Here is a 110,339-nt window from a genome sequence, read left to right on the forward strand (position 1 = left end):
CTCTGTTGTGCTTTCTTGGTGAGGGAGCTGATGTTCAGTTCCCACTTGAGGTCCTGGGAGAGGATGGTGCCCAGGAAGCGGAAATCCTCCACAGTGTTGACAGGGGAGTTGCACAGGGTGATGGGGGTGAGTGGGGCTGTATTCCTTCTGAAGTCCACAACCATCTCCACTGTCTTAAGAGCATTTAGCTCTTGGTTGTTCTGGCTACACCAGGTCACCAGGTTGTCAGCTTCCCACCTAAAGTCAGACTCATCCCCACCACAGATGAGCCCAATGAGGGTGGTGTCATCCGCAAATTTCAAGAGTTTGACGGACTGATGACTGGCGGTGCAGTTGTGAGTGTACAGGGAGAAGAGCAGAGGGGAAAGGACGCAGCCCTTAGGAGATCCGGTGCTGATGGATCGGGAGTCAGAGACTTATTATCCCAGCTTAACTCACTGCTTCCTGTCAGACAGGAAGTCTGTGATCCACCCGCAGGTGGAGTCGGGCACGTTCAGCAGGGAGAGCTTGTCCTGAAGCAGGGCGGGGATGATGGTATTGAAGGCAGAGCTGAAGTCCACAAACAGGATCCTGGCATAGGATGCTGGGGAATCCAGGTGCTGTAGGGTGAAGTGGAGGGCCATGTTAACTGCATCGTCCACAGACCTGTTGGCTCTGTAGGCAAACTGCATAGGGTCCAGGAGAGGGTCCGTAATGACTTTGAGGTGTGCCAGCACCAGGCGCTCAAAAGACTTAATTACCACAGAGGTCAGGGCAACGGGTCTGTAGTCATTATGTTCTGTTGGCTTTGGCTTTTTTGGTAAGGGATGATGGTGGAGGACTTGAGACAGGCTGGCATGTGGCATGTCTCCAGGGAGGTGTTAAAGATGGTGGTGAACACGGGAGACAGCTGGTCAGCGCAGTGCTTAAGGGTGGTAGGAGAGACAGAGTCCGGCCCAGCTGCTTTGTGGGGATGCTGCCTTTTGAACTGTCTGTTAACTTCATTTTCCTGAATGGAAAGACTTTCCAGGACAGTCCAATTGTCTTTCAAATCGACAGTAGAACTTATTCAGGTCGTTGGCCAGGCGGGGGGGCTCTGGGCTTGTAGTTGGTGATCTGCCTGAGCCCTCTACAGACATAAGCAGATTCGTTGGCAGAGAACTGGGGTCTCATTTATAAAACTGCGTGTGCATACAAAAACTGTACGTAGGTACAAAAGCCTAAAACGGCGTACGCCCCTGAACACGCCCATTTTTAACCATAAATAGTCAATGCAAAGCACATCATGAATGCTGATCCAGTATATTAATGAGCCTGGCATGCGATTGTTCTTACCTTACGTTACGTTACGGTGAATCATGGCGACAGGTGGGAAAAGAACGAAAAGGCACAACTTCTCAGACAAGCCACATTAGTCTTCATGCTGGTTTTGTTGTGAACAGTATCAAAGTTTGGACTCATAAGGAGGACTTAAAGTGTAGCGATTGCGCAGGAGCTTAACCGCTGTATTTCCAGTTTTTGACATATGATGATATATGCACAGTATTAAATAAATACATTTAGTTATACACTGTGTTCTGCAGTTATCTAAATGTAGGCTATGTGACGTTATCCTGTATTCCTTGCAGTCGGCCATCTCCTCCTCCTGCACTCCCGTAGTGGACAATGTGATGTGACAGCGCAGAATTTTGATTTAAGATTTGAGTTGGATCTTACAACGTGTTTATGGAACAATAATATTTTTTACATTTACATTTAGTCATTTATGGAGAGCGACTTACAGTAAGTACAGGGACATTTCCCCTGAGGCAAGTAGGGTGAAGTGCCTTGCCCAAGGACACAACGTCATTTTGCTCAGCCGAGAATTGAACCAGCAACCTTCTGATCGGTAGCCCAATTCCCTAACCGCTCAGCCATTTGACCTCCTATCATTTACATTTTTACATTTTAGTCATTTAGCAGACGCTCTTATCCAGAGCGACTTACAGTAAGTACAGGGACATTCTCCCCCGAGGCAAGTATGGTGAAGTGCCTTGCCCAAGGACACAACGTCATTTGGCTTGGCCGGGAATCGAACGAGCAACCTTCAGATTATTAGCCCGCTTCCCTAACCGCTCAGCCACCTGACTCTATCACTTAGTACAAACGCAAATAACACTGCTGGATTTAATCTTCATGATAATGATGATATGGAGTGAAAAAAACATGTGTGAGGAAAACAAAATATATTAATATTACGAGTAATCGTTCTTCCCACACTTTCCCACACTTTCTGCACTCTGACTACAGTACACCATCTGCGTCACCCATTCCCACTGTCTCCAAAATGTGCGTACGCATGGGTCAGAGTTTGCGTGGAGGACCGCACATTCTCCCATCAATTTAGTTTTTTATAAATCACAACCTGGGAAGTGGCTTATGTACATTACGTTTTGTGCGTACGCCACGTTTTTACATGAGACCCCTGGTGTTTAGTCTCTCTGAGTACAGTTGTTTAGCCTCTCTCACCTCCTTGTTAAACCTGTAAGGACTCTTTGAAACTGTCTCTGTCCCCACTCCTGAACGCGGCCTCTTTGTCCAACCTCAGCCTCAGAGTTTAGCTGTGAACCAGGGTTTGTCGTCGTTGAAGCTCACCCTGGTGCGTGTTGGTATACAGCAGTCCTCACAGAAGCTGATGTATGATGTCACAACCTCCGTGAGCTCATCCAGACTATTGGTAGCAGTCGTGAATATATCCCAGTCAGTACAGTCCAAGCACGTCCGCAGATCCTCCATAGCCTCACTGGTCCACTGCTTCGATGTCTTCACAGCAGGTTTACAGAGCTTTAACTTATGCCTGTATGCAGGAATCAGGTGGACCATGGCGTGTTTAGAGTGACCCAGTGCTGCTCGGGGGACGGCATGGTAGGCTCTACTGACTGTGGTGTACCAGTGATCCAGAGTGTTCCCTTTTCTCAGAGCTGGTGTTGGACCGAATTCTCACTCCCCCGCAGAATCCCACTCCCCTACGCGTGAACGCGCACTGCCTTCCTAGCGTATTGCTAGTTGTAGTTTGACGAACCGATTTCCGAGGCGATTTTTACAAGCCTAGGTTGGCGATTTTTACAAGTCTAGGTTCCCTCGTCTTAGGCTTTGAGGAAACTGTCATTAGGATTTTGATTCGTACAAATGAATACAAAGAACGATGCTCGCTTTTACCAAACAGTGACAACAGCAGTCGCAACTACAACATAATTCACATATTCCCTCATTCCGATAATAGGACAGTGTAGCACAACATCGACATCAACATCGTTTTTCAAGTGCAGCTCCAAAGTACGTCTATTTTCTTGAGACAATCATTCGGATTTTACGAGTAACACGACATACTAATCGTATAGGCTCTAAAGTGCAGCACAACATAACTTATATTTTGATTAAACATGAATTAAATAGCCTAATGACAGTTTCCTCAAAGCCTAAGACGAGGGAACCTAGGCTTGTAAAAATCGCCAACCTAGGCTTGTAAAAATCGCCTCGGTTCGTCAAACTACAACTAGCAATACGCTAGGAAGGCAGTGCGCGTTCACGCGTAGGGGAGTGGGATTCTGCGGGGGAGTGAGAATTCGGTCGGCCCAAGACATACACGAACTAAGCGGCTTCTTAGGGCCCCCGTGGCCACCAGAGGGCCCACAAGAGCACATGAAATTACAGCTTAATTAAAAAATGAAATATATATTATATATACAGCGTCACCGAGGGGCCCCCAAATAAATTCTGCTTAAGGACCCATAAAGGCTTCGGCCCTGCCGGCTTTGGTCGTCAGGGCTTCCATGCTATTGTAATATATAGGCTATAATATATATAATAAAATTCGAACAGTAAAGTTCATATCCCAATAATTCGTAATAAACATTTGAGCCGAAAGATGTTGCAGAATGAATTTTCGGCTGAAACAGTTGGGGTTCTAATTTTTTGGATCTGAGTTTCACCATTCGAATTCAGACACGCATATCTTGTTATTGAGAGCATGTGATTCAAACGTTACACACGCGGTATCTCAGCTCACAGAGGCCGAGTTTCACTTCTCACTGAGAGGAAGCTAGTTTATAAACATCTCACAATAAGGAAGTGGGGATGTCACAAGGAGAAACCTTGAACCAAACTGTAAATATCTACAGCTGCTTTCTATAAACTGGGTAAATCACATTTGTACATTTAATTGAATGCTATTTCTGCCGTGTTTACCATGGTTCAAATGAGAGGATTCATTTATTGTGTTTCTAACCGGGCTATCCAGAGGGGTCCTGTCTGCAGCATGTTGCCCTACCTGGTGTTTCTGCTGCTGAGTCTCTCCACACACACACATGGAGAGAACCCTGCTATCAAGCTCATCCTCACAGACAAGGGACTTCAGTATGGTGAGACCAACGTGATATGCTTTGAGACACTTTCCTTTCAATTTATTGATTTGGATGTATATTGATTGTTTGATCAAACTGCTCCTTTATGGGACACAAAATGTAATGAGGTAAAACAACATAATGACTGAGATAAAAAAAAAAAAAAATCTAAAATGATTCACAGCTTGTGTGTTCGTCACTTATCATGCCCAAAAGAAATGGCTTTATTGGAATTGTTACAGCAGATCTTCTGGAATGAAATTGAATTATCCATGATGATCCATATCTTTGATTATTAGTCCAATCTGACATTCTTCTTCCCATTGTCCTACTCCAGGGAAACACCTGGGAGCAGGGTTTGTGCAGGACAGGATAAAGAATATGTCATTTGCCGACATCAAAGGAAGAATTGGCCTAGTGAAATATGTCCTCAGTGGGTAGGTAATGAATGTCAGAGAAAGATAAGCTGGGTTCCTAGACCAGCCTGTCAGTCCTTGGCACACCATCACTGCCTAATCAGATTTCATATTGAAGAGTCTTAGCTGCTATCATGTTAACATTTAGCCATGGATGTTGCCACAAGGGCCACAATAAAATATTCAATAAAAACAATATGCTCTCTTCTCTCCTGTTCCTACAGGGTGTCTGTTTCTCAGTGTGATTTCCCAGAACCCACAGTGGACTTTTATGAGGGGATCGGCTTCAAGGCAATGATCTCTGGCCTGAATATCAGAGTGATTGGGAAGTTGAAAATCAAATTTGGATTCATGTGAGTTATGACATAACAATACTAAAAACCTAACAATAGAATTGTTACCTTATATTTTTGTGATGAGTGTAGTATGTATCAAACAATACTAATGACTGAATGGTTATTGAATTACTCAAATGACTGTACACAGAATGAATCCGGTTTTTATTATTGGTTTATGTAAGCAGAAGTGAAACAGAGAACTTGCTGAGTGAGATAGTTGTTTACCCACAGTTCTGCAGACAACGTGATTAAAATGTGTTTCCTCAAAGGATGGATTTTGCTAATTTTTTGTGTGTGCGTGTGTGCATTCATGCGCATGTCCATTCGTCTGTTTGTTTGTGTGCATTTTATTGCAGACATGTGGGTGGTTCCTTTGACCTGGCAGCTTTTAATGTAGGTGTGACCTCTGAGGTGAGGCTGGGTGACAATGAGGGACACCTGTCAATCTCCAGCGAGACCTGCTCTGCTGAAATTGGTGATGTCAACATAAACTTCCATGGTGGTGCCAGGTGGGAAGTTGACTGTTGTATTATAGAGATGGAGAGATTAATATATATATATATATATATATATATATATATAAATATATATATATGCGTGTGTTTGTGTCTGTAATAGAGTAAGTGAATGGGGGAGAGAGAGAGACAGAGAGAGACAGAGGGAAAGGCATCATAACCTTTCTGTGAACTTTTTTTTACAGTTCAATATCCAAGATGGTTATAAGCATTTTTAAGGATCATTTCAAAGGTGAAATACAGGGGAAAGTAAGTATTGTTTTCCTGGTAACCTATAGATTCTCTCTGCTCATCATCATCATCATCATCTTAATTCTAAAATGTGAACAAGACCAGTAGTGTTGTTGTAGACAATTTTCCATGGACACAGTCAACTCTCTCTCATCAACCACAGGAAATAGTATAATAGTACGTTGACTTTGCTTTGTCAGAATCAATTCATGATAAATACTGATATCAAACGTTTTGTGACTGCACTCAGATCTGCCCAGCAATCAAGCAGCAAATAGAAGACCTGGAGAGACAACTAGTGGCCATTGCAGGTACTGCATTTGGAAGTCTTAAAACGAGAACACTGACAACACTGACACACACAATGTGTGCCAGTTGTCAATCTGTTAGTCATGTTCACTGTGTCAGATGGTAATCCATTAGTGATGTCTTCTGTGTTGCTTGTGGTCCACCAGTCTCCTTTCAGGTTGGCTCTGATCTGGTTCTGGACGTCCCTCTCTCCAGCTCCCCCCTCGTGGATTCTGCCAGCCTGGAGCTAGACTTCAAGGTAGAGTAACTTCCGCCTGTCTCACATGGATGTTGTGGATACACCTCCACCAAACACTGGTCCTTCAAACACAGTGCACATCTGATCTGAGTACCTCAGAGATTAAACCTCAAGGTAGGGATATGGGGTCCCCACTGTCCAACCTCAGTTGACTGGACCCCTAGAACTGGGGTTGAGAAGGCCTACGTCCTCTGTAAATTCACAGCCATCTCCTCTGTTTTGGGGATGTTGAACTACAGGTAGTTCCTCTAGCACCATCCAGAAAAGTCATCCACCAGGCCCATCATGAACTCCCCCCTCCTGACCACCCCCCACACCCCACAAGAGCAGTGTCACCAGAGAACTTCTGCAGATGACTAGTCTAGACTTGTATCCATAGCTGAAGGTGTACAGAGGGAATGGGAAGAGGGACTGTACCGTCCCTTGGTGAGCCCCTGAGCTTTTCACCACAGGGTCAGACACACAGCTCTGTAGCCACACAAATTGGACTGCCCAATAGTCAACCACCTAAGAAACCAATGGGGCTTCCATCCCCATTTGCCTCCTTTTCTCCCCCAGCAGCTGAGGCACTGGAGAAATGCTATCCAAGTCAGGATCCTTGCTAAGCTTGCTGCTATTAACGATATCTTGGTCTCAGAAAGTCCCAACATGTTGTGGTTTGTGTGTCATACAGGGTGAGTTCTACAATGCCAAGAGCCACACAGATCCTCCCTTCCAGGTGCAAAACTTCTCTCTGACCCGCCAGGACTCTTACATGCTCTCACTGGGCATGTCTGAGTTCACTGCCAACTCAGTTTCTTACTCCTACTTCTCTACTGGGGTCCTTGTGGCCCACATAACTGACAAAATGGTGAGTTTTTCTGCTGTATGTCTCACTCAGTGTCTGTTTTTCTGCTACTGAAAAACAACTGTCTTCATGTTCTGCCTCTAATGTGTTTGGTCAGATCCCAACGGTCTTTCCTCTGCGTCTCAATACCAGCTCCTTTGGTAAACTCATCCCTCAGGTAAACACATTTACTCTTGAACCCTTTAATCACACCCCATTCTTAGAACAGACACACTACCGGTAGTTGCTTTTCTTAATTATAGACAGGTATCTGCAGACATCCAGTGGTGAGATGAGCAAATGTCAGATATCAAATGCACCTCCTTTTTCTCCTGTTTCTTCTCCTCCTCTTCCTCCTTCTCCTCCTCTACCACCTGTTCTTTCTCCACCTTCATCTCCTTCTCCTCCATCACCTCTTCTTCTACCTCCTTCTTCTCCTTCTGTTTCTCCTCCTCTTCTCCTTCCTCCTCCAGCTGCCAAAGCTCTTCCCTGACCTGCTGATGGAGCTCAGTGTGTCGGCCAGGAAGGTTCCCATGTTCTCCTTTCTGCCTGGGGAGGTGCAGCTGGGGCTCCCAGGTATGGTCACTGCCTTTGCCGTTCAGAACAACGCAACCCTCACCCCGCTATTCAAGCTGCAAGCTGTGAGTACCACTGTGACTCTATGGGATGTCCTATATATTTCCCAAGTTGTCTATGTTGCAATGTAACTCTCTGTGTTGATTATTCATTCCTGTTCGGTGAGTGTCTTTGCTGCTAGATTTGATCAGATGTTGTCTCTCTGCAGGACTCAGTCTTCAGTGGTCAGGTCTCCATCTCAGGGAACAAGGTCCAAGGCTCCGCAGCGCTGAGCAAGTAAGACCCAGAAGTTGTCTGATGAAGATGCTGCTTGTGTTCTGACCATTATCACTCAGTAACACAACTCTCTTTCTGATAGTTTTACCCTCACACTGGTGTCCAGTGAAATTGGACCGTTCAAGGTAGGATGGTTGAACAGAGAGATTATGTCATCATATACATATGCGCACTGATCATGATATAATACATGTATTTCTAGACAACAGACCTTGAGAACTTGTTGCGGTTCGGGATAAAAAATGGAGTATTGCCCAAACTGAATGGTGAGAACCTGGGTTTTAAATATACGACATTCAACAGACAATACACTATTCTAATGAAGTGAAACTCATATTGACCCAGTGTGAAGCACAATTACATGTGATTTCCTTTGTTTCAGCCAAACTGGAAGAGGGGGTGGTTTTACCCAGTTCACATCACATCCAGCTGGTCAACCCAGTCCTGAAGGTGAATAAGGTCAGTAACCATGCTATTAACTGTACATACATTATGTATGGAAGTAGACCTTTTCTATGAAACAGAATATTTCAACATGGCTTACCCCATCTTCTTATGCCTTTCAGGGTTTTGTAGATTTTTCCTCTAATGTTGCAGTCTAATCTGTATACAAGGGGCACCACGAGCCAAAGTCAACAATCAAACTGACTGTTGTTTTCTGCAAATATGACTACACAAAATTGTATGACAAGATGATTGTTACTGATTAACTGTTTTCAAAAATACAATTGCTAAAATGTTGTGAAGTGAAAATGATTAAAAGTACACCCTCACACAGTTGTTTAAGACATTTATTTTGTTTCTTTAGTCACAGAAAAAACATTGTATATCCAGGATAACCACAAGGTCTAGAGAACATGACTTTCATTGATGTCCAACTAGTTCTGGAGTTGACAGGGCTAAGGACCTCAATCTCCCACTCCTGTGTGAAACTAAGAGCAAAGCACACAATATTCTTCATGTCTACAAACAGGCTAGTATAATCTGTACATGACCAAGTACAACATCTACCACACCATGTTCATGTCATTTTTTGTTGTTGAGACTTCACTTCGACATTCTTGGAATGTGTACCCTTGATACATTGTTTTATTTACACAGCCATGTTTTCTTCAAATATTGTGCATTGTACGACACTACAACCAGAAAACCTGTGTCTGCAGCCAAGCACACTGCAGGAGCCTAGTCATGGAAGGAGGGCCAAAACTCACGACAAGCTGCTGAAGGGGCTGCAGATCTGAGCAATGGAGGTTATAAACAGGGAAGGGGAACCGATATCTGGCTCAGATTAAATTCTTTATAAATACACCCTCCCATTTCCCCTTTCCTAGATAATCTCTAACATCATTGGATTTGTGAAGAAGAAACATGGTCCTTTGAAGAGTTGTCACAAACCCAATCATGTCTGATCTTTCCTTTCAGGAAGGAAGGCTGTATTATTATAGATCTCAAACAGAGCCTGGGTCAGTTTGTAGCACCTGAATGGAGGAGTGTATTATATGGCGTTATGGAACAGAAACAACTCAGCTGGTAGGTAGCTGTACAGATTGGCAGCTTTAGATTCTGTTGACACATCACATAGAACAGCGTCCAAAACAAATAAATACTGACTAACAATAACTGACTACCAATACCAGAGGCAGAAACACTTGACAGTTTCGTTCAGTCATAAATAAACATGTTCAATAAATGGTGAGAGCCATTGTAGTGGTTCAAAATATATATAATTGCAACAAGGATGGCACAATGTACTATACTGAACCAACTGCAATGACCATGGATTCTGAAAACAACCCCTGGTGTAAATCGTCACCTTACTGTTATGTAAATAAAATATATTTGAAAACAATAAGTTAAACTTACATGAAATTCCAGTTCGCACAATCCTGAAAATGAAGCAGAGTAGCAATACTCTAAATAAGTGTGTAGTCTTTGAAAGAGGATGTATGTAAAGTAGCCTTACTTGCATTTTTGTCAGTTTGACTCTACAAACTGTCACTATAATAAGAGAAAACGGAAGAGGAAAAGCCTGGCGACATACAAGAGGCACTATGTGAATTCAAAATATTAAAAGACTACGAGTCCCACAAGACTCAAGTGCAACCCTGTTCAACCCAGTGTTATATCATCAGCTGGTCTCTACTGATGTGAGGAGGCTGAGGGAAGGAGGAGTGACACACAGGAAGAGCAGTGGGTTGAAACAGGATGTGGATGCTCTGGCATTGAGGTGGTCACCCCTCTGGGGGGATAATGTTCAGTTTCATTCAAAATGGCGTGCTATCACTTCTCAGCGACGGCTGCCGCCATGGGAGCACGCAACGTGCCACGTGCGGTGACAGCCAGCTCCTCAATCTCAGCGTTTAACCGCCTAATGACCCACTCCATCGCCTCACGCCCCTGAGAACAAAACACACACACGAGAAGGTCAGCAGGAATGTGATGTCATTTGCCATCCACTAGCTTTACCTGTGAGAGTGACAGGAATACACACGAGTGAACACACACAGAGAAAAGGGGGAGAGAGGAGGTCAGAGGTCTTACTTTTCCAGCGTTAGCAGAGATTGTATTGGCCATGAGGCCTTCCAGGTAGCTACTCAGACTGAACCCTTTAACAGTGATCAATGCTTCCTGTGTCAGCACCGTCCTAAACACACAAACAAACAGTTAAACAGATATATATATATGCAGCATCAGCTAAATCAATTCCACAACTTGTCTTATTCCCACGACTGTACATGACAGAAAGAAGACATTTGGTGTTAAATGGCACTCAGTGTACAGAGCGACACCCTATGAGGATCAACTGCTGGCTTACTTGTCCGGGTCCTGTGGGTGAGGTCTGTAAGTCAGCTTCTCGTCCACAGACACCATGTTAGTGAAGGAGATCTGGGGGAGGGAGGGGAGAGACTCAGGGTCATACGGCCTGAGTAACATACGGCCCACAGAAACACAGGTAAACTGCAGGGCTAACTCACATTAGAAGACTTGAGCTCGAAGGTCTTCTCTTTGGGGTCCACCACCGAGTGCTCATGGACGTACGTGCATGTTCTGGTCATCCCAATGAGCTGAGGAGAGAGAAGGAAGAGGAGACGTTAGAAGTTGATCTTCCAGATGGTGACGGTGCCCCTGATTATTTGTCTGTTTTTCCCCCCCTCACAGTCAAGGTCACTGAAGCAGATTGTGGAACTGCTCCAATTGAAGACTTTCCTCAGGAGATTTCCCTGAATACATTTTCCATACCAACATTGGCCAGCTCCAGTTCCAAGGTCTGAGAAATATTTAACCAACTCTTACCACTGTCACTGACAAAACTGGTTAGTTTAATTCTAGCGGATAAAACGACCTTGGTTGAAGGTCTCCAAACAACCTTCAAAACATGATGTAAACGACGTAGAAAACACATATCATGTAACTTCCTGTTTGTAAACTCCTGAAACATTTTCCACAGAAAGGTGATGCCCTTACACAACCCATCAGTTTGGGAAAGTGGTGAAATTAAAATATAAGGCATCTGGAAACTAGGAGAAGTCATGCCCAGATCGAGGGTGAATTTAGGGAGAGTCCTTTAGAACAACAACGACTTCCTGGAACGGAAGCACCCTGGTGGGTGGGGAGAGCGACGCTGTACTGAGAGACTTACAGTGTTGGCCATGGACGGCAGACCCCACTCTGTACTGAGCAGCCTCCTGCTGTGGAGCCGTCCCTGGGTGTCCACACCACGGTCCAGCACATCCACGCCCACCACGCCTGGGTTCATGGGGTTCGGGTACTTCTGCATGGCCGCCTTCGTCACCGTCTCCCAAGGGTGGCTGAGGAGGAAGGGACAATGTTATTATCTGACTACTACTGGAGCCACAGAACATCAGCTCAAACATCTAAAACACATGAATGCTCAATAACAAAAATTACATTAAAACTATATAATAACACCTGGTTTCAGATGGTTAAACAATTTGTTTTGTTTGTTTTGGGGTGATGTCAGGGTTAAGGGTTGTTTCACCAACTGTGAATAATATACCGAAACACATCTGATATGCCACAGTGGACCATACTAATGAAACCGCAAGACAGATATGCATTATTCTGACTGAACACAATTATGTTATATGCAACCCAATACTGTAACTGTGACATAACTGTCCACCGTTGACTTTCTAAGTATCTAATATGTGGTTCTGTTTATTTCATTTAACTTATAATTAGCCTGTGTCGTCCACACTTCACCAAATTGATGTGCCTTTGCCAATGAGTTATGACGGTACAGTAATTCTATCGTATGTACAGCCGAGAGACTGTTACGTAAGTGAGAGCGATACATAATGTTACTATGTGGACAGGCCAGGTCGTGGGGTGAGATGAGATCGACATCATTTCCCAAACGAGACAAAGTTAACAAACACGTGTAACGCGTCACATTCTGAAATTTGGTATATCGCTTCCAGACAGAACTGGAAACCTCGCTTGTGGCAAAAGCCGCAAAATGAGGCTTGCTAATCGTTAGCTACAGTACGCTAGACTAGCCGTCTGATCCTACCAACAAGGTTGCCGTCGTCTAAAGTTAGCCCTCTTAGGTCTCTTGTGCAACTTTTAGGTAGCTCAAGCCGGTCCACACTCCAACACAGATTCAGATATTAAACATGGACGGCTAAGTTGACTATGTAAATACTTATTTAGCTACACAAGTCTAGCTGTGTTAGCTGTTGTTACGTGGTCGGCTGATGATGGCTACATAGCTAAAGTCAAAGAGCTAGCTAGCCTAACGGGACCAAGCCAACAAAACTCCACAAAAGAAACTTCAAATAACCATCTAGAAAACAGTTTTAGAAGTAAAACGGAATGAATGACTGTAAGATGAAATCATCACTAACTTGAATATGTGTTCTGATGTCCAGATCTTCATTTTAAAGACCCTTTTTCCAGAGCTCGGGTAACGGTGACAGATGACAGCGTGACCGCTTTTTCTGTGAGGAAGGTGAAAGAGGAAACGGATCAACAGCCCCCCCTCACGGTCAAAGTTTGCGCTGCTCCACCCACTTCTCGAAGGAAAAACCAATCAAATTGCGCATTTTCACATGGCTAATGTATTCTGCTCTCTGAGATCTCTGGATTTTTCCAATCGTGTCTTTAACAGTGCTCCGCGTGCATGTAAACGGTGCGATTTGTTTGACATAACATTTGACATGGAGTAGAAACTAACGACCTAACAAGACCTAACAAGGTGCAGATTCCGGAAAAGTAACAGCATTCAATAATAGAAAAATGCACGCTTGGGTCATTTTCAGTGGCCCAATTAGATAAACGGCTTGTAATTGGCATGCACTAATAAATTCAAATCACACACATCATTTGCAGAAACCAAGAAATATAAAGAGTGACTGTACAATCCTCTATGTTGTATTTATTGAATGGTACGAGTATATATAATTGCTCTCTTGAGGGGCACCTACTGGTCGCCCAGGCTGTCAATCACACGATGACAAATTACGCGTGCGTGTTTCGTAGACAAAGTTTACAACGTCATCACGCACATATCCGACCTGTCCTTGAGCGGAAGATCACTGGCAAAATGGTTGCATACTGGAGACAAGCGGGCCTAAGGTACAATTCTAACATTTTCAGCTGCATGACAAAATATGCCTTTATTCCATCAGTAAAATAATGTACTTATGTACATTTTCTACTGAAATGCATACTTGTTTGTAACCTGTGTTATGAGCGATAACAAGTTAATCAGCCAACACGCTAGTTTAGCTAAGCGCTTTTTCCCTTCACCGCCTGTTATAAGAGGCGTATTTTACGTTACAGTTCACTTTCGCCAGTGTAATAACTCTCGATATGGCGTTGTGTGTATGTCTCAGAATGCAGTTAGGGCTCGGATTCGTGTGTGTGTGTGCGAATATAACAAAATACACCGATTAACGTCTGCACGTTACTCTGCCCTCTACAGCTACATTCGCTTCTCTGCGATCTGCGCGAGTGTCGTGCGCTCGGCGCTCAAGCCACAGTTTAAAGCTGAAGCACTGAAGCTCGCTGAAGCCAACGTCAAAGTATCCAAACCAAAATAAGCATGTAAGTATTTGCGCTCATCGTCCAAACCAAACAGTCAAGCATTGGCATTGCAGTTATGGTTCTGTTGGCAGGAGGGCCACACGTCATTATAGATCATACATTTAAAAAAAAAAAAACATCCAAGCAGCCCATCTGGCCAAGGACTTCAGTAACCTAACTGGCAAGGAATTAACTTTCTTTTACATCAAACTCTATCCTAATGATCATTGATTGTGCTTTTCAGGATCTAAGGTCATCTTAAAGACATCTAATGGGAATTCTTCTGGGGTGTGAAGACCAGCCCTACAAATCTGTGCGTCTGTGATTGGACAGAGATGGAAGGATGACATTTGTCTGTTGGTTGGTGGAGAGATGTGGGAGCTACCATGTTGTTCTTCTTTAATTAGTAACGAAATAAATAAATTACTTTATTAAAACTATTTGAAATGGGACATTACTGTTTGTCAATTTACTGTAGCAATGTATTTATTATTCATGGTTTGGATAATTTCACACATACTAGTACTATATTCACACCAAATACTTTATTTTTTACATCAAATGAGGAATAAGCATCATGTACAGAGAGAATAGTACAGGGCAACATGAGGTTAGATACCAAAAGTATGTCACTGGAATTTATATATCTCTGCACTTTAATGAGTAGGCTTGACATGATGGTCACATATTTTTCATATTTCTAAGGATTATGGCCTGCTGTTGTAAACATTGTATAAACAGTCAGCAGTTAAAAATGCATGCATTTTTGCAATCACAATGTGAACTTGAGAGAACTGACGGTGAACAATAAGAAAGTGTTTGATCTACTGTCCTCTTTATGATAGCGATGATGTCTGTCTCTGCCCTGTCAGGAATAGGTATTTCAAGATGGCAGCTCCATACTTTTGCTGGATAAAAGTCTCAATATTTTAAATAGTTGGAATTTACATCGCCCGCCACCAATCAAGATTAGTTGGAGCTATGTCCATCATGGTTAAACCTATATATTTTGGTCTGATGTAGCCTGGTGAAAGCTTCCAAGGGAACCTTCCGGGCCACCCAGCTTTAGCTTTCCTTCTTCTCTCTGGTCATCTTGATCATGGTCTCTGGTGAGCGGTAGAGGAAGATAAGCTTCTCAAACAGTGTTTCCTCCAGCTCCATCTCGCCTGTCTCCCTCACCACAAAGATGTCTGTACAGAGCTTCAGAACACGGTCTACACAAGGCAGTTCCTCAAACATGATAGAGCGTGAAATCCCGTTGAAGAACTCCCGGACAAATTTCCCGATGACCAACACCACGGACATGTACAGACCCACAATGCTGTGGAAGAGAAGGAGAGATCAAGGGGTTTTAGGCAAGAAGAGGCCTGGGTGTGTATGTGTGTATATATGTTGTGACAACCAGAGAGTCAGACCGCTGAGACAAATACAATTCATGAGACCTGAGGCAGAAAACAATGCGTTTTAAATTAAACAAAAAGTAACAACAGAAAACTAGTCTTCCAGGGAGTTTCGATCCACCCTTCTTGGCCGCTCACGCCTGTTTGTGAGGCACCTCAAAACTATTATGTAACTATTATGTTATCTGCCAGGAGTATTCATGCTGGTGACTGGCTCTCACCCTTTCTCCCTCAGACTCCCTCTGGCTTAAGGCTCTACTCCCTCCTGAGCCCTGTCAGCCATTTTGCTTAGGGAGCGGGAAACAGCTCAACGTTAATGCCCATGACCGGGCTGTAAGGGCCGATCTTCTTGGTCTGACCCTCTGGGGATGTCACAATTGCGTGTGTGGTATGCGTATACGTGTCGTATGCATGTGCATGTGTGTATAGCCTATGTGTGGTATGCGTGTGTGACCTACCCGTGTCCTGCCAGGAAGCCCAAACTGGATGGGCTGACCTTGTTGTTGAACACCCCTATCTCAATGCTGCCACAGCTGCTCTGGACATGGATGGGACCTGGAGCACACTCCTCCACCACCCACCACTGACCTCCCTTCTCACTCCCATTGCTGCGTTGCAGCTTTATGGACAGGGGGCGGAAGAAGGCGAAGGTTTTTATGTCGTCTGGTCGGTCAGAGTGCTCTGGGAGGAACAGATGGAAACAAAGGAGGAACAGAGAAGTATAGAGAGGCAGAGAATGACAAGGTGGGTCAGCAAGGAAAAGACAGAAAGAGGAGTTGTAGAAAGAGGAAAAAGAAAGAGAGGCAGGTGTGGTGTTTGTGACTAAAGGGCTGAGAGTCATACCTGTATGTAAAATGTGTAACTATGTTCAAACCTGAGTAAAGCTTTATGTATTATATACAGTCCATCTAGTTTCAAGTTTTTATTGTCAGGTGCACAGAACAACACAAGGTCAGACTGGGCACTGAAATTCTTGGGACAAGACAATGCAAAGCAACCTGGCATAACATAACATATAAGTACTAAGAATGTAGATTACATCTATGATAAGCTAAAATAGAATATAAATAAAATAATAATAAATCTCCTAAATATACAAAATGGTTTGCAATATACAATACAATGTACTAGACCTCTAATACACATTATGACCTATACTAACCTTATAGACCTAACTAACCTAAGACAAGTGTTGTAACTTAGTGCAATAGTGCAATAATGAACTGAAAGTGATAGTGTGTTAAGTGACTAGTGAGAAATGTATCAGGGTAAAGTGACCAGTGAGAAATGTATCAATGTCCATATCAATGTCCATTCAGAAACCCGATGACCCTTGGATAGAAACCATTGGAACTTCCATTCTACTGGAACTTCTACAGGAACTTCCATTCCCTGTGTTGGAGTGACAGAGTCAGAGTGTTACTACTTACCGACCTGTAGTCTGGACGCCATCTTGGATTCTGGGCCAGAGGGCCCTCGGATGAACTTGGGTAGTAGGTTGTGAATAATCCTGTCAAGCGGAACAAGAGAGACTGAACAACAAGGGAAGGTAAAATCTTCTCTACAAAGGTGGTTTGTTTGATGGGTTTTTATTGATAAAGGGCTCCAAAAGCCTCTAAGTCAGCAAGAGCTGGAATTTGTGATGACTCACACAGGTTCACTGTGTGTCCCTTTAAGCATCCGGACTAATCCGTCTCTCAGTGCTTGGTCCTCATACTTCACAGTGTGTTCTCCCACTGACTCTGCGTGCTCCGACAGAGAGGCATTTCTGGACACAACACACACACAAACAGAGACACACACTCACACACAAACGTACAAGCATATTTGAGGCCATACACATAGAAGTCCAGGGGCTGGTGCTAGTGAGCATGCTCCACCTGAGCAGTGTCCAATGGAGGGTGATGTATATGTGGGAGGAGTTGCTGAGCTCCTGGATCATGGCTTCCCTGCTGGCTGGGCTGATGGTCCACAGCAGACTGGCATCACTCTTGAGCTTAGCCGTCACAAGGTCCTCGGCCCCGTAGTTCACTATGAACTGCATCGCTGACTGGGGGAGGGAGAAGGAGGGATGGCCGGGGGGGGGGGGGGGGGGAGTGAGTGAGAGAGAGAGAGAGAGACAGAGAGTGGACATGGATGAAGGCAGACAGGTGAATTTCAGGTTTGGGTTCAGGGGGGTGATGGGAAGGCTTACTGGGTGAGTGGCATAGCGGTTGGTAAGACGGTTGAAGCCTGCTCCAGAGTATGGAACCAGGTTCTGCTCTTGGGCACTCATGGTGAACAGAGGCTGTGAAGGCAGACACGCACACACACACGTCATCACTGGTCAGCAGTCACAGTGGGGGAGAGGGCAGAGACAGATTAAGAGTTCCTATTTTAGTTGGTTACTGCTTACCTCATATCCTGCTATGCCTAGCTGGATGGACACATCAAGAGGCTGATTGATCACCCCTGCCACTGATTTGACCAATGACATGAAGAGAAGAGGGAACCAGATGATGCAAATGAGTGCGAAGATGATGAAGCCTCCCATCCCATACTTCACCACCTTCTTCTTCTTCTGACCAGGCACGTGGGGGTATTTCTGGAGCAACACATCACTTGTATGATCTCCAGAAACCAGACTGTGTTTGACTAGAGCACTCGATCTTGTGTTGAAGTTGCATTCAAATTCCTCATTGATTCACACGAGCAATTTGTGTTGCAGATCTAGTCTGGGGGGAGCACATGTGCACACTGACCTTCTCCGACTCCCTCCCGCACCTGAGGATGAAAATGTTGGCGTAGATGTCCTCCACACAGATCCAGCTGGACAGGCTGAGGGTGGTGTCGGTCCAGACCCAGTCCATCACCGCCCGCATCTCAGTCAGGAATGGAACCATCCGGAAGCTGAGTGCGTGAGGAGAGAGGAGGAGGAAGGTTAGGTAGCTCATATCATTTGGCTTGTGTCCAGTACTGAGTATTTCTGAGATTGATCCATCTGAGAGGTGAAGCGTTCTCACCCCTGGAAGAGGAAGAGGTTGAGGTAGTTGTAGTTCTTGGTGAGGAAGTTTCCCAAGACGCGGTTGGGGTAGCCACACTTGATCTGATAGGCTGACAGGCCAAAGTAGATACACTTTACGAAATACCAGAGCTGGGCCACTTTGTTCTGGTTGAACCTCCTGAAACATGTAACGGAACCCAGTAACATCAGACATCATAGTTCAGACAAGGTTTCTTACACACACAGAGAAAATTCCTTGGACATCAACATCAAATTGAACTCTGTGATCCTTGGGATGACCCTGACTTAAACCATACATTTAACTGAAATAAACCAAACTGTAACCTAGCCAGGTCCTAACTTAACCTAACCATGAGTTACCATCTAATAGTCACTGATCTCAAATTCAGTACGTTAACATCTCATTTGGGCAACACAGCTTTTTCAGTTGGAGAACTCAGACCTCTCTGTGACCCCAGGCAAGATGAAGAACATCCAGAAGTGTATTCCAAACACCAGGACCACTTGAAACACACACTTCCCCATCAGGGTCTTTTTTAGATAGAGGGCCCGGTCCACAATCATGGTGCCAAACTGGATCAGCAGCATGACCAGGAAGGCCTCAGGAACCTGGTCCTCAGACAGAGACTCTGTGATGTCTGCTGATGCACTGTGTTTCTGAGGGGACGACAACACACAGGTCAGGAGAGAAGAGTACAGAGAGGATAGTATTTAAAAGGAGAGGAGACATGTCTTTTCTCCTCTCTCCAACTCCACAGGTACTAACCCCAAAGGCCCAGTATCCAAATATGATGACGATGAAGTTGACGACATCAATGATGAACATAAGAGTGTAGACGTCACACACTGGGCTGTACTCTGGGTGGATGATGTCATAAAAGAACTGCCTGATGGGAAGGTAGATGTGCAGGGCTCTGTGGAGACAGCAACAACACAGATGAGTATCAAACTAGCATCCCAGTCAGAGACCATTCAGTTTCAGTCAGATTAGGATTTGGATTTTTTTTAATCACATGTAATTTTGTTTTCCCGATTTGAATCCCAGTGCTCACACTTCTATGACTGCAGCCTTGGCCTCCAGCATCCTCTCTCTGATCTGCTGCTTGATTCTCTCTTTCCTGGTCAGGGGAACCTTAGAGTGGCCTCTCCTCCTCTTGGAGTGGCGCTTCTTAACCTGCACGTCTCCTGTGGAACCGTGGCAGTCCGCCAACAGGCAGCCGGGTTATTCAGTCAGGTTGGAATGATGAAATACACCATGCTAAACTAGTCCAAAAAGGTTTCTTAGTTCACTTTGACTTAAGATGATCCACTTCAAAATAAAGAAATCCACCTGTCAATGTGTCAGTACTGTATATGTGACCCTTCATAGAGCACCACAAGTGTGATGTATCTGTAAGAACATGCTAGTCCCGTGTACCGTTCTCTGTGGAGCTGTCCCCCTTCCGTCTGCAAAACCATGATGTAGTGGAGGCCTGGAGGGGAAGGAATGGCACCCGTCGCTTCCCTGCCCCCTTCTCTCCTCTCTCTCCTGCCATCTTCTTCTTCTCTGTCTTCTTCTTCAGCTTCTTGAAGAAGTCAGGCATCTCCACCTCTTTGTTGTCCCACAAGCCGTGGCACTGCAGAGGTGAGGACAGGACAGGCGGGAGAGTTGAGGCAGTGACATCAACAGCACAGACCTAGGCTTGTCTATTGTCTGGTAGGAGTAGGAGCCAGTTGGTTCACAGCAGGATGTATTCTTTCACATATTCACTGACGCACACTTTTATTCAGACGCGTGGGTTGTATCTCTACTATCAGATACAAATACACACACACACACAGTCAGTAGACCTTAAGGATGGAGCGATGGAAGAAGAGAGCGAGCAGTTGAATCAGGTCGAAAAGGACGTATCCGTCTTTCTTCTCCACGCCGACAATGTTGGGCAGGGCAAAGGGGCGGTCTGCGTTGATGCCGCGGTAGGCTGAGGTGGTCCAGGGGAAGAAGCCAAACTGGAAGAAATACTTCACCACCACAGTCAGCTGGGAGAGAGGGGAGTCATACAGCATGCAGTTCAGAACACATTTAGATGTGCATGTACTCTCTGTACAGTACGTGTGTGTGTGTGTGTGTGTGTGTGTGTACCTCTGTGTATATGATAGCAGCCATCCAGAAGCGTTTGGTGGGCCTGGGGACAGACAGCATGGCCCAGAGGAAGATGAGGACGGGGAGGATCAGGGTGAGCATCGAGGCAGACACAACGTGGTTGAGGATGATGACAAAGTAGCAAAGCATCTCCGACTGGGACACCATGGTGTTGTAGAGGGCCAGCGTCAGGCGCAGGTGTCTGGGCAGAGACTGGTAGAACTTATCCGACTCGCCGATCTCATCATTGTCAAACATGCTGCAGGGGAGAATGGGGCCGAGAGAAATATAGGAGAGACAATAATGCGTAAAAAGAAAAATTAATCTTAATTGGCAAGGTTAAATAGCGTGATCGTGCCCACAACACCATTTACATTTAATATGAATTCAGCTTAACCTTTTGTACCAAGCGATGTCCAAACAACATCAGCACAGCCGTGGCTCGCAAATTCATTATTATTGCAATTACATAATGAAATAATAATAAAAATTTCATGCAACAGTATGTTGGTGTTCAGAAAACCAAGGAGCCGTGTGTATTTATTCAAGCCTCTGTGGACAGGAATGGTTTCTGGACGAGCTAATACGTTTAAAAAAGACATATCCCATGATGACCCACTTGTTAAGAAGGAGCTCGCTGGCGGTGAGGTTCCTGGTCTCCTGGCTCAAAGGCCTGGGGGAGTCTGGGAGATCCACGCTCAGCCCCTCACGGTCCACGACTTCCAGGAGATCAGCTTTCTCTTCCTCCTCCTCTTCTTCTCTCCACTGCTCCTGCCCCTGTGCTCCCTCTCTCCACTCCTCCTCTTGGTCAGCCGTGTCCACCTCCTCCCCCTGCTTCTGCTCCTCCTGTTCCTCCTCTTTAAACTGGGGCTCTGTCTCTCTGTCCTCCCTCTCAGGAGTGGCATCTTCAAGGCTGTTGGACAGTCATACCCAGACATACAGCAAGAAGTGTCTCAAAAGAGACACTCCTTTCTGACAGGAAGGAGAGGGAGACCTGAGACCAGACATGAAAACAAACATGTACCCCCTGACCCCTGACCTGGGAGGAGGCTCGTCACTCTCCACATTGGCTGTCTTGAGGAGCTTGCGTCTGAGCTCGTGGATGGGAAGCTCCAGGAGAGGAGGGTCTTCCAGGTCATCCTGGGTGGGCTGACGAGACATCAGCAGGGTCTCATCTGTCATGCAGCTGGGACGAAACACACAAACAGACCACCCCCCCGCACACACACATCATTTAGTACAAAAACAAAAATGTGTATATTTTTTCGTATGTTGGTATGGTAATGTATAACAGCCGACCTGGAAATACTGCTGCCCCAGGACAGCTTGGAATGGGCGTGCCTTAGTTTGGCGTAGCCCCGGGGGGAGGAGGGGAGGGGCGGGGGCGAGGAGGCGGGGGTCAGAGGCACCTCCTCCTCGTCATCCAGCGAGGCCAGCGTGCTCTGTCTGGACCTCCAGTTGTCATAGAAACGCTTCACGCTGTCCTGAGACACTTCTTTACCCTGTGGGGCAGAGGGAGGGAGGGAGAGTAAATATTTGAATAGATATGTGTAACAATTTTAGCAATTTTAGCTCATATTTATCCAGAGTTATACATAAATCTGGCTCTGGAGGACAGGACTTGAAGAGACTCTCAGAGGTGTGGTCATGTAGTTTAGCTGTGCTGCTGCCTGTGGAGAGGTCCTACCTTCTTTTGCTGCTCATTCAGCAGGGCCCTCTCAAAGCGCAGCACCTTAGAAATGGCCAGGTTGTTTTTGCAAAAGGAGTTCAGGCCCTCTGTGAGGTCATCAATCAGCGACAGGAGGACGACCCATCCGAACCTGAGAGTGTCCAGACAGCGCTGGAGAATATTCTCTGTGGGAGGAGCAACATGTCTTAGAAGATCAGTTCAGATGAGGTCATTCTTAAGCAGGTGATGTCATCCTAAATGAGCCAATAGTGGAAACAACAGCACTACTGTACTACTACATCAGACCTTTCTCCTCCTCTCCATCTTCATTTGGACAACTGTCTTCCAACTCATCCTCACTGGAGTCTGCTCTGTCGATACCTGGGAGAGTACACACACACACAGACACACAAGCACACACACACATACACAAAGTACATAACGTTACAGAAGAACACATACCTCTTAGTGTCTCAGCAGCTATGGTACTGTGCTCTGCGGTCCCTCACTTTTACCCTGCTGTCTCTGTAGCTCTCTCTTTGCTCTCCTCTTCTCCTCCTTTTTCATCTTCTTCTCCTCCTTCTTATGTCCTTTCAGTGCTGCCTTGGAGCTGGTGACCCAGGCATCATAGGCAAGCTGAGGACCACACACACAGCCTGCAGGTTTATATTTATCACAGAAATATGTATGCCCATTATCAGTGTTTATTGGGTAACTTTCATACAACATGGCGGATCAGCAGGTTTCACCTGAAAGGCAGTTTTCTTCTTAGGTGGTGCATCTTCCTCTTTGCTCTCTTGAACCTCCTCCTCCTCTTCTTCACTGTCACTCTCAAACAGGTGATATCCACAAGAGTCCCCCACTGGAGGACCCAGGAAAATGATATTTTAGCAGTACTCAATGGCAATCGTATTTTCTACAATGCACTAAACCACTGTGATCTCTAATCACTGGACGAGGTTGAAGATGCCTCAGCCCTGCCTCTGTGCCTCTGAATGTACAGTGCAGTCCTGTTCTGACAGAGCAGCACTCACCTGTAGGCTGGGAGACCCAGGGCTTCCACCACTGACCCTGGTCTCCCTGTCCTCCACTCTCTCTTCCCACACTCCCATCTGGAAAACACAGTCCATCCTTCACTCCTTCATCCATGGCTACATCCATGTGGTCATTCATTCAGTGAGAACGGCAATGAAAACTTAATTAAATAATCATGTAATTCCGGACTTTACCATGTGTGTCCTCGACTGCAGGGGGTTCTGTTGTTCCGGAAGGTCCTGCAGGATGACTCCTCTGCTTGGACTTGATCTTCTCCATCCTAGAGAGAGAAGAGATCACCAAAGTACACATACAGTACAATGTCTCCTGTTTAGTAAAGCCTTACAGTTCTAGCCTGTTCTGCTTTAACTTGATCGGTGAGTGTAGGCATCATTGAGATCTAGAGATGTGATCCGTTTCTTACTGTTTCTTCAGCGTCTCCACAGATTTCTTCTCCATCTCCAGCCTGGCAGCCACCAGCTTCTTCACCTTGGCCTCAAACAGCTCCGCTCCCCTGGGAACCACAGTGAGGGACTGAACCCTTAAATGCTAACCCCATCGACCCTGCTGGTCAGTTGGCCTCAGAGAGGCCCAACTGAATGCCGAACTTACAGATAGATGTCATGAGTGACACGCCGCCATCTGAGGACTACTAAGAACAAAAGACCGGCTGTGTTTGGAATGCGTTTGGGGACTGCGTCAATTTAGAAACCAGCAAAATCTGGAGACTGACCTGGCGGCTAGGATCTTGGAGGCCCTGAGGTCTGACACCACGTACAGGAAGTAGTAGCTGAGGAAGACTCGTCTCTGCACTAGGAGGACAGTGAAGCAGATGGCGTCCCACACGATACCAGCCTCGCCCTCCGGCAGCTCACATTTGTCATCCGGGGCCGCTTGATCACATGGGAATGAAAACATACATCCAGAGATGAGACTACTCACACAGTACAGTAAATACAAGAAGGTATACACTGAAACAAAAGGGTTGCTGTTTATTTAAGAGATGCTCTTACGGATATCGTAGCCATTGATGGTGCAGACCATGCTGAAGGCTTGGATGAGCCAGCAACCATTTTTCAGCAGGCTATCCAGGTACGCACAGGAGCCAAGCTGTGATGCACACACACATTAGCAGCACTATAAAGAGGTGTATTAACAATAGCCTGTCTTTCCATAAGTGCATGTGATGCCCATGACGTAAAAGAAACTCCACAACAGCACTCTGGCTCCATAATAAACATCTGAGTCAACTGCCAGAGAGAAGACCAGACTTACAGACAACAGGTTCTTCATGGCGATGACGAAGCAGGTGTAGCCAATCAGCCAGTCCCACAGACGCAGGATGTAGCGCACTGGCTGCATGAGCAGGCTGCCCCCAAACAACATGAAGTAGAAGCAGGCCACCAGGTAGCCCAGGCAGAAGATGTTGATGCGTGTTGTGCCCGTGATGAAGATAAGACACAACACCAGCCAGAAGAAGTAGCTGAACGCAAATACCTTCACCATGTCCAAGTAGGACCTGGAGGGAGTGGACACGCAGGGGAAAAGCAATGTTTTTATTATGTGTGTTTCTGTGTTTGTGTGTGTGAGTGTATGAGTGTGTGAGTGTGGTTGTGTGTGTGTGTGTGTACGTACGTGTGTGAGTGTGTGTGTGTGTGTCCCAGACCTGCAGTGGAGGAAGTTGTTAACAGGGATATACTGGTTGAGGGAGCAGGGGTCCAGGCTGCGGCTGATCTCAACGTTCTCCCCGGCCAGGAGACGCACGGCCGCACGGTTCTCCTCCTGAAACATGTGCAACTGCAGCGCCGCACACAGCAACAGGAAGTGGTCATCTGCAAACAAAACACAACTTCCACAAATGGCAGTCCTGCTTTCTTCCATGTAACAACTACTTGATGCTAAAATTCACAAGAAAAGACTAAATAATGGCAAACAAATGATCATCCTATAACAGATTTCAAATCTGTCGGTTCTGATATTTTTGTGCCACTGTACATGGTGAGGCAGACTGACTCACATAGGATGAAGGAAGGGTTGGGGCTCATGGCAAAGTCTGGCAAGTAGAACCACTTGATGATGTTGGAGGTCAGGGGCTGGCTGGAGGTCCTCCAGGGGTAGTCTGACAGAGAGAGGAGGGGAGGAAAGGGGGGAGGGCACAAGAACACAACACAGCTCAGTTACTGTATTGGGTGGACACGCCTTTAAAAGTCAGCGCAAGGTATTTCTCTTTACTCCTTTCCTCAGAGTGACTGCTAGTGAGTCACTGAGGCATTGTGTTACCGAGGCAGAAGGCAGGGGGCAGTCCGATGCAGAGCAGGTACTGGAGGATCATCAGGCCTGTTGTGAAGTAGCAGTACTTGAGCCAAACCTCCCCAATGGCCTTTCTGCGACGCCGGGACAGGACAGCCAAAAGCGCGCAGGAGTGTAGCAGTGCGTAGAAATCCATACGCTGGCCAATCACATTCACTGCCACGATTAAGCACACCTGGGAAAAAGTGGTAAGTCCACATATTATAGGCTGGAGGAACTATCAGTCACATGTTGGAAAATATAGTCAAATACAAACTTCCCATATAAGTCTGTCAAGTCTGATTATGAAATTCAGATTTTAACCCTGAGGTACCTCCAGTCCAAACTTGTAGTAGGCGTAGTTGACCATGTACTTGAGGCAGGGTAGGATGCCTTGGTCCAGGTGTTGCCGGGTGATTCCTTGGAAGATGATGCTGAACGGAGGGGTCTTCAGGTCGTTATGGAGACGGTAGTAGAGCTGGTGACGGTGCACGGTCACCTCAAACAGAAGCACGCCCAGAACCATCAGGTGGTTCTGAGAAGGCATAGAAAACGGAACCCTTAGAACTTTAAGAAACTTTTGGGAGAGTCACAGAACGATCAACAACATTACAGGTTAAATATCTAGAAAGCCCCTCCACACACACACACACACACGCACACACACACACAATAGAAACACCAAACCCCAAAATAATTTGAAGAATCCTTGTGTCTAGTAAAATCATGATTGGGGCCAATATGTCATTTTTGTAGTTTGTGTTCCTTAGTTCCTTAGTTAGATCTGCAGGTCTGTGAGTTTTCCCGAGGAAGGAGAGGAGGTCCTACCCGCAGGCAGGGGAGGATCCGGTCCTCACACTTCCTCAGCTCTCCACACCACACGGCTGGATCCACAGGTTCCACGTATAGAACTGACCTCTTCAGCAGCTCAGCCATGTTCCCTTCCAGAACCGTATCTGTTCCATTGACTGATAACAAATGCTGGAACACAGACACATATTACAGTACACACACACATGAATTTCCAGACAGTGTTTGGTAATGGTCTGGCAGCAGGCATAGCGCTGGACTCACGTCGGTGCAGTTGGAGGAGTACTCAAGAGGCTTGATGACTTTGAGCTGATACATCATCTTACAAACCACCATGATGCAGGCCCACACACAGGATACACTGGAGGCAAGGGGCTGGAGTCGGGGCACGGGCAGAGCTAGAGTCCACAGCACCAGGAACAGGAAGTTCATCAGGGACACCTGGAACACACAGACACATTTTTAGTAGCAGCAGATATGCACCTTGTAAAATTAGCAGTTATAGAAGGACGGTGACTACTTGAAGGCACATCACACACACACACATGCTCGGACCTCTTGCAAGGATACCCAGATGATAACAGTGGAGACAATCTTGAGGCTGTGGAGCTCTAGGATTCTCCAGCCCATCTCCTGGGCCCTGTGGAGGCCTAGCAGGCCTTGCAGCAACAACAGGCTGCCTCGGTCTACAATCCGTGTCCACTTGCCCATTGGCTCCCCTGGGCTGCCTGAGACAAACACACACACAAATGTACACAAAACAAGGACACCGAGGGACAGATGAGGCTCAAAACCCCTAAGCTAGTCTGCTAAGCTAAAGCCTGAGATTTCATGTGGTACTTCACCGAGGTAAAAGCCTCCCGGTTCCTGTTTGGGTTCAGAAACCAATTGAATACACTGGTACTGGTGGATGACACCAGTGTAGAATACCAGTAACTTGCCAGATACCTTTCTCTTCCTGCTGTGCGTCTTTCCCTTCAGAGGACGTGGACAGTCCGATACTGTCCAGGGTCTCCTGGCTCTCCCCACTCAGCTGCTCCTTCACCAGTCTGCCAGTAGAAACAGAGTAGAAACACCACAGTCAGACTCTGTATTCTTGGGTTCACCACATTAATTGCAGTGCTGGGATTTAATTACTGATGATTAATAACTTCACAATCCAATCCGAGATAAGGATCTGTTACCTTTGCTGGAGCTTCTCAATGTTTTCTTTGATCCTGAGGAGATAAGGATTCATTTTAGAATCAGAAGTCTACAAGACCTTTTACTAGACAGGTATATCCCATCAACAATTTCAGGCAGAGCATTATGTTAACGCGATGTGCTTGGTTGGATGAGGAAAAATCAAAACAAACGTGTATCTCTCTCTATTCTCATAATGGCACCTCTATGTACTCATCACAATGTGAGAATATCTTTCCCTTGCCTCCAGTTATTGATTCTGCTCAGCTAAGTCTTCTCGGAGTGAGCCAGCTGTGTGCGTAAAGCAGCGAGGTGTGCAGCCAGTTGGGAAACAGCACACTCTTTTGGAGCAGTTTCCAAAAGGGCTTCTTAGGTTGTACCTTCGGGAGAACCTTCTGGAAAAACCTTCTCTGGTTTCTCTTTTGCAACATTCGTTCTTTAACGTCCTTAAATTCTCCCACAGGAACCACCAAAGACATTTCTAGAAAACACCTAGTTGACCTTCCTGGTGCATGTGAATGTACTTCACCATTAAAAGTGATCAGCAGTGCATCATGCCAGATAGGGAAACAGTGGGCTGGCTCTTACGTTTCAGAGATCACACTGACTGAGTTCCTCAGCTCCTTCTCTCTGGGTGTGGGAACACATGAACACAACAACCACACACACTGTTAGGCTGAGTTACCATCCATCCACCACAAGGCAATCTGCTGTTTGCTGCAGAGCAGTGGGACTTTTCAAGGCTGGTAACTGCAACCCTACAGGCCATGTTCTGTATGGAAAACACAACCATGGAGATGATATGAAAGAATCATGAAATAGGATCGGTTTCCATCCTCCCAACTGAAGTGGAGACCAGCTACAGGTTGGTGGTAGCATTTCTTGCTGACCTGTTAGCTCCCTGGCAGACAGGGACGTTGTCAAGGTCCGTGAGCTCCAGGAAGTCGTTGTTGAAGTAGTGCAGCTGCAGGATGCAGGCCAGCAGGAAGGTGGCGGGGAGCAGGATCTTGGCAAACAGCTCCACCGTGTCGTACTGCTCCAGACCCAGGTCACGCAGGCTGCAGTGGGACGGCAGACACACGCGCGCGGGGTGAAGGCTCAGTCGACAGAGACATACAGCGACAGAGAATGTTTTGATTTGTCCCTGCCTCTGTTTTTAAGCCATGCCATTTCAAGGCCTGTTCAGATTTGACCTTTGACCCCCCTGAGCCTCACCCCTCCTCTGACATGCCCATGATCTGCCTGAAGAGGCCAGAGACACTCCTGAACTGGTACATGTAGATGGCGATGAGCACCAGCATGGAGTAGCCCACCACCACCGCCCAGAAGTACTTCAGCACCCGGCGCCACACGTCGTAACGAACCTGACGAAGGGATAGAGGTTAGAGGGTGGAGAAGATGAGGGAGAGGATGAGTCAGCAACAGGCAGAAGGAAAGGGGATGGCTCGACTGGGTCGTGTTTCAGATGTCAACTCAGGTAAAAAGTCTGCTGTTCAAAATTCTAGATCTACAGTATAAGCTAAAGTAGCATCCAACAGCATGGTTATTATGAAGCACTCCCATGGCCTTCCTAAGTGGAGGACAACAAGTGGGGACGCAGGAATAGCACAGACAAAGGTTTATGTGGGTCTTCAGTCTCTGTGTGAGGCTAGGCCAGGCCATTAGGCAGCTGTTAGTGGCCACTTTACCAGGTCAGCAGAAACACTAGAAGGGCAGAAACAGGGAAAACAGCAGCAGAAATGTTTGTGTCTGTGTTTATGAGTCAGAATCAATACTCATAACAGCCAGCGTATTGATGAGGGACTTCTGAGAGGTGCAGGAAGAGGGGGGAGGGAAGGGGGAAGTGAGGGGGCAGGAAGAGGGGGCGAGCAAAGGGGGGAGACAGGTGAACGTGTCACAACTCGATTCCTTCCACCCACTCCAGGTTTGTAAACAAAGCGCTGCTTTGTTTTTAGGTAGATACCCTGACTGCATCTCTATAGTTTCTTAGATGAAAAGTAGGGACAAGCACACCCACACACACAAACACAGAGGGCTTTACCACCTGGTAGAGTACGACGCAGAAGAGGAAGAGGACGATATAGAGGATCTTGTAGACCATCACCTTCCCCGAGAAGCTGACCACGAAGAACATGGAGCAGCAGAACAGGATCCAGTACTTCACCAGGAAGCCCCTCAGCTCCTTGCTCAGCAGAGAGACCAGGGGGGAGGGTTCTGGTTCTGCTGAGGGGGGGGGGGGGGGGGGGGGGGAGAGAGAGGGGTGAGGAGAAGTGGGCATGGGGTGGTGGGAGGGGGGTGACGGTAATGAAGAAGAAGGTGAAAAACAAGGAAAGAGGGAGAGGATATGTTATAACGATACGTTATTGCTGCTTGGAGATGGAATGATGAACGGATCATTTCCAGAAGGGAAGTGGAAAAGGAGGTGAAGTACGTGGCAGAACTTTGACTTCATCCAGAGTCTCCATCTCCTGCAGGCTCTGCTCCTCCTTTCGCTCCCGTAGTTGCTGACGGAACAGCAGCCAGAAACTGAAGGCATAGCACACCTGGAGACGCAGTGAGCCGTCAGCAAACAGCACAGAGAAGCAGAAAAAACGACACCCTCCGGCTCTACCCTGTGACCTCTGCTCCCTGACCTTGGCTCCCAGGTGGGCGCAGGGTGCAGAGGAGCTGCTGAGGTCAAAGTCCACCACCATGGCGGGGTGCAGGTGGGGGTAGATCTCATCCCTGCTCAGTCTCAGCCCGCTGAACCAGGCCACACCCACCAGCACTGTGCCGTACACCGCCAGGAAGGGTGCACTCAGCATGGCGTAGCGCCGGCGGTCACGCATCACCCAGATGGCGCAGGACCACACCAGCAGGGCAAAGGTCAACCAGCTGTTATAGGTGATGCTCCACACCTGGGAAACAGGAAGGCAGGATTACACACACCAGGACGCAGAGTCCAAGGTCAGTAGAATAAAGACCCTAAAGGCAGGATAGCTAAGTTTTGCGAGCCAACCAATTTCAGCTTGAGTTCGAAAACATTCAAACCCACCCCTTCCTTCAAAGCCACTCCTATTTTATTTCAGCAAATATAACAAAACGTGCTTCTCCCTGTAAGCCTGCGTATTGTACTGTAAACAAAAATGTATAAAACCCATATTACATACAGAAGAATACATAGCTCTCAACCCACATGGTAATTCTAAGAGTATGATCCATATTGTAAACATGCAGAGTGAGGCTGGGTACCATCATGATGATGAGGGCGCTAACGTAGCTGTGTTTCATGACCAGCAGACCAAATACAACCAGACCACTGGGGGCCGGCGTGGGGGGAGGAGTCTCCACGCCACTTCCTGATAACTCAGTCCTCTCTTTTTCCTCTGCTTCTGTGTCTAACTCTGAGGAAGGGAGTGGATAGAAGAGGGGAGGAGAGGGAACAAGGGAGGAGTGGGGAGGGGACGGGAGGTAATAGAAGCAAATGAAAGGAAATGAGAGGAGATTGCATGGTAATTATACAGTACCTTTCAGACAACTCAAGGGTAGGAACCAATCACTAAATAATTTATGTCTTTGTTCCTTTGGGGGCACCACATTACCTAAACCACTGGCTACTAAACTAAAGCCTAACTCCATGGAGACATAGAGAAGACAGCTGGTACCTTGTGACAGTGAGTCTGCTCCTTCATACTGGGGAGGAGGGTAGCAGTTGGTGTAGCCGCCCTCACCCAGCCGTGAGCCCAGCTGGCGGCTGTGCAGGTCATGCCAGGAAGTCCCCGCCATTAGCACCATGGGCTGGGGAGCAGGAATACACACCACACCGTCAACCCAAGCCCTCATTAAAAAAGTTGTGATAAGTTATCACTGAGGAAAATGTAAGTAGAATAAAAGTAGTAAAGACAAAAAAGGTCAATTGAACTGAGGTTTGTTAACCAATCCATTCTTTGGTTTCCTTCTCAAGAAGCATCATGGTTACCTCGTCTGGTAGGTAGGTCTCTTCGTCTGTGCTGGTTAGAAGCTGTAAATGAGAGTGACAAACATAAAGAACAAACACAGGATTTATGCTCAAACTCAAATATCAGAACAGAGATTTTGTTGGAAATGTTAACACAGCAGGAACATGTTCAAATGTTCTTGAGTGGTTCCTCACCTCGTTCCTGTCTCCAGGGATGTACATGATCTTACAGAAGCTTGGAGGCTCCTGCCCAGGGCTCTCCACTGGAGTCTGCGGCTTCTCCTCTGTGACCTACCAGCCACACACGCAATGCTGAAAACCCACACACGCCCCCTGACACACACAAACGCACACACACCAAGCGGTGGGTTGTGGTACCTGTTCCTCGCTGAGGTGGACCCACTTGTGCAGCAAGGCCACCAGGGTGTAGTACAGCAGCAGCAGAGCCAGTGGGTTGGTGAACACAGGCCAGCTAGCGTCAGCGTGCAAGCCCAGGCTGTAGGGCTCTGACTGGTTGGTGTGGATGAAGGCTGTCATGCCAAACAACCTGGGGAGTGTGGGGGGTGGGGGTGGGGGGAAGAGAGAGAGAGGTCAAAGAGGCTCAAGGGAGGGGTTAGGAGTAGCGGGGTCATTGGTGTGTTTTCGAAGTAGCAGCACAACCGAGAGATGTGAATACTAAACAATATCAAAGTTATCACACCAAACTTGACTCCGGCTCGATGCCTTGGACAGTATCCTCTCACACACCCTCCTCTACCTGGCGTAGATGTCGTGGGGGGGCACAAGATGCTGGGCCAGGGGCAGCTGGTAGAGGTAGAGGGCCAGAAGGTGTCCAGCACTGAAGATGGCCATGAACACACACAGGGTGCTGAAGACTAGCAGGTTGATGGAGCGCCCAAACACCCACCACCACACTAGGCCCAAGAATGTCCCGAAATACACCCCAGACGTCAGGGAGGGCAGGGCGATGCCTGCAGGGAGGAAAGAGTAGGTATGGTATGTATGAGTGTGGTGGAGTAGGGTTCTGTAGTATGGGCGTTATGGGTTCTGTAGTATGGGGGTACAGGGTTCTCTAGTATGGTAGTAGAGGGTTTTCTAGAATGGGAGTAGAGGGTTCTGTAGTATGGGGGTCCTACCAGCCAGGCCCAGCAGTATGGTGACCACCACCTTCCCTGCAGTGTTCATGATGGTGGACAGGACGAGTCGGACCCCTGCAGCAAACACCAACAGCTTTGTGACAAACTGTGGCGGGGCTGACTGGACCGGTGTGCTCTCATCTGAGGTGTCACAGGATGAGCCGCCTGTGATGTCACTTCCTCCCTCAGACTCTGTATCCGACACTTCTTCTTCCTGCTGTGGTCACACGGACATTGGGTTGAATTTCTCCCTCGCTATCTCTCTTTAGCTCATTTCTTCTCTTTCACTCTCACTCTCTCTCTCTCCACCTCTCCTGTCCAGGTGCCTACCTCAGAGGAGGTGATGCAGTTGTCATGGGAACTGATCTGGGGAGCGGGGCGCAGCAGCTTCTTGCAGAGGCGGAGCAGAAAGAGTCCAGACAGGAAGAGCCCCAGGTCTGGAGCCAGGAGACGCACAATGTTCCATGGATCCACCACACTGAACCTGGACACACACACACACCCACCCACATGTACAGCAAGTTTATACTCATGCTGGATATATCACAGACTTTTACAATTATTTTAGAACAAGGAAGTGGTCCTACCGTACAATGCCCAGATGGTAGAAAACATTCTCTGTATATTCTGTGGCTGTTGAACAAACACAGCATGGTCTCACTTTACTTGTGACATGTACCTGTCACAAACTAGTTCATTACTGTATTACAGTAGACTCTCATAAAGTCTGAAGTGAGAAAAGAGGGTTAGTTTTGGATTGCAGCTGAACATGGATTAGTTAGTGAGGGAAGTGAGGATGGGTCTTACCGTTCTGGGGAACGTAGGCAAAGGTGATCTGCATGAAACACTGCAGAGCTAGGAAGGTCACACTGGTGGAACAGATCAACACCAGGAACCTGCCTGTCCTCCCTTCATACAGCACAGAGAGAAGGAGGAAAGAAGGTAGAGGGGAGGAGAGGAAGAGAAGAGAAGGGAAGAGAGGAGAGGAGAAGAGAAGAAGAGCAGATGGAATGTGTAATTGTTGATGATGAGATCAAATGTAGCCATGTAGTCCAGGCTCACAATGTATTCAGTAGGCTACGAGTACCCTGTCTACTTACATAGTGTACTGTCTACAGTAGCCTACTGAATACATATATTACTCTATATTTCTGACACTAGTCTGTGGCACACAGGCCTGGTATACAGACTATGTAGGGAGACTGAGACAGAGACAGAGAGAGTACAGGCGTCGCTACGCTATAGACATCGCTATCTATAACCATTAAAATGGATGGAATGGAGCAGAAATTAGCTATAAAACGTAACAGCATAATTAAAACCTGCTAGCATGGTTCCCCCGTGGAGGATTGTGGAGGCAGATAGATTTGTGGAGAGAGTACTGCAGGATACTGTGATAGGAAGTCAGGGAAAACTAATTTGTTATCATCTGACTAGAATACTGCCATCCAGAAGAGAGGTGTTCGTCATTTAAGTATAAAGTACACAATCTTCATTTGGGATCTTGACATTGCCGAAGGCAACCCCATGGTGTAATCCTACTTAACTGGAAGATTGAAGATGTGGCCTCAATTAAAAAGTTACTACGAAGTGGAAGTAGGAATTTTATGCAAGCTCTCTGGCTACAGATGAAACCACACCTGCTTTTGAGTAAATAAATAGGGTTGAAGCATACTTTAAAAAAGTAATGTCATTGTACATACACATATTATCTATACATATTATGTATAAGCATCTTCCATTCCACCCATCTACAGACTAAGTCTAATCCTCTGTGTTTGACCATTACACACTTGTCAAAACAACTACAGTTACAGTAGGAGCTGAGCCAGCAAATGTGTTTCCGATGTGTGTTTTTTTGACTAAAAGCTTTGTTTCATTTAAACCTTTCCCCCTCCATCAGGTCTAATATGATCTGTTTAATCCCCTCACCACTCTGCCCTCAGAGTGATGTCATGTCAGCATGGTAGCACAGTCTAGAAGCATCTGGAGACATTTAAGAATCCAGAAGCTTCTTAGAGACTCAAACAGGCCTGCATGCAAGAAAAGCATCCACAAATGCTGACACCACTACTTTTAATTCCTCTCAATGTAATTAGTATTACCAGGTTATACATAATTGATAAGCGCTAACAGTTGTTTCCTCTTTACTCACAACTCAGAATGATACATTAATTCATCAGCATGTATCGTCAATCAATGCCTATCTTTCTCTCTCTCTCTCTCTCTCACACACACACACACACACACACACACACACACACACACACACACACACACACACACACACACACACACACACACACACACACACACACTCAGACAGAAACACACAGACACACAGGTCTTGTATGCTTGCTGTGGCACATTACAAGACCATACTTACTGCTTCCACTATGTAAACACATACACACACATACACACACACACGCACACACACAGACACACAGACACAGACATGCCAGCTAGGTGATTCTCAGATGCGTTACCTTTCATGGAGGTGAGGGTGGGGTTGGGAAGTAAGGGCAGGGTGAGCAGGAACAGGAAATACACCACTGACAGACCATTGTAGCGAAAAGATGTCGCTGAGACAGAAAGAAAAAAGGCATGTCACACACTCCACAAACACACACAAATATGCACACATATTTACTCCACAAAACCTTCGCTCAATCAACAGACTGGAAACATAGGTCAGATATTATTGCAAAGAGGCTTCCCATGAAAAGATCAAAGGTCACTGATATAAAACACTTTAGCTGCAGCTAATCCGATATCGAACACATTCGTACACAGGTCGCAGAATTGCTCTACTGTATTTTATTAAGTATGTGTAACGACAAACTTTAAAGACAAACTCATTACTAAATATGTGTATGTATAGCGATATTATAATTAGTATCAGAGTTATTTATTACATGTGTTTAATATTTCCCAATAGACAAGAAGAGTCATCATGTTTACACTTTCACAATACACACCAGTACATCGCTACACACTGATCTGTTTCCTATGGTAACATCATCGCACAGTGGCCATTTGGGCAAACAAGAATAAACGGATAAATGTATCAACACAACCCAATTAATGAATTTTTTAGACATGTTTTTGTCCTACAATAGTTTAAATCTTTAAGTAGATTTGTAACCTCACCACTGTACTCTAATACAACCAACAGCATCACATGTGTAGTTAATAAACTGTCTCCTATTTTCCGGTATCATGCTGTATTCCCATAGCTCACAAAGGGACAACAGGACAAATGTGAGTTCAGCCAGCCCACTCACCTGCTAGCAGAAGGAGAGGAAACATCAGGTTGTACAGCATCCCCACCACCAGGTCCCCTGCCATGGTTGCACAGAGACACTCACGCTCTCTCTTCCTCTCTCTGCTGTTTGGGTCTGCAGTGGACTCTCACCACCTCACACATCACCCTGGGGGAAGCTCCCCCTTTTTCTCTCTCTCTTGGTCTCCCCCTGTCAGACACTCACAAAGTCGCTCCACCTAGTCTCTCCCCTGGTCTCCCTGCTAGTCAGAGGGGGTTGTTTATCCCCCAATCTCCCCCGTTTTCTCTTCTTCCTGCCTTTGACCCGGTCTCTCCCTGAGTCACACAACCAGAGCCAGCCCTTGTTTCCGCAACTTCAGTACCCTCAGCCTCTACGTGGGGTGCTCCCAATCCCTCTCAGCAGGGGCTGACACTACAGACAAGGTAGCAACAAGACAGGATCAATAGACCTGAGGACCAAAAGACAAAAACTACACAACAACAGTATGGACCGTAGTGTCAAGATCAGATACAGGTGAGGCAAAGTTAGAAGAGATGTTTTAAATACATGGGATGATGTTTTGCTCGCTCGCTTCTGCCTCCTCTATTTATTTCATGCTTTCTACCCATCGGCCCCTGTCTTTCTCTATACTCCCCTTATCGTTGTCTCTCATCCTCGCTGTCTCTCTCTTTTTGCTCTCTCTCTCTTTCTCCCCTTGCCACTTCCTTCACTCCCCCCCCCCCCCCCCCCCCCCCCCCGATTGAGTTGCCCCTCCCTCCCATCGCAGTCCACAAAGCCAGTGATCCGGAGTTGTTACCTCACAAGGAAATCTCCTCTCCATCATCAGGTCTGCCAAGATCCCTCACCGTTCATACAGGAAGAAGCAGACAAAACACAGAGGATGAAAGGTCTTGTGTACCTCTGACAACTGCTATCAGTTCAGCACACGCAAGAATGTTCAACCCATCAATGTGTTGCCATAGCTAACCTGCTTTTTGTCAGTACCCAGACATTCCGGAGTCTGATATGTTTGAGGTGTTCTCTGTTCTCAGTTGCTGGATTGTGTGTGTGTGAGTGTGTTTTCAAGGCTGGCTCATCAGTTTTCTCTGGAGAAGGGGAAGTGTATCTAATATTCATGGCTGCTAGTGAGACCATTAGGAGACTGTGACTACAGCAATGAACTGTGGACAGGGCCTTGTGGACAGGGTAATTTGGAGGGAGAAAACAGGGAGAGGGTAGCTAGATGGATCAGGAGCAATGCTCAGCCATCAAACTATTCATTTTATCATCCTGATCCCTTAAACAGGCACAGCCTTTTAACTGAGCTGGTGACTTGAGATGTGGAAAGTGGACAACCTTTGATCTGTTCCGCATTAATGGCACGTAGCTATATACTACACAGTTTTGCTATGGATGAGACGTTTATTTCCAACATTGTGGATGGGAATTAATTATTGATATTAGTTCTTTAAAAAGATCTAACCACAGACACAAGGCCACAGAGGACAAAGTAGCTGCATAAAGGTTTTTAGAAAAGGGCTCCCTTTTACTCTTTTAAGTACCACAAAATACCTTTGGGAACATGGTTCCAGGTAGACTTTATTACCCATGACTCAAGCTAGAACCTTGTTAAAAAAAAAAACGTAAAAATAAACACAAATTGTTCTACCTGACAGGACAAAAGTGGATGGGACAGCAGTAGAGCAGGTATTGAGTCTCTCAGCAGTTCCTCTGCCCTGACGCTGATGTTGTCAGCAACACCACTGATCCATGGACGACAAACTGGACCTCAGAATCATACATCCAGTACCAAGCGACACACACAACAGCTAGTCGATGGAAGCCACTGGAACCTGTAATTAGAGAGGCTTCTACATGGACATCCATCTGCTTGCCCATGATGGAAGTTTCAGGGGGAGAGGGGGGGGGGGGCTGCCTGATGTACTGGTAATCACCCCTGCCCCACAACACATGTTGTGGGGCAAGCTTGTGTGAGTCTCTCATTTAACTAAGAGCACAGACTCCAAATGGCTCTACTCAATAGCTCTACTCAACTACTCAGTCGAAAAATCCCTACCTTTTCTATGAGCTCACTCATTCAATACAAACTGAACTAAGCAATGACCTTCAACTGATCCATAGGTCAGTGTGGGATTATGAAGCCAGCCGATGGCGAGCTAACACAACAACGTGTGTGCAAGCAGGCGTCCCATACCCAGCCCTGACAAGGGACTCAACTCTGCCCCGGAGAGAGCCACACAATTATTCTCTGAAGACTACAGAGAATATATACATTGATTATGGGAATGAGTGCTGAGACTGCAGCTCTTATTTAATGGCGGCGGAGGCCAGGGGAGCGAGAGGAGGCGGAGGCGCTCTATTACTCAAGCGGAGCTCTGAGTAACACGCTACGGAGGTTCAGGACTTCTGAGAAGCAGGAAGTAGCCCCCTGAGGATGCCTGTCTGTGCTGACAGGCAGGTCTCGTGAAGCAGTCACTACCAGGGTAGTCAGGACTGGTAGTTACAGCTAAACTTGTCCTCAACCGTAGCTAGGGTGACCACCTGTCCCGCTTTGCGTTGTATCGCACAGGATTTTCACCCCTTGTCCCGCACGTCGCATATTGAAAATGCTGGTGCGATACAGCGCAAAGCGGGACAGGTGGTCACCCTAACCGTAGCTCTGGGATTCCCCCAAATAGACAGACCCTGACAGACATACTGGCTTTATCCTTTTATAGAAAAAAAAACAAACATCAATGACATTTATGAAACTCTTTGAATAATTGGCATACTGTTGTAAACATTGGGGACCACCATCTGCCTACGCCCTCTGACCTCTGGGAGGTTGTCTTGGTCTAACGTCAGTCAGTTGGCTGAGCGGTGAGGGAGTCGGGTTAGTAATCCGAAGGTTGCCAGTTCGATTCCCGGTCATGACAACTGACGTTGTGTCCTTGGGCAAGGCACTTCACCCTACTTGCCTCGGGGGAATGTCCCTGTACTTACTGTAAGTCGCTCTGGATAAGAGCGTCTGCTAAATGTAAATGTAATGTGTTGAGCCTGCATCTATTTTGTAGAAGCTTCAAATACTAAAACTTGCATTTCCTTGTCTTCCTACAGCGGGCCAAGTGCTAGGGTTTACTCTTTTACTACTCATTTTACCTGATCATGACCCTTACATCAGTGAAGCTCAACCAAGCATTGCATCAAACTGCATTCATAGTGAAGAGGATTTCACATGCTGTTTGACCCATGTTGATCTTACTGTTAATAATTGTGGAGTTGGAACCATCTAGTGTTGAGAAGACATAACTGCAATTTTCTCTCACAAGTGTGAGGAGAATATTGTGAAATGTCCCTTTACAGTTTTTTTCAACTGCTTAAACACAAAATCCTTACTTGTCCCACCATTTCTGAAACCTGACACTCAAACACCAGAACCACACATCAAATCTGCAAAACCATACGCACATTTTTGGCCTTTGACTCCGTTTTCAATTTCATAAAACACTTTGCAAAACCCAAAACACAATTCTCCACGTAACACACAACATTCTGACAGGAAGCATCTTGATTTCCTTTTAAAAACACAACCAATCAAAATGCCACACTAATTCATCAGAGCCTCACACTAACTCCTCACATGTGCAAGCACTCATTGCTTTACTAAACACCAACCAATCATGGCTTTAGAATAGGCCTATAAATTGCCTAATTTGAGTTGATTTACTGTGGTGGTATAATTTGAACCTTTACTGTAGAAATTATGACAGGTATGTAACAATCTACTGTAATGTACACATCATCTAATGTACACATAATAGCTGTTTGAGCACAACACACGGTATACTATACAGATACATATATTTTAGCACCCATGCATCCATTGACTGCAGTGCACTGCATGATTTGTCACAGTCTGGTGGATTACTGTATCATACTGTGCAACAGTACAGTGACTGTAAGACATTCTGACAATATTGTAGAAAATAGTATATATTACTGTATGCTACAGTTCATGGCACACACACACACACCATTCCGTAATCCCCTTTTTCAAAATTAGGTTTCTGTCATACTACACTCTTTCTTTCATACTGTGTAATACAGTATTCACAACCACAAATACTTACAGTAAAAAAATAGTTTGGTTTCAATTTTGTTTTCGTGTTTACCATGATTTTTTCAGCATCTTTGCCATTACAGAAATGTACATAGGAGCTCATGAAAGAAGAGTTTTAGATTTTGAATAACTGTGTGTATATGATATATCCAAAAATGTAGTATTACGGCAACCGCGTTTGCAATGTAAGACAAATGTTGCTTTTGAAACGTGTTTGTGATATTTTGAATGCAGTGCTTCTCTTTGCAAGAGATACGAGGCATTTTGTGTGTGCAATTCTTGGATTTGTGTGTAAAGTTTTGAAAAAAAAAAGAGGAAAAGTAAAAGAAATGTGTGTAAGCAGTTGAAAAAAACTGTAAATCTGATTTGGGTTGGGTCGGTTCAGCATGTTTGAGTGTGGTGGGTCAGGACCAGGAGTTATATGGTGCCTTGTGCATCACATAACTGGTATTACTGTAACATCATTCATGTACATACCATATTACATCTGCAATAGTTTGCTCAGTCTCTCTGCTAATTCAAACTGTATGTGCTGTCAATTATTTGACTATCAATATGTTAGATTGTAGACAGGACAGGAGAGAATTAGTGACAGTGTGTGTGTTATCTCAAAACTTACCAGGGATTTGTGTTTTAGAAGTTTTGGAAGCATGGTCTTTTATTGGAATCCCTGAGCATAAGACCGAAGAGAGAGAGAGAGAGAGAGAGAGAGAGAGAGAGAGAGAGAGAGAGAGAGAGAGAGAGAGAGAGAGAGAGAGAGAGAGAGAGAGAGAGAGAGAGAGAGAGAGAGTGGGTGTGGGGTCCTTGAACCCATTGGGACCTGACAAGACATTACAATGTGTGGCCACAGGGTGTCAGTCGAAGGTATTTTTGCTCCTTGCTGCATGGCCACCATGTTCAGCACCAGGAGGAATGGGCTGCTGCTGCTGTGGTTCGGACAGAGGACCTGGCTACTCTCCACACTGATCTGGCCACCTGGAGCCACTAACATTAGCCTACACTGTCTGGAAGGAAAGACAGAAGGCGCACAGGCTACTTTATGGCCGCAAAGGTTGTTTTAATAAATCTATTTTTATTTGACATGCAAAGCCAAGGCACTCAGCACAAAAAATCAAGGTCCCCCAAAACTGCCATTGGCCCCGGGTTTGAGGGTCCAGTCAGCCATTTCTTTACAGGGGGCGCCGTTTTCTCCGCAGAATGTCGCCATGCTGACGTTCTGAGCTATCATGTGATGGAGCTCTCGGTTCTTCCCAGGGTTCAATGAGCGCTGTTTGCCCCACCCCGTCTCTTCAGCGCTGTCTATCTCTATGTACTATTCCCGGAGAAAAGGGGAAAATAATACCTTCAAAAATAGGTTATTCCCTTCTCCAACTTCCACGATCATCCCGGGAGGAAGCAGCCGTCACAGTGGAATGTGTTATTATAGCCTGTGTCATATTTGTGAATGTAAATGCACATGTAGGCTCAATCTACCACTCGGTTTAAAAAGGAATATAAAACTGAGACTGACAGCGGGCTACAGGCTACCTGCAAGAAACGGGAAAAATTCGAAGAATTTTAGCATTTTTGTCACGTTTTGAAGAATCGAAACCAATCTGAGAATGAGTTGGATACTAACCGTACGTTATTAGGAGGCTTGCTCATGTGAAGAGGGTTAAACATTTCAGCAACAAAAGAGAAGACTAAGAGGGGCCTTTGGATTGAGAAAAACCAGCAAGGAACAGCCATCGCAAATAAGGAGGAAAATCAGGAAAATTCAATTATTTGGAGGATCTAACCCTAAAACCGGAGTCACAGTTAAGGCCTTTGAACATGTTTTGCATATTATAAAGGAGTCTAATGAAGACGGAAGCAGAGAAATTATTACACATGTAGCCCGTTTAGGTGTAAATATTTTTCTAGTGTCCCTCTGTCGTCACTGCGTGGGGAAAGACAGGCTTTACGGAAATACATTGAAAACACCAATTTTCTTTAACAAATGCTTTTTGTAACCCGTGTCAAAAAGATCCGTGCCATTTGACAGTCGGAGTTATTCTGTCATGCCGAGTTTGGGTAGCTGTCACGGGCAACAGTGAGACGTGAGACCCGGGCCGCTCGTGAAATAAAAATAGGTTATTATATCATAACAAGTAAAAGCGTATATTAACACATTAATCTGTGGATTATAATCTTTATCGGTACATAAAAACTACACGTGAGGAAGGAAAACCCGAAGAGAATTGACAAAACTGAGAAGGCGGCCTTGATGTCGTCACTAGCAGTATCCTGGCCCTTCTGACAGCAGAATCTAGTGAAAATACGCATTATGGACACATAATTCCCAACCAAGGACGGCAACATTGTTACACAGACATTAGTTTGACGCAACACTAAACTTCAAACTGTATACATGTCGTTGATATTGCTCCCAAATTCGTGGGTCAAACGAGGGATCTAGAATAGTTTGTTTATTTATTTATTTTTTCCACACACACCCCCCCCCCCCCCTCCCCTGGACCCCTTTTCTTGCGGGAAGATGGGTTGTTTGAGCAACAGTAAGACGGAAGACCAGCGAAATGAGGAGAAGGCTCAAAGAGAAGCAAACAAAAAGATAGAGAAGCAGCTTCAGAAGGACAAACAGTTATACAGAGCAACACACAGACTACTACTTCTGGGTGAGTTCATGAGAAACAGGTACCAGATCTGGTGCAGGCCAGGCTGGTTCCAACCTATAGTTTTCGTTCTGTAAATACACTACACAGTGCTATCTTACGTGTGAAGTGGATTATTGAGTTGCCAAACTTGGAACTCCTGTATTTTGTACTGCTATGGTTGAGTGTGTGTTACAAGCTGACATTCACCTCCTCAGCCATGTGTGTACAGGAAGATAACTTTATTCACCCACAACAGTAAATCAGATATATTGTTGCATTCCAAACATTACCAGTGGCCTATTAGATTGTTACCCCCTCAACATGTGGTTGTTCGTGCGTGTGTTCTTAGGAAGCACAAATGCAACAGCCTGTTGCTATGAACACAGGCCTTCCATTATGAGTGAAGATTTTGTAGCTAACTGAGGACTATTCCCATTCTTCTGGTCTCTACTGTCTCTTCTGAACTCTGCTTATAGTACAGTGTTATCATGCACAAGCAGTCATAATGTACCCATGTGAATGATAATATTTGATTGGAGAATGCCCATGAAGAGTATATTAAATGACATACCGGTATTTCCTACTTGGAGGAAGTTGTGGTAACAGCAGGCAAAAGCAGAAGATAACCATAACAATACCTGTTTAGTAGCACTGGCTGCTTACTGTTTACTTCTTAATCACTGTCAGCCAGGCCTGCAGGTGATGTTAATGGTGTCAACTGTAAACTCTCTGGTTAATGTGGCAGAGTTCACATGATGATTTTTATGACATTCTACATCAAGACTATCATAAGGGAGGATATTCTCCTGATGTCATCTGATGGTCAGATCTGGGCTGGAGTGCAAGTTCTCAGATGCAGAAGACTGGTAGTTTTGCCAGATAGACTGGTAGTTTTGGTAAATAGTCAGTTTTGACAATGTGAACATAAGTGACAATATTCTGTCGTTTGAATGGCTATACAGTCTTCATCTCAACTGTTTATCTGACTTTTTACCTCAGTATTACATTTACATTACATTTAGTCATTTAGCAGACGCTCTTATCCAGAGCGACTTACAGTAAGTACAGGGATATTTTCCCCACGGCAAGTAGGGTGAAGTGCCTTGCCCAAGGTCCTTTTTTGGGGGGCACGGCCCGGAATCGAACCAACAACCTTCTGATTAATAGCCCGACTCCCTAACCGCTCAGCCATCTGACTCCCTTAGTAGTATTAATTCTCAGCCCTTGTCTGCAAGCTGTGAACTTGTTCACCTAGCAACCAGTACCTCAAACCAGTTATAGCTGGCCAGGTATGCTAACCTGGTCAGGTGCTGTCTACTATTCCTGGATCATTACACCAGTCCTGCCCATCTTCCAGGATGGGCAGGACTGGTGTAATGGACTATGTTTCTCAAGAAGGATAGAATGTCATTAGGAGTTGTAGTCAGTGTGGTTTGAGTGGCCATGGATCTTTTATGTTGGCTATAAGAACCCCTAATAACCAAATATATAAACCTGAAAGGCCTTTACATTTGCGTTTGTGTGGCTAGAAGTTTTTTGTGGTGATGAGGGATACCTCATGGTAGATGTGTCACTTTGAACTCTGAGACTGTCTGTCCACTCTAGTTTTATGTTGTGGTTCTGCCGTAGAAGACATAAGTAATGTATTTGATGCCAAATATGTTCTAATATTCATATCCCTTCTCTCTCTCCCCTCTTTCCATTTCTTTCTGGATCTCACTATCCCAACTCTCTCTCCCTCTTACACTTTATCTCTTTCTCACATGTCCTTTCTCTCTCTGTCTCTATCTATATATCTATCTCTCTGTCTTTCTTTCTATCTATCTATCTATCTGTGTCTCCTCCCATTTCTTTCTTCAGGGGCTGGGGAGTCAGGGAAGAGCACTATAGTCAAGCAGATGAGGATCCTGCACGTCAATGGCTTCAATGCAGAGTAAGTATCTTTCGGCCTGAAAGGTTCAGATGGAAAGAGGGGTGGTGCTACCAACACTTATGCTGTGGTTTCAGTCTCAGCTTGGATCTCATATGGTAATCCGGGCATGTTTTGATGGACGGGTTATTGGAAGGGTGTCTCAATGTCGACATAGAAACATGTAGTGTGGATCATACAGAAATGCGTGTACAGTACTTCTGTCTATTTCTGCAACGTTGAGAAACGTTTCACCATGCTGGATGCACAATTTAGTTTAGCAAGGTGAGGGAGCTTCCTCAGGTGTGTTTCCCTGTGTGTATGTGTATGTGTGTGTGTGTGTGTGTTGAGGTAGCAATGGAGCCTTTCTGACTCAATCTGAATTCTTAATCTGAATACCAGAACTACACCAGTCACATCTGTTCGAAAAAGGGAAATTCTGACAACTGTTGTTGTACTGTTTATCAGGACAAATTTAATTTTTAATCAAATTTCTGGAAGTGTTCAAGAGTTCCTTAAGACTAAACAGAAACCCTCTTCATGGAATGGGTGACCTGTGGTGTGTTGGGTGTGTGTGTGTACATGGTCGTCCTTGTGTGTGAAGATCCAGCGCTGCGACTAGCAGATCAGCACCTAAGGCGTACAATGGCGTGTGATCCATCTCGTGACTCCTCAACACTTGAAAGTGTGTTTTTGTGCTCCACCAAAAACACGTGTTCTTGCTTGTGTTGTGTGTGTTAGTCTATACCAGCACAAATGTTGTGGTCACATCTGTAGTCCAGATTGATTATGGTGTTGTTTTTTGCCTGTCTACATAGCTATGTATAAACTAATTGTCGTTAACAAGTATGTATTGGTGGCATCCTTTGAAAGTACCACAGAAGAGGTGTGTGTTGTAGTCCTGTCCCTGTGTTGTAGAGTTCATCAGGAAGTCCTGAAACATGAATCTCCCCTATTCCTCACAAGCTTCCCATTTTCTGTCTCACTTTCTCTCCCCTGCATACACACACATTCACACACGCACACACATCTGAGTGTACACACACTGCTTTATAAGAGCCATGTGATTTTTAATGACTATCATGTTGAAAATGTAAACAAGGCCTTCTCAATCTCCCTCCTAACCCAATAAACAAGAGGGCGTGTCCACCCGCCCCCCGCCTTTATCGTTCCCCCCCTCTCTTGCTTTCTCTCTCTATCTCTCTTTCTCTCCTTGTTCTGTCGAACACAAACATTTTCAATCCTTCTGTCTCACTCACCATACCTCTCTATGTCTTCTTGTCTCTCTCTATCTCTCATTTCGTGTGAACATCCAGGTCCTCCACTTCCCCCTAGTGTATTTGTGGTTCTGTCTCAGATACTTACTACAGTCAGTCACTTATATCAGTCACCAGTATTAGCCCCCTCCCCCCAGCCCCCCTCCCCAGGCAGGTCAGAGAGAGGACCATAGCCCCCCCCTCCCCCATCAGGGCTGCTGTTATAGTGGGCCGGTTTGGCTCTTTCAGGTACGGTTGAATGGGAATAGGTTGAGATGGAAAACACTTAACTTTCTGTTATTCCCTTCCAGAGAGAAAAAGCAGAAAATACAAGACATCAAGAATAACATTAAAGAAGCTATAGAGGTAAGTTTTTCCATACAATGTCAACCCTTTGACAGGGATAACCACCAAAACAATGTACTGTCTAATAAACCTAGAAGAATGACAACAATGTGTGTGTGTGTCCTCCACTCCCCAGACCATAGTAACAGCTATGAGTACCCTGACGCCCCCAGTGCAGCTGGCCAGCCCAGAGAACCAGTACCGGATCCAGTACGTCCTCAGTCAGAAGGAGCAGAAAGACTTTGAGTTTCCATCCGTAAGTAGAACCACTAGCCAGCCACACACACACACACTCTTTGATTGTATTGCTCTTGTTCTCTCTTGGTAATTAGGGTCGAGTGCATGCACGTGTGTGGTTGCATGCGGGTGTGCTGTGTGTAATCACAACCCTGGCCAGCTGCCCCCAGGTACGCTGGGAGCTCTAGACCCAGGCTGCTATGTGAGCTGTTGGAGCTCTAATGAGCGCAGCGCCTGTCTCTGTGGTATCTTAACCAGGTAATAGAGAGAGCCGAGGGACGGAGCCAGGAGGTCCCACATCACCTCAGTTTTACTGTCAAGCTGTTAAACACCGCTAAACACCCCCACTGGGAGCCACACCAGGCCCCCAACCTCACAATGGCGCCTCAGAGCACGCTTTTGTGGTTCTTCGTAGACCTGGCCTGTTTTCCTTCTGCTTCCTTAGACCTGAGCTGGGTGGAAAAAAGATGGACATGGAGAGTTCAGTTAGCCATGTTTGATCGTCCATGACACCTTGTGCTATTGTTAGTTAGTTGAGTAACATCACTGTTCCTTGTCACATCCCTAGTTGCGGTCAGATTACACTGAATCCCAAGGGGGTCAAAGCTGTTCTCAGAAGGCCGAGGAAGCCTCACTAGACAAAAGCCATCCAGTCCACTGCCCACCCCTCTTCCCCCATGATCATATCTACCCTCTCCTGGTTCTGTCAGTCTGTCCTGATCCTCTAACTCTCTCTAAGCCATCTCCTCCTCTCACCTCCATCCTGACTTCCCAGTCATGTCTCCTCCCCACACACACCCTCCCACCCCACCCCCCCCCCACACACACATCCTCCCCCCCCCCACACACACACACACATCCTCCCACCCCACCCCCACACACACATCCCCCCCCTCCCCCACACACACACACACACACATCCTCCCACCCCTTCCACTCCTCCTCCCATCCTTCCCGTGAGGCATAGAAGGAACCGGTTAGACGGGTCACCTGATCTCAAAGTACAGCAGGTTGAAAAAGTGAGAGTAGGACATGGGGGGGGGGGGGGGGGAGAAGGGGAGGAAAGGACCGAGGGGATGAGTGCAGGCAGCCACTGTAAAATCCATGGAACTTCAGAGTTGGAGTTTCTGTGCTGCTGAGTTTGTTTCCGGAGTCTGGCGTATACGTAGGACACAACCTGATATTTGTCATCTTTGGATGCATGTCCCCCCGGAGGGGTGTTGGTCCTACAGCTATAGGAAGACATGTTGATCGTCCAGATGCAGCTAGTTCACCTGATTGGTCTATTTTAATGAAAGCAGTGCCTGTGATGAACACAACACACAGCTGTCTGTCTGAGGAGAGGCTGACATGGAAATGATGGGAAGGAAACAGAACTCACTTCCCTCCAGACTGCCCCGCACAACCGACTGAGGAAAACAATATGGCATTGAGTCTCTGTCCCCCAAAGAATTGTGGTTAGCCTTCTGTAATGCAATAAGGAGTCACCAGAAAGGGAGTTTTTTCTCTCCGTAAGAGCATGACGGATGATGAAGGATGACTCTGTTACCAAGGCCTGTGAGGAGGAGCTCTTGAGAAGAAGTGCATGCAGGAAAGGCTTTCTCTACTGTACTTCCGTCCAGTAAGCCCACTGTTGAACGTGGTATACCTGCATGAATGTTATGTAAATAGGGGAAGATGATGTCCTGATCACTGTTCCTGTCAAGTGTCCTTTGCGTGTGTGAGCGGGTGTGCGTGTCTTTCATGTGTGTGCTCATATGTCTGTGCGTATTTCCCTGTCATTAGAGTAGACAACATCTAGTACTGAGTGGTCACCTGTGTGGACATTCCCTCCTTATGCAATAGGTGTTGAACCAGGAAGTGTGTGTTTGGCTTGGAGATAGGACAGTTGACCTGTGTGACTCACCTGTTGACACACCTGTCGTCATCAGCCTGACAAACATCCCACAAACATTTAAACCAAATTTGTTTTAAATGTCAGAAAAGTCTTGTAAATTGTGTTTCCATCCTAGCAGTTGTCTACGTAATCTTATTGTCTATGACCTAAAAAGCAGTCCAGCTGTCAACTAGACCACCTATGCCAGTCTGTAGACTAGGCCTTATCAGGAATGCTACAGTTGGGATGCTAGCTAGGTCTATCTGCTAGCTACATCTGCTAAATGTTTGCAATCTTTGCTTGCTAGTTCTGTCTGCCAGCAAGGTCTACTACATGTTAGCTATATTTCCTGGCTAGGTCTGATAGACGTAAGATTTGCTTACTAGTTATGTCTGCTAGCAAGATGTGCTAGATGTTTGCTGTAACTGCTAGCTAGGTCTGCTAGATATGATCTGGAAAGGTCTGAAGGATGTGTGCTGTTAGTTCTGTCTGACTAGGTATGCTTGGTCTGTTTCCTGAGTTTCTGTTCAGGTCTGCTGGTCAGCTAGATTTGATAGATGTCTGACAGCAAGCTAGGCCTGCCAGCATGGCCTGCTAGGTTTGCAGGTGTGGTAGCTACAACTCTTAGGTCATCTGGGTTTGTCCGGTCTGTCTCTGTAGGATTGTGTATCTCCATACCCCTATTTACCTTTACTAACATGTACACAGGCCTAGGCCCTGCACAAAGCACACAGCATGTGTTGTCAACAAAAGATACCACACACTCCGATGTCCTCCAAGAGATTGAAGACAACAGCTCTGGCCCTCTGCCTGTTCTTCACTTCTTGATTCAGTTGTAGATGTATTGGTTTATTGACACAGATATGGTATTTTTTTTATTCTGCTTGTTAATGCTAATATTGAATTTCTATTTATATATTTCTCTTTTCTTCCCTTCTTCCTCTCTTTATTTGGGTCTCTTCTTCTCTACCTCCTCTCTTCTTCAGGAGTTCTATGAGCATGCCAAAACCCTGTGGCTGGATGAGGGCGTGAGGGCATGCTTCGAGAGGTCCAACGAGTACCAGCTGATTGACTGTGCTCAGTAGTAAGTATTACACAAGACATGACCAGACACACTGCCCAAATAGTTGAGGTGCTCTTGATTGAGATCTTGTGTTACTGCCACAATAGAATCAGATCAAAAGGGATCCAATTTGTGATCAAATTTGAGTCAAAATCGAATTCACCTCCCGTATTTGTTCAGTGCGTTTGCTCCAGGTGTGGTCCCTCCAGGCCTGGCATGGGTTCTGTGTTTGACCCATCAGGTTGAGGAGGGTGTGTTAGTGTTCTTGTGGATGGGGCAGTGTCTGGTTCTGGTTAGGCTGAAGGACTGAGTTTAAAGCTAGATTCCAAAATTGTCTTTACTCCTCCACCCTGTCCAGACACTCCGTGCACACACACACTTTTTTACGCTCCCGAGGTTGTCACAGTGGCCATTTACACTGACGCCACGCTATGACATCAAGAATTTCTTCATCAACACTGCCACCTCCACTTTCTCTCTGTCTCTCTCCCTTTCTCTCCCCATTTTTTTCCTTTATTTGTCCCTCCCCCCTCCATTCTTTTGGAGCTGAACGCTCTTTCATGGCTTTCCTTTTTACTTATGCTTTTTTTTGCTCACATTCAACCTTCCCCCTTCCCTCTCTCTGTATGTCTCTATTGCTGTCTCTCTATCTCTGTCTGTCTCTTTCTTTCCCTCTCTTTTCCTAAGCTGTGAGGTGTAGCATTCTATCACCTGATCTCGGATATTTGCAATGACAGAGACCAAAAATGGCAGCTCCTGAGTCATATGGAGGAAGAGAGGGAGTTCTAACCAACACAGGGGGGGTGGGAGGTAAACATCACTAAACAGCATTGGCTTGAGCCTGTTGGGTTTTCTGGGAAGGTGGTGTGATGTTTCATCTGACAACGTTATGTATCTAGTAGCATGGCGTGTGTAAGGATGTTTGGAACAGTGCTGTGTATTGTATTGGTGTAGGAGACCCCCTCCCCTCAGGTGGCATAGATGGTACAGTCCAATCTTTTGTTCCCTCCCTCCCTCTCTCTGTCGTTCTCTCCCACTCCGCAGTGCTCTCTTGCTCACACAGACTGTCCCGCTCCCTTTTTCTCTCCCTCCCTCTCCCTCTCTCACAAATGCCTCAGTCTTTTCTTTCTCTTTCTCTCTTTTTCTCTCCCTCTCCTTTTTTCTCCCTCTCGCTGGCCCTACTCCAGTCACACAAGATTTGGAGCTGATAGTCTATTTATAGCGCCTGTGGTTCTGTCTCCATGGCAACCATGCTGGAGGCCAGGGCGCTAGGGAGCTATTTTTGAATCTGCTCTGTAATGTCAGACTCTACTCTTTCATTCTCTCTATCTTTTTCTTTCTCTTTATGTAATTTTTTCTCTCTCCCTCTCTCTGTCGGTGACTCCCACACATTAACACACTCATGTCCTCCATCTCTTTCACTCCCTTCTCTTCCTATCTGCTCCCTCCCTCCCTTCCCCTCTCTCTTTTTCTCTGTCTCTCATCCTCCATCCTAACTCATTCTCTCTCCCACTTATGTAGACATGCGAGTTATTGAAAGTTCTTTAAAAGGATGGAACACGCAAAAGCCATGTTTACTCAGAATCTTACTGAATTCAGAATTGCAAACATGAATGAATTAACATGAATTTAGTTTTTTTGGAGTGGATATCCCATAGCAGAGGTTGCTCTTGTGTGTCTTGTGGTCATCTCTGTTGCCACAACAAAGGGTGGTAATGCGCATGTGTGTAAACAGAGTCACGCTCTCTCCTTCTGTCTCGACCACTCTCTCTCTCTCCCTTCATCTGTCTCTCCACCTCTCCCTGCTCGTCCCTGGTGCGTCTCCACCCAACTGTCAGTGCAGACTGGTTCCAGCCTTGTGTCTCACCTGGAGTAATTCCTGTCACATTTCACCCCAGCCTGCCACATTCCTGCTTATCCAGCCTTCTGGCATTCCTCTCTGCCTCTTCACACTGTGGCCAGCATGCCAGTCTCCTCACACACAGTCTCACGCACACACACGGCTCAAAGACTGTGTGGAGGTCACTAGACTCCCATCAGCCCATCTTAAACAGAACTGCCATAAATGTAGGTTAGTTAACCCTGCAGTGACTCCTCTGGAATTACAACTGAAGACATAGACGTTCTATAATGGACAGAGCAATGTACAAACAAGGTTTATTCCAGCACATAGCTTTTACACTTGTTTAAGCTCTGTAGGTCTGCTGTTCTACATCATCACCAAACATCAGTTGAATTAGGGTTTTGGTGGGAATTAGAATGTATTCTCTTTTGAAGCTCTTCACAAACCATAACTCACCGCATACAAATAGAGACAAAAATACTATCTACGGGGCATCCTGAAAGTATTTACAATGCTTCACTTTTTCCACATGTTGTTATGTTACAGCCGTGTTCCAAAATGGATTAAATTCATTTTTCCTCAACATTCTACACACAATATAATGATAACGTGAAAAAGTTTTGAAACTTTTGCAAATCTCTTAAAAATATAAAACTCTAAAGTCATATGTAGATAAGTATTCACAACCTTTGCCATGACACTCAAAATTGAGCTCAGGTTTATCCTGTTTCTACTGATCATCCTTGAGATGTTTCTATAACTTAATTGGATTCCACCTGCGGTAAATTCAGTTTATTGGACATGATTTGGAAAGGCACACACCTGTCTATATAACTGCCCACAGTTGACATTGCATGCACAAACTAAGCCATGAAGTCCAATGAATTGTCTGTAGACCTCTGAGACAGGATTGCATCGAGGCACAGTTCTGGGGAAGGGCACAGAAAAACGTCTGCAGCCTTGAAGGTCCCATTGAACACAGTGGCCTCCATCATCCATAAATGGAAGAAGTTTGTAACCACCAGGACTCTTCCTAGAGTTGGCCGCCCGGCCAAACTGAGCGATCGGGGAGAAGGGCCTTAGTCAGGGAGGTGACCAGGAACCCGATGGTCACTCAGAGAGAACTCCAGCGTTGCTCTGTGAAGAAAGGAGAACCTTCCAGAAGGACAACCATCTCTGCAGCACTCCACCAATCAGGCCTGTATGGTGGAGTGGCCAGATGGAAGCCACTCCTCAGTAAAAGGCACTTGACAGCCTGCATGGAGTTTGCCAAAAGGCACCTGAAGGACTCTCAGACCATGAGAAACAAAATTCTCTGGTCTTATGAAACAAAGATTGAACTCTTTGGCCTGAATGCCAAGCGTCATGTCTGGAGGAAACCAGGCACTGCTCATCACCTGGCCAATACCATCCCTACAGTGAAGCATGGTGGTGGCAGCACCATGCTGGGGAATGTTTTTCAGTGGCAGGAACTGGGAGACTAGTCAGAATCGAGGGAAAGATGAATGCAGCAATGTACAGAGACATCCTTGATGAGAACCTCCTCCAGAGCACTCTGGACTTCAGACTGGGGCGAAGGTTCATCTTCCTACAGGACAACAACCCTAAGCACACAAGATAACAAAGGAGTGTATTTGGGACAACTGTGAATGTCCTTGAGTGGCCCAGCCAGAGCCCAGAGTTGAACCCGGTTGAACATCTCTGGAGAGATCTAAAAATAGCCGTGCACCGATGTGTCCCATCCAACCTGATGGAGCTTGAGAGGTCCTGCAAAGAAGACTGGGAGAAACTCCCCAAAAATGGGTGTGCCAAGCCTCATACTCAAAAAGACTTGAGGCTGTAATTGCTTCCAAAGGCGCTTCAACAAAGTATTTAACAAAGGTTGTGAATACTTATGTACAGTACATGTAATATTTTCGTTATACATTTTTGCAAATCTATTAAAAATACTCTGTAATTATGGGCTATTTTGTGAATAATTTTGAGAACAAAGATTAATTGGATCCATTTTGGAATAAGGCTGTAACATAACCAAATGTGGAAAAAGTGAAGTGCTGTGAATACTTTCCCGATGAACTGTAAGTATTACCCTTTGGTGTAGTTCAGTTGTTATGTAGATAATTACCTGTAAGGTTGAACGTTATGTTGATAGTTTTTTCAATGCTGTCTGATTGGCTGCCTTGCTGTCCTCCTCACACCTGTATCTCCCTGATCTCTGCAGCTTTCTTGACAAGATTGACATTGTCAAACAGAATGACTACACTCCCACAGACCAGGTGAGTTTGTTTGCGTGGGAAAGGGTGCGTGTGACAGTGTGTGCATGCGCACACTCCTGTGATCATTTTGCATTGTGTGTCTGACTGTGTGTGTTGAGGAGGTCCTCAAAACCTGACAGTGGTTTCCTCTCTGAAATTCCTGATGCAATGTATACAAAATGGAGGATGTAACCTTCTACCCTTCTGACAGGATCTGCTGAGGTGCAGAGTGCTCACTTCTGGGATCTTCGAGACGAGATTCCAGGTGGACAAGGTCAATTTCCAGTAAGTATAATCCATGTAAAGTATGGCGCACAGGAAGTAGAATTCTTGCAAGTCAGAAGTCCTGGTCCAGGTATTAATTGAAAATACATTATTCACCAGTGCGTGCCTAGGTGGATAAGCTCTTTAGATGTGATTCCTAGTTTACCTACAGGGTGGCGGTGCTAGGCCAGTCTCTTTGACTAACTTCCTGTCTCTCTCTACCCCCTCCTCCCCTCCAGCATGTTCGATGTCGGAGGCCAGAGGGATGAACGTCGGAAATGGATCCAGTGCTTTAATGGTAATGTTTCAACTTCCTGTTGAGAGATGCACCTTTACACTGACACAACTTAGATTTCAGGTTCACACAGAGTGATACAGATATGTATATCTCATATTGTGCTTAAATCCTTACTCTTTTTCTCCCTCTTTACCTCTCTTTACTTACATTGTATGCTCACTCCTTCTCCTGCTCCTCTGTCTGCCTCACACACAGATGTAACGGCCATTATCTTCGTGGTGGCAAGTAGCAGCTACAACATGGTGATCCGGGAGGACAACCAGACCAACCGTTTACAGGAAGCCCTTAACCTGTTCAAGAACATCTGGAACAACAGGTAACAACTTACCACGCGAGCGCACGCGCACACACATACACACACTCACATTGTGTATATGTTTTGAATACAAATTTGTGTGTGTGTGTCTAGGTGGCTGCGGACCATCTCCGTCATCCTGTTCCTGAACAAGCAGGACCTGCTAGCAGAGAAAGTTCTGGCAGGGAAATCCAAGATAGAAGAATACTTCCCAGAGTTTGCTCGGTACACCACACCGGACGATGGTGAGAAAACACACACACACACTCACATGAACCATCATCCACTGGATGAGTGCTTTATCACATTCTGCCACAAGAGGGAGCCACTTAAGTTAGTTTAACAGTTTTCATCTTCATCAGTTCTCTCCTCCTCTTCCTCAGCATCACCGGAACCTGGTGAGGACCCTCGTGTCACAAGGGCAAAGTACTTTATAAGAGATGAGTTCCTGGTAGGTGCAGAAACACTCATCCTGTTGTTATAAACCAATCACTATGAATAGCTTGCGGAATAGACCTAATCCTTCCTGTGTGCGTGCGTGTGTGTTCCACAGAGGATCAGCACAGCCAGCGGTGACGGCCGCCACTACTGCTACCCCCATTTCACCTGCGCCGTTGACACAGAAAACATCCGGCGCGTCTTCAACGACTGTCGTGACATCATCCAGAGGATGCACCTGAGGCAGTACGAGCTCTTGTGATGGGAGGGGGCCGAAACACAGACTCTGGACCCCCCCTCCCCCTTCCCACCTATGGTCTACTCCTGTATCCCCCACCCTACCCCCTTACCCCTGGCCCCTCCCCCTTTCCCACCCCCCCACCACACCTCCTGACCTGCAACCTGCTCTAGTCTGTGTGGGTGTGGTCTGTCTCCAGGGCGATGGCTGAGGTCAGACTACAGATACAGAGCTCCACAGCGCCGCCTGGAGGGTGCATTGGGTCACAGCATATAGAACGGAACTCTACTGTACTTTAGCACTGTGCTCAGGACTTGAACCCATATGAATTCGCACACACACACAAACGCAACTATCTCCCAAACTCTTTGGTCATTTATTGTCACGTAAATTCCCTTTGGCAAACACACACAAACACAGACACACACCACACATTCTCTCACAGAAACAGACATCTACACCTGCTCTCTTACCCTTAAATACCTGCTTGCATACAGAAAAAGAACACGCTTTAACTGGACTGCATGGGCAGGGTGAGCCCAGAGTTTTACCTGGTGTCTACCTGCTGGCTAGTTGGCTGGCTTATGGGACACCTGGCTGGTTGGCTAGCTGACTGTCGCAGTGACAGCGGCTGGAATAGAGGCTGTTTGTGAGGAAGAGGAGGAGGGACCATATCTCGGTGAGATCTAAAGAGGAGATCAGACACACCCATGGCAACAATGACGATGCCCTTCCTCCTCTCCCGGATGGTCACCTGACTTTGCCTTTTTGGTACAACAGAAAAAAAAAAAAAAAAAAGGCCAACTTTTACTGAACTTGGTGGAGAGCCAGGATCCTGACTCTACAGTACAGCACCATCTACGTTACAGATCTCATTAACCCTTCTACCGTCTCCACAGTTGGTTTGTCTGTGTAGACTGTTGTGCCATTGTGCCCTGTGCGCTCTTTCTCTTAAATACACTCTTCCCTCTCTTCCCCCCTCCACCCATCACCTCTTTCCCCTTTCCTCTCTCACTTTACCGTATCCTGCACTGTTACTTTACTGGCGACGCTCTTTGTTTTGTTTTTAGAGAAAAAAGTAATCTTGAAATTAAGAAAAGACGAAGAAGACAATGACAAATGGGACACTAATCTTTACTCATGGTGTCATTCCCCCCATCCCTCTCACCTTCCTCAGTCCCTTCATCTCTCTCTCCCTTCCTCTTTCCCTCCCTCCCCCCCCCCCCCCCCCTGCTCTTTGTATGTCTATCTTTACTTTACTGCTCAACTATTATTCTTGTACAGACTGTAAAATGTATTATTTTGTACAACTTTATTGAAAAAAAATAACTTTTAGAAGATCCCTGTGCCTTGATCACGACTGTGCGTGTCTAATGAGCTAACGTGGGTGTTATACTGCGCTGTATGGCTTGGCCAGTCCCCCCTCCCCCCTTCTCTCTACAGGGGGAGGTGACAACATTCGTAGCTTTGGAGTTTTATTTCTGTCCCCGCCCCCTCCCCCCCACCCCATTTATGATTTCAATATCTATTTTGGATCCATATACCAAAAAGGATGAATATATGAAATGTATATGGATTTTAAAAAGTATTTTATTAGAATCAATGAACCTTGACACAAATTGTACACTTTAATACAGTGTGCGTATTGCTATGACTTAAATCCTTTTCAATGGAGGTTTTGTTCAGGTTTGTTGCATTAGCGAACATCTGCAAATGACATTCTGAGGGCGAGTGTTTATTTACCATTTTAATTTCTTTTCTTTTTTTAGCTTTAAGGTAAAAAGGTGATGAGAAATACCCAAATGCAAGACATTGCTTGTTTCTACATGAATCTTTTTCTTTTGCTAAAGAAAACGAAAAAAAAAAAAAAAAAAAAGTCCTATTGTTTTTTTGGGGTCCTTTAGCGTTGCACAACAGACAGGCTGTACAGTATTACACTTACACTTCAGTGCCCAACTTTGACTTTACTGTGTACATCGGATATGGCTCTCAACCTTCAGAGGTGGAGCTTGGAGAAATAAAGGTTTTTGGTGCAGACAGCCACAGGCCCGTCCTTACACACACAAACACACAGCCAACCTGGACACTGACTGGGTCCACATGTTTTACAACCCAGGTTAATAATAGGATGTGGAGTTTCCCCTGGGCTCAAACAGGTAAACCAGCCAGACACTCTTGGCTTCTGTAACATGGGTGCCCTCTTACCTGTGTTTGACCATGTTGTTGTTAAGGTCCTTGCATCCTCACCCAACCACTGGCCACAAAGCACTGTGTCTGTCTCACTAGGAGTTCTGTTCTCACTCCATCCAAGCTCAAATCAAGTGCACCTTGACCGAAAAGCAGATATTTGGAATGCAGTACAGCATATGGTCTCAAATACCACAGTTCAATCTATGGCATATACGTATATCAGCAAACTGCACTGTGAGATTACCTTGCAAAATAAGTAGCACTGCACAGGAAAGGTGCAGTGTTGTGTGAATAGTATGTTCTTTCTCTGACAGAGAGGAACCATTTCAAGTATGTATTAGTTTTCATACACCTGGTACCCCCAGCACAACATGGGTGCTGACAGTAAGGGATTAAATCAGGTAGCCTAGCTAGTGTACAACACATGTTGCTTCTACCAAGCATGGTGTTGGGGTGGATGATTATCTGTATTTATAATCAAATATTCCTGACACTAAGCAGCATCATTAGTATCAATAGCCATATAGTAGCTTTTGAATAGCATAATTAGTGGGCTGTAGCTTCGACTCCAGTGAGGCATAAAGTGACCAGGAGCAGGACAGGGCAGTAACTCATTTCTTTTCTAGATATTTCTGATTTGACACAAGAGACTGCGTGTCAGTGTACGTTGGACCCGCCCACTGACGTACGTGACGTCGTTTCGTCACACGTAGTCCTTCCTTCATCCATTCTGCTTGTTAGCATAGCTTAGCATAGCTTCAGCTGTTTTCGGCAGTCCAAGTGGTGGTGTATCCGTGATCTCTCTCTTTACCTGAGGACGTGCTACATTTAAAACCTTTACAGAAACCATTGTTAACAAGTGCTGCGGCATAAAACACCGGTAGTTTCTCCTCAAAGGCGCACCGCACGTCTGGGCCATGGCCAGATCAGAACAAGTCCTACTGCTCGAACCACAACACGAACTAAAATTCAGAGGTAAGACTGAGAGGGCAGGGCCCGTCAGTTCGGCATTCAAGTATTTGACCACTGACTAGCCAGCTTTCTACTTGCTCGTGTTTTGCATGATCAACACTTGTGTTATTGACGTTTGATACGCCATCAAAATATATTGCGTTTATTGTGCCCCTACTTTTTGCCGTTTGATTTCTTTGCCACATCATTGTTGTAGTGAAGTATTGCGCACAAACGGCTGCCACCTATCACATCTAGCTAATAGGCTAGCTGTCATTTTCCAGGGCTAACGTCGTTAGCTTGGTATGGCCCAGTTCTTTCCAAGACAGCAGAGCCGCCCCCATGGCCATTTCCTCAATCGATATCAATGGGTGTTTCAGTGTGCATAGCATACGAATGCTACATATGTTGGTCTCAAGGTTAACACGTATACATACAATCTGACAACTTAATGATTTCGTGATGGAGTTAATAGTACATAGCGTTGCATATCTAGTACTTAACAGAGCTGGATAGGTCAGATCGGGCAAAGGGCCAGCACTCACTAAGCCAAGGCTAGCAAGATGATTAACTAGCTACACTATGCGGATGAGTGCATAGTCTCCAAGCTCTAGCAAGCTAAGTCGTTTTGCAGAGGGATAAGGGTATCATTTCCGCGTTGTGTTAGTATCATGCGATACCAACGCTTGCTGATAATAACCCATGTACAATGCACGCAGGCCAGAGGTGGAAGACTTGTGGTTAAAGAATCTCTGACGGGAAAGATTAAGTATTATACTGAACAGGAAAAAGAGATTATAATATATGTTAATTGAAGGCTCTGCCAGTTCTAATGAAGGACAAACATTGTCTATTAGTCCATGGACCCAGCCCAAAAGAACCCCCTGTGTGAGACAGATGACCAAAGATATGGTGGCGATGGTAACTGATGATTTGTCTTTGTTTCTCCATTCCTCCATCCCTCCGCCCAGGCCCGTTCACTGATGTAGTCACCACCACGCTGAAGCTGAGCAATCCAACAGACAGAAATGTGTGTTTTAAAGTGAAGACCACTGCGCCTCGCCGGTACTGTGTCCGGCCCAACAGCGGCATTATTGACGCAGGAACCTCTATCAATGTATCTGGTGAGTAGCCACTATCCCTGGAGTATTAGATACTAATTAACCAAATGTCCAAAATCCGATTTTTTGTATTGTTGGAATTAACATTGACTAATGCAGCTGCATAACTAATAAATAGCCATGCAGCTATTTAACAGAACATTGAACTGTTGGACTATTGTACCATGGAATAATCTAGGCTATTGAATCATGCTTGGTTTATGTAGAAGATTTCCTGTAACTTGGTGTGTTTGTCTCTACAGTTATGCTGCAGCCATTTGACTATGATCCCAATGAGAAGAGCAAACACAAGTTCATGGTTCAGTCTCTGCTGGCTCCTTACGACATGACGGACATGGAGGGGGTGGTGAGTGTCCCAGCAGGGAACGAGGAGGCCTCTTCATTGTGTATACCTGATGTCAACAAGACCTTGGTTAAGATCTAGTCCCTCTGCTCTCTGTGCTCCCCAGTGGAAAGAGGCAAAGCCTGATGACCTAATGGACTCGAAGTTGAGATGTGCTTTTGAGATGCCACTAGAAAATGACAAAACTGTAAGTTCTAAAAACAAAAATATATATTTGTATTTATTTATGTTAATCTAATGTCTGAGAGCTTGGAGGGTTATCCACCTCATCCCTGTCTGCTTCAGTCACACTCATTTATTTGGCCCCCTTGTCAATGCATTTTTTACTGTTCAGTTTAAACCACAAAAAGTTACATCAAATCCCTGTACTTGATATAATTTCATGTTTTGTGTAACACCTAGTAAAAGTATCATCTGTATAAGCAATAGCCATTAGAGATCCAAAAACAGATGTTGTGCACTCTAACCTGTCTTCCATAACACCCTTACAACGACGTAATCTCCATAACGCTGTTCTGTAGACTTTTTTTTCTCTCATTTATTTAATTTATTTTGTATTTGTTTTTATTCTCCCCCTCCCACCCCCCTTATGCTCTGCATCTGCATGCCCCCCTCTCTCCACAGCATGACAGTGATAGCAACAAACTTGTGTCCCCCTCTACCCCCATAAAGTCTGAGCTGACCTCTCTGCCCAAGTCTGCCAGTGCCTCCCTGGATGATGGGGAGGTGAAGAAGATAATGGAGGAGTGTAAGAGGCTTCAGATGGAGGTCCAGCGGTTACGGGAAGAGAACAAACAGATCAGGGTAAGGCTCTGGGTTGGGTCTGGTTTTAGGGCTCTCACCTACACACCTCCCCCATTCTCTTTCCTTGGGATATGGAGCTCAGGGGTTGTTGTAGGTCAAAGGTTATTTGTGATGCACAATGCCTTTTGTTGATTGGTGGATGGGCCAAGAGCTTACCTCTGCTGTGTGACTCTTCTCCTCAGGAGGATGATGGGCTGAGGAAGAGGAAGGTGACGGTCATGGCTGCTCACTCCTCTTCCTCGTCTGCGACTGTGGCGACAGGAATGAGGGAGGAGGGGCTGAGTACCCGCATTCTGGCGCTCTGCGTGCTGTTCTTTGTGCTTGGGGTCATAATCGGCAAGCTGGCCCTGTAAACAACAACAACAAGGATGTCCACTTGATTTTGTTTATTTGTTATTTGATTTGTTTACTTTTTGTTTTTTTAGCATAAGGCAATATCACATGGGTTTCTTCGCGTAGTGGGGAGTGTTTAACGTAATGACAAAAATAATTCAACAAATGAAGGTTATCTAAACTGAGTCGTGTAAAGTATAACAACCAACGTCTTCACAGGTCTTGCCTTCTGATCACTCTGATGTTCTCTTTCCTCGTCCCTGCCTCCATTCCTCCATCCCTTCATCCCTCCCGCCGTCATTCCTACTTGCACAGAAACAGAGCGTGGTAAGGGGGGAGGCTAGTCTACTATGTGTCCTATTATGATAATGTGTCAATGGTTATAATGTGCACCAGTGAAGCCAAGGCTGTTTTCCTACTGAAGAACCGATGTGATTGAAGATAACGATGAAGTTGATCTAATGCTGTGTGAATGTTTTAATCACTGTTCTTTTTTAAAGGCAAAGATGTGTTGTGTGTGTGTGTGTGTGTGTGTGTGTGTGTGTGTGTGTGTGTGTGTGTGTGTGTGTGTGTGTGTGTGTGTGTGTGTGTGTGTGTGTGTGTGTGTGTGTGTGTGTGTGTGTGTGTGTGTGTGTGTGTGTGTGTGTGTGTGTGTGTGTGTGTGTGTGTGTGTGTGTGTGTGTGTGTGTGTGTGTGTGTGTGTGTGTGTGTGTGTGTGTGTGTGTGTGTGTGTGTGTGTGTGTGTGTGTGTGTGTGTGTGTGTGTGTGTGTGTGTGTGTGTGTGTGTGTGTGTGTGTGTGTGTGTGTGTGTGTGTGTGTGAGAGAGGCTGAGTTTTAGCATGAGGTGTGAGGGGTGAGACAACACGGCAAGTCTGTCACCCTTCCGGTTCGTGTGTAAAACACAAACATGGCGTTTGGACTTCACTGAAAATAAAACTAATCATGACTATCATGTTTGATCCCACCAATACAAAAGGCTGCTTTTTAAAAGGTCTACTAATTGTGTTAATCATATTTGCAGTTGCTGTGAAACCTATAACGCGAACAGTTTCCCCTGTTGCAGTGAGCTAGTTATTCAAACACGTGAAAGCTTTGTTTCTAAGTATGCTGGATGGGTTCAGACTGAGGTCTCAACAGAGTGAGAACTGACAGGTTGTCATGCCCATAGGCTGATGTTGGCTCACTTGATGTATGTGACCTCTGGAGGTTGATAGTCAGGGGTGGGTAAGATCTTACACCAGGCTCCAGGCAGCTTCTTTGTGAAATAGGGATGCTCTCTGTTTTTGAGACAGCAGTGTAGTGTACTTCAGCAGACAGCACAGTAGGTCTCACCTGTGGATGTCTCGCTCTGTATAAATGGATCCAATGATGAGACACTAAACAGGCCAAGTATAAAGTCTATATTGTAGAACTTGGTGTCTCTCAACACTGCCCATCCTTACATCATAGGGGTCCTGCTTTAATTACTTTTTAACTATCATATAGCCCACAGTTGTGTTGTAGTTCATTTAAAATGTAAAATCAATGCTCTGTACTCTGGTAGACAGATTTCACTGTGCTATGTTCAGCATGGACACCAACCCTAGATTAACATTCTTTCCTTTCTTTCCAAAACTGTCTTTTTTATAAGGGACCATCTCACGTCTGGGTTGATGTGCTCTAAATTGGTTGATTTATTTTGAGCTTGATTTGTTTGGTCATCAGAATGTCCCCTCTCCTGCCAGTCAGCCTATCATGTCAGGATGTCTCATGGCTGCCTGGGGGTGTCAGGAGAGGAGGGAGCTGTGAACACTACATAGAAAGGCAACTTGCGTCAGAGCTTCAGATATGTCAGAAATGACCATTACACAAAATGTAACCACATTGATTGGATACTGTTTTGTATGTACATAAAAATAAACATGTAAAGAAATGGGCAACATTATTATACTAATATCAATAGTCATTGGTGTGATGAACAATGCAACCATAATGGATCATGTAGCATCACAAATAAATTAAAATGCATAAATCCCCCAACTGTTTGTCCTTTGTTTAATGTTTGTTGACTGACTGCCAGGAGTGTCATGCAGAGAGAGAATGTCTATCAGGCTTGTTTGAGGGTGGATGTAAAAAGTGTGACCTTAATTGGTCAGATTCACTTTTCTTACCTGCCTAATTGGCTGGAGGAGAGAAGGATGGTTGATGGAAACATTCATGGTAAGACGTTCGTCATGGTTATGGCTCTGTTATGTGGACTGCCCTCAAAATCAGTCCATTGCGGATGCCTGGTTTATTTTTTAAGTAATGTTACCGTCTGTGCGTGTAATTGTTAAATGATTGCACATACATGACCAAGGTCTAAAATCTCAATCACATGCCTGCACTAATTTCATAAATACGGTAAATGGAAAGATACACAGCAACTTCTCAGATGATTAATCTCCCACGACATTAACTAACGAAGTAAATATAGAAAAAGTCAACTTCCTCAGGAGTATGCTCAACGTTTAAAGCTATTAGTAAAAGTATAGTCAAAGTTCCTTGATTGCTGAATATAACAAGAATTTCCTCCGGGATTAACAACGTGAATTGAGTTGAGTAATCAACCAGCCGAATACCCCGGCGCGGTTGGTGTATGACAAACTGAGATCAATAACCTATAGTTTATACTTCTTTACACCAGCAGCTGGAGTCAGAGCACCACTGACCAACACCCAAATCGTACTGAAAGGAAACCACCCCAGATACTGTATTACGTCATTGGGCCTTATCAGGAAGTGAGAAATATCAACAATTCGGGTCTGGGTGAACTGTCACCGTTGCCCGCTATAGCTAGCTAACGACCATTTCACGGTTTTATAGATCGTTTTCTATATCTTTTGGGAATTATTATCTCTATAATGTCTTTGTTTGGGAAGCTGTTCGGCAGTGATGGTAAAGGTGGCAAGGGCCCGAGTCCTCAAGAAGCGATCCAGAAGCTCCGAGAGACAGAGGAGATGCTAACGAAGAAACAAGAATTTTTAGAGAAGAAAATCGACCAGGAGCTTATAACCGCCAAAAAAAACGGCACTAAAAACAAAAGAGGTTAGTCCTTTAATCACAATCAGAACACGCGTTTTATTTTGATGCAGCTGAGTCTTTAATCGGAAGTCCTGCCAGTCTTGCTAACGTTGTGTAGGGTGTTTGTCACTGAGCTACCATCATGGGGACATGTTATGTTTCCAAACCCCGGCTCGTCCTCTTTCAAGTGGGTGCTGCTACCAACACGCTAATGACGTGCACCACCCCTGTCCTCGGGCTCAAACCACTATCCCGACCGCTCGTATTGGGGTTCAGACTTGAGATCCCCTAAAGTTACTAAGCTTTTTAGCAACTCTAAAGTTTAGCCAACTTATTGCCAGTGTTAGCCGTGTTTCACACAGTCATCATGATCTACCGTAATCATTCGCCGTTATTGCAGATAGTGCTATCTAGCTCTCTACTGTCGTCTCAGGGTAAGGACTCCTGATCATGGAGGTTCACTGGTGACTGAAGAAATCTAAGAGTCCAGGGTTTTACATAACAGACAACCGTATCCTGCATCTTAACAGACTCCTACCCCTCCCCTCTCATACAGGTTGACTTTGGTCGAGAGATAAGGATCAGTGACTTTTGCATTTCAAAAGTTGCGTATCAAGTTTTACATTCAAGTTTACCCCAACATACTGGACAAACAATTTCAGTCGTGCACCTAGCCAAGCACATAGTATGTATAGAATGAAGATACATAGAACACATAATACATAGAAATATACATAGAATGTATCCTTGTGACATTATCCTATAATGCACCTTATAAATCCACATCTCCCCTCAACCTTTTTGCCCCCTTCACCTTCCTCAGCTGCTCTGCAGGCCTTGAAAAGGAAGAAGCGTTATGAGAAGCAGCTGGCTCAGATTGACGGCACTCTGTCCACCATTGAGTTCCAGAGGGAGGCACTAGAGAATGCCAACACCAACACAGAGGTGCTGAAGAACATGGGCTTTGCTGCCAAGGCCATGAAGTCTGCTCACGAGAATATGTAAGCCTCCTCTGGCCTGGGCATGTTGGGTAGGAGGGCTGCACCAGCCTTTCAGGTTCAAGGGAGGGGGGGGGGGGATTGAAATGGAGAAATAGATGAAAATAGATTGAAATTCTACTTTGAGTCTTCACGTGAATCAAAAAAGTCGAGTGTAAGACTTGTGACTTGGTCGTTGCAGGGACATAGACAAGGTGGATGACCTGATGCAGGACATCACAGAGCAGCAGGAGCTGGCCCAAGAGATATCAGACGCCATCTCTAAACCTGTGGGCTTCGGGGAGGAGTTTGATGAGGTATGCATAGAACTACACCTTCCATAAAGGCCTAGTCGGATGTGTGAGGAGAACCGACACAGCTTCCCTTTCGTGCTTAATCCAGTAGCAGACACATACAGCTATTTTTTTGCTTCTGTATCCCCGTTACAGGATGAGCTTCTGGCAGAGCTCGATGAGCTTGAGCAGGAGGAACTGGACAAGAACCTGCTGGAGATCGGAGGAACAGATAATGTTCCTCTACCTAACGTGCCTTCCACTTCACTGCCCTCCAGACCTGGTAGGTCCTCGACTGTCCCTTTTGCTAGTAAAGTTGTTGATACAGGAATGTAATTTATAAATGCATCATGTAAGTATAGCTCTCTCTCACTCTTGAACTGGAAAAGGGTCATTGTTATCCTTTAACTCTGGGTTTTTTCTACAGTAATACAAATAATACCCTCAGAATGACAGCAAAATACACAATGCATGTATGTATAATTAGGATTTTCTCTCGGGTAGCTTACAACTGTTTTTTTTCTGTGGTTGTTGTTCAGCCAAAAAGGTGGAGGAGGATGAAGATGACATGGAGGACCTGCAGCGCTGGGCCATGGAGGCCATGTAACTGCAACACTCTCACCACTTGCATCATAGAGGAAAACAGAAAACAAAGGACTTATGGGATATTGCATTTAGTAGTTTTATGTCCAAAGAGAGCTGATCACTTTCTGAAAAACACTACATTATGGCATACAATGCTGTAGATTATATTCCCAGCCCAAAATCTGAAACTAGGTACCATGTCCGTCTCTGTAGAGGCACTCAGGAGGATGTGTCAAAGCTACGAATCAGTTGTCTTGACAATTTCTCCCACTCTACCAAACATTCGAACACAGGTAAGGATATCCAACCAGCTGTGTGCTTGGCGACAGTTATTGTAATGTCACTGAATTGAATATGTGTTGTGCTATTGACATCACTGACAAACAGCAAAGGTTCATTCACATGTACGGAAGCTAATCCCAGAGTGGGTCTCTTTTCAACAGATACATATTTAGTGTGTGTGTGGATGGGTGTGTGGTTAGTTGGACGGTTTTATTATTCCTACTTTTTGTTTGTGATATACTCCTGAGATAGGAATTAAGTTGGGCATGTTCTCATGGCATTGTTCTGAAGTGTCCAGGATCCTCTTCCTGAAATGTTGTACTACTTTTAGTAGAACTTTTTAGTTTTTTTCTGTCGACAATTCCCACCTCCTAAGCATCCCCCTCCACCTCTGGTCCTTGTTATCTGGTGTATATATCTAAATCTATTTTTGCTGTTGGGCCCCAGAAGGCTCTCCATGTTGTGCATCAGCATGCAACAATGAAAGACCATAACTGACCACCGCACGGCAACAGACATTAACTTCACCAGTCCTGTTATCTGGGTCTTTTATGAACGTTTTTTTTTTTTTATTGTATGATGTTGAAGAAGATGTCATCATAGCTTCATTAAAAAAAGAAAAAATGGTTTATTAAATTAGATGAGAACAGATAACAGCTTTTTGGATTTGAGGATGACAGTTTAGTTTTTCCAAACACAATGTACATTTTTTACATAGAAAATAAATATGTAACACAATGACAAGCATGTTTACATTTCTATGTTTATTTATCGAGATGGATTTTATCCAGGAAAATCATCAAAGTTTTGGATTATTTTACCATGGAGGAAGTTGTTTTCCTTGTGTAATGTCTCCACATAATATAATTATGTGAATTCAAAGTTCATAATAAAATAAACAGAACTGTTAGTTGAGTCTGTATTTACTCATCATTATTACTAATTAATTTTCTGTTATAGTTTTATATCCATGTGTCAAATTGCACCGTCGTTTTACCTAAGAATACGATTCTGTAGCCTACTTAAGAAGTGTAGGTGAGGATGAAGCCGCACACGACTGATAATTGATAATAAGTAATAAGTAGGCTATTAGTCATGCAAAAAATGGGCTATGTTCATTTATGAGGGGTTGTGTGGAACGTGTTCCAAAAAGTTAACGAATCGCTAGTTCTTTTTTAACAATTGTTGTTTTGAATGCATCCCAACTGCACAAGCAGCAAAAATGTCGCAAAGAATTGACGTGAGGGAATTGCTTGGCGCATGCTCATTGGAAACCCAGCGCTGATGCAAGACATTTGAGCGTCGCTTGCTTGCTCGAGAAATTGACTAGCGGATAAAAACTTTTCAGGAGCTATACATATACAGCAAACATGTCAGGAGACGAGGTAACTATCACGTTTTATCCACCGACATCTTAACTCTATTTTATGAGGGAGTCTAAGGAAATGACAGTACATACTAGGGGTGATCGTTGAGAATGAACGACTTTGGGCCTCACATAGACCGCCAAGGCTTCTCCAGTAGCTAGGCTACTAGCTAGCTTCGACATCATTTCCAACACATGGTGATTGCATGCTCAGCTAATATGCTAACGTTAGCTGGCTGGAACAATGTAGGTTGCTAGATAGCCAGCTTGAAAAAATATTAAACTTGCCAAACGTTTTGCAATTTGGGGGAATGTATGTTACAATAATCTAATTGAGTCTGTCTAAGGAGCAATGTAATATACCATATTGAGTGCTCTGTCAGTTAGCTAACATAATTTTTTCGGTCTTTTGTGAAATTGCAGGAGTGGCATCATATAACTCTGACTGGTTTAACGTTACATTGATATGTGCAGTATTTATCTGCCAGTGTGTGTCTATTCAGAGATGAGGCGATCAGATCCCCCCCCCTCAAAAGTGTGCCATCTGGGCGTCGGTTTTAAGATGTATCGACGCAGTCATACTAAACCTTTTTTAAATGAGATAGTCACTATTACTAGTTGTCTAGATAACCAGTTCTGCCCATCGTCCAAATCAATCACTCTGTCAGTTACTTTCATGTCCAACAATCTTGAGCGGTCAATTCAAACTCCCTTTTCTCCGATATTCCTCAGATGATTTTCGACCCCAACATGAGTAAGAAAAAGAAGAAGAAGAAGAAGCCTTTCATGCTGGAGGAGGAAGGAGGAGACGGGCAGGGGGAGGAGCCCCAGCAGGTGGAGGCCAAGGAGGTGGAACCTGACGGTGGGGATGACAGGGAGCTGGACCTGGACGAGGATGACAGCAGGAAGAAAGGTAGGGTGTCATCCCAAAAACATTGTTTGACCTGACAGGTTTTTGGGCGTGGTCCCAATTTCACCCCTTCTAAAGTAAGGTAAGTAGGGGTCTCAAACCTCTGCCGAAGCTTCCCCTCATTTAGTAAACTATCCTAAATATTCTTAGGCTCCATTCTTTACAAAACAGTATAAAAGCATTTATTATCATGCCATGTTTGCTGTACAGTATTAGTGCACCATTTAGTCAGCTCTGATGTTATACCAACAAGTAAGTAATGGTGTGTTACACTTTGTTTCTCAGAGCAATCAGATGACCTAGATGATCTGAACTTCTTCAATCAGAAGAAGAAGAAAAAGAAGCCGAAGAAGGTGTTTGAAAATGACATCGAGGAAGGGGTCAAGGTCAGTTGTTCTTTTAGTTGTATACCACATGTATGATTGTGTAATGGGCATGTGTAGACACTCAAGACGATTCCGAGTGGGATCATCACACGCTTCAACTGCTTCTCATGACCGACAATGTTGTAGTCCTATGTGTAGTTGTACTTGTGCTCACTTTTAAAAATCTGATTTAACCCTCTTATCCTCTCTCTTTTTCGCTCTTCCTCTCCTGTGATACCTCCAGGAGTTGAAGATTGAGGGTGAGCAGACAGAGGTTATGGAGGAGGACGACTTGGACCTAATGCTGCCGGCCAAGAAGAAGAAGCCTAAGAAGGTCGACTTCCAGGAGGAGGGAGAGGACCTGGAAAAAGACGACGGTATGGATAACCCTGGACATCCTGCTTATAACCTTTTGGCCTCTGCATGAGTATAGCTTCCTTTTTAGCTATCTGTAGATGGCTCCCTAACTTCACTCCTGTTTCCAGAGGACTGCACCTATCCCTATTACCTCACAGGGGCATAACATCTGCATTGCATGCCAAGTCAAATTCCAGGTTTAAAGTTGTGATCTGGAAAATGGGTGTTATCATTTTCAAAAATCCGTTTGGGATTCAAAAAAGGAAAAAGCCCTTTCACAAAACTTGTGGTTTGCTTTGATGTAACAAGCCTCAAACTATATTTCTGTGCATGTGGAAGACTGTAAGAGCTCAGGTATCCGAGATGCAGAATGGTTTCATTTAGTGTTGTCACAGTACCAACATCAGTAGTCAGTACCAATACCAGTGAAATTTCAAGGTACTCTGTACCATTTTCGATACCAAAACTAAAATGGGTTACTGAACAACTCATTTGTTGACAGTAACAGTCACCTACAATATCTAAGGCTGTAGCCTACTTATGACAACAGAACATTAATACAATCACAATGCATGTAGACCTAAAGGCAAACATTTTTTTTACATTAAGCAAACTCAGCAGGTGACTTAGAGATCATTGTAGAGATCAAAAATACTCAAATATTTCAATACGTGGCTCTTCCACTTTTCTTGTCGACACTTTTTAGTGGAGCCCCTGCAGCATTAGCTGTTTGTCCAGTGTTGCCAATTTAAACAACTTTGTCACTAGATTTAGTGACTTTTCCCCTTCCCTAGTGACAAAAAATCAAATCTAGCAACTTTTTATCAACTTTTTAGAGAGCAAGTTGCTAGTGGCTCTGTGCTTGTCAGTGTCAGTGTCCAACACTGTGCTTGTCAGTGTCAGTGTCCAACTCTGCATGGGTACCGGGTAGACCCGGTTACCCAGGTACCAGTTACTATCCTAACTTCAGATATTCTGGTATTGTACCGTTTTCTTTGAGTATCGGAGGACCGTTTTTTTGTGACGACACTAGTTTCTTGTATCTCTTTTGTAAAATACAGCATTCACTAATATCATGTTGCTGTTTAGCTCTGGAAGATGAGGAGGGGAAGAACAACGATGGAATCTCCTTCAGCTCACAGACCGGGCCGGCATGGGCGGGGACAGAGAGAGACTACACGTATGACGAGGTAGGCTTGTCTCTTCCATTCACAAGATCAGGTCATTCATCCTTGCTATAAAGGGTGCCATCCACAAGGTAGCCATTGGTGTATTAGGATGTGCTTTTGGTCAAATTAATCTGGAACAATGAAAGGTAAACCTGTAGGGCATAGACAAGTCAGTTATAAAACCCTAATCTTCATAAACCATAATCTTACATCCTTAGCTGTTGAACCGGGTCTTCAACATCATGCGTGAGAAGAACCCAGACATGGTTGCTGGGGAGAAGAGGAAATTTGTGATGAAGCCACCCCAGGTGGTTAGAGTGGGCACCAAGAAGACCTCCTTTGTCAACTTCACTGACATCTGCAAACTGTGAGACTCCATCATCGCATACACATTTCTCGAAGTACACTCGATGTTCCCCCCCCCCCCCCTCCCGTGTTTTCATTCAGTGGATGAAATTCACTATTGTAAGAGAGCCAGTGTATAAATACTGCAATGCAGGTATAACGGCATGCCTGTTTGAAGAAGTAAGGTAGATTTGAGTGTGTTTTCAACTGCTGTCTCATGTTCTTGGTTTTAGGTTGCATCGTCAGCCCAAACATCTCCTCGCCTTTCTATTGGCTGAGCTGGGAACAAGGTAAAATGATCTTTCCCTACTATTACTAGGGATGCACCGATATGGAAATTTTGGCCGATACCAATAACTCTTTTATAGCCAATAATCCATAAATTATTGGCTTTAATTTATTGACCACATTTTCTTATTGGACCTATAACAATAACACTGAAAATGAACATTCATCGGCCAATACCAATAAGGCCGCCGATATATCGTGCATCCCTAATTTCTACGATTATTTGTGTTAATCAATGGTTGATAGTAACGTTATAAACATCAGTATACAATGTTTGCTCCACTCCTCTTTCAGTGGCTCCATAGATGGAAATAACCAGCTTGTGATCAAAGGAAGATTTCAACAGAAACAGATTGAAAATGTCTTGAGAAGATATATCAGTAAGTTGGGAATAGATTATTCCTTTGCGTCAACATGTCTGTCTTTCTCTCTGACTGCTCCTCAGTTTCAGCCCCTTCCTTTGTATCGGGACCTCACCCATCTCTCTGTCTCATCTCTGCAGAGGAGTATGTGACGTGCCACACCTGCCGGTCCCCAGACACCATCCTCCAGAAGGACACGCGTCTCTACTTCCTGCAGTGTGAGACCTGCCACTCCCGCTGCTCTGTGGCCAGCATCAAGACCGGCTTCCAGGCTGTCACCGGCAAGAGGGCCCAGCTCCGCGCCAAGGCCAACTAGAGGCCCCTTTAACTGGGCCTCCTACCTGCTCTCGCCCTTACCCCTGGGGCCTGGGGCAGGATGAAGGCCCCCCTTGATAATTTGACTGTCCTATTATTGGACAGTGAGGGTTTGGTAGTGCTGCGATGTGCCCCCTCCCCCCCTCCCCCCCTCCCCATCTACCCAGTATGTGAGAAGAAGAGTGTAAAGCTGTGTGCCTACTGGTTTGAAGATTTCTGAGGCTGAAAGGAGCTCTTAATGGATGCATCAGTCCCACAAACACCCCTACCACACCACCATCGCTAATCTTTTTTTTTTTTTCAGTTGCTGTGATTTCTGGAGGAAGGAAAGAAAAAAAAACGTATTTTTACAAGTTAACCTTGACATGATATAGCTTGAAACTTACTCCCTATTCTGATTTTTCATGGTGTGAATGAATGCAACCCACATGTCTGACCAACGTTATAAAAAAACGTAGACAGGTGACAAGATGATTATGGTGTTGTGCAAAACGATGAGTTAGCATGTACCCAGAATGCAGGGTAGTAGTACTTATACTACTATACAGCCAACTGTACATTGCATACTATGGCCCTACATCCTAAGTACTCATTGAGATTGTCCAGGTTTGATCCCTACTAGTGTACAGGTTGTTCTTAGATCTTGGTGTGTTACAGTGTCTTGTTTAGCGGCCTCTGTTATATCTACCTCCTTATTGCTGTAGAGCAAAAGGGGGGTAATGCTACCTTCGCAGAAGATTGTCAGGTTTGGGGAGTGCAGCAATTAAGTGTGAGTATAAGACAACATGGGGATTTGGTCTAGAGTGTGTGAGGACTGAACATTCAACAGATAACTGTATGTTATGGCATTGACAGGAATTTACTTTTGAGTAAGCATACTTCTGACCTTGCGCCTCATGTCATGCATTCATTTCCATTTCAGTTGTAGTAGGCAAGAGTATGATCTGGCAAATGGAGATGAAATCATTTGTCCAAATAAAACATGAAGAAAGTCCCTTTCGAAATGTTTTGAAACTGGTTTTTACACAAATAAAAGATTAGACTCTCACCGCTGGCTTTTGTAATGGACGTTGTGGCGTTTTATTCTTTTGAATCCGTTCATTTAACCCCCTTGTGGCGCCCCTTAATGTAGAGTCTGAATTATAAACATTGCATTCACCCTGTTAGTGCCTGCACTGCAGTGAAGAAAACTATACGACAGGAATATGTAATACAACTGACCCCAGCTTTCCCCTCCTCGGTTGAAATTGTCCACAACCTCTACATGTATCACTTTAAGCACTGTCGGGGACAAGCTGACCTGAGAAGGCTTCAGAATTCTCGCGCAGTGTTTCCAAGGGGCGTCACGAATGGATTTAAATACATTGAGCTGACGTAGGGATGAACGGAACGACCAACAAACGAAGTGGCTCAAACGTTGTATTTCGTTGATTACCTTGCTTTTGTAACATACTAAAGATCCTCAAATATGCCTCGCGTGTATGTTGGGCGTCTGAGTTATCATGTTCGTGAAAAAGACATCCAGAGATTTTTTAGTGGATATGGAAAGCTCATGGAAATCGATTTGAAAAATGGGTGAGTGAGCTATGCTAGGCGAGCCTAGTTACTGTAGAAGAACGTCACTGGTCGTGCAAATGAGCTAGTGAGTTTAGCTAGACAATAGTGCAGGTATTGTTCCCTAAATGCCGTGTCAGTTTTGTTGATGTCAACTGTCAAAGTTGTAGTTTAGATTTATATCTTGCTGTCTAGCCAGGTGCAGTAGTGACTTAGTTCGTTGCATGGTTCCAACCGCATGGCCAAAATGGCTGTAACGTTAGCCATGTTTTTGGGAATAGTTGGTTAGCTAGCTAGCTGTCGTGCTCCGAATCCGCTCATGCAAGTAATCATAAAGCAACTTTACGGGCAATGTTGTGTAGAGAGACTACGCATAGCATAAATTTTTAGTTAATTGAATGCTTAATGTTTCAGATACGGATTCGTCGAGTTCGAAGACAACCGGGACGCTGACGACGCAGTGTATGAGCTAAATGGGAAGGAGTTGTGTGGGGAGCGCGTCATTATCGAACATGCCAGAGGACCGCGACGTGACCGGGATGGATACGCAGGGGGTCACGGGGGAAGTCGGCGCAGTAAGTGCAGTGTATTCCAAAATACTCCCCCTCCCGTTTCTCCTGGAGTGAAGAGTTTATGATCTGCACACATGTGGGAAGTGATCCTGCTGACAACTGATAAAGCAGATGGGTCTAACTGGTAGATTCAGCATTTTGAGTGCATGCTGTCGGAATAAACGTCAAGTAGCAAACGTTAGCTAGTTCATATGGTCTCTCTTTGCCACGGGGTAGGAATGTGATGGTTTTAAATACACCTTTTCTTGTAATTTCAATGAACATATATACTGTCCATAAGGGTCCCCTCTATCGTATTGTGAAGACTTCAATCTAGGAAGGAAATATTCGTGATGTTCCCCTGTGCAGCAGTTGATCATGTTTGTGGACAATCTAGGTTACCTGAAATTGGATCATACCTAGCTCAGTGAAACACTTTAGTTTACAAAAACTAATATTTTATTAAATTTGATTTTGTAGTTGGATTGATGTCTTATGATTTGCAAATGTTCATAATGACCTTCTCTTCCCCAGTGTTGGCTTCCTGGAGGATGTTAACTTTTAAATATTTTTTTATTGTCAGCAAATGTATTTACAACTGCAAATACTCATTTTATCATCCATGTAGTCTGGTTAGTTAAATACCATTACATGTGAAATGTTTTTTTCTTCTTCAGTTTGATTTTTTTTCAACATTAACAAAAGTCCTTGATGTTTCAATTTGAAAGAGTCCAGTTGCGGGCTGAGTCCGAGTCCATTGAGGCTAAAGATGACTGGCTAAGATGACTGCCTGTCCCGTTTGGCCTTGGCTTTCACCTTACAATGTGTGTGTGACCTTTGCCCCTTGACCCTTGGCTGACCTAACCGGAAGCCATGATGACAGCAGCCTTTTGCCAATAGACCAGGGGTGATGGTGAGGATTCCCATTGGTTTCTATGTTGACAGAATAAGTGGAGCGATCATTGTTACCGCTTACTGTAAGTCAGAAAACCAAACTATATAGTATTTAGGTTGACAACCAGTCAAAACGACAACTCTGTAGTGTAATGATGACAAGTTGGCAGTCTAACTAAATTTGAAGCAGTTTTGAGGAAGACCCTTTATCTGTGTTCCTAGGTTCCATGGTGTGCTAGAGCATCACTGTCCATCTGTTGACATGGCTAAAGCACGACAACTGTCTTGCCCAGCCAAACATGCTGTGTAGCTGCTAACAGATACAGTGGTGTTCATAGCAGAGAACCACCTCCCAGAGGCTGTACAGACTTACTAAGACCCAGTGCCCAAGGCTTGTACCGAAATGTTTGTGTTGACCTCACCAGTGGACACATCTTAAAAGAGTGTAAACCTTACTTCTGTCCCTGCTAGCAAGCAGTCTCTTGTGTTTAGCTAAGCCCTACAGTCTTAGGGCTGTCTGTACCAGGGTGTCGTGGTCTGACTGTGTGTGTGTCCTGTCCTCCTAAAGGCAGTAGTGGTGGTTACAGCACCAGGAGCCGTACTGGCAGGGACAAGTATGGGCCGCCAGTCCGCACAGAGTACCGGTTAATCGTGGAAAACCTGTCGAGTCGCTGCAGCTGGCAGGACCTCAAGGTAACAGAAAGAGGACGTGGTGGGTTGCTATAATAAACTGTTTTTAGATGCCAGGCTGGTGGTCTGACTTCTGTTTCCGCTCTCGTGTCTGGCAGGACTTCATGCGACAGGCCGGCGAGGTCACGTACGCCGACGCGCACAAGGAACGCACCAATGAGGGCGTGATCGAGTTTCGCTCCCACTCGGACATGAAGCGGGCCCTGGACAAGCTGGACGGGACTGACATTAACGGCAGGAAGATCCGCCTGGTGGAGGACCGGCCCCGCCGCAGCCGCCGCTCCTACTCCGGCAGCCGCTCCAGGTGAGACAGGGGAGGCCCCAGGTGAGACAGTGGGGGCCCCAGGTGAGACAGTGGGGGCCCCAGGTGAGACAGTGGGGGCCCCAGGTGAGACAGTGGGGGCCCCAGGTGAGACAGTGGGGGCCCCAGGTGAGACAGTGGGGGCCCCAGGTGAGACAGTGGGGGCTCCAGGTGAGAAGGGAGGGCAGGGGACGTTGTTGTGCTGCACTCAGGTTTGTAGTGGGGTCTAATGTGCCTGTTGCAGATGACTGTTGACCAGTGTAGCTGATCCTGTCATCTGACTGGTCCCTCCTCCTCCAGGTCTCGCAGCTGCCGTCGTTCTCGCAGTAGGAGCTCCCAGAGCCACTCCAGATCTCGCTCCAGGTAATGTGGCTCTCCTTCCCCTCTCCCTCCCGCCTCTTACCCATAACCCCCTGCCCTTTTCTCCTTTATTCCCCCCCCCCCCCCCCCCCCCCCCATACAAAGACAAGTAACATCAGTGTCCTGAGTTTCTAAACATTCCAGGTTCTGTCCCATCTTGCAGGTCTCGTTCCCACAGCCACAAGAGACGGCGTTCCCGCTCCAAGTCTGACAGGAAGGCTCGTTCCAAGTCGGCCTCCAATAAATCACGCTCTCGCACACGCAAGTCCCGCTCCAAGTCCCGCTCCAAGTCCCGCTCCAAGTCCCGCTCCAAGTCCCGCTCCAAGTCCCGCTCCAAGTCCCGCTCCAAGTCCCGCTCCAAGTCCCGCTCCAAGTCCCGCTCCAAGTCCCGCTCCAAGGTGAAGTCTGAGCGGGATTCCTGCAGCCAGTCCAAGGAGTCCAAGTCTGTCAGTAAGAAGCCCCGGAGTCGCTCCGCCTCTCCCGTGGAGAATGGGACTGACGAGCCCCATGCCAAGTCTGGCTCCCGCTCCCCCTCCCTGCCCGCAGACAAGCGCCGCTCGAAATCGGAAGAGAAGCGCTCAGCCTCTCGCTCCAAGTCCCGCTCTCCGTCTCGCTCCAGGTCTAGATCCACCTCCCAGGATTAGGATCCCATCAGCTGTCTTCTTGTTTGCTTCATGCGTGTCCTGTAGAACCCACAAGACATCCCTGGAGTGGGGAGGGTGTTGGTGCAGCTGACCTAGAGCAGCCCTGGGGGGCGGGTCAGGGGCGTGTCCTGTGTAGAGTTGATACGATTGGCTCCCACACCGCCGCAGTCATGTAAACTTCATATACACTGTGTAGTTTTGTAGCAGTTGGTAACGCTGCTCATCTTGACTCCCTCCCTCCCAGTTTTTCTTTTTTGTATATTCATTGTACATGGAGCTTTTCAAAACAGGCTTTGTAATGAGATCAAGCCTGTTCTTTGATTTGAGTTTGATGTTTACTTTGGCTTTAAATGTTATCTTTTGGTCATAACCTGATCAAATACTTTTGTGGCGCTTGATTTTCTTCATTTAATTGAACATGAAATATGTAATGGAGAAGACCGTGATTAGGTCCTTATCTGTCTACTGCTTGTTAAAGGAACAGGATGTATTTAAGTAAGCCTGATGGTAAATGGAGTCTTGACATTTTTCTCCTGAGCACCACCAACAGAATTTGGCTCGTGTCAAGGGTCTTCTACTAAATAACTTAAGTTGGGCCCAGTCAACCAGGTTGTACATGTTCTCACCTCTGTTCGATGACGTCGCACCCTAAAACACAGCTGAGACTCAGTTCTAATTTATGTAACCATGTCAATCTTTTTTTGTTTTGTTTTTTATTACATTTAATAAAAAATCGTATTAAAATGCACTGATTTGTCTTGCATGTGATATGCGTAGTTTTCAATCCGTCAATGGAAGGTTGAATACAAATTACGAATCAAACGAGGCTTGTCATTTAACCTTTTACAGCTTGTGGTTTTTAAAATCATCGATGAAATGATGTACAGCCATTATGGAAGTAGGACGGTACATCAGCGCAGAGCTGAGGGTACGATGTATAAAGTGACTGTTCCACGCATGCGCTATGAGACATCCATACGCGCAGGAGATACCGCTGGTAAGCCAAATTGAATTTAGGAATGGGATTGATCAGCAAGCATGAACTCATTTTACTGTTACTGTAATCCAATAACCGTCGCAGACATTGTCATCTTTAAATTGCAATCTTAAAAAATGGTAAGATTTAAATTGTTAATGCGGTTGACAGATGCAGCGTGCGTGGACTTCAGAATATAATTAGCAATAAAGCTATATGGTACCACTGATGTAAAATAAATACATTTTCTGTATAGTGTCATTAGGGCGACCGCAGAATGATAATGGTGATGGCGTTCCTTTTTTCGCTTGTCATGAAACGACGCTTATTCATTCGAGGTTGCCAGGATTGGTTGGGTTCATTTTTAGAAATAGAATAGTCTCAGCTTTTTTCCCTCAATTTGCTCCAAGGGTTTCTGATCCTCCGCCATTTTAACGGAATTGTTCCGTTTTGAGAAAATAAAAAATATAATCTTAGGTTTTTCTTTTGTGGATCGACTTTTGCTCTTTGGAGGTTTTGTAAATTGGCTAAAATGGGGTTTTAAAATGCCATAAAGTCACGCGAGGTGACAGCGAATGGGATTCTGTTTTAATGAAGAGCAATGCCTGTACTTAAGCTGCCTACTGTACTTTCCATCTCTGTATTGCTTTGGGGATGTATGATACGCAGCCACTGTGTCCCCAGTAGTAGTCAAGAAAACAGTGCTCGTGCTTTAATTTCTGTACAGAAATCTCAGAATTGCCACTCCAGTTTCACCTCTTCAAATGGAAATTAATTGAATTACTATGGGCAGGTTTACATTTCTGTCAATGACACGCATTGACTTTCCTTTTTCTTGGAAGGTTGAGAACTAATCCACTTCACTGTTTCTCATCTCATTAGAGAAGACCATCTGGCATTCACTTACATGAAGTTTAAAACTTTCTGTACTGGAGTAGCTGGTGGTTTATCTCGTCTCTTTGTCTTTTTCCAGTGGCAGTGACGGAGGTCGGCCATGAGTGCCAAAGTGGACACAGAAGCTCTGCCCCAAGAACCTAAAGACCCAGTGATCCCTGACCCCACCCCTAGCGATGAATTCTCCAATGACAATCAGGCAAAGAAGCTACGCACCCAGACCACGACAGCTCTCCTCCTGCCTGGTAAGAGCTGGGAAGACTGCATGGATGTATCAATGATGTATTCAAATTCAGCAGTCCCTCACAGTGTAGTAACCCACTTTTCCCTCCCTATCGCCCTCAGCTGTCCCAGCCCAGGAGGTGGGTGTGGCTCCAGCTGCTGATGCAGGGTTGGGAGCTGCACCTGGAGAGGTGGCCACGCCTCTAGCCGCTCATGTGGGCGGGGCTTGCAGCATTGTCCATGTGCTGGAGTGGAAAGAGGGGATGGCCATTCTACCCAGCAGCGGCCTCAAGGTGACACTATGTAAACTTGTACTTGACAGAGACAGGGTTAAATCAACATTACGATATAAGACTGTGTGTGTTTGGTAAGCTAAAGCCATGGTATTGGCATACGCATATTTTAGCCCACAGGTCTTAGACAGTAACACTTGCAACTTGCATGGTCACAGATCTGACACATTGTCTTGTGTATGTCTGTACAGTTCTGTGTGAGCGAGGTCGCACCTCTGGGTGTGGTCAGCCCAGCTATAACATGCAGAGCTGATCCAACTGCAGGGACTTCTGGGAAGTCTGCAGATGCAGAGACCAAACCCACTGACCGAACAGGTGAGCAGCAGGCAGCCTCACTGTAGCAGGACAGGAGGGCCACTGTGTCCACTATGTGATCATAAACTAAAGCAATACTTTTCTCCAAAATTTATGTCTGTTATTTTGTTGGGGTCCCACCTCCTGTTTGTTCTGGCAGTATCTCCAGCACCTCTCTTCTCACTCCTGCTTCTCTGCAGATGTGCTTCCCCACAGTTCTGTTCAGGGCTCGGCTGTGGAGCAGCTCCACGACAGACCGATCAAGACAGAGCCGGAGGTCCAGGGATTTCTGGGAGGTGCAGTCCGAAGGGAGGGCTGTGAGCCGCTGATGCAGAGAACCTACCCAGCAGAGCTACGCAGGGAGCCAATGACAGAGAAGTAAGAGAACAGCGCACTTGGACAGCCCTGTGCAAGTGCGTACACACACAGACACACACACACAGACTCCTGTTGGCTCTTCCTTCAGGAGGAGCGTGAAAGCCTACAGGCCTGAGCATGCGCACAAACACACACAGACACACCCACTAACACACACACACACTCCTGTGGGCTCTTCATTCAGGAGGAGCGTGGGCGTGGAGAAGGTCCCGGCAGGGGGCAGGGTGTCGTCTTTGAACCCTGAACTGCTAAAGCCCATGAAGAAGAGGAAGAGGAAGGAGTACCTGAGTCCGTCCGAGGAAGACTCTGACCTGGATGCCCTGGTGAGGGAGCGGCGGTTCCCAGTAGTCACACAGTAACATGCAGCAGGATGTGGAGGTCTGACACGTGCCATTTGATTTCAGGAGGAGAAGATGGAGCTGGACATGAAGGCAGAGGACAGACACCACAGAGCAGGTAAGGCTCATTTGGGCCATTTGCTGATTCACCCATTCATGGATTGATTCATCCATGGTTCAGCCATGTCTGTGTGTGCGACCCGGACCGCAGGTGCTGGAGATGGGAAGGAGGAGCCATGGACCTGGGCTCTCTACCTAGAGGAGCAGAAAGCGGTTGCAGCTCCAGTCAAGCTCTTCCAGGAGGTCTGTGTCATTTCCTGCTTATCGCTCTCCTGGTGCTGAGCTGTGTGTTGTATTGTACTGACAAGGCCTGTAGCTCCATGAAAAGGTCTGTTTGAAGTTTTTCGTGATGTATTTTCAATTAAATGTGTGTCTATAAATTGTGTGTGTGTATCTGTGTGTGTAGTCTCAGAGAGTCCCCCAGTGTAAGAGCGGTTTCCGGCAAGGGATGAAACTGGAGGGCATTGACCCCCAGCACCCTTCCATGTACTTCGTCCTAACAGTGGCCGAGGTAGGTCTTCATAAACACTGCTTCTATAGCCCTTTATACTGTATCAGCATTTTTATCCTCTCCACTGCTTTCACACTACTCATGCACAGGGGCGCTGGCAGGAATTTTGGGCCCTATGAAAAAAAGTTTATCATTTATATTAGTTATTATATTTTTGGTGAATTGTCCCAACTTTTCCCCCCTATACGGCGCCCCTGCTCATGCACTAAGGATGATCCCTGCTAGTTCAAATCAAGCAGAGAACAAGAGGAGAGATACACCAAAAAAGGATGAGGCAGAGAGAGAAAGAGAGGAGGGAGTAAGAGAATGAGAGGAAAAGGTTTCACACATAGACTCCCTGGGGCGTTCTAGGTGTGTGGTTACAGGCTACGCCTCCATTTCGACGGCTACTCTGACTGCCATGACTTCTGGGTAAATGCCAACTCCCCGGACATCCACCCCGCCGGATGGTGTGAGAGCACGGGACACAAACTCTACACCCCCAAAGGTGAAGTGCTGCTGGGCTTGGGGGGAGAGGGGGGGGGGGGGGGGGGGCTGTTGTGTCCTGATACTGAGCCGCAAACCAGTATTTGTGTGTGTGTGTTTGCTCCCCAGGTTGTAAGGAGGAAGAGTTTACCTGGGCCAACTATCTGAGGATGACTAAAGCACAGTCCGCCCCCAAGGATTTGTTTGCCAGTGCTGGCAGGGTACGTTTCCCAGCACTCTGCTCTCATTACGCAACATAGACCTTCATGACCTTTGGATGTGTGTGTGTGTTTGTCAGACTGACATGGACTGCGGGTTCGAGGTGGGCATGAAACTAGAGGCGGTCGACCGTATGAATCCCTCGCTCATCTGCGTAGCCACGGTAACCGACGTGGTGGACAAGCGCTTCCTGGTTCACTTTGACAACTGGGATGACACCTATGACTACTGGTGAGGCTCTGCCAACTCTGTTGCAACCTGCCAGAAACTGGAAATTACCCCTGTAAACAAGGAAGTGAGGTCATGGCCACAGCCATTGTACAGCCCGGTTATAGCCTGGTCGTCTTGTACCTGATAGGTCAGTCTCACCTTCTGTCTTTGACGTAGGTGTGATGCCAGCAGCCCATACATCCACCCCATTGGCTGGTGCCAGGAAAGGAACCTCCCCCTCACGCCACCGCAGGGTGAGTCTAGCCAGTTAATGGTGTGTCATCTTTGTTCCAACCTGACCAACCCTAATGGTAGGAGTCTATCCTTTGTCCCGCGTGACTTGAGACATAATTATGTGTAGCTGTTTAGCGCAGAGTACAGGCTCTCTGACTCACACAGTGATACAGATATGACAGTGTGGTTCTGTCTGGTCAGACTACCCAGATCCAGGACGCTTCTCCTGGACTCGGTACCTAGATGAGACCGGTTCCACCGCAGTGTCTGCTGAGAACTTCACGGTGGTGAGTATATTTCTGTCACTTTGGGAGCCAGGACATTCAGTCAGACAGGATATACCATTTTACATTACATTTACATTTAGTCATTTAGCAGACGCTCTTATCCAGAGCGACTTACAGTAAGTACAGGGACATTCCCCCGAGGCAAGTAGGGTGAAGTGCCTTGCCCAAGGACACAACGTCATTTGACACGGCCGGGAATCAAACCAGCGACCTTCTGATTACTAGCCCGATTCTCTAACCGCTCAGCCACCTGAATACCAGCGCACTACTGAACCTGGACAGTAGCAGAACCTATAACCAAACTTATTATCATGAGGTAATACAGGGGGGCTGGAGTGTGGGAGCTTTAAGATCTGGGATGGGTGTCTGTGATGCTCTGTGATGTGTAATGTTTGTTTACTTGATTGTGTTGTTTTATTTCCTTATATTGTCAGCGGCCAGCACATGGTTTCCTGCCCCAGATGCGTCTGGAGGTTGTGGACAAGAGGAGCCCTGGTCTGATCAGGGTGGCCACAGTGGAGGAGGTGGACACACACCGCATCAAGGTTGGTGTGTGTGTGTATATGTGGTGTCTGCAAAACCAGAACTTTTTGTGATGTAATATTTGAGATAAGATGTTGCTGTACTGTGTACAGTGTAAACACAGACTGTTCCTTGGTATTGTTGGCACAGTTAGCACGGCGAATGGTCCTCCTTGATTTATCTGCTGCACTTATTCTATGAACCTTTGTATGTCGCTCTCGATAAAAAATGTCTACCGAATGAATAAATGTCAAATGTATACTTGTGTGTCCTGTCTTCCCCCTGTCTAACCAGGTTCACTATGATGGCTGGAGTCACATGTATGATGAGTGGATGGACTCTGACAATGGGGACCTTCATCCTGTGGGCTGGTGTGAGAGCACAGGTCACCCCCTGAAGGTGCCCCCCCGAGAATCCAAAACACAGCAGCCCCCAGGTAACAGCCTCCACACTGTACCGCATCTTATGAAACGGTATCATCCAGTGCTGCTGAACTAGTTTCATAGGTCTCCATCTCTACCTCTAAACCGTGTAGCTTTGTGAACCTTCCTGATGTCACCAGAAGTATTCATTTTCCCTCCAGTGAATGGAGGGAATCGCTAAGCTTTCAACTTAGCGATTTTACGTCAGTGATTCCTGTTTGTGTCCTCTTAATAGCTTTCATTGACTACTTCTATGCCCTCTTTATGTACGGGTGTGTTATGTACGTGTGTGTGTGTGCATGTGTGTGTATGTATGTGTGTCTATGCGTGTTTATGCATCCATGTGTGCGTGCGTGTGTATGCATGCGTTCGTGTGTAAAGGTCCCAGGGAACCCACCACTACAGGTCAGTCCAGTTACCCCTCCATGGCCTGTAAAAGCCTCAGCCACCCCAGAAGCACCAAGTACAGCTTCCACCACAGGTCAGCCTGTCCACAGCCTCACTCCTTCTAGCACTGCCACCCTGCCATAACTGGAGCTCTCCAATTCCAGTAGAAGTGTGGAACCGTGTTCTGAAATATCTTTAAAGCAGTACAATGCATGTATTTCTCCCATTCCTTTGTTACTTCGAAAGTACTTTGTATGTTAATAGGGATTGAACACCAAATGGACAGTGTATTTCATCAGGTTCAGATTGTGCTTTCTGATTTGCTGAGGGAGTCAGTCTTTCTGTGTCACTCAGGAAGTGTCCCACACCGGGGTGTGACGGCTCGGGCCATGTGACTGGTCGGTTCACTGCGCATCACTGTCTGTCAGGCTGCCCGTTGGCTGAGAGGAACCAGGGTCGGCTGAAGGCAGACCTATCAGACACAGAAGCGGGTGGGGCTAAAAGGAACCTGCTGGTCTTTGGCCAGAGGGCCAAGAAGTCCCGCTACGGCAGGTAACCACACACACACATACACGCGTGCCTGTATACACACACACACACACACACACAGGTAGATGGCTGAGAGCGAGAAAATTATTGTGTGTGTTTGTGTGTGTGAGAGAGCAGGTGTTCAGGACTTCTACATAACCCACTACCCCTTAAAGGCCATATGGCAGGTTTATTTTTCCAACGAATTTGCGCTATTTGGTTGTTGGTAATACACATTTAAACTGTTATCCATTGTATTTGATGTTGTTGGGTGTCACAAATGGAATATAATACGAAAAAGTAGCTACTTTTTGCAATGATTCTTCTTTCCCCCACAGTGCATTGCATGACGTCACGTTGGGGAGACGACAGACCAATGCCCGCTTTGAGACAATTGAAATCGATTAGAAATAAACACTAGGCTAGTACCAGAGAATGTCTAATATGGGCTCTGCTAGTACCATCAAAACGTGGGACATTTAATCGAAATGTGTTTACAACGTCTGGGAAAATAGTTAATTGGGGATGATCTTGGGGGGATTTTACAGATGGGACTGGCAAGTTAGCCCATAGCTAGCCCATAGCTAGCATGATGTCTTATATTTCTAGATCTAAATTCCTCCAAAAAAGTTCGGAAACGTTATTTCGGTTGATTATTCCTCCCCTTCAATAATACCAATTGGTAATTGTATTTAATATAGTTGGAAAGCCTGATTAGTCACCTTTACAACGAGTTAGGCTACACCTTGTAAGCATCGTGCATTCGTGGAATGAGCAACACAGCTAACCGTGTGGGTACCGGCCCCCCCAAAATTGCCAAAATCCCCTGCAATATTCTTCTGTTGGTATTCACTCTCGTTTTGAGCTTCAAGTGGGATCAGCTTGGGCGTGCTGTAAGTGTCAGAGTGACCAACGCAAACATGTTGGCTGACTTGCGACAAATCCTGGTTGAGGAATGGGATGCCATCCCACTACAGTGTGTGACCAGGCTGGTGACCAGCATGAGGAGGAGATGCCAAGCTGTTGTGGCTACGTATGGATCTTCCACATGCTACTGAGGTCCCTGACTGTGTAAAATGAATAAAGTGTAAAAATTGCCAATATGTGTTGTTTTGACCTTATTACTGTGGGAGTGCAATCATCCAATCCACCAAGCAACTTAAAACGAGAGTGAATAACAACAGAAGAATATTGCAGGGGATTTTGGCACATTATTTTGGCCGCTACCCACACGGTTAGCTGTGTTGCTCATTCCACGAATGCACGATCCTTACAAGTTGTAGCTCGTGGTAAAGGTGTCTAATCAGGCTTTACAACGATATGAAATACAATACCAATTAGTATTATTGAAGGGGAGGAATAATCGACCGAAATAACGTTTTGAGGAGTTTAGATAAGTTTACCGGTAGTAGCCTACTAGTCTACTTATCTGAATTACAGCTAACGACATGATTGTCCGGGACACGTGTACTTTTTCTTTAGCAAGTCACAGTATTTCCAAGCCCGATAGTGTAACTGAGAAGACGCAGTAAATAAGTCCTCTTTTAAGCAATAAGCCCCGTTCAAGAGATATTGGGACGAAGCTGCAATACAGTAGGCCTACATAACAGAAAGTGTTTTATTCTGCAGAAATTGTGTAAATTTTTAATATAATAAATAACATTTTGTATAACACCTCAATTATTATCATTTGTATAATATTACAGCTCATCTTCGTTGGTCAAAGGCACAATTTTTACCCGGACGCGACTCTTGTGCATGGAAAAGTGAAACGTAAATGTAGGATAGGCCCTACTTGTCCAAAGGACAAGTGCCTCAAAAAGTTCATGTCAGGCCCTGGTCACTGTCACTATAAAGAAAACGTTGACTTTCACTCGGTGCTATTCACTGACAGTAAAAATGTTTTGTATATGTGCACTGCTGTTCGTAGACTAGCTCCTCGTTGCTGCGTTGCTAAATGATAGCAGCTCACCAGGACACTCTCCTCGGACCATCCATTTAATTGGCTTTGACGGTCATCAGGTCTCGGCAATTCCTCACTTGCCCTCTCATATCTACTTGGTTCAAAGTTATACGGCGGCGGGCCATCATACACATTAGTGTTTTTTGCCACCTCTTCTTCATCCCTGTCAGTCGCCATATAGTTCTAGTACTAGGCTGAGGCTACTCTCCACTCTCTCCACGACTCCCCAACGTGACGTCATCGCCGAATTGCGCTAATATGCTAATGCTAACACCAAAAACTGGTCTTTAACACCATTTGGAGACACCATTTGGAGATATTTTAAATGATATACATATCTTGAGTGCTTCATGTACCCATTAATCAACAGTAGTGTTTAACCTGCCACGCTTTAACATCCACTTTTCCCTCATTCTCCTCTCCTTCTTTCCTCTCCTCTTCCAAAGGATTGGCCGACCTCCGAAATACAGAAAGAATCAGCAGAGAACATACCAGTGTGAGTATCCTAGCTGTACGCCTGTCATTGGCACTGTGTGTACATTAAGAATGTGATGTTATCTATCACTATTTTCCACTGCAATTCTGTGTGTGCGTGTTTGCCTGCCTGTGTCGTAGCAATGGCCTCGGAAGGCGTGTATCCATCTCTGTTCATGTCGGGCCTGTCGTGCCCACCAGACCGCCCCCTGTCTCTGTGCTGGGAGCAGCACTGCAAGCTGCTCCCTGGAGTCCAGGGAATACACGCCAGCCAAGTGGCCGCCTGGAAAGTAGAGGAGGTAACACACATAACACAGACAGGCTCTCACTCTGCGACACACAACACCCAGATATTGACTTAACCCTTGTGCTGCCTTCGGGTCACATGACCCAAAGGTTCATAACGAATCATCGTTGTGTTTACCCAATTTTACCCAATACAAAAACAAATAAAAATAATTTTCTTTTAACCTTCGCAATGTGGGGGGTCTGAGACAGCCCAACGGTTAAAAGAAAATGCTTCACTTTGTTTTTGTATGCGGTAAAGTTGTCGCAATACGACGGTGGGTCACAACGACTGATGGGTCAGAATGACCCGAAGATAACACAAGAGTTAAACTGACTCTGTTTTACACCAGCCTCTCCCCACTGTGTTAAGGTCTTGGTTGTGTTTGTGTCCCAGGTGTTTGAGTTTGTCCAGAACCTGATTGGCTGTGAGGAGCAGGCACGTCTCTTCAAAGAGGAAGTAAGTGTAGCTGTGGAGCACACAGGACTCAGACACTACAAAGACCTAGGCCTTTACCTTGATGACTGACTGAATACGAACATGTTTCATTTTGTTACCTGTGGCCAACGGTCTCTTAGGTTTGTTGATCTCCTGTCTGGGTGTCTTGCTGCTCCTGTTGAAACTCGGCTCCATGTCGTTGTCTGTAGATGATTGATGGGGAGGCCTTCCTATTGCTTACCCAGACGGACATCGTCAAGATCATGAGCATCAAGCTGGGTCCTGCCCTCAAGATCTCCAATGCTATACTGATGTTCAAGAGCACCGACGAGGGCCTCAAGTGACCGACTGTCAGCCGCCAATCATTACGTGCCAAATCCATTCCAAATCCCCCTCACCCCTGTCATGTGTTTGGTGTTGGGAACCCATCAGAGTGGGAGGGTGGGAGGGAGGGAGGCATGGAGGTAGTTAGGGAGGGAGAGAGGGAGGGAGGGAGGGAGGCATGGAGGTAGTTAGGGAGAGAGGGAGGGAGGGGGGGGGGGGAAGGGAGGGCCAGGGAAGTGTGGGGGACAGAGAAGAGAGAAGAACGTGGACATGGAATGTGGTAAAAGTGAGGAAGCTGAGCTGCTTCACAGCTTGTGCAATAACAGGTCCGGACAGCGCTGAACTGTTGACCTTCCTGTCTGTGTGAGTAGACTAGTCGGTGTGTGAACATCAGATATAGAAGAGGATTCAAATGTTCAAATTGTTGTAGTTTTTTTTCTTTATGCAAAATATGAGGAGTTATTTTTGTGACTGTAACTGAAGAAAAATGTAAATGAGAATGTTGACTGATATTTCGGCACATTGTGAATGCCAGGGTATTAACCATGCTGCTGTTTATGTAATTATAATAAACACTAGGTGGAGCAAATACCCCAGTTTTAGAACTAGGAAGTTTCTCAAGCACTGAGTGTATTTCCATGACACAAAACAAATGGAGAGTTAAAGTTTCAAAATGTTTACATTTTCTGTCAGACATGACTAATTGTTTTGATATTATTTGGTAAATTCAGGTTATTGGAAGTGAATCTTACAAGGGCTCTGGCTTTTTAGAATAGAACCAATGTGTGTCTCTGGTGGGCTACATGTGTGTCAAAATGTCTTTGGGTCAACATGCCATTATTTCCATATGAACAAATAAATGTCCAGTTATGTCCGCCTGACCTGCTTTTGGAACAATTGGCCAATATTTAGTCAGGACATATCTACCTGTAAATATGTGCGTGTGTGTGTGCGTGCGCGCGCGTGTGAAAGAGAGAGCTGTATATGGGTGTACGGTTTATGGGTACGTTTGTAGACTATTGACTATAAACCTACCCATGATGGTTTGTTTAGCCTACTTTGTATAATATTCCCCTACTGCCTGTATTGTCATCAAAAGTATGTGGTGGTGGCAACTTTTAACGAACACAGTTCTTTATTTCCATCTTCTTATCTTATATATTGTACTGCGCAGGCTTGCGCCTTATCCAACTAATGCCTGGTAAACAGTTGATTAACACCAATCCAACTAACGCAACATCTTTCGCGTCGTATTTGTTTTAGCGTAAATGTTTGCCATTCGCACAAGAAAAGGTGTTACATTGGTGACAACTAGTCTCTACGTATGTGTGGACATTCTCTCTGGTTATGACTCTGTAGTCGAAGTATTTGTGTGGGGATCATGTTAAGAAAGAGTGAGTGAGAGAGAGAGTGCAAGTAAGTGCGAGAGAGCTCTCCGCCCCCTCGGTTTAACGTTTCATCAATGATTCACTTTTCTCTTCGGAACCACCCTTTCATGACGTGACCTCTACGGAGCTTTGCTATCTTTGATGATGCAGGCAAGGCAGCAGCACTCCGAGCTGTCTTCGACACACGGCCCACCGGAGCTCGCCCCAGACAGTTCACCGACTTCGCTTCCCTGACTCCACCTGTATCAGCCACAGGTAAGTTCTTCACACCGCGTCATGAAAAGTTGCTATTATAGTATATAACTTAAGAACTAGAAATACATATACACCATAACCATATATAGAAATTCAGTAGGTTATGTAAATGCTTAGAGAGTTAACTTATTCGTAGAACTATAGAACGTTTGTCAAATAGGAGCGCCTATGGGGCCCGAGTCCGTTGGAATCCAGACTGCTGAGATTCGAGAATAGCTTTTAGACTGTTCTGATTTCATTAGGTTTTTAATGATATTAACTGAGACTGTGTCAAGGACTTCCAAATGGTCTAAAGACTGATGCTAAACCTGTTATACCTCTAATGGAGAAAGGGTGTCCTGTGGAACAATAATGATGAGACAGAGTCAAGCGTTAGATGGACTATAGCAGAGATGAAAATCCCTTTAGGCCTGTCGGCAACTGTTGAGGTGAGGTCTGGAATCAACATGAATCTTGATAAGGGTAACTTAAGCTGTCCCACAGATGTATTCACATAAGACAAACACGCACACACACCTGCACGCACATACCTGAGAATGGCTGTTTACCATGGAAACATGTCTAATGATATGTAGTCCTCAAAGAGAGAGCGTCCTTCATTCTGCCTGCATTCAAATAACCAAACTCAGACCAAACCAGATCCACCAGTTTTTTAGGGACAAACTGGCATAAGGGACCAGCAGCCATGTCAAACGCACACATACACACTTGCGCACACACACACATACACACACAGCACTCAGGCAGTTACTAACACATGCTCTTACCTTAGGCTCCATGTCGGTTGCTGTTTTTTAAACAAAATGTTTATTCTCGGGTCCTCTTTCGGTTGTGTGTTCCGTGTAATATTTGTTTGTATGCAGGGCAGTGGTTAAGTTTCCATTGGATATGTAAATGTATTAAAATGATATTCTGTTCTAGTAGACTCTGATGTAAGCGCCTCAGTGGGCAAGGAATGGACCAGGACCATGGCACATTGTAACCCAGTAAGTCTCTCCAGCATGTCAAAGACTGGCCCTTCTGGCCCCCAACCACAGACCTCAGCAGAATGTGGTACCTGCAGCTAAGTCAAAAGAGGGCCTGTAGTCACCTCTCCTGCTCTGACACTTACCACAGGGCCCAGCTCCTGTAGAGAATCTCTACTGAGTGATATTAGATTGTGTCTGGGCCAGTGCTCCAGTGCTCATGGATATAGGTGTGAGTGTATTTGTATTGCATCTCCCCTCTAATGGGACCACTGACTGTTTCCATGACATCAGCTCCTTCTCTGTTAACTCTGCCTTGTCTGAGTTTTTGTGTGTATTTTCCAGCACAGATCACCATCCTCCTCTAGTGATGAAGTCAACCTGGGGCCCTCTGCTAACCCACAGTATGTACCCAAAGTCTGATTTTATCAGACTTCATGAGACTGTTGTCTTCCTTGTGGTCGCAGCTTAATTTTTTTAAGACCAAACTGCTTTCCCAGTTGTGTTATGTAATAGTGACGGGTGAAAAAAGGATAATGTTGTGCTCTCTTGAACTGAATGATTCTAGTCAGACCGTTAATGTGTAATGCACTGAATTGGGTTATCATGATATGTGATACCACCATCTGTATGACACCTATCTGTCACATTCCTGTTTATTTTAGCGCCAAGCCCACTGACTTTGACTTCCTGGCCGTCATTGGTAAAGGGACCTTCGGAAAGGTGAGCGAGAAAGAAAGAAAGAGAGAATGCAGTATGTTCATCTGATAAAGAGCTTTGTCTTAAATTATTAACTTGGCTCACCTGGAAGTAAATAATGCCTCAGGTAAAACGAGTGTGAAAAAGAATGAGAAACCCAGAAAATAGCACACATCATGTGCTGACGTTGTCCTTCAGTTACTCAGAAGGTTCAGGGTGTTGTCTTTCTGAGAGGCCAGACCATGTTAAAGTAAACAGGAAGTACTCCCCCTCTCACCCTTCTACCTGAGCAGTTAGCCATGGTCAAACTATAGTGTGTGTTTCCCGTCTTCTGTGTGTCTTGCATCTAATGTTGTGTTCAGGAGTTCCTTTGTGGGACAGGGAAGCTCTTTGCGGTATAAAAAAAATACATTTTGCTCACCCGATTGAATGTGGATCTGTTGCGATACATTGTTAAAAAATAAGACATCACATATTCTGATTCACACTCACAAATACTGTCTTGGAACCGTTCTATGTTGAGGGTAACACAACTAACTTATGTTCTCCACGCAGGTCCTGCTCGCCAAACTCAAAGCCGACAACAAATTCTATGCTGTCAAAGTTCTCCAGAAGAAGGTCATCCTGAAGAAGAAAGAGGTAGGTCTAGTAAGACCCACCCGAGGGTCACAGTGGTGCTAAGCAGTGAGGTGAGAGGTCAGGGGAACATGGAGACCAGAGAGAGAGAGAGACCAGGTCTGGAAGATCATCCCCTGTGCCACTCTCCAGTCTGCAGTCTTTGTGTCTGAGGAAAGATGTGTGTTTTTGAGATTATCTAATCTGATCTGGAGGGTGCCCTGTGTTCTGGATTGTGTCCTGCTCTTTGTCCTTAGGCAGAGTTTTACAGCGTGTTGTCTGTCTTAAGGGCTCGAGGAGGGGGTTGTGGGTGGTGGTGGTGGTGGGGGGGGGGGGGGGGGGGTATTGGTACTTGCCCATGTCTCCCAGCACCACATGGATGTTCAGGATCCACTGATCAGATCCTGTGTTTATTACTGTGAGGTGGAACCAGTTCAGCGCTGTGCTAAATAACTGTCTCATCCCAGACTCCATTAATGGGAATGTTTACCTCTATGTTGTCACACTGTGAGAGGCTAACTGTCAGGACCATAAACGTAGGTTATCAACTCAAGTGTTTAAACCGGGACTTTTCCCTCTCTCATTCACAGTGATTTAGGTAAATAACAGGACACAGTAAGAGTGCAAGGCAGTCCCTTTCTCTCGCTTTCTGTGTCTACTCTCTCACTATGCCTCTCTCTCCCTTCTCTCTTTTGTACGCAATTCCATAGTCATCCTTAACCACTCTTTCTTAAGTGTGTACTGGCACACTATTGCACACAATCGAGTGATAGCAAGGAGTCCCCAGCCCTGTTAACAGTCCAGAAGGATTTGGACATATTCAGGGCAGACGGACTGCTGCAAACCATGCAAGACCATGACACCAACGGGGACAGAGAGAGATCTGTGCCCTGCTGACGAGCCTCCTCGTGTCTCCTGGTTCAATACTGCTTTGTGTCCATCAACACCACCCTCCCCACCACCACCACCACTACTCCCGCTTTAGTTCCACTCCTCACCCCTTCTCCTCCTCCTCCACCCACCCATCCCCACCCCACACACTTCCACCCGTTCCCCTCCCCTCCTGCAGCAAAAGAACATCATGGCAGAGAGGAACGTCCTCTTGAAGAGCCTTAAACACCCCTTCCTGGTGGGGCTCCACTACTCCTTCCAGACCCCAGAGAAGCTCTACTTCGTCCTGGACTACGTCAATGGAGGCGAGGTAGGCCCGCAGCCACACAAACACACACATACACGTGTCATGTAACTCGGTCATGTAGGTCTCTGCAGCAACACCCCTGAATCTCCTTTCAGGCCTACTACCACACACCAGTGTTCATGGAAGTCTACCGTGTCTCTCCAGAGTTTTAAAGATCTAGTCTGCCTCAGTTAAACTCACAAATGCCTCTGTTAAACTCACAGATACCTATTTTCCAGATCTTGCATTGTACTGACTCTAAGTTGGTGATGCCACCACTCGCTAATGGTTCCTGTCTGGGTTAAGTGTTGCTATGGCAGGTGAAGAGGTCTGACCACTGATCAATTCTGAAGGATACCGGACTGTAACAATGTTCCTAATAAGTAATCCTTTATTTAGATTTAATGAGACAGGAGGAAGGCCAGCATGCTTCCAAGACTTTGTACTGAGTCCAGTACAAAGCCACGTTTCTGTACAGACTCTATACTTCTGCTAGTTAAGTTTCAGCCTTGTGGAAACTGTGGAAGTATTAGAATCAGAATCAGAATGGGTTTTATTCGCCATGAAAGTTTGCACAGACAAGGAATTTGCTTTGGCAGGAAGGTGCAAACATTAAACATATAGGAATCTAAAATTTCAATATGAGGACTAACTATAATAAGGGTACAAAACTAGCAATACTAAGTGGAATTAGATTTTTTTTTTTTTACTATACAATAAAATATAAAAAAAAATATAAGTTGCAGTAATTTACAATATAAAAATAAAAATATTACAAAAAATACAAATGGTACAAGATTGTATTGTGCAGTGCAAAGAGCAGTGCATTAGTCTAGTCCAGTCACAGTCATGACCCCGTACAGGAAGAGTTCTAGTTTAGTCATACCCCAGCCCCGGCCCCAGCCCTATCTTTTAGTCCTTCACCATTCTAGAATGAGACTGTGTACTAGTGGTTATGTCACATGGTTGTAGCCCAGGGCACAGCTGAATAAACATCTCTCTTTGTCGGTCTCTCTCTCACACACACACTTTTGTTTCTCTGTGTTCTCTGTCCTCCTCCAGCTGTTCTTCCACCTGCAGAGAGAGAGGTGCTTCTCTGAGCCCAGAGCCAGGTTTTATGCTGCTGAGGTGGCCAGCGCTATCGGCTACCTCCACTCCCTCAACATCGTTTACAGGTCTCTCTCTCTCTCTTTCTGTATCTCTCTCTGTATCTCTCCCTCTCTTTCTGTCTCTCTCTCTCTGTATCGCTCTCATAAACACACACACACAATCACACCCCTCAAACACTCAGAAATGCTTGCGCACACACACACTTTGAAACTTTTTTCTTTGTATCAATTGTAGAGATCTGAAGCCAGAAAACATACTCTTAGATTCTCAAGTAAGTCCTTTTCCTAGATGTGCCTCAGTGCTCCCTTCAGATGACATCAACGCACATTCCTATAATGCATTATAAATCACATCACAGATTGAGTGTGTGTTTTGTGTTCCAGGGCCACGTGGTGCTGACAGACTTTGGGCTGTGTAAAGAAGGGGTGGAGCCAGAGAGCACCACCTCTACCTTCTGTGGAACCCCAGAGGTGAGACCATGCCCCTCAGGATTTCAACTATCAACTATCAGGAAGTCAAAGGATTCATTTGAAGTAACTCTATACTGACCCAAGTCAAGTCAGTTTATTTATAAAGCACATTTAAAAACAGCCAACGCCGACCAAAGTGCTGTACAAAGTTATCAACTGAGGCAAACAACAATAAATAGAAACAACAGACAAACAAAACAATTAAGCACGAGTGACCCTAAACTGACTCGAAAGCCAAAGAATAAAAATACGTTTTAAGACGGGACTTAAATGTCTCGGTGATGGGGGATGACCTGATAAAGATGGGCAATTTATTCCACAGACTAGGGGCCACAACTGAAAAGGCACGATGACCTTTTGTTTTCATCCGAGTCTGTGGAATGGCTAAAAGGAACTGGTTCGATGATGTAAGGGGCCTGGAAGTGTGATAAGGAGATCTGAAATGTACAATGGAGCCAATCCATGTAAAGCTTTAAAAACAAGTAACAACACCTTAAAACCTAGCACTAAACAGACGCATTCTGGTAAAACATGTCTAGTTACTTGTGGATGTCTGTGTGTGTGTGCGTAGTACCTAGCCCCTGAGGTCCTGAGGAAGGAGCCTTATGACAGGACAGTGGACTGGTGGTGTTTGGGAGCTGTGCTGTATGAGATGATCTACAGTCTGGTCAGTCTCATCCATCTGTCTGTCTATATATCCATCCATCCATCTCTCTATGTATCCATCCATCCAGCTATCTCTCTATATATCCATCCATCTATCTATATAACCATCCATGCATCTATCTATATATCAATCCATCTATTTCTCCATAATTCCATCTATCTAAAGAGACTGACTGAGAGACAAAAATGGTTGTTCCATTATTTCAATCACTAATGTATTAGCAAATTTAACTAGATGATTGATGGTGAAACATAATCCCCCCCCAGCCTCCGTTCTACAGTCGCGACGTGTCTGAGATGTATGACGGGATCCTGCACAAGCCCCTCCCCCTGCCCCCGGGGAAGTCTGACGCCCTGTGCAGCCTCCTCCTGGCTCTGCTGCAGAAGGACCAGCGCAGACGCCTTGGGGCCATCGCAGACTTTGTGAGTCTCAGCATCACACCTGGGTTCATTACTGTTGCCAATCCTGTCCAATACTTGGCTCTTGATTTAGATTTCCCTGTGAGGAAAATACAAATATATTTAGTACTTTCAAGGAATGGAGTTAGTCATGTCCTGTGGGTTAATGGAACTAGCATGGACCAGGTGCACTTTCCTGTCTCTCTAATATACCTTCAGCCTCTTCTCTGTATGTTCCTGGACTGTGTGCTGTGTTTGTCTCCAGCTGGAAATAAAGAACCACATGTTTTTCTCACCAATAAACTGGGATGACCTGTACCACAAGAGGATCACTCCTCCATACAACCCCAACGTTGTGAGTTTCCACACACATGCCTGCACACGCGTTTGCCTCTCAAGTCTCCCCCTCGCATCACCTGTCTGTTTTCCCTGCCCCCCCCCCCACCCTCTCCTCCCTCTTTCAGAAAGGTCCAGCTGACACCCAGCACATTGACCCAGAGTTCACCAGGGAGGTGGTGCCAGGCTCGGTGGGCCGGACTCCAGAGATGACCACCGGTGCCAGCAGCTCCAACGCCTTCAACGGCTTCTCCTACGTCTCCAGTGATGACAGCTACCTCTGAGACCAGGAACCTACACAAGAAAGCATCACACCGTCACTAAATTCACATTTGATCGGGACTTCCTGCTGCCCTGGCATTTCCTTCTTGTTTCTGTATGTTCTTTGTTCTGTGGAAGCAGGGAAGCTGCATTGGCCTCTATAGAACTAGAATGCAAAAGATTCTGTATTCATCTTTCTCTTATGGGTGGACTAGCGGAGCATCCATCTTTGATGTGGACTGTCATCCACAGCAGACACAGATGTGTTGTTGAGGGCAGGAGTAGGCACGTTTTCATGAAGATCGACCTCTGGACTGCTACCCATGTTGCCTGTTTCTATGCTGATAGTCTTAGCTAGGAGTAAAGGTTCTTGAATGCACATTTCAGGACAATTTGGTGTCTTTCACATCTTAGACTGATGTTTAGACATTAAATAACAGACTGAATTATCCTTTCTTGTAGAGTTGGCATGGAGACTTTATCAAATTAATGATTTATCCTGCATGTAAATATTCTTTAGCTACTGTATCTGGAACCAATAAAAACATTGAAAATTAATGTTCTTTTAATGGAACTCAATGTATTGATGTTAATAATTGATTTGGATTGTCTGTATTAATCTAATGTGCAGGGTTCTTTTGTTGTCATGACTATGTTCAGAACCAGGCCTTCAGTGACGCACAGACATGTGTGTACATAGACAACTTTCCTCTCAGTCAGACATCTTGTCGTGAACATTTACCAGGTCTTGAAGATGTGTAAAAGGAACACAGAAGGTGATAGGTTCATAGATTTTGGATGTTTCTATTTTATTGTCAAATAAAACATAACACAATAAAGCAATAAACATGCAAACCACCTAAATGCCTAAAATCAAACTCTACGACAGTATGACAGGGCAAGAACGTGAACTTTTAGAACAGTCTTTTTTTAGCATTAAATAAGGGTAAACACAAGTCTTTTAAATATCTAAAAAACTAATCTGGCAAAACTTTCTGTTAAAAAAAGAAAAACAAGATGAGATATGGGTCATTACAGGCCGTCACATTTGTGTGTGTTTTTTATTTTTATTTTTTAAGTGTCCACAAACTGAGCTGTATTCATCCATGAATGACAACCTAAGGTTGAAGTGGCAATCTGCTACCAACAAACAGACAGGCAGGCAGACATACAAGCAGGCAAACAGACACACACAAACACAAAAGCAGGCAGACAAAAGCAGGCAGACAGACAGGCAGGCAAGCAGCCATACAGATAAGCAGACAGGCAGGCAGGCAGGCAGGTGTATGTGTGTTAGGCCTTAGATGATCGGTGCTTGATGAAGAATCCAGCCATCAGCAGGGCCACAAGGATGCCCAGGAAGATGCCCAGACCCACACCAGAGGGCAGAACATGAGGGGGGAACGCTCCGTACACAAACACACTGAAGGTGGTGGTCAGCTGGCAGTAGCTACACACACACACACACACACAACAGTAGTATTGCATGAAACTGTTATTCATGCTATGCCTGACATGTACAAAATGAAATTAAATACACACACACTTTCTAACCTGTATCTGGGGTCCACCACGATGACCTTGAAGATGTACATGCCGTTATATTCAGGGAAGAGTACTCTGTTGCCAGAGTCCTTGTTGAGGACCTGATACTGGGCTGTAGGCTCAGAAAGAGGAGGCCCATCAGAGTCCAGGCAGCTCACATAGTTCTGGAGACACACACACAAAACACACACAGCTATAGAACATCCCTATGTTTATGACTGTGAAGGTGCCTGTGCCAGCCACTATCCAGGTAAAAAGTATAACAAAAGGTACATGGATTCATCATCAAGCAGACACAAGGAGAAACATTCTGAAGCCTTAAGATGGCTGAAACAGTGCCAGCTGCGGGGCGAGTGTGAGGCGTGCGGGCGTACGTGTCGGTTCCAGGCGGTGTGGGGGTCCGGCTGGTGCTGCTGGCTCAGCTGGGAGGTCCAGTTCTGTGGCTGGGAGACACAGCGAGCGCCACGGACCGTCTGGGTGTACTCGTAGTTGTGCATCCCATGGACCTCGAACAGGACGAAGTCTGCCTTCACGTCCTCCACAAACTCTTCCCCTTGCCACCTTCGGCCGCAGCAGAGGCAGAGAGGAGATGGGGAGGGGAGGAGAGGGGGATGGAAACGAGAGGACGAGAGGGGGCAGGCCATGCAGGAGATGAGAGGACAGGACAGAGAGGGGAGGTGGACAGGGGCGGGAGAGGGGTCAGATGGGTTAAGCTGTAGTCTGGTGGATCTTCTCTTCAAACTTAAAGATCCTGTAAAGTGGACCTGGAAACGGGTTTTAAGTTCGCCACATCACAGAATAATGTGTTATTAACTACCCATCCAAATTCGAATAAAAAAATAACACCGACAAGTATGTTAAATTAGGCTTTGAAATCGTGAAAAAATCAGCAGTCTTCTCTGCTTGAGACTGGGGGGGCGTGTCGCCTGAAGGAGCTGAAGCTCCGCCCCTCGCTGCCTAGTGCCTACCTCCGACCCAGATAATGGACGCTATGTCAAGCCGAACAAAAGCGTATAGAATTAGTATTTATTTGTTCAATGAGTGAAACATACAGATGCATATAAATGAAATGTTCCCTTGAGCTGTAACAGTAAAAATGGACACCAGAGACAGCAGACAGTGAGCTCTCCAACTAGGCTACTTCTAACACATTAGCTATCATTTCACCAAAATACCATCATTCTACACCGAGTAGCCTAATATCAATTTGGCGGTTTGCACTAACTCATAGCAGAGATACCTCTGGAAAACTTATCTAGTATAATTATAACAAGCACACAGAACTGAGTGATGAACTGCTGGCGGCGGTGGATGGTCCAGGTGCGAACGGAGGATGAACGGCCGGAGGGGCGATGCTCAGTACGGCTCCGCGCTGCAAGAGAAGCCGTGTGTTGGTGAACTCCGTCTGTCTCTGGTCCATGTTAAAACTGTCCGCCGTGAAATGGTCAGTGCAGAGGCGGCTGTTGGAGTTTATCCAAAGCTTTCCATGAGCATGGCTCTTCACAAAATCTATCCTTCTATTTTTCCTTTCATTATCAATAGTATATCAATGAAAATTAAATGGCGTTGCAGCGCAGCTGGAGTTCTTGCATCCAGGGAAGATGCAGTTGCGGGTGGTGGGAGACATCCTGAAGCTAGCTAGCTAGCTGATGTAGGCTACAATAACAGTACAGAAGGAGGAGCCATTCAGTGAGTAGATAGGGCGAAATGACGTAGATAGGGCATTTTTTGGCTCTGCCCATTAAAACCTGATCTGAAAACGGAAGAGAAACTGTTCTTCGGTTTAACTCCACATTTCAGTGTGACAAAGTTTTAGCGCTTTGCACATGCTTTCAGGAACTCATTTCACACGTATATATAATGTACTTAGATGCAAAACATGGAATTTTTACTTTACAGGATCTTTAACCTTGTGACCTCCGAGTGTATGCGGCAACGTTTTCACACAACGTCTGAGCTCCAGTGACATGTTTGTGTCCGAGTGCAATGCCTGTGTACCATCTAGCTTCATCTTAGCCACTCACCGCTCGAGTGTGTGTGTTTGTGTGTGCCAGCCACTCACAGCTGCAGTGAGGGTATCCAGGGGGTGCCTTTGAAGACCAGCAGAGGGCATAAGTAGTCTACGATGCTGTAGGGCAGGATCAGGTCATGTGAAGCCTTGCCAGGCCTTGCCAGGAACTCGGGGTCGTACACCTCTCTGGATGGAGGTAGAAGGAGGGATGTGGGGGGGTCAGGAGAGGAGAAAATGAGTGTGTGTGTGTGTGTGTGTGTGTGTGGGGGGGGGCAGGGTTGTAATAGGGTGTTTCTCTCAGTACAGTGATATATTCCAGAACTCATATCCACCTGCCACACTGGAGGATGGAGTAAAAAGACAAAATTGTCTATGGATCGACGGCAGGGAGCTTGCGAGCCACAGAGGGATTGGACCTACTTTGGAATGTGGTAGGTAAAGTTGTCTTGGAGCTTCTCCTGGGAGATGATGTCTTTGGTGCACGTTGTCACTTTCCTGGCAAAAGGAAGCAGGCATAAGCACACACACACACACACACACACAAACAACATGATATGGTAACTTATATTGGTAAAAAAAATGCATGGATGTGACGGCACCATGTTGCAGATCCTCTGGCCTTACATCAGTACTCTAATGTGCTTCCCAGGTTGACAGCCGGTAATGATGTGAGCTTTCTACGACGGGGACACACAAACACAGGTTGACTGATCCCTGTTGTTGTTGTTGCTGCGCATGTGTCACAAATAGTCGGTGGAAATACCCGTTCTGCTCACCGGTCCGCCTGACAGGGTGGCTCGGTGTTGTTGTCAGTAACAGTTGTTTCCCCTTGTACATGTGAGTGTGTGTGTGTGAGGGTGTGTGGAGGTGAGGGCTCTAACCAGGGGGTTCAGGTTCTTGCAGGTCACATATCGTCCCATCAGATCCACAGCAACGGTGGAGAGGCCGCTTGCACGAGAGCTGGAACACACACACACACACGGCTCTCGAGAGCACAGGCCTTTCTGAAGGAGCAGACAGACTGGTGTGTGCCGTTCAGACAGCTACGGCTGCAGGTCTCCATCTTGTGCCAGGCAGAAGAGGAGTGATTGGCCTGCATGGAGCGACATCCCTCCACCACTGGGGGGCACTCTTACCTGCCGTGTTGACTTCCACTTCCTAAACGGGAGTAGCCCAGCTCACGCAGCCTGATCTCCTACCAACCACATGGACAGCAGGTCAGAGCGGAGGCCAGATATCATTTTGTATTACCGATGGTGGATACGACTAGGGATGCACCGATACTGATACCAGTATCGGTATCGGGCCCGATACCAAGCTCATGTACTTGTAAAAATACCCCCGATACCAAAGACCGATACCTCACGTAACTGACAGAATTGTCCGTGCACAGAGACAGCGGCGGCAGCAGCAGACACAATGTCAGCCTCAAGGGTGTGGAAACACTTAAAAATGTATGACAACAACCCTCAAATTGCGAACTGCATGCTTTGTTCTTGTTGGACACTGAAATGTGTGCTTTAAGTTAGTGAAGAAGTCACTAACTAAATTAAGAAGTGTAGCATCCGCCGTTTGAAATGATGGTCTCTTCAACTAATGGTTCACATTCTTTTTAATGAAACCTTGTTGTGAACACACCGTAAGAGCTACAACAGATACAAATAGCCTACATTCATTGGTATATCTTACAGCATGTACTTCCATTACCTTTTAATAAACCAATTTACTTGTATGTACCTTTATAACATTGCAGCGAACAAACATGACACGAGTATAGCTGTAGCATGTTAGCAACCTCCATTGGCTTAGACTAGCGCATTGCAAGTTACAAAAAGGGTGCTAAAGAACCGTATATATCGCCGTATTGATAATTAACTATCACTTTCTCCGTATTTATTTGACAACAGTATTATAAGCTACACGTGAGTAGTGCACGCTATTTTTCCAATTTTCTCACAGCCCAACGGAGCAGTATCAGATTCATATTCTGACTAGAAGAGTATGACAACGTCAGGCTACCACTGTGTTGTGCTTGGATAAAAATATATATATATATATATGTAGAGGTATCGGTATTGGTATCGGCGAGTACAAAATAAATATATATCGGTACTCGTACTCGGTCCTTAAAAAATGGTATCGGTGCATCCCTAGTTACGACAAGTGTCGTCGGGAGACAGGAGGGACACACGCACGCAACTAAACACACACGCTACCATCCTGTATTTCTTGGTGCCTCTTTGGGTGATGCCGTCCGACGCAAAGACCACTTTAGATGAGAGGAGCTTGGAGTTTGTCACTGTCAACTGGAGACACAAACAAGTTGGAATGACTTATACGTCCACACTGGACCAGGCAACAGACAAATGTGTGAGTGTGTACCAGGGGGAAGAAGGTGCAGGCAGGAGAGGGGACGTAGACAGCAGACAGTTCCAAGGTGCCGTCCATGTCGATGTAGAAGTGCTCTCCATGAAACATGCCGTCAAACTGCTCCACCTAGGGGCAAGATAGGAGAACCGAGTCTACCTAGAACGATGCTACCCTGGCCCTGGCACTAGTCCTAACCCTAATCGTAGCCCTAGCCCTGGTCCTGTTGACAGGTGACTCACAAGGCAGCCCTCTATAGGCAGGGAGGTGCGCGCCAGCTCTTGCTGGATGAAGATGGTCTGATGGTCAAAGTCCACCAGCCCGGGGACACGGTCCTCGTGGACCTCGATGAGAAGCAGGTCTCCGTAGTGTGTGAACAGCATCACATCCTCTTGGGTCAGGTCCAGCACCACGGTCATCTGGACCACGGCAGGAAACAGGAAATTAGACGTAAGGTCTACATCACTAGACTGGCCCCTACAACAGCATATCTTGGTGTCAGTCCCTATTTTATTCAAACAAGAATATATATATATTATTTTACATTTGTATTGATGATATAGTATGCAGTATGAATAGACACTGTGTACCTGCACTACTGTTCTATGCAACGGTGTTCCTGTGAATGCAGCTCACCTTCATGACCTTGGCCTCCATCCCCATCCTGCCATAGTACAGGGCCCCATCACTGGTCATCACAGCAATCACTGCATTGTCATCTAAACACCACACACACAGGGAGGGGGGGGGACCTTACTCTGGGAAACCATGGCAGTTCGGTTTACAATTGTATTCTCTCTTTCACACACACACACCAATGGTGAAGGAGAAGTGTTACCTGTGGCAACTTGTATGATGGTGACATTGTCAGGGGGGAGGGGTGCCTGCCCTTGGTTGATCACGGCCACCGTCCGGAGGACAATACCGTGGTTGGGTGAGTAGAGCAGCATGTTGGGGGACCAGATGATGAGGTGGCCTCTCATCCCGGCTGTCTGGATCACGTTCAAGGTCGACGGGGGGTCCATCACGGGCTGCTGCTCCGACTGCTGGCTGCTGCTCCCTGTGATGTAGCGTAAAGAGAACTGCGGACAGACTGAGGGCTGGTACACCCGCTCCCTTCTGCCCCCCCCAGCCTGGGCTGGCACACTCATAGAGAAGAGGGTTCTTCATTTCAGAGAGGTCAGGGAATCATTTTTACAGTTCTCCTACATTGGCCCAAATGGGTGAACTGTTTTTTTTGCTTCATTGCTGGAAAATTGGTGTCAAACATCAGTGTTTGAACCCACCCCCCCTTTCCCCCTCTGTGAAGCGCATTGTGGTGCCACTTAGTATGAAATTCGAGATATAAAGTTTGATTTGATTCGACTTCAGTTGTCCGTGTGTGAGAAAACGCTGGGAAGGACCCATTGAGAACGCTTTGGGGTTCTTGGAAGTATTGGTGAGATGGTTTGTATTTAGCTATAGCACACAGACAACTGAAGTGGTGGATGGTGTGAGGTAACGCCTGCTTTTCTAAGAGTGTACCAGAGAGGGCTAAAGGTTCCCGTCTCACCATGTTCTGGTCGTCTATGATCATCTCCACGATGCTGGACACTGTGGGCATGTTAAACAACCCTCCAATGAGCTCCTGTGGAGTGAAGTCGAGATCGGTGTGTCTCCTTGTCAAAGCCGCCGACCACATCAACTCAGCACTGCGCTGCTCTTTACTGTATGTGTGGTTGTGTTTTGTGGATGATTGAAATACAGACTCAAGCCAAATATACTTTGGTGTGTTATTCTGTATCTGCTGCCACAGACCAGCTGTGTTTCATATCCTTTCGCGCATGCTTGGGGTTCTACTCACATTTGAGTGGTGGGGAATGCTGTACTTCTGGAAGGACAACCCTCCGTTCGAGGACATGTATATCTGACCGAGATCCAGACGGCTTCCCAGGCTGTACAGCAGCACTACTGAGCTCACTTCCTGTGGCCGGCACAGACACATGATCACTTCCATTTGTCAGCAAAGGGACATGCATGTCAATGAGCTGTGATGCTGAAGTTTACCAAGCAAGAGTCTTCTCTGCTGAAGCAGCACTGGAGTGTGGAGACCGAGTCAACTGGGGTGTCCACACCTGTGGGGACAGATGTTAGGTTTATACTAGTGTTTAAGTCCAGACAGAGATTGTTAATGAGCGATTCTGTAGAAGCTCACTTTTCTTACGAGAAAATCCAGTTCATAACCCTCAACTCCTGCAAAACCACAACATGACAGCCATGTGTCTTAAGGAGGCTGGCTATGAACTGTGTCTTGACCAAAGTCATCCTCTACTGACTGTTCTAGCTATCCACACACCTGTTTGTGTTTTCATATCTGCATGTACAGTTTGTGTGTAAAGCTATAGGCTACAATAGTGCTCTGAGCCTCATGCTCAAACCTATAGACGTCCTATGGAATAGAGTTGCCTTGAATGTTCCTATCGTCCTGACCTTGGGAGGATGTCCATGTATGGTCTTCCAGAGAGTAGATGTATAGCTTCTCATCGATCACTATGGCCAAGCTGTCTAGGACAAATGCAGCTGTACTGACAGCGCCGATCAAACGCTAACAACAGAACATATAGATATGGTTATGGACATCCCAATATCATGAAATAACACCTACTTTAGTAACACAAAATGAATATTTAAGCGGGTGAGTAGCCTTACTTACATCTGGTCCTAAATAGGAGAGAGGAATATCTGACTCTTCAAAAAATGACCAGGTTATCAGAATCCATCTCCTGTTATTAGTCACAAATAAAGCGTCAGGCAGGGGTGACAAGTAATGTAGCCTATGTAATATAATGTTTGGGAGGAAACAGGACTTATTCACCCCATAAACAACGCCAGATCATTGTTGCAATGACTTCGCACAACAGTGTCCCTACTCTCCTTGTAATACAACAATATCTAGAGAGGAAAAGTGACGTGTTAGCATGGATCATAACATTGTAGACTATACCATAGACTAGCCTGTAGCCGGTAAAGCTAGAACTTAGTCTACCCCTCCCCCCAAAAAACAAAACAACGTTCAGTTATTTACCCCAGTCGGCTCTGGAACTGATTTATCTTCTAGATAGCGAGATGACCCAATCAAATCTGGACTTTGATGACAAAATAAACAAATAATAAAAAAAAGCGAACACGTTCACTTCCCAACCATAAATCATTAGAAAATCATTGAAAATGTGTAATTTAGCTGTCTTACGGCCCATTTTTATAAAGAACTCATTAGTTCTAGCTAAGCTAGCTAGGCTAACTCAAGTAGCTACTAACAACAGTAAGCTAATCTAAACCCACTAAACCCACTTCATACCTGACTTCTGAAAGACAGAAAGGCAACATGAATAAAGTCATTATGAACTTTTTTTTTATATGAGCTTCTAACATTGCTTCTTTAATTTAATCGGCTGACAGTCAGTCATACAGTCTATGAGGATTAAAGCTAACGAGCGCAGTCCGAAACTAGCCGTCGCCGATTATCGGTTTGGCCTGGTATGAGACCGCTCTAATCCTTTGTTCTTTGCCTTGATTTGCATGACGTCACGTAACAAACCGCGCTTTCCAGATCATTTGGGGGGCATATTTTATTTTTTATATTTTATTCCAAATCATATATTTGTGAGGTGAAACGTTATGTTTGTAGGCCAGGGACCAAGCCAACAGTGCTTGTCTATGAAAGTTGGATAGTTTAATGGGGATTTTGTTAATATCAAAGTTACATTTTAAAAGGAATTTCAGACCACCGATTGTCTTAAATAGGAATTTTGGGAAGATGTGCTGTTTTGATTCTTAAGATATCTAATAATCCAGTTTATTTTTAAAATATTATTTAGCATATTCATATCTACGACAGCTAAGCCACCTTGCTCTTTAGTATTTCTTATAACTGCTTTACGAATGTGTTTTATTTCTCCATACAAAGTTCCGAGCAGTGAACGGGACTGCACCCGTCAACATCAAGTCTCTCCTGCAGCCTTACACCCCCACCCGTTGCTCTTGTGGTTAGTGGTAACTGATTTAATTTTTTGTACTCGCTGTGATATATTGTTTTTATTATTGTTGCTTGCTTTTTCCACAGGTACACTTGCAATTATAGCGGTTCATGTTGTTTAATTGTAACTTGTTTAACTACATGCTCTTATGGTTCTTCCCTTTGGCACTTACTTTGGCTGTTCACAATGTGTGCTTCATGTTTTGGCTACTCGCGATGTTTTGTGGCTATCTTGTTGTTATGATCAGTGACCTATGCACTTTGTAAAGCTCTCTCTTGGAAGTCGCTTTGGATAAAAGCATCTGCTAAATGAATAAATGTAAATGTAAGTTATAGCCTACAGTAACTTATCAATTTCCTTAAAGATTGTTTGCATATCGAGAGAGAGTGAAACGTAGACAGGTCTTGAGATACCTTCAGCTTTTGATAACAACACTACCATACAATGACTAGTCTCTTAACAGCCATATTAAATCTTTTCTTAATTTTTTCAATTTTATAATCAAAATGGCATCTTAAGATTAGTTTCTCATCCTTACATATGGTAACACCCAAATATGTGACATCTGTTTTGACAGGATGTTTGCTATCTTTAATTGATTTATTTCTGGGAATAGTAGGCTACCGATGTATCAACATTCATAACTAGACCGGATGCAGCAGAGAATTCCTCAACACATTTAATAGCCTTAGTAATCTCTTCCTCACAACTAATGAATAACGCAGTGTCATCTGCCAATTGACAGTTTCCTTATCACTGAATTTTATACCGACAAAGTTGGAGTTCTTAACATGAAGAGCCATAATCTGCATCGCCAGTAAAAATAAACATGGAGAAATTGGACAACCTCGCCAAAAGCCACAATTTACATAAAACCTCTGTGATGTTCAAAGCAATTTGAACAATTGTTGTCCTTCTTGTTCTTAAAGTTATATGCATCTGTAGGCATGTACTATTTTTCAAATGTGTTCCATGCAACCCAATGTCAAAAAAGTCCACAAGTAAAAATCTTTGTTTTTCTCTCTCCACAGGAAGAGCTCACGATATCTGGATACAATTCTGTGACTGTGAGATGGAAGCAGTGACATTGATCCGGTACAGTCTTTGGGCTTCAACACCGCTGCAGCCTTAGACAGCTATTTCAATAGATCTACTGCGAATCTTTGCAGCTCTGCAGCTGGAATGTGGGGTGTCCTTGAGGGGCATCACCTTAGCTTTCGAGCATGTAAACTCTTCTTGGAAGGTAATTATAATCTTATGTTGCTTCATGAAGAACTATACTTCTCTTCAACTATTCATTTTAGTGTTGTTTTTGTCTGTCTAATTGAGTGACCATTTTCAGATACATGAGCTATACAGAAAACTCACTAATAAATCATTTGAGGAGTTCAAATTCTTCATTTCTGAGATGGACACAGGCAGAAAGTTGGCACCACTAACTTCAGATGACACTAAATGTCCTCTTTGTCCCAAGATATGAACAATTTAATGGCATGTACAAAAACAACAACATACATTTAGAATCTTATTGATGCAATGTTTCTTCCTTTTATTCCAGCAAAATGGCCATCAAATTGTGGCAGTCGATGCCTTGTTTGGGCTGCCACGAAAGTAATCTTCTGGGACCAGTCTCGACACAGGCTGGTTGTTTTTTTTCCAATCAAAAAGAGGTTGACCACTTTGTTTTGGGAACACAGGAAATGAGGCCTGTAGGCCTACTACGAATCAAGATTTGGCGTTAACGAGGTAACTTCAGGTTCAACCAAGGGTTTTCTGTATCACGACAGTGGATCACTTGTTGGGTTCAATCGCTGTGGTACCTCATGCTGAACGCCCAACCTGGTCGGGAGCAGGTTAAATTGGAGATCAGAGATCAACCGGTATAAAAGCACCGCCCACTGACCCATTCATTCTTGATGATAATGGTCACCGTTCTTAGAAAATCCTGTGGAGCTTGGTGCGCGGATAGTGAGAGGTGCGCTCAGAAGAGCCAGAACATTCAGAGACCGACAAAATCCTTTCGCATTCCCTGATGCAGTGCCGCTGCTAGCCATTTTGGTATGGAAGCAAATCGTGACCAAAATTAAAATGCATTTGCAGAAATGCTTTTTCATTTTAAGAATGTGGCTGCATTATTGGACTCATAAATGAAATTAGTAATCAATCATTCTATTTGCATTTTCTTCTTCAAGACTGCACGTTTTATGTTATAATCAAAAAGAAAACAGAGCGGACATTGCTTTTTCATTTTCGTGGTCTGCCTGCAAAGTACTATCCTGGCTCTGCCCTCCTACGTACTTCCGCTCAATTTTGATTTTGCTTCTGTACTAGGTCTGGCCATGAGGTAAGTAAGTCAGATGTCTCCGGTTAATTTTCTACCGGCCAATCAGCGAACAGAGGGAGTGGCTGTCGTGCTCTAGTTGGTGTTGTAGTTCCGTAATGGAGGCGGAGAAAGATGCGAGCGAAGCCATTCGGTCCGTTGTGGCAATGCTGCCGAATATCCATAAGCTAAAGCCAGAGCAAGAACACGTTTTGTTGGTGGCCATGATGTTGTGGCCCTCCTCCCCACGGGGTTCAGGAACAGTTTGATTTTCCAGCTATGGCAGCTAGCTCTGTTACAGTAGTGGTGAAGGAATTGGCTAAGGCGAACGCTAGCGATTGGTTATGGCAGATCAGAGTGGCTCTGGGCAGATTCAATAGTTTTAAACTTTAACAGGGTACCCGCCTACAAGGAAGTCAACGCTTGTCAATGGAGCGAGGCCAGACTCTCTGTACAAATGAAATGTACGAGAGTCTGGTTCGGACCAGGCTAATGTTTAATGACAGTTCAATCTGAATTACAAAAGTATTTTATGACTCCCCAGTCAACACTGTGGAGTCCTTTCGCTTCCTGGGCACTATCCTCTCCCAGGACCTCAAATGGGAACTGAATATCAGCTCCCTCATCAAGAAAGCACAACAGAGGATGTACTTCCTTCGGCAGCTGAAGAAGTTCAACCTGCCAAAGACAATGATGATGCACTTCTACTCAGCCATCATTGAGTCCATCCTCACCTCCTCCATCACCGTCTGGTACGCTGCTGCCACTGCCAAGGACAAGAGTAGGCTGCAGCGTATCATCTGCACTGCTGAGAAGGTGATTGGCTGCAATCTGCCTACCCTCGAGGACCTGCACACCTCGAGGACCCTGAGGCGAGCGAGGAAGATTGTGGCCGACTCCTCCCACCCTGGACACTCCCTGTTTCAGTCACTCCCCTCTGGCAGAAGGCTGCGGTCCATCAGGACCAATACCTCACGCCACAAAAACAGTTTCTTCCCTTCCACTGTTGGCCTCTTCAACAAGGCCAAGGGACCACACTGACTCTAATGACTTCCTGCTTAAAACACACAGCTTTTTGCACTGCATTACAAAATTGTATCTTGTACATTTGTATTTTTTGTAATATTTGTATTTTTGTATTTTTATATTGTAATTTACAGCAACTTATATTTTATTTTATTGTATATTTTATATAATTCTAATTCCACTTAGTACTGCTAGTTTATGTACCCTTAGTATAGATAGTCCACATATTTAAATTGTAGGTCCCTATATGTTTATTGTATGCACCTTCCTGCCAAAGCAAATTCCTTGTTTGTACAAACTTTCATGGCGAATAAATCCCATTCTGATTCTGATATGTTTCAGGTCTTTGAGCTGCAATCTCTGTATGAAAATGTGTTGTATCAATACAGTTGTTGTTATTATTATTATTCTGCAATTGCTTTAACAGGCCAATTTTTTATGTATTATTTTCCAAAATATTACAGTTAGGTGCACTAATGAAGAACTGTGATATCCTGTGATTATTGGTGTTTGGAAATGAAACTCTTTTACCACATTTAACTCTTAAATTATTGGAGCTCAAATTTGTATTGTGTATGATTTATACAGCTTTGGTCTGTTATACAAATAATGTTTGCTTAATAATGTTACACATCACCAATTGATTGCTTTTGTACTTTTTTATAGTAAAGAATTGAAGACTAAATTATATTCCAAGTTCATTTTAGTGTTTTAGCTATTAGCCTAAATTGTTTCTGTAGATGAGAAAATGAATTACTACTATGACATAAGGCTGCGTTGCAAATTAATTACATGACATTGCCTACATTTATACCTGCTGGGATGCAACACTTAATGTTGTGCATGAGTGAAATCCATGTAGTAGGTTCCTATATTTCAAAACTGTTACTTGCAATAGGTTAAAAACTGTTAAAATTAAATGCACTCGACATGTGTGGTCCCATGACCAGAACGACGTAATCACGGCACTGTAGCCAACCTATCTTCCTCACTGTAATGCAAATGATTTAAGGAATTACCATATTACATCAATTTACAATAGAAGAAAGTGATAGATGAAGTTGCAACGCAACGTTCAATAGTGCAAACGCAACATTGGATAGATAGAACTTTAGGTTATCCGACGGAAAAACGATCAATATAACCAAAACTCAACGTCAATTCAACGTGTCTTTGCTATCTGCAGAAATGGATGACCTAATCAAATTAGACTTTTCTATTGGATTTAACAATAAGGAACTCTTATATTTTGACCTATGTCGCAAACTGAAGATAGGCTAGTAACACAAAAACAATGGTTAATTATAAAGTAAGAAAATAAAAATAAGTATTTATGGCAATCAAAAACAAGATATTTGATGAATGTTTGGAATATTTAATTATGACATAAATTGATTGGCAAGATTTGGCAAAGAAACACTCAGCCATACAAGAAATATCATACGAAATGAATGCGGGTCATTTTAGACCCATGTGTGCATTAGAGGGGTAGCAATACAAAAATTATTTTTATTAAAAAAGTAATAAAGAAAAAATAAGGAC

General features: G+C 45.3%; 12 protein-coding genes across 15 annotated transcripts; 9 read left to right on the forward strand and 3 right to left on the reverse strand.

Annotated features, from left to right (window-relative positions):
• Positions 1-4,095: 4,095 nt before the first annotated feature.
• On the forward strand, positions 4,096-8,859 carry LOC136945580 (bactericidal permeability-increasing protein-like). Its single transcript, XM_067239483.1, has 16 exons — positions 4,096-4,157; positions 4,259-4,379; positions 4,699-4,798; positions 5,002-5,130; positions 5,472-5,624; positions 5,816-5,879; positions 6,112-6,172; positions 6,317-6,408; positions 7,082-7,258; positions 7,353-7,412; positions 7,708-7,875; positions 8,019-8,086; positions 8,169-8,211; positions 8,289-8,352; positions 8,469-8,545; positions 8,653-8,859. The coding sequence occupies exons 2-16, from the start codon at positions 4,277-4,279 to the stop codon at positions 8,686-8,688; spliced, it is 1,395 nt and encodes a 464-aa protein (XP_067095584.1). The 5' UTR covers positions 4,096-4,157; positions 4,259-4,276; the 3' UTR covers positions 8,689-8,859.
• A 4-nt stretch (positions 8,860-8,863) lies between these two features.
• On the reverse strand, positions 8,864-13,038 carry LOC136945582 (PRELI domain containing protein 3B-like). Its single transcript, XM_067239486.1, has 6 exons — positions 12,955-13,038; positions 11,727-11,895; positions 11,062-11,151; positions 10,902-10,972; positions 10,628-10,730; positions 8,864-10,483 (listed from the first exon to the last, which is right to left on the reverse strand). Exons 1-6 carry the CDS (start codon positions 12,984-12,986, stop codon positions 10,367-10,369), a joined length of 582 nt encoding a protein of 193 aa, XP_067095587.1. The 5' UTR covers positions 12,987-13,038; the 3' UTR covers positions 8,864-10,366.
• A 531-nt stretch (positions 13,039-13,569) lies between these two features.
• On the forward strand, positions 13,570-14,574 carry atp5f1e (ATP synthase F1 subunit epsilon). The gene is made up of 3 exons (XM_067240449.1): positions 13,570-13,684; positions 14,034-14,155; positions 14,379-14,574. The coding sequence occupies exons 1-2, from the start codon at positions 13,653-13,655 to the stop codon at positions 14,149-14,151; spliced, it is 150 nt and encodes a 49-aa protein (XP_067096550.1). The 5' UTR covers positions 13,570-13,652; the 3' UTR covers positions 14,152-14,155; positions 14,379-14,574.
• A 138-nt stretch (positions 14,575-14,712) lies between these two features.
• si:dkey-11f4.7 (piezo-type mechanosensitive ion channel component 2) lies at positions 14,713-36,069 on the reverse strand. Its single transcript, XM_067239697.1, has 55 exons — positions 36,006-36,069; positions 35,208-35,303; positions 33,526-33,627; positions 33,306-33,351; positions 33,049-33,202; positions 32,719-32,935; positions 32,340-32,553; positions 31,961-32,129; positions 31,778-31,873; positions 31,604-31,645; positions 31,290-31,422; positions 30,877-31,028; positions 30,279-30,542; positions 30,077-30,188; positions 29,690-29,868; positions 28,861-29,009; positions 28,536-28,703; positions 28,234-28,275; positions 27,648-27,680; positions 27,412-27,512; positions 27,019-27,191; positions 26,728-26,904; positions 26,482-26,634; positions 25,988-26,188; positions 25,645-25,849; positions 25,382-25,483; positions 25,031-25,196; positions 24,640-24,883; positions 24,378-24,474; positions 24,098-24,257; positions 23,789-23,878; positions 23,559-23,644; positions 23,364-23,441; positions 23,079-23,191; positions 22,845-22,965; positions 22,636-22,710; positions 22,348-22,514; positions 21,960-22,162; positions 21,700-21,846; positions 21,280-21,573; positions 20,661-20,919; positions 20,369-20,557; positions 19,956-20,154; positions 19,591-19,723; positions 19,305-19,452; positions 18,981-19,195; positions 18,537-18,695; positions 18,276-18,423; positions 17,930-18,118; positions 17,729-17,821; positions 17,415-17,584; positions 17,186-17,302; positions 16,965-17,044; positions 15,993-16,215; positions 14,713-15,455 (listed from the first exon to the last, which is right to left on the reverse strand). The coding sequence occupies exons 1-55, from the start codon at positions 36,067-36,069 to the stop codon at positions 15,200-15,202; spliced, it is 8,163 nt and encodes a 2,720-aa protein (XP_067095798.1). The 3' UTR covers positions 14,713-15,199.
• A 5,349-nt stretch (positions 36,070-41,418) lies between these two features.
• Positions 41,419-57,086, forward strand: gnas (GNAS complex locus). 2 transcript variants are annotated; one of them, XM_067239733.1, is made up of 12 exons: positions 41,419-42,758; positions 44,598-44,670; positions 46,214-46,268; positions 46,384-46,503; positions 49,347-49,444; positions 53,488-53,542; positions 53,733-53,806; positions 54,025-54,083; positions 54,279-54,399; positions 54,493-54,623; positions 54,741-54,829; positions 54,932-57,086. In XM_067239733.1, exons 1-12 carry the CDS (start codon positions 42,620-42,622, stop codon positions 55,076-55,078), a joined length of 1,161 nt encoding a protein of 386 aa, XP_067095834.1. In that variant the 5' UTR covers positions 41,419-42,619; the 3' UTR covers positions 55,079-57,086. The 2 variants fall into 2 exon arrangements, with proteins under 2 accessions (XP_067095834.1, XP_067095835.1); XM_067239734.1 differs by having other exon boundaries at positions 54,762-54,829.
• Positions 57,087-58,021: 935 nt separating this feature from the next.
• Positions 58,022-61,341, forward strand: LOC136945902 (vesicle-associated membrane protein-associated protein B-like). Of its 2 annotated transcripts, none has more exons than XM_067240022.1 (6): positions 58,022-58,219; positions 59,167-59,319; positions 59,559-59,662; positions 59,766-59,846; positions 60,284-60,463; positions 60,646-61,341. In XM_067240022.1, the coding sequence occupies exons 1-6, from the start codon at positions 58,162-58,164 to the stop codon at positions 60,814-60,816; spliced, it is 747 nt and encodes a 248-aa protein (XP_067096123.1). In that variant the 5' UTR covers positions 58,022-58,161; the 3' UTR covers positions 60,817-61,341. The 2 variants fall into 2 exon arrangements, with proteins under 2 accessions (XP_067096123.1, XP_067096124.1); XM_067240023.1 differs by having other exon boundaries at positions 60,332-60,463.
• Positions 61,342-63,555: 2,214 nt separating this feature from the next.
• On the forward strand, positions 63,556-66,885 carry LOC136945872 (charged multivesicular body protein 4b-like). The gene is made up of 5 exons (XM_067239968.1): positions 63,556-63,862; positions 64,662-64,839; positions 65,018-65,132; positions 65,265-65,391; positions 65,648-66,885. Exons 1-5 carry the CDS (start codon positions 63,679-63,681, stop codon positions 65,713-65,715), a joined length of 672 nt encoding a protein of 223 aa, XP_067096069.1. The 5' UTR covers positions 63,556-63,678; the 3' UTR covers positions 65,716-66,885.
• Positions 66,886-67,261: 376 nt separating this feature from the next.
• eif2s2 (eukaryotic translation initiation factor 2, subunit 2 beta) lies at positions 67,262-71,597 on the forward strand. The gene is made up of 9 exons (XM_067240677.1): positions 67,262-67,360; positions 68,074-68,254; positions 68,537-68,637; positions 68,861-68,993; positions 70,063-70,163; positions 70,361-70,509; positions 70,721-70,777; positions 71,070-71,155; positions 71,278-71,597. The coding sequence occupies exons 1-9, from the start codon at positions 67,346-67,348 to the stop codon at positions 71,451-71,453; spliced, it is 999 nt and encodes a 332-aa protein (XP_067096778.1). The 5' UTR covers positions 67,262-67,345; the 3' UTR covers positions 71,454-71,597.
• Positions 71,598-72,681: 1,084 nt separating this feature from the next.
• On the forward strand, positions 72,682-77,209 carry LOC136945698 (serine/arginine-rich splicing factor 6-like). The gene is made up of 6 exons (XM_067239682.1): positions 72,682-73,027; positions 73,421-73,581; positions 75,020-75,144; positions 75,240-75,445; positions 75,743-75,805; positions 75,966-77,209. The coding sequence occupies exons 1-6, from the start codon at positions 72,921-72,923 to the stop codon at positions 76,444-76,446; spliced, it is 1,143 nt and encodes a 380-aa protein (XP_067095783.1). The 5' UTR covers positions 72,682-72,920; the 3' UTR covers positions 76,447-77,209.
• A 1,207-nt stretch (positions 77,210-78,416) lies between these two features.
• l3mbtl1 (L3MBTL histone methyl-lysine binding protein 1) lies at positions 78,417-87,246 on the forward strand. The gene is made up of 21 exons (XM_067240903.1): positions 78,417-78,561; positions 78,662-78,831; positions 79,023-79,146; positions 79,326-79,503; positions 79,688-79,826; positions 79,908-79,959; positions 80,053-80,144; positions 80,308-80,412; positions 80,764-80,899; positions 81,007-81,098; positions 81,176-81,327; positions 81,484-81,560; positions 81,742-81,827; positions 82,262-82,372; positions 82,644-82,785; positions 83,153-83,252; positions 83,513-83,710; positions 86,096-86,145; positions 86,265-86,422; positions 86,806-86,868; positions 87,057-87,246. Exons 1-21 carry the CDS (start codon positions 78,417-78,419, stop codon positions 87,189-87,191), a joined length of 2,505 nt encoding a protein of 834 aa, XP_067097004.1. The 3' UTR covers positions 87,192-87,246.
• A 1,469-nt stretch (positions 87,247-88,715) lies between these two features.
• sgk2a (serum/glucocorticoid regulated kinase 2a) lies at positions 88,716-96,079 on the forward strand. Of its 2 annotated transcripts, none has more exons than XM_067240219.1 (13): positions 88,716-88,814; positions 89,736-89,800; positions 90,125-90,183; positions 90,445-90,502; positions 91,034-91,117; positions 92,163-92,294; positions 93,333-93,445; positions 93,615-93,651; positions 93,764-93,850; positions 94,422-94,517; positions 94,784-94,939; positions 95,181-95,270; positions 95,380-96,079. In XM_067240219.1, exons 2-13 carry the CDS (start codon positions 89,783-89,785, stop codon positions 95,533-95,535), a joined length of 1,086 nt encoding a protein of 361 aa, XP_067096320.1. In that variant the 5' UTR covers positions 88,716-88,814; positions 89,736-89,782; the 3' UTR covers positions 95,536-96,079. The 2 variants fall into 2 exon arrangements, with proteins under 2 accessions (XP_067096320.1, XP_067096319.1); XM_067240218.1 differs by having other exon boundaries at positions 88,720-88,814; positions 89,739-89,800.
• A 726-nt stretch (positions 96,080-96,805) lies between these two features.
• On the reverse strand, positions 96,806-107,505 carry LOC136946529 (cation channel sperm-associated auxiliary subunit delta-like). Its single transcript, XM_067240904.1, has 16 exons — positions 107,382-107,505; positions 103,482-103,549; positions 103,279-103,398; positions 102,960-103,062; positions 102,274-102,573; positions 102,072-102,154; positions 101,678-101,854; positions 101,451-101,564; positions 101,285-101,374; positions 100,205-100,263; positions 99,950-100,028; positions 99,693-99,745; positions 99,120-99,254; positions 97,432-97,618; positions 97,067-97,221; positions 96,806-96,962 (listed from the first exon to the last, which is right to left on the reverse strand). Exons 1-16 carry the CDS (start codon positions 107,503-107,505, stop codon positions 96,806-96,808), a joined length of 2,004 nt encoding a protein of 667 aa, XP_067097005.1.
• Positions 107,506-110,339: the final 2,834 nt, after the last annotated feature.

Source organism: Osmerus mordax, chromosome 7, assembly GCF_038355195.1.
Source record: "Osmerus mordax isolate fOsmMor3 chromosome 7, fOsmMor3.pri, whole genome shotgun sequence".
Taxonomy (NCBI): domain Eukaryota; kingdom Metazoa; phylum Chordata; class Actinopteri; order Osmeriformes; family Osmeridae; genus Osmerus; species Osmerus mordax.

Coding starts and splice junctions, on each gene's coding strand:
- LOC136945872 (XM_067239968.1), top strand. CDS start 63,679: ATGTCTTTGTTTGGGAAGCTGTTCGGCAGTGATGGTAAAGGTGGCAAG. Junction 64,840..65,017: donor AAGTCTGCTCACGAGAATAT/GTAAGCCTCCTC, acceptor TGGTCGTTGCAG/GGACATAGACAAGGTGGATG. Junction 65,392..65,647: donor TTCACTGCCCTCCAGACCTG/GTAGGTCCTCGA, acceptor GTTGTTGTTCAG/CCAAAAAGGTGGAGGAGGAT.
- atp5f1e (XM_067240449.1), top strand. CDS start 13,653: ATGGTTGCATACTGGAGACAAGCGGGCCTAAG. Junction 13,685..14,033: donor TGGAGACAAGCGGGCCTAAG/GTACAATTCTAA, acceptor TGCCCTCTACAG/CTACATTCGCTTCTCTGCGA.
- sgk2a (XM_067240219.1), top strand. Junction 93,652..93,763: donor ACATACTCTTAGATTCTCAA/GTAAGTCCTTTT, acceptor TTTGTGTTCCAG/GGCCACGTGGTGCTGACAGA. Junction 94,940..95,180: donor TTGGGGCCATCGCAGACTTT/GTGAGTCTCAGC, acceptor GTTTGTCTCCAG/CTGGAAATAAAGAACCACAT.
- LOC136945698 (XM_067239682.1), top strand. CDS start 72,921: ATGCCTCGCGTGTATGTTGGGCGTCTGAGTTATCATGTTCGTGAAAAA. Junction 73,028..73,420: donor GAAATCGATTTGAAAAATGG/GTGAGTGAGCTA, acceptor TTAATGTTTCAG/ATACGGATTCGTCGAGTTCG. Junction 73,582..75,019: donor TCACGGGGGAAGTCGGCGCA/GTAAGTGCAGTG, acceptor GTCCTCCTAAAG/GCAGTAGTGGTGGTTACAGC.
- LOC136945582 (XM_067239486.1), bottom strand. CDS start 12,986: ATGAAGATCTGGACATCAGAACACATATTCAA. Junction 11,152..11,726: donor TGCCGTCCATGGCCAACACT/GTAAGTCTCTCA, acceptor CTCTCTCCTCAG/CTCATTGGGATGACCAGAAC. Junction 10,731..10,901: donor CACCCACAGGACCCGGACAA/GTAAGCCAGCAG, acceptor TTGTGTGTTTAG/GACGGTGCTGACACAGGAAG.
- gnas (XM_067239733.1), top strand. CDS start 42,620: ATGGGTTGTTTGAGCAACAGTAAGACGGAAGACCAGCGAAATGAGGAG. Junction 54,624..54,740: donor GTACACCACACCGGACGATG/GTGAGAAAACAC, acceptor CATCTTCATCAG/TTCTCTCCTCCTCTTCCTCA. Junction 54,830..54,931: donor TTATAAGAGATGAGTTCCTG/GTAGGTGCAGAA, acceptor TGTGTTCCACAG/AGGATCAGCACAGCCAGCGG.
- LOC136945580 (XM_067239483.1), top strand. CDS start 4,277: ATGTTGCCCTACCTGGTGTTTCTGCTGCTGAGTCTCTCCACACACACA. Junction 5,131..5,471: donor AAAATCAAATTTGGATTCAT/GTGAGTTATGAC, acceptor ATTTTATTGCAG/ACATGTGGGTGGTTCCTTTG. Junction 7,876..8,018: donor CGCTATTCAAGCTGCAAGCT/GTGAGTACCACT, acceptor GTCTCTCTGCAG/GACTCAGTCTTCAGTGGTCA.
- si:dkey-11f4.7 (XM_067239697.1), bottom strand. CDS start 36,069: ATGGCAGGGGACCTGGTGGTGGGGATGCTGTACAACCTGATGTTTCCT. Junction 26,189..26,481: donor GGATCCTCCCCTGCCTGCGG/GTAGGACCTCCT, acceptor ATGCCTTCTCAG/AACCACCTGATGGTTCTGGG. Junction 24,884..25,030: donor AACAACTTCCTCCACTGCAG/GTCTGGGACACA, acceptor CACTCCCTCCAG/GTCCTACTTGGACATGGTGA.
- LOC136945902 (XM_067240022.1), top strand. CDS start 58,162: ATGGCCAGATCAGAACAAGTCCTACTGCTCGAACCACAACACGAACTA. Junction 59,663..59,765: donor TGACGGACATGGAGGGGGTG/GTGAGTGTCCCA, acceptor TGTGCTCCCCAG/TGGAAAGAGGCAAAGCCTGA. Junction 59,847..60,283: donor CACTAGAAAATGACAAAACT/GTAAGTTCTAAA, acceptor CTCTCTCCACAG/CATGACAGTGATAGCAACAA.
- eif2s2 (XM_067240677.1), top strand. Junction 68,638..68,860: donor ACATCGAGGAAGGGGTCAAG/GTCAGTTGTTCT, acceptor TGATACCTCCAG/GAGTTGAAGATTGAGGGTGA. Junction 70,164..70,360: donor GAGACTACACGTATGACGAG/GTAGGCTTGTCT, acceptor TTACATCCTTAG/CTGTTGAACCGGGTCTTCAA.
- LOC136946529 (XM_067240904.1), bottom strand. CDS start 107,505: ATGGCTAGCAGCGGCACTGCATCAGGGAATGCGAAAGGATTTTGTCGG. Junction 103,550..107,381: donor CACAGGATTTTCTAAGAACG/GTGACCATTATC, acceptor CTGTCCCCACAG/GTGTGGACACCCCAGTTGAC. Junction 101,565..101,677: donor TGCCTATAGAGGGCTGCCTT/GTGAGTCACCTG, acceptor TCTTGCCCCTAG/GTGGAGCAGTTTGACGGCAT.
- l3mbtl1 (XM_067240903.1), top strand. CDS start 78,417: ATGAGTGCCAAAGTGGACACAGAAGCTCTGCCCCAAGAACCTAAAGAC. Junction 78,832..79,022: donor TACCCAGCAGCGGCCTCAAG/GTGACACTATGT, acceptor ATGTCTGTACAG/TTCTGTGTGAGCGAGGTCGC. Junction 82,373..82,643: donor TGGACACACACCGCATCAAG/GTTGGTGTGTGT, acceptor CTGTCTAACCAG/GTTCACTATGATGGCTGGAG.